We start from the raw sequence: 132,726 nt of genomic DNA on the forward strand, positions 1-132,726 counted from the left end.
CCAAATGACTCTTCGAATTAGACGGACTTACGTATCGATCCTTTGTTTCGATACCTCGCGGTCCTCCGACATTCTGACTGCGACCGCAAATACGTTCTTTTCCCTCAACCGCAAGCGAGCGTCAGGTTAAAATAGTGAAGTCCTAACCACCTGCTCTTGGCGTACCTAATGGTTGACGACGGCTGCGGTTGACGTTGCTGCAGGTCTGCAGTGGGTTGGAGCCAAGGCAGTACATCTATGCGTGGACTGCAGCCACGCAGAAAACTAGGATCCAATTAAGTTTTTCTATCCGTTGTCAGCAAACCTGAATTGAAGCTCTGCTCTAAACCGAGCAACACCATATAAAGCACCCCTAATCCTCACTTTTGTGCCAGGGTATAGTTACGTGTTATTAAGACCATGGAAGATTACATTTCTTTCGCAACATTATATGGTATTGCAGAGATTAAAATCCTTAGCTACGGTTTCATCCTGTCCTGATAGGGACGTTCTCAAGGGGAAGATACCCGATGCCTAATTGCTCTCCCGGCCTCCCCCCCCGGGACCTGTCTGATTCTGGCACGGCCGCCCTCTCCGCCGCTCTCGTGTCTCTCACCTGCGCGGTTGCAGATGGGCCGTGCCGATAGCCGTGAGCCCAGCTGCATCCCGGTTGCCGTGGCGCTGATGGTCGTGGGCCCAGGTGCGCAGCCTGCAGCAGGTAAGGAATGCAGGATGATTCAGCAGCAGCCAGTGGGTGTGAGGAGAGATGAGAGTGACAGCTGTCAAGATGCAGCTGACAAGAGGCATGGGAGAACTGGAGAAGAGGGATGGAACACCAGCTGCATTTGAATGTCTTTCACCTGGATACTGTTCACTTAGCCAGCAATGACACGATAGAAATGGAAAGCTGGTGGTGATGCTCACTCTCGCCCTACTTTACTCTACGAGAGTTTTTTTAACGTCTAGGTTCTCGCTGGTGATACATCCGCTTTTGGTTTTAAAAGCTCCACGTTTTCGATTGCCGTTGATGCCGATCTTCACTTTGTTGAACCATCCCCACCAGGGTATTTCAAGCGTGCACACCTGTGGGCCTCGCCCCTCTTTGGCCTCTGCTCAACACGGTCTCTCGCTCTTTCACTCATTCTTGATCTACGTCCATCCTTGCGGGGAACATTCCAGCCTGTCGCTCCCCTGCACCTCCACCTCCCAAGCCAGTTCACCCTTCTCACCTCTTTAATTAGAGCGGGAGGCAGCGCTGCCGTCACTCGTCACTGCTCGATAAGGCACACAAAGGACCCTTGGTGACCGCCTGATCCCAGCAGGAGCTGGGCCGCAGGATGGGGTGGGGGTGGATGCACTGAGATGAGGGAGGTGGCCCTTGGATGATGAAAAATCTGTCAATCTGGATTAAACAGCAGTGGTTCACTTTGGAGTGGCATCTTAGCCCCTCTCTAAGGTTCACTGCTTTATAATGCACTTTGTCTCTATCTGTATGCACGCCTTTCATGGCCTCCCCATCCTTCTTCCTGTGCTTCCTGACCTGAGCCAAATCAACTTAAGCTTCAGTATGCTCCCAAATCAAAGCGAACATGCAAACACCCAGAATGAGATGCCAAGGGATCTCACGAGGACTTCCCTACAAATCGAGCGGAAGGAAGGCTCGTACACAAATATGTTTTTCGGGAATTTGGTGAACATTGCAGTTAATGCAGACAAATAAACGGAACGCTTTTTGGCAGCTTTAAAAAAAAAAAAAAGTTCTTTCTGTTCGCAGTCATTTGACCATCTGCTGGCATTGCTTCTGTCTGCAGACAATGATAATAGTTAGAATATAATGGATGAGCTATTGGGGGTAGCGCTTAGTGAAAAGCCTACTTTCAGATGATGATGGCAGGTCAACCACAACGTGTGTGGGCCGAATGGGTGAGGGGCAGGGAATGCCCGTGGAGAAAAAGTGAACCCATTGACAGGGGTAGTCGCTATATTGGACTGTCAGATGTGGTAAGACTGAAGATACCAGAATATGCCGGAAAAATCCAACAACCTTTGATTTAATTAAATGGACCTGCTACATCTCTGTTTTTTAGCTGTCCCACAAAGGAGAGGTTGGAGACAAAAGGAAAAAAAAAGTCCAGAGAGGAGGGTCCGTGGCTCTCGGGTGGACAGCAAAGCCAAGGGTTTCTTAGGAAGGTGTCTTTCTGAAACTGGCACATAATGGGTGTCCTTTCCCAGAGGCAGTAAAAGGGCGCAAACAGGAGGCCAGAAATTGATTTCATGCTGGCGTCAGACAGAAATGGGATGGTAGAATGGGGCAAAGAGCGGGGGTGGAGTGGGTTGTTGAGGAGTTTTTTTTTTTTTTTTTTTTTTTTTTTTTACAATGGCTGTGTTTTTTTGTTTTTGGTGGGGATGCCTGGGGGTGGGGGTGGACTACGAGGGGGCTTTGGTGGCGGGGTGCTGGATGTAGGAGAACAGCAGAATGAAAGACAAACAGAAGAGTGCAGCCTCATTGCATTGTTTTGCCCCTGGTATGAAAAAAGAGAAACAACAACAGCACCAGAAGTCCCGGGCAGTTCTCACAGCATGGCCCCACGTTTTGTGCCCGCTGGACTGGTTATTCATCAAGCGTGTTAACTCCCGACCGTCTCACGTGCTTTCTCCTCTCGGATGCAAAAAGCTTTTCTTTCCTTCTGCCGTCGTGTGAAGTGGTCACAACAAAGCACTCTCGACCTCAACTTTCTCTGGGATCTGCCAAGTCTGCGAATCGTGGAAAGGAGAATAGACATTTGGGGAGACTAAAGCGAGGACGGTGGAAAACTCTAGTTCGCTGTAGGAGATGATAGCGCTGAAATTATTCCGTTTCAATATTGCGCAACATCTACAAAAAAATCCATTTCGCCACAACATTGTGTTTCTATTCCTGCAAAAAGAGACATGAAAAACCAGAATTATTGCCAAGACCTCCAGGCTGCATTTTCTGTAAATTCTTCCTATGCTTTTCAGTTTTGGTCGCACGGAACTCCACGAGACGACATCGTATGCAGAAACCAGAAGCGGGTGCTTTTCTGCTCAGCCTACTGTACTAGAGCCGAGCCAACTATGATTTGTATTAGTGGCAACATCCCTCACAGATGGCACTTTAAAATCTCCCATCCCTGCCCTAACATTCTCTCTCTCCTTCCTAGCCCCTAGCTTGCGTGCTTTCGTCTCCTCCATATTCAAACCTTCCCCCTTTGTGTTTTCCTCCCATCTTTTAGAACACATTCATCACCATCCATCATGCGGTCAAGCACCTTCTTCCGCTTCTCTCTCAGCCTTTTTTGGGGCGTTTTGTCCTCCACCAGAACTGCGCCCGCTCTCTCTTTACCGGCCTCGCACCATCTTCCTCCCTCCCTCCGCTCTTTCTTCTCCAGCTCCTTTGGCACTGGTGGCGGCCTCTCTTTCAAGGCCCGTTTCAAGAGAACTGTCTGCCCTGCTGAAAGGCCTTTGTGCCGGAGCTTTTTCTCCTTAATTAGTCGTCCTCAAAACCAGAACGCTTTCCCATAGCGTGGCCGTCTCGCCACCGCCCCCACTCCAACACCCTACCCCGCCTCCTCGCGGCCACCCTCCCCTCTCACCTTCCTCTCCCTCTCTCCATCCACTTTGATTCAGTTGGTAATACCAAAAGTATCACTGAGACAATATCAAGTGGTGGCAACCGATCCTCAGCCTTCGGTGAAGAACATTCTGCCCATTTTCAATTTTTGTGCTCAATTATATGGTATTACACATATACACAAACCTGAATCCAAAAAAGTACGTGTCTCCACCTTTGGTTGGCTCGTTCATTCGTACTCTTTTGAGTAGGTCTCTGCTGTGGAAACAACACTATAAATATGACCAGCCTACATTTGAGACTGTGGAAAGTTTGGTTGCCCTTGGAGGCTTGTCTACGAAGAATGGTCCACGATAAGGATCCCATCTTCCAGGGCATTTTATTGAGTTGTAGGTCAACTTCAACCACTGTGGGAGATGGAAGGCCTCTAGAGGAACTCTGAAACACGTTCTAACAAAAAAGAAAAACATGTGGGACCGAGTCTGTATTGTGCCATCAGGTTTCCATGGAGTTGGGTGAAGTGACAGGAACTGGAGACAAATGAGCCAAGGGTCGAAAGTGTGAGGCCTGTAACCAATCTGATGTAAATGCTCCAGAAACCTGCCCAGGAAACGCAGGCTGTGCGGCCTTGCCAAAAGGCGGGCTCATATGCTCGGTGGGGCTAGCATGTACATAACCCTGCTGGGGCAAGGTGTCGGCCACGGGGGAAAAGTCTTGACAAATGGAGCCAAGGGCACACACACCAACTGCTTTGTTTGCAGTGACCATGGAGACAGCATCCATCAAGGTGCAAAAAAGTCGCCCACTTTAAAAATAAAAAAATAGTTTCTTTTTAAAACCCGATTCTGCTTGGTCTTTAACCTGACGGCATCTGTTTGGAATGCAGGGAGACGGTTTGGCTTTCAGGGACTCGGTGGAAGTTGTGATTAAAGGGTCTCCTCTCCTTGGAGACGCACTTGCAGTTAATGTGTTTGGGTACTTCACCTGGCACCACACTTGATTGCAGCTCTAATGCCATGAGCATCCCCGGTCAGTAATCTTACCATGAAGGTCAAACCTTGGAGATGCTGGAGACCAAGAAAAGTGATGGAATTTGTAGGGCTGATCATACAGGTTTTAAATAATAGTCCCAAATTACCGAACATCACCGCAGAGGTCTGTTCATACATGCATTTGTTTGTATGGAGAAATTTCATCTTACTGCTCTCAAGCAATGTTAAAAATATAATAGTTCAACAGTAATTCATTGCTGGCATTAAATCAATTCATATTCAAAGCAGTTTCTGCCGCAAGGGTGCGTGACATCATGCGCCACCCTGCCCCCTCCCGCTGCCTGAAAGGGAGGAACTCAGAGTAGAGCTGCTACTCCTCCGCATTGAGAGGAGCCAGTTGAGGTGGTTTGAGTATCTGGTAAGGATGTCCCTTGGGTGCCTCCCTTTGGCAACATACCAGGCACGGCCAACTGGATGAGGCCCCGAGGTCGGCCCAGTACCCGCTGGAGAGATTAGATCTTCCAGTTGGCCTGGGAGCAGCTGGGGATCCCCTGGGTTGAGCTGGAGGAAGTTGCGAGGGACAGGGACGTTTCGGCTTCTCTGCTCTCCCTATTGCCACTGCGACCGTAGAAGGACAAGTGGTCAGGAAAATGGATGGATGGATGGATGGATGGATGGATGGATGGATGGATGGATGGATGGATATTAAAAGCAAAGATGAAACTTAGTCACCAATGTTTTTTTATTTATTTCTCTTACGCTTCAATTCAGCTCAGTTTGATTCAATTAAATTCATTTTCATGGTCTCCTCTTCTCACTAAAGTGACACTGAAGGCTAAACAAAGTTCAGGATTCAATAAAGAATGTAGTTATAGTTAAGTATTAGGATAAGACTGAGAGGATACATCTCAGTTGCTAGGAATACTGAGAGTGCTGTGGAAGAATCCTGGGAATGATGGGAAAGCTGACAGACTCATCAATGGTCTCGTGGCTGAACAAGAAATGGGAAGTTTTTTCTAATTTCCACAAAAAAACTGGTTTTTTTAATCTGAAATTTTGTATGTTCATGACTTACTATATATTCACACAGTCTTTTGGCAGTGGTTGTACTCAGTCAAGGCACTATTCCACGCTCTTCTCCAATCTATTCAAACAGTTATTATACTTTGGCATCTATTTCCATTGTATTTTTTCTACTTTTTAATCCAAATTCGGTTTCGTTTATCCAGTTACTATGTCTTTCCCTAAAATAACAACTCCTACGCTTAGCATATAAGTGGTGAACACAGGCCCACACTCTCACCGATACGCATTTCTCAAATATGCACGTTATGGGTTGCAGGCCTCATAGGGTGACATAAAACACTTGGAGTTATTTGGCTCATTCCACTGGAAGCCCTCTAGGCGAACATTTAAATAATGAGCTACATGCATCTTGAAAATACTTTTGAAAATTTTTGCCACTTATCAAGTCTGAAAAAGGTAGTTAAAATTTTTGTCTCTCCAGCATCAGTCAGTTAACCATGCAAAATGTATTTGATATGGCTATTCTTTACAATCAGGTTGTCAATGTTGAAGAAAAGCACAGCCATTATACTAATAAAGGAAAAACTGAAAAGGGTTCTTACTCTTGGTGAGAAGTTGAGTGTATCTCTTGGCATACAAGGCAAGGCCAGGAGAGCTGGAAAACAGTCAAATATAACAGTCAAACGGGGCAATCAAAAAAGCTTCTGACAAAAAATTGTGTGTGGAGTTACACAAAAACCAACATAATGAGAAAAAAGACCTTTCTCCTCACATTCAGGAAGAATGAATTTCTAGTTTTGGCTATGACAGCAGACACATCTGGCCTGAAAACTGGGAAGAGGATCACCACCTTTGTTTTAAATCTGCATCTGTAATCTTGGACCATATCTGAATTCCTCTCCAAATTAGACAAGATGATCAGTTATTGTCTGAAATTTTCCACCAATGCAGATATTTTTGGCTGACCAGCTAGCTAGCTCCTTGCGTGCTTAGCCGCTGCTGAAGAGATGAAAGATGTCTTCCATTTTCATATTTAATGTTTCGCCTACCATTTAAATTTGTGTTTTTTAAAAATTGCCCAGCATGTAATTATAACAAATCTTATGATTAACAATATTAATATATGTTTTACCATTATGACCATTAACAACATGATTTGATATTAAATTATCATTAATTTAATGCACTTAACCTTTTAAAAAGCATCATGAGAGAAAACTAACATTTTGTGTAATGAAACAAAATGAAATAAGTCATTTGTTTGTTTTGAAGTGTTAGCTGATGATTTTCAGTATATATACATCAAAACTGCATAGATAGTAATATAATTTAAAGAGTACCACGTTTTATGCAACTGTTTGAGTGTACAAATTCATTTGATGAGATCATGGAACAGAGAAATGTCTGTCTCTAGGCCCTGAAATCATGTTTCCGTCTCTTCTCCCCTCTTTTCTAACACCTTGACCTTGGAGCTGATCATCTCCGCTCCTTAGGAACCTGCGGTGTCTTCTTGAGAGTTGCACTTGAATCCTTTCCATGACCTCAATGACCACCTAACTGGCTCGAGGGACACCATCACCCTAACAACATCTTCAAGACATTGTTCTTAGAGAAAGAGAGGAGGCCAAATGCAAACAATACGCCAATGTTCCAGTGAGAGGGGAAAGCCCAGTGGAGGTTGCACATAAAATTTTTGTGAGCTGCGATAGGCTTGGAAACAAGTGGATAAATAAACAAAAGCGCAAACGTACCGACGTGTGAGTGACGGAATTCATTCCTTGCACGTGTGCGATTCCGGCGTATCCTCACCTCAGGCACAGACATGTGGTTTCAATCCCTCTCTCGTTGGATTTCTCCCTTGACAATGGACCTCCTCTTTTTCTCTCCCCAACTTCGTGTTTCTTCGGTACTCTAAGTCAGTGAAACAAATGCGAGCTGTCAGTCCTAAGTACCTGTAGTGTTTCTGTTGTTATTTTCACTCTGTTCCCCCACCCTCTCTTTTTTTAGAGACTTTTTTCTGGTTTCCATGTTGTAGGGGAGAAGCATCGTTTTGCTCTGTGCAGAAGCAATGGAAAAATTTTGGGACTAAAGAATACAAACATCGGTGGAATAAACATTTTTGGATTCGAATTAGATGCAGTGAAGTTGGAGTGTGTCGTGCTATGTCCTCACCATCTGTGTACAAAATCCAGAACCATGACGCTTTTGTCTTGGGTCTCATACATTTGGCCAAGTGCGGTGATCATGGTCCATATGCCCAGGCTCTGCTGGGTGCTTTCTCTTGAGCACATCATGGTGGTAATGATCCTCAACAGAATGGTGATGAGTGCAACTCCTGCCAATGACATCTCGTTGACTGCTCCTCTACAGAGAACATTCACAAAGATTGAACGTTATTACTTCTTGAGACTGGGGGTTTGACTCACTGATGCCGGTGATTTCATGGTAATACACTGGACTGCCATACATGCAGCTGCAGACAACCTGCCATTTACATAACTGCGATACTTGCGGACCAAACACATCAGATCAGGGTCATAATTCATACCTGCTGAATCTCACTCAACTCTTGCTCACTACTTGAGTTCACATTTTTTTCATTGTACGTGCTGTTCTCACATTAAAGTAAAAGAAATCGTGATTTATCTTTTTGTTGGGGATTTGCTGTTGTGCTTTTTCTGATTCATTGCCCTGCCTGTGTTGGGCATTAACTCCATCGGGGTCAGTCTCTGGTTCTGTCAGAATCAGCGGACTTTGGTGGACACCGGTCGCTCCATTTTGATCTCTGCCTGTTGCGTGAGAGTTCCTGAATGAGTGTGTAATGCAATAGGTCCTGGTCCTGTGATTTCCCTCTGGGCTTCAGGAGTTCCCGGAGGCTCTCTGGACAGTCTCTGTTTGTCAGCACTCCCACTGGCATTGCGTTGGAGCCTTGGATTTATGGGTTTATTGTCTCACTCGAGCCATACCTGCACCCATATGGCAAACAAATGCACCTGAACTGCTGCCAATAGCAAGAATATTTCCTTATGTTTACTATTTGTATGCCAAAGCCACTGGAATCCTATTGTTATTGTATGTTATTATTCCAATTATTTTTACCGAACAAAACCCTGGCACCTGAAAAGCTGCACAGCTTAGCATGGATGTGATAGCTGCAATTCTTCTGCAGACACTCTTGGTGATAATGCTACCGTGCCAAAAAACTAAAATTTTTCCTTCGTGGGGTCAAAACTCCTGAATTATGTGATTTAGAGCAATTTTGTTCTTTTCAGATTCCTTGGTTGAACTCATACGGACCCCAGTTATGCTCTTAAGTTCCACGTCGATTGTGTTTTCCACCATTTTGAAACTTTGGAAAAAAATTCTCATTAATATTCCTCCAGCAAATATTTTTATAGGCACTGAATTTGTGCCGTCAGAATGTACAGAATCTACCTCTTAAACAGTCAGGGACATCAGCATCAACATCGCTTACTTATTTTTGTTGTGCTGAGTTCTATAAAAGTCGTAAAATGAATGTCGGTAAGTAAAACAATATGGCGTCCAGGACAGCCATCTTGAATCCATCCATCAGTGAAATGTTTACTATTTTAACACTGTTACTGTTGATAATTACCTTCATCCCAGGACACTTACAGTACTGGATACACTGCATTAAACTCCCTACACTCATTCACCCATTCATAAAACAGAGCTATTTAACACACATGAATACATGCACATTGCAACCTGCTGCCTTTGGACTCAAAGGTCACAGGTTCAAATCTCTCCTCCAGCTGTAGTACCCTCGAGCAAGGTATTTAACCCCAACTTGCTCCAGTAAAAATTACCCAGCTGTACAAATGGGCAAATAATTGTAGGTATCTTAACATTGTGAGTTGCTTTTGAGAAAAATGTCAGATAAATGTAAATTTAGGGTCAATCAGTTTGTCTTTGGATTGTTATGGATTACAAAACCCACACATACATGGGAAGAACAAGGAAAAGATAGAGAGACTGAACAGGGATATCACGTACGTTCAGTCAAACAGCCTGGGTGCTACGAGACAGCTTTCAGTTTTTTTTCCTGAGTATGAATTATTTACTTTGTTTTCAATCATTTTCAACAGTTCTTTTGTCTTTACTGTTTTGTTCTTGGGGGGTGTGGTGGTGCAGTGGGTTGGACTGGGTCCTACTCTTGGGTGGGTCTGGGGTTCCAGTCCCGCTTGGGGTACCTTGCGACGGACTGGCGTCCTGTCCTGGGTGTGTCCCCTCCCACCCTGTGTTGCTGGGCTAGGCTCCAGCTCCCCACGACCCCATATAGGACAAGTGGTTTCAGATTGTGTGTGTATTTTGTTTTTCTCAATTAAAAGTTGATTTAATGCATAAATATTAATTTTCATGTGTATATTTGTTTCTTCTGAGCATTTATTTAAGTGCATGGTAGTAATGAGTAACATGATTTCTGTTTCCTTGTTAATGTTTTCTTAAAATCAGACAACACATTTATATCTATGGAACGGTCTACAGTGTAAATTTCACTTTCCAGCATGCCTTTCTACCATACCTGTCATCTTTTAAATTTGAAAAAGTGTTGGAAAACAAACTTATGGCTCCTGACATATAACTCAGTACAAGTTTCGCATGTTTTCTGAAGATACTGGCAGAGTACATGCCAATACGTGTTGCATATTGCAAGACAGAGATCCAGCCTGACTCAATTCACCACCTTTTCAAGACAAGCTGCACATCAAAAATCTATGTTTTCAGACAATCCAAAAGCTTGTAGCATGAGCTCGTGTTACACCGAGGACACTCAAGACTTCCTTGAGAATGGTCTGTCCTTTTTTTCCAGATTCATCAACATTGGAATTAAAGGCCAACTTGAACCTACAGTTCCAGAGCTATGACTTTTTTGTGCAGCTCAGTGCCGGCAGTGTGTGGAGATGAAGCTGTAACATTGGCATTGACTGCTGAGAGTCTACTGGGCTTGTAAACACTGGCTGTCTCCAGACGTCATGGAAACAATTAACAAGGTGGGGTATAAAGGACTTTCTACAGAGGGTGGGATTTCTCAAGGTTCATCGCCTACCTGGGAGGGAAGACATCACACAGTTTGGGATATGCTTTTCTCACTTTTTTGCTTCCAGGAACATCTGGACTGCATTAGACATTAAGGCGGCAGACTTTATATTGCAGGGCTGTGTGTCCTCTTTACTGTGATAGTGAGTTTTTTCTGCTCAGCAGTGTTTTATTTTAAATGGATGGTGTGATGTGGTAAGAAGTAAATTAGGGATCAGGAAACTTGTGGCAAAAAGCTTTTGTTAAACTGTGAACGTTGGTAAGACTTGTTACACTGATCCAAAGATTTTGGGATTAATACTTGGACAAGGGGGGCACGGTGACGCCGTAGGTTTGGCCAGGTCCTGTTCTCCGGCGGGTCTGGGGTTCGAGCCCTGCTTGGGGTGCCTTGTGATGACTCGGCATCCCGTCCTGGGTGTGTCCTCTCCCTCTCCAGCCTTACGCCCTGTGTTGCTGGGTTTGGCTCCGGTTTGCTGCAACCCCACTTGGAACAAGCGGTTTCAGACAGTATATGTTTACTCGGGCAAACCTGCAGTGGTTACCTGTTGTTGTTATTATTAAATATTTCACAGGCTCCTCAGTTTATGATCACAGTTAGGACTACAAAGCTGTCCGTAGAAGATTTTGACTGTAACTTCGAAGTTGCCTTGCTAAAAGAAATGGAAAAAAAAAAACAGTAGGGTGGCAGCTAGAGATCTGCAGACATTTCTTGTACTTGATGATGTCTGTGTTCATGAGGTGGCTGCAAGAAAAAGACTTAACAAGTTTGGTGCTCATGGGATGTTACCATGGAGGAGACCACTGCTTCCCAAAAAAACCCCTTTGCCCTGCCTCGAGTGTACCAAAGACTACCTGGATGTTCCACAGCATTATCGGAACAGTATTCTGTGGACCAATGACACTAAAGTTGTACATTTTGCTAAATGTCCACATTATTATGCTTAGAGAAAACAAAAAACTGTGTGCCAGCACCAAAACCTTACCCCAGGTGAGAAACATGGTGGAGGGAGTATAATGTTGTGGGGCTGCTTTGTTGCTTGAGGGCATGGATGGCTTACAGTCCTTGACAGGCAATTGAATTTCAAGCTGTGTCAGAAATCTTTACAGTAGAATATCAGGATGTTTGTCTGTGATCTAAAACTGAAAAGAAGTTTGATCATGCAACATGACAATGATCAAAAACACAAGAATAAATTAAGAACACAGTGGCTGAAAAAAAAGAAATTCCGTATTTTAAAGTTGCCATGTCAGAGTTCTGAGCTCATATCTATTGAAATGCTGTGGCATGATCAAAAGCAGGCTGTTCATGCAAAACATTCCAGAACATGAACTGAAATTGTTTTGTAAAGAGTAATGGGCCAAAATACCTCCTAACAGCTGAAGGGTTTGTTTAAGGTTATTGTCAATAAGGGAGGTTTCACCAGTTACTAAATATAATTGTTCACATACTTTTTCCATATATGACCTTGATTGTTTAAACCTGTTGTTCGATAAAGATGTGGCTGTGCAAAGTGTTGTGTGTTTTGTTTGTTAAATTTGTTTGTTAAATAAGACAGTCTTTACTTCTTATTATGCGGGGGGTGTGGTGGTACAGCAGGTTTGACTGGGGCCTACTCTCTGGTGGGTCTGGGGTTAAAGTCCTGCTTAGGGTGCCTTGCAATGGACTGGCATCCCGTCCTCGGTGTGTCCTCTCCCCCTCCAGCCCTGTGCTGCCAGGTTAGGCTCCGGTTCGATGCAACCCTGCTTGGGACAAATGATTTCAGACTCTGTGTGTACTTATTATTAGGACATAGATGAATATGAGATCACATTAAAAAAATCTAGATAATTCAATAGGGTTAACATTTTTTTTTCTCACTCTTGTACTTGTACTTTTCACATCTTCAGCAAGTTTCATAGCCTCCTTCCTCTGACTGCTCGAGATACCGAGGATATTGTAGGCCATATATAGCAACTTCTCTGCAAAATCTCTTCAGGCTCATACCTTGCCTTCCAGCTTTTTGAGCAACACCGCTCTAGTGGTTCCGCAATACCTTACCATCTTTCTTTCGTTAGCCTCTTCCATCTGTTTTTGCCATGGAACTGTAAGATCCAGCAAGTTGAGTTTTTTGACCCCAGAGATGTCTTGACAGTGGCTGTAAACCTAAGCTGCCTTATTAAGTCAACCATCAACTCCCAGCCCTTTGCCAACACGAGGAGCCCTGACCCGACACAGAGTGGATGCTGATTCCACTCTTTTACCTGTCTTTACAACTGCCATGGCCTGCTTTGGTGGCCAGCAGGTCCTACTGTGTGCTATTTCCACAATGATAGACTCTTCTACTGCTTTGAATACCTGATTTTGATGCCAGCAGTCACTGAATGAGTGCTCTTCAACAGCTGCTGAGGACATGCTCCAGTGATGCTCTGGACATCCTCTGTGGATGCTGTTTTTGAATATAATGGGCATGATAGAGAATCGATTTCTCCCCAGCTATAGAGGCTGAATGGACTAGGTAGTCCTTTATGAACTACCAAAATCAAGAACTTAAGAACTTACTGTGGTGCACTGCTCTCTAAGGCTTTGTTCATGAGACCTTAAGGTCCAGGGCTTGTTCTCCTTACTCTACCCTCCCTACTGCTGCATCCCTACCATTCTAACCATCTGCTCTTCCTCATTTGCTGTGTGCACCTCCTTCTATGTCAGCTTGCACCTCTCCTTCCCTTGGAGTCCTTCCCCTAGTGCCATGATGGAACACTTCTCAGACCAGCCTTTCCAGATGCCAATGTACTCACCATCACACTGTGCTGAAGGTGGGACTCCACCTTCACCACTGCAGCCAACAAACTCCACTTCCTTCCTGTCTTCACCTTAATGCCTGCTCCAAACCTTAGTTCAGCAAACCTTAGCTCCCTGTTTTGCAGCATGTTCCCTCCCCACAGTAACCTAAATTCCTCCTCTGTGTTCCCAACAGGGGTTGGACCACAGTCCTGCTCTCCGGTGGGTCTGGGGTTCGAGTCCCGCTTGGGGTGCCTTGCGACGGACTGGCGTCCCGTCCTGGGTGTGTCCCCTCCCCCTCCAGCCTTGCGCCCTGAGTTGCCGGGTTAGGCTCCGGTTCCCCGTGACCCCGTATGGGACAAGCGGTTCTGAAAATGTGTGTGTGTGTGTGTGTGTTCCCAACAGGTAAACTTTGCTTGTTGCTCTGACAGTACAAGGCAGTACCACTCACCCTTCCAGGTACACTAATCCACCAAGTGCTAATATTGGGTTTTCATTATCTTTGCAAAAGGAACCAGCTGGGTATCTATAAACTTGTGCTTTTGTTATTATTTTATTTATTCATAGCATGTTTTATATTGCTACAAATGTCAATACAGTGAAGTGCAGTACGTGTAAACCGTAAAACAGATCTTCAGTCAGACACCAAAATTTCTCTTTTATTTAGATGGTAACTGAAGTCCTACATTTGTTCATCTATCTGACACTGCTCTTCAAAGCAGCTTATAATTATTTACCCATCTGGGTAATTTTACTGGAGCAATTCAGGGTAAATACCTTGTTCATAGGTAAGATTCAAACCCACAACCTGTGGGTCCAAAGGCAGCAGCTCTAACAACTATTCTACCAGCAGTATCAGGATCCCCTGGTTGTATAATAGCTCAAATCCAATTCTGCCAAGAATAGCAGTGTAGGGGTGCCAAGACTCCATTTCAGAGGGGAAAAAGAAAGACGTGAGCATTCAATGTACAGGAGATTTACTGATGCCCTTAAAGTGTCCCCAAGAGATCAGCAATGCTAAGAAGTCAGTTGCAGTGACTCCGTTTGGTTGCAACTCTGCGCAGCCATCATTCTTAAATTCTGTAGGCTTTAATCCAAAAAAGATTGTATGTTACAATTCTACTCATGCTCAGTAAGAACACAGCAGTTATTTTCCATCCATCTATCCATACATGCATTCAAAAAGCGTTCCCAATACATTCATTGTCACTCATAAGGACTTACTGGAAGCCAGAAGTATGAAATTGAAATTCATGGAAGTGACGCTTGAGAACTGCTTTGAAATGTAAAAATTAAAAGGCTCCTCAGTGCAGACTTCTACCAGGGACTCATGGTAAATTTTTTATGCCAAGTGCCTTACACCTGACTGTAGCCAGGTAGCAAAGTATCCATATTTCCAGTGCACATATCCCTCATTTTTTTGCATATCTCCCTCATTCAGTACCCATATCCCCTTTTACTATTTTACTTTTCAATGATTCTATCCCTCATTTACAGCCCATGTCCCCATTTGCTGCCCATAATCCCTTGTCATTGCCCATTTCCCCACTTACTGCCTGTAGATCTCATTTGCTGCCCATATACCCTTGCAGTGCCCATAGCATCCATTTACTACCAATTCCCATCATTTACAGCCCATATCCCAATACCCTGTCCATATCCCCATTAACTGCCCATATCCCCTTTCATTGCCCATATCCCAGCTCGTTGGTGATATCTCCTGTTCGTCATCTTTACGCACTTTCACTGCCAGTATACCTATTCACTGCCAATATTCCTTTTCACTGCTCGTATTGGCTTTCAGTGCCCGTCCCCCCACTCGCAGTCTATATCCCTCTTTCCCTGCTCATATGCAGTTTTACTGGCCACATTCCTTTTCATTGACCATGTAATCATTCGCTTCCCACGTTCCCGTTCAGTGCTCGTATTCCCTTTCGCCGCCTATATTCCAATTCACTTTCAATATATGTATTTATCAGCAATCTATATTCATCCACTGTGCATTTGCCCTTTTAAGGATCGCAGATTATATCAGTGCCTTTTCAGTGCACATATCCCGGTTTCTGATTCATGGACCAGTTTTGTTTTCAACAGAGGATTGCCTTCGTTATTCAATTATTGCTATTATTTGTGGTCCTTCAAAACAAACTCGTTCTTAAAAAATCATGTTATTCCTATTTTTGAGATGTAATTCTAAGGCCAGAAGAGGCAGTTTACTGAGCAGACTGCCAGAAATGTGTGTGAGTCCGGGGGACAGAACGAGGGGGAGAATTGTTATTCAGTCTGCTTGTCATTTAGGGAAAGAGGTTGTATGTCCTAGGTACTCAGTGGTCTGTAGCAATACAAACAAACAAGCAAACAAATAAAAAAGTTGCTCCATATTATTATTTCAATCAGATTAAGAAATCTATGCAAAAATAAACCAAAACGGGCAAAACTGAACAGATGACAGCAAAAACAGCTTCAAAGCAGAAATTATACCAAATGAAGTTATGTGGTGCCAAGTGAACCCGCAAAGATTATGTATTTCTTTTGTATAGAAAGTGGGGACATATGTCTAGGTTGAAATTTGACCAGATGACAAAGCCATTGTGAAATTCGGGTACCCCTCGGGTCATAGGAAGAAACAAAACTGTCAGAATCAGTTCCAGATTTCAAGTCTGTGTTGAGTTTGTCATTTATACTAGTAATGTAAATACATAAGAAGTACTCTTCCAAGTTCTCAGGATGAGTATCGCTAGAAATCAGATACCTTATTATTATATTGAATAAAGGCAGAAACTCTTTAATTTCTTTATGTCTTGTGCAACATAAAGAAATTAAAGAGCTCAAAACATATAATCACCATTTAACGTGCAGAAGATTGAAGTCATGTTGAGTTTCTGCTTTGTTTTGACTTATTTTTGATTGTGTTGTGCCCAAGTAATGTCAGGCACCCTGTTTGATGAAATCTTGTTGAATTACCTGTTCTGGTTCGTAATAAAATTATTAAAATATTAAAGCTTATTCACTTCATTGCTAAAAACAGAATAAAAATCAGATTCATCTACATAAGGATTCTTGAGGATCCTTATCATCCACATATGGATGACCATGATCATCTGTACAGGTGCTCCTTGACTTACGATGGTTCAACTTATGATTTTTTCGACTTTACGATGGTGAGCTGGCAATAGAAATTCAGTGGAAACTGTATTTTGAATTTAGATTTTTTTCCGGGCAACCGATATGTGGGTCTGCGGTTCGAGTCCCGCTTGGGGTGCCTTGTGACGGACTGGCGTCCCGTCCTGGGTGTGCCCCCTCCCCCTCCGGCCTTACGCCCTGTGTTACCGGGTAGGCTCTGGTTCCCCGTGACCCCGTATGGGACAAGTGGTTCTGAAAATGTGTGTGTACTCTCTTGCGATGCTGGGAAGCAGCAGCAATCTGCATCTCCCAGTCTGCCATGCAGAGGTGTGTATTAAATGCATTTTTGACTTATGATATTTTCAATTTACAGTGGGTTTCGCAGAACATAATCCCATCATAAGTCAGGGACCACCTGTAGATGGATCCCATCGACAATCTATGATCATTCATGCAGGGATTCGCACAGGGATAACACAGCAATGCCTACAATCAGTTACATAGAGATCCAGGTATCATCTGCATGTGGAAAATCCAGACAAGGATCCATGATTCTGGGATCCCTGAGAACACACACACACACACACACACACACACACACACACACACACACACACACACACACACACACACACACACACACACACACACACACACACACAACCCCTTGTCCCATACAGGGTCACAGGGAACCGGAGCCTACCCGGCAACACAGGGCATAAGGCCGGAGGGGGAGGGGACACACCCAGGACGGGACGCCAGTCCGTCGCAAGGCACCCCAAGCGGGACTCGAACCCCAGACCCACCAGAGAGTAGGACTGTGGTCCAACCCACTGCGCCACAGCACCCCTTTATATCCCTGAGAACATCTACGTCAAATAGTCGAGAGCCACTCCGGAGCTGAATGTGTCTCGCTGCAGTTGGCAGGACCACTGAGGCTGACAGTCCCCAGATCAGCCATAGTTCCCCTCTCTGCTCCACAGGTTTTTCAAGGAGAGCCTCGGCGAAAGGGCGAATTACTCAAAGGATGCAGAAAAAATAACGGCCCTGGCTTTCACGGCGTACGCTACCAGAGGAAAAACGACAGGCATATCTTAACACGACTCGTTCATATATCGCTTTAATAAAGGTCTGGAAGGTTTACTTCTCCGGCCGTGTCGATAATTCATAAAAATTTCACAGTAAATGGGGCGAGTAATGCTGATGAGGAAGCGTCGGAATGACGCAAAATGCAACTGAAGCTAACATGATTTTTCATAATTAAGCATAAAAACTCTTACCATGCAGGGTCAATTACTCTAATTCTTCCACAACGGAGGAATTAATCTCCAGTTTCGATGAGAAATGTGACTGTGCGCAGACTTCAAAGCGGCTGATTGCATTTCAAAACATGCTCGAAACGGCAATCCCCCCCTCTCGCATGTGCTCCGTTTCTCTCCAAGTCCCGGAAAAAAGGGGCCAGGCCACGTCAAGCGCAGGGGCACATCGGAGTCCAGCCGACCTGGCCAGGCCCCCCCCTTCCGCTGTGTGTTTGTTTAAGAGAAGACATAAAGTGGCGTGCAGGGGAGAAACTAGGGAATCTGACAAAGGTTTGATGGCCACGGGCTGGAAACAATTTGGAGCTCAGAATTGAGCCCAAATCCCACCCTGCCCCCTGCACCCACCAAGACACCGTCTCACAGCGTGGCCCCGAAGGCTCTCCTGCCCATCACCCCCCCCGGTGAAACTGCCCTCCTCAGCTGTTGGCCGCTCTTTGTTTCACTCTCTCTCAAAACTTCTTCTGGATTTCAAACTTCATCTGTTCTCCGTTCTCGACCCTCTGATACGCACACGTTATTTGACGGGACACTCGACCATTTCGGTTTGCTTTGCTCATCCCGTGAGCGCTTCACAGGACCCCCCTCGAAGAGGAGCGTCGAGGAGGTGATACGCCCTAAGGTGGACTCAGCTCATCTTCCGTACTTACTCTGATGAGTGACCCATCGCAAGCAGTGTATCTAGCAGTGTAAGTCACCACGGCGAATAAGGTGTGTGGGCTGGTAACACTACATAGAGTTCATTGGAAGCTGCTTTGGAGAAAAGCGTCTGATAAATAAATCAGTGTAAACGTACTCAGTTGCATCACCGATAATCCACTGCACTACATCGATTTACATTTATTCTTTTCGCTGAACTTACAGTGTTAAGGTGTTATAATTATTTACCCATTCATATAGCAGGGTAATTTTACTGGAGCAATTTAGGGTAAGTACCTTACTCAAGGGTACTACAGCAGGAGGTCCTTCTGGTGCAGACAGCTGCTCTAACCCCTACGCCACCTACTGTGCTAAACAAGGGTTTCCTCATTTTTCCCCGACGAAGCTCAAATATTAAAATATTCAAACCATAACCGCACAATATAATAAAAGGGGACTGAGTTTTTTTGTGAAATTTACTGGTGGAAGCCTGGGGAATGACTCGCTTGTAAAAACAGGTGCTGTTTTCAAACTACCTCACGCAACCAACTTTGAGACGGGGGCTGTAAATTTTCTCGCTCATGGCCATCGCATTTATTATATTTATGAAATAAGCGTGAGGTATGCATGAGGAAGTTCATGAAACATTTCTTGAATTAAGCTCTTGTCAAACCTGAGAAATGCAGCATTCGTACGTAATTTATTCCAAATGTCAGCAAAGAGTACTTTGAAAAAAAATCTCAGTATTTCAGTATTTTACGTTTTTTTTTACGACAATCGTGGAGCGCGCGCACGATTCCGTGTATCTTCCCTGCTGTGTTACAGGTGCGGAATTTTTAGCAAAATTTCTGCGCTCGCTTCTTCTGCAAAATGAATAGTATTATTAAATAGTCTTTAAAATTGCATTATGTTTCAGGCCTTGCCTATGGCTGTTATAATTAATTTTTCATAATAGCAGTAAAGGTACTATAACGTATGGGTGCAAAGTGTATAGAATAACACATATGGGAGGGACAAAAGTGAAATAATAACCCAGCCAATTTTTCTAACAATAGGTATCTGTCAAGCTACCTAAATGCTAAATAGCTTGGCAGGGGAATATATGTATATGTTCACGTGTCCTTAGCAATTAGAACACGTCAGCAATTTATTTGTCTTGCAATTAATTGGGCTGAAGTCTAGACTAAAGTCATGCCAAGAAATACAACGTTCTGCGCTCCAGTTCTCTCCGGACGCTCGTGACACTCGCACGACTGCGGAGACGACGGAGAAGGATGGATAATCGCAGCGCACTGCATTCCTGCACAGCACCCTGTGCTCTTGAGGGCACTCGGTTGACCAAAGCGTTTCCGGGAACTGCGGGAAGCCTACGTGCGCCGCAGATTATCGCTAAATTATGTATGGAAAACAATACTTTAATATAGTGAGCGGTAGCGCTTCGCACATATCTTAACCTTTTGCGTGATCATAAATTTGGGCCTGTTTCTGCTGCTTTTCAAATTTGCAATATGGAACGTTGCCTTCTGTGTTACTGTTCGTTTTCGAACATTAACACTTAAGGTTATTTTAAAGCGCAACACACTGCAGTCCATTTAGATTAATATTCTCAGCATTTTGCTTTCCTATTAAGGATGACTGGTAGTGTAGTGCTCAGTGGTGCTGTTGTTGCACCGAAAGGTCATAGGTTCAAAGCTCACTTCCGGCTGTAGTACCCTCGAGCGAGAATGTCTGTGTGGGTTTCCTCTGGGTGCTCTGGTTTCCTCCCACACTCCAACGACATGCTGTTCAGGTTCCCCCATAGTGTGTGAGTGACAGAGAGAGAATGTGTGTGTTCCACTGGTGTATGGATGAGTGACCCAGTGTAAGTACTCTATCTAGCAGTGTAAGTCACCTTGGTGAATAAGATGTTAATCACATTTACAGTATTAAAGTCGATTGCACCAAACTTGTAGGTTTTCCTGTACTGTGGGGAGAGCGATCGTTAATGTCCAGAGACTTTGGCTTCTAGAAGGACCAGGGTGAGAGAAAAGAGACAAGCAGGTGCTGCTTCTGGGATCTGACCTAAGGTTGGATGACAGGAAGGAAGGTCGAAGCAGAGGCTGGGCAACCAGGCGGAGACGGTGAGGGAATGACAGCGTTGAGTCGTGTCCAGCAGTCGTCTATAATCACCGCACAACGGTGGCCACAGGTGTTCCGAAGATTGCCCGTTCGGAGCCGCTCTCTTTTCCCACGAAAATGCTTTCAACCAGCATAGGGTTACTGCAAAGCAGGACAGACATCTGAAAGATGCGAGGAATGTTTTCGCCATCAAAGTCGCCGCGTTTCTTGCGTCTCCAATTAAATAAGATGAGGGCCAATGAGAGGGAGGAAGAGATGGAGAGCGAGGAAGGGAAGCGCACGGGAGGAAAGGCCGCGGCGGCAAGGCGGGAGAGAAACGGCGAGATTGTATCGGTGCCAGCAAAGGGTTCTGCGGCTGCCAAAAATGAGAGGAATGATGGAGGCAACCGTCCTCCTAATAAGATATTTTTAATAAAGCTGCGACCCTCGCCGGTGCGCCGCGCCCGGCCGCAGTCGTGGGATTTAGAGCCTTGCAAAGGTTGCGGGCAAAGAACGCAAGGGGTGAGAGAGGGTGTTCGAGCCTGCGTTCAAGTGCGGTAGGTATGCGGTAAATGATACTGCAGTGGTTGGAACTGCTGACTTTGGACCCAAAGGCTGCATGTTCAAATCCTACCTCTAGCTCTATTACCCTCGAGCAAGGTGTTTACCCTCAATTGCCCAGCTATATGAATACTGTAGTTAAATAATTTCAAGTATCTTGACACTGTAAGTTGCACCGGAGAAAGTTGTTAGCCGAATGAATAAACGTAATATAAACGTATGGGTTAGTAGAGCAGTTATCCCATTAAATCTGAAGAACCCTTCAAATTTCACATGTAAATGACTGCTGATTAGAAGACTACCAGCAACAGGTCAGTGTTTTTTGTTCAAAATTTTTGTAAGAATTTTCTTTAAGAAACCGGGAGAATTTCTTGTTGAAGGAGCGAGAAATGTATAGAGTACCATCGTGCTGCGGACTAGAAACACACAGCGAAAAACATGTACGATCACGCGGAAATTTGGAAATCCGGGCCCTCAACCGGCTTCGCTCTTCCGGAGTTGCGCGTTTTAAAGCTGATGTTTCGGACTCACTTCGAAAGACGCGAATTGGTTTCACGTGATGCATCTTAGAGGCCGCGCTGCGTAGCGGGGATGTAGTCCGGGACTTTTTGGGGCTCGTAAATATCACGTGCCGTTTTCCGCATTTTACTTTACTTTAACTCTGTTTCAAGCCACGCAAGAACTTGGTAAGTATATCTTTAGGAATTGGCTGTACCGCACCCCTAGAAAGATTTTGGAAAAATCCTGCAAAAGAGAAATGAAAAATGAGCCAATAAGAAGTGGAGAGGTGGAAGTTAGGATTCCAATTAGGGGGAAACAGCCTATTTAAGGAGACAGTTTGTTCTCATTAAACTAATGTGGGCTTACAGGTCCTTTTCCTCAACTAACCCTGAGCCTCCTCCTGGGAGTAATCAGAGGTAAAGAATTTAATGACACTAACTGTTCATGATCAATGTTCAAGTGAAATGATTGCAATTAAATTACCGTGCAGAGCAATGGCTTTTATACTGACAAAATCACTTTTAAATAATACATATGTAAAAGCTGCAGGGACAGCTGGTAGAGTTAGAGCTACTGCCTTTAGACCGAATGGTTGTAGGTTTGAGCCCCACCTCTGGCTATAGTACCCATGAATAAGGTGTTTACCCTAAAGCGCTCCAGTAAAATTACCCAGCTAGGTAAATGATTGCATGTATCTTAATGTTGTGAGTTGCTTTGGAGAAAAGTGTCAGCTAAACTCTTTGTAATGTTATAAATTATGCAGTTATGACATGGACATTGATAAATTTAATTGGTTGAATAAACGAAAATTAAAAAAAAAAAAATGCAGCGCTTTCCAGCTGATGTGAGGAAAAGCATTTTATCCAATAGCTGCAGAAACGTACAAATAAAGGGTCGATTTCATAAATTTGCCACGAAAGGTGTTCCGCTGGACGAAGCGCGTCGCTGCCGTTTGGCCGTCGGCGTGTGCGGAGCTCAGCAGTCCGAAGTGGGGATGTAACGCCACACAGACCAAAAAAAGAAAAAAAAAAAAAAACCTTGTTTTATTAATTTATAATCTATTTCCAGGGCTTCGGGGGGGCTCTCTGCTCGCCTCTGTGAGTGCAGTTGGACAGCTGAAACCAGTCCCGTTGCGGGAGCTGTCCCCGGGGGGGATTTGACGGAGGAAGTCCTGGGATTTTTATGGTCACAGCAATTAGCCCGGACACCCTCCCACAAAGGCCCGTCTCTGCGCCTGGAACTACAGACGGGGGGGGTCGCACATTTCCTCAGCAATGCTGCTCTTTACCTTCTTTCTCCGCGCAAAATTCCCACAAGTCATTTGTCTTCCTATCAGCCATATGGGGAGGGAAAAATTCTCCCTCGCAATAAGACATTGTTAAGTGATTTGTCACAAGCTGACATTCCTTTTCAATTTGCTGCCTCCAACGCCGCTTCGTTTTTGCTTTTCGGGGTATTTTACGACCGTTTTCGGCGAGGAGCGTTAAACGCGATCCGGCGCGCCCGCCGTGTTCTCTCGGAGGCTCCGGAGGCCGCCGAACGACACCCTTTGAAGGTCGACGAGAAGACCTCCTCCGCTCATTGGATGACCCTTTAGGAAGGTCCTCGATATACACGCTAAATGTTTAAACAATTAACATTCCTGCGATGCTTCTCTAAACGATAAACAACCGACGGCGACCCTTGAGTCTGCGGGCCTTTTCCACGGCCATCCAGCGGCGTCTGTTTCCATCATTAATAACGTCATTTCGCCTCTTTTTCATCACAGCCTATAAATCACCGCGGCGTTAAATTGTCTCCGCGGAGCACGCGGACGATAAATAACATTAGCAGGTGTAGGAATCAGCATTTTCAGCCTTTCCTCGGAATCCTCCCGGAGAATAAAAATCGGAGCGGGAGCGTCACGTGAAAACGGCGTCTTTGTTACAACGAGCCGCGCCGACGAAGGATGTTGTCCGCCCTGGAATGATCTCGTGCGGAGAATGTTTTCAAAATGCAGACTTTCGGCTCTGTTTCCATGCAACCAAACAGAAAGCAAAATAAATAAATAAAATAAAAAAAGAAAACAAAGACCGGAGCTATATTTTGTGGACAGGTAGGAACTCGAGCGAGACCCGATCGGCCAGCGGCCGGCCGTGGTTCATCGGAGGACTTTTAAAGAACCAGGAATCCCTTTGGATGCTATTAAGATCCCGGGTGCGAGAGGTAACTCCCGGATAATTAGAGGAGGGTCGTGGTTCCAGGGCCCTCGGACGGACTCTTGAGGGGATCGTGTGATTTGGGGAGACGGAAACTCCTCCTGCCGGGGGAAGGCAGAGACGAGGTCTTCCGGAGATCTTCTTCCCCAGGGGTATGAAGGTGTCAGTAGAACCTCGGGGAAATGAGGGGATGCGGCTCACGCATCCTTTTTAAAGCGGTCTCTTTTCAGATTTTTGTCTGCTGCTTTCGCTGATCTCGCAGCAGTCTCCTCACAAACCGCACGGCCACGGTAAAGCGGGGACTGGGCTTCCTGTCTTCCCGTCGCCGTCCCACGGCCAACGCAGCGGCGAGGAGCTGCTTCCAACATTAGCCGCTAATGACGGGGGAGCGCGGTCGTTTCCCATCAACCGGCCGCCCTGTATCCCCACCTCGAGGCAGCCTACGCGAGACCTTCGGAGGGGGCAGCGCACCTTCCCCCCCGCCCCCCACCCCACCCTCCGGGTGTTTCCCACGCGGTGCTGTTGCAGGGGGCACATGTGCAGGTCAGTAGTGATGCGCGGGGCAGGTGCTGGGGTAGCCGACAGCCCGACAGATGATGGCGCTGGGAGAGACAGGACCCCCTCTTTGTCCGAGGCTCTGATTTACAATTGCCTGAGTGACCGCAGCTGGTGAGAGAGCGTTCGAGGACGTTCCCCTTTAACCTCTGCTTTCCAGCAAGACCGCCGTATCGGCGCGACCGGACACGAAACGTGACCAAGGCCTCTGTGGAGCGGTGCTACACAGCGGGGAACAGATGAAAAATGTTTACTCACGAAAAATACTCAGCTTGCAGTTACTTTGTTAGGAATGCAAGAGATCAAATAGATTTTAATCACATTAAAATTGTAAACATAATAAAGTCATGATTAAAATAATTTTGCAATATATAAGATGACAAAATTCCAACTTTAGAATGAAGGTAAAAAGGGTGCTACTTGTAGATTATGCTCCAAAAACTCTATTGGCCTTGATGTGGTGGAGCAAATTCCCTCCCTTCCTCAGAACTGCTGAATAATTTCCACCATTGAAGAAGGATGTCGGATCTCGTCTCTTTCGGACCCACGGATCTCCTGACCCCTTGATGCCTTGTTCAGATGGTCCGATACTCTACATCTACATGTTTGCCAATCGTACATCGCTTGTACTGGCAGCTACTTGACAATGTGCACATGCAGAGTGTGCCAAATGCATGAATGCAATCTTTTCCTGCACATTGTCTTGCATCCCAGTTAATATTTATTTATTTATTTTTAATTATGACAACAGCAACACTCGGTCGCAGTAATATACAGAGGCAGACAGAGCCAACAACACGAGGCAGGACTGGAACTGCAGCCGCAAGCAGAAATCAAGGAGAACAAGCTAGAGTCTGTTTCTCAAAAGGGACTGACTGCTGTTGTGTGGAAAAGTACACACCTACAAGTTTTCATATCGATTGGGGTGGCACAGCAAGTAATGCTGCTGTGTTACAGCACCTGGGTGGTGCATGAGGATGTGGGTTTGATTCCCTCTCAGCCTGTGTGGAGTTTGCATGTCCTCCCATTGCTGCGTGGGTTTCTGCCGGGTGCTCTGGTTTCCTCCCACAGTCCAAAGACATGATGTTCAGGTTCCCCATAGTGTGTGTTCCACTGATGTATGGATGAGTGACCCAGTGTAAGTCACCATGGTGAATAAGGTGTGTGGGCTGATAACACTACATAGAGTTCACTGGAAGTCACTTTTGAGGACACACACATCATCTGAAACCGCTTGTCCCATACGGGGTCGGGGGAGCGGGAGCCTAACCCAGCAACACAGGGCATGAGGGGTCACTCCCAGGATGGGATGACAAGGCACCAGTCCGTCGCAAGGCACCCCAAGCGGGACTTGAACCCCAGACCCACCGGAGAATAGGACCTGGTCAAACCCACCGCACTCCCCCCCCTTCTGAGGAAAACATCTGCCAAATAAATAAACTGATAAAATTTTATCAGACAGAAGAAATTTCATCACTAACATTGTCCGTATATAAATATGAATATGATTATTTATTTATATATTTACATATGGAGAGAAATTTTGCTATTATTCCTTCTAAGTTATTAAGAATGAATAAACAAAATACACTGACTTGGGACTTTGCAAGATTTCAGTGAAATGATGAACAATTTTCATGCGCTCCAGTTATTTGTTCATACGTTTAGACTCTTCCATTCAAGGCAACTCAAAATATATATTCATAAGAGCTCGGTAAGTCTACACGTTATTTGCAGCGGGTCTGCGATGTCCTCAACGTTTTGTCTCATAAATAAGACACGAACGTGTCATTTCTGCGAACGGCACAAAAAAAATACACGTTACGCACGTAAGAAAACTCGAGACTTTGCCGTTCAGATTTCATCGTTAGCAGTTATGAAGTCTGTGCGGAAAAAGCGCGCAACCCTGCTCCGCGGTCCTTTCGATTATCAACCCGTTGGACGCGCCGAAGCCTCATTTACTTCAAAGATGCATTTGTAGCTCGACCGGCTCGCAAAAAACACTAACAAAAAGGTTTTACGGCCTGACGCACATTTTCCATATGCAACGCCAGCTGAAGTCAACACGCAAACAAGATAATCTCAAGCGTGCGCGCTGCTCGACTTGAAAGGCAGTAAAAATTGCTCAAATTGACGGGCGAAGGGAGGCCTATTAATATTCTAGGTAAACGAAATCAAAGCTCCGCTCGTCGTTTACGTCCGCACAAAAGAAGAAATGCGAACGATGCCCCTTCGCGATGCCCGGGATAAACAAAGCGGGGAAAAGGCAAAACAATCGACGAAGAAGGAAGAGCGAGGCTCGCACGGAGTCCGGAGCTCGGCTGGCACGGCGCCGTCCGGGCCCCGTTACCCAGCCGCGCGTCGGGGCAATAGGTTGTCGATATTTATGCTCGAAACGGCGTGGGAAAATCGGACGGTTCCTGTACATCCGAGGAGCGCGGACATCAAATCAAGCGGGGATTTCTGCCCGTCTGTTTTTTGAATAACGCTGGAGGCCGTGCGAAACGGAACCCTAATTCCCGGGAATGCCGTTTCGATCCCACAGCGCGGAAAATGCCTCCTTGTTCGGACGGAGACCAATATCCGCGCGCAGAGCTGAGGCGGAGGGGAAAAAAAAAAAACGGAAAAAAAACGGCAAATCCCCACGGACCATCCGACCTCTAACCTTCTAACGTGGCCGTGAACGCACAAACACATGCGTGATGGTTCTGCGGATTGGCGCCGTCCCAACAGAACTAAACCTGCGAGCTCAGTTTACTGGCCCTCGGGAGCTTTAGGAGGCTCCTCTCCCACCTGAAAAGCGTTGTGGGCCGTGGTCCAAGGGCTGGAATGAAACTCGGCAGTCCTGACTAACAAGGTGAATGGAGCGCGAACGGTGGACTCCCGCGGCCCCCGAAAGCGTTTTTACGGCCGCTCTCAGGTGTGCATCTATTAATGGCCTTTATAGGCCTCGAGAAGTATTTAATGATTTCTGTTAGCTTTCCGTTCTCTTCGTGGGCCTCGGGGTTAAAGGCTACGGGTCTGGATGGTGGGCGGAAGGCAGGGGCGGGGTGCGGGGGCGCGGGGGAGCGCATGAACTCTAGTAGTGAGACTTTGATTTAGCCTCAGGTTGAACCAATGGGCTGCAAGACGGGTCACATCTAATTTCAAGGAAATACTAAAAGATTTTATTTTTCTTGAAATTTCCGAGCCCGTAAGAAACAGGGGAAAAGAAAAAAGGTATCTGAACGAGCACAGGGGTTTGAAGCCTAAACACGAGTCCTGTTTCCTGATGGAGAGGTATTTATTTAAACCAAGACTCCTTACTCAAGCTGAAATACCGAACGCAGTATTTTTCATTCACATTTACATTTACATTTATATTTATTCATTTAGCAGACGCTTGTCCCTAAAATGACACACATCTCATAGAAAATATAATTTGTACATTACATTAGGGGAAAGAGACGTATCTGCAGATGTGTGACTCTTGAGTACAGTTAGTTTCCTTCACCGTGTGCACCAGGGTTCATCACACAAGTATCTGCATAAAACTTTACCAGAAAATCGCCGATTCCTAATCACCTTTCTAGCAGTTGTTTTTTTTTTTTTTTTCCGAGATACACATAAACATTTCCGCTATATTGCAGGAGTGGCTCTTTAAAGGATTGATCCGAGAACGATCGTGAACATTTACACCTTACATGAACTTGAGAGATCCTGGGAGAAGTGAATCCGGAAGAGATGAGTTTTAAGACCCTTTTTAAATGCGGACAGAGATTCAGCAGTTCTGAGTGAGAGGGGGAGGTCGTTCCACCACAACGGAGCCAGAACCAAGGACGTCCGCACTTTACCTGGGCAGAAATGGAAGAGCATAGCAGTCTGGTTTGGTACTTCTATTGATGCATTTGTTTGCAATAACCAGGGTCTTAAATTTGATCTGGGAAGTGTAGGAAGCCAATGCGGAAAAACGAGTAGAGGAGAAACACACGAGTGCTTCGGCAAGTCAAACACAACTCGTGCAGCAGCATTCTGTATCGGCTGCAGAGCTCTGATGGCAGGTGCAGGAAGGCCACAGCAGAGAGAGTTGCAGTATTTAGGCAGGACGTCACCATGGCCTGGACAAGTAGTTGCGCGGAAGCAATTGCGAGAAAAGGAGGGATCCTGCGGATATTATGGAGGATGTATCTGCACGACTGGGTTGCGGATTCAGTGCGATGAGAGAAAGATACAGAACGAGTCAATCGTCACTCCCAGACTCTTAGCCGAGGAGGCAGGCGAAATGAGTGAGTTGTCCAGTTTGATCGAGAGATCGTGACAGGACATATCAGGAAGACAGGCCATCTCTGTTTCATCACTTTTACGAGACATTATAAGTCTGTGTTTATTACATTACATTTATTGATTTAGCAGATCCTTTTCTCCAAAGCGACTTCCAATGAACTTTATGTAGTGTTATCAGCCCACACACCTTATTCACCGCGGTGACTTACACTGCTAGATAGAGTACTTACACTGGGTCACTCATCCATCTACCAGTGGAACACACTCTGTCACTCACACACTATGGGGGAACCTGAACAGCATGTCGTTGGAGTGTGGGAGGAAACCAGAGCACCCGGAGGAAACCCACACAGACATTCTCGCTCGAGGGTACTACAGCCGGAAGTGAGCTTTGAACCTATGACCTTTCGGTGCAACAACAGCACCACTGAGCACTACACTACCAGTCATCCTTAATAGGAAAGCAAAATGCTAAGAATATTAATCTAAATGGACTGCAGTGTGTTGCGCTTTAAAATAACCTTAAGTGTTAAGGTTCGAAAACGAACAGTAACACAGAAGGCAACGTTCCATATTGCAAATTTGAAAAGCAGCAGAAACAGGCCCAAATTTATGATCACGCAAAAGGTTAAGATATGTGCGAAGCGCTACCGCTCACTATATTAAAGTATTGTTTTCCATACATAATTTAGCGATAATCTGCGGCGCACGTAGGCTTCCAGCAGTTCCCGGAAACGCTTTGGTCAACCGAGCGCCCTCCAGAGCGCAGGGTGCCGTACATCAGTGGAACACACTCTGTCTGTCACTCACACAATATGGGACATGGGAGGAAACTAGAGCACCTGCAGGAAACCCGCACAGACGACGTGCAAACCCAACACAGACCGAACGGGGGTCCGTCCCACGTCCTCCCGCACCACCCAGGCGCTGTGAGACGGCAGCGCTACTCGCTGTGCCGCCGTGCCGCCCAGCATTAAGAATTGCAGGCTGCAGAAGCATCAATTTCAGTCCGTAACGTGGTAGAAAAATAGAAATAATCAGCGGTGGAGAAAGTTGAAAATGATGTGAAATACAATTCAAACAATAAATCAGCGGTAAGGAAAATCACAGCCACGGAAGCACTTAGAAGCGGTGCCGGGTTGTCCAAAGCACACAGGTTTCAGACTTGGATGAGGACCTCGGTCCGCGATCGACACGGCGCTGGCGACATCGAACGGGGTCTTCTGCCGAGCGCAGCTTCGGAAGAGCGCCGCCAGGAGCCGCGTGTCGAAGTGCTCCGGCGCATGGCGGCTCCAGTGGACGTGGCCCATCTGGGCAGGTGGAGGAGGGAGAAGAGCAGGTTCCCGGAGCAGGAGCCGGTCAGCCGTTTGCGCAGCGGTCACGGGAGGCCGGCTCCCTGGCAGCCGGGATGTTTGGCTTACCCAGGTCCGCTCGGCCGCAGGTATGCGCCGCGCCGCGTGGAGGAATGCGCTCTCTGGGCGGAGGCCCCTCAGACAGCCATGGGAGCTGGGCGCCGAGACAGAAACGCACACCGTCGACATCGGGCCGCGGGGGGCGGCGTGGTGGTTTGAGACGAGGTGAAAACGGGAGCTCGTTGTTTGAAAAAATAACATTAAAATTAAATTCTGAACTCATCGGTTGCTCCGGCCTCCATCAGAAGGTGTTTTTTCGATTTAACTGCTGAATTACCGCAGTCAGCCTATGCAAACGGACAAAATGTAATTTTTAGCACAGGCTTCCCTGGTGCAGCAAACGCTCACGGTAATGAGGGTTTCCGCTTATCGGCACATGTCATTCGAACCCTAAGACTGACACGATGGAATATCGTCCCTCGCACCTTGCAAGGGCAAAAAAAAAAAAAAAAAAAAAAAACAAATTAAAATATGAACCTTGGTGATTTTGAACACCCCGAACCCCCCAAAGATGATGTGCCCTCTCCCTGTCCTCAGCTGTCGAACAAGTCGCTAGAATCTCGTAGAAAACATCAGCTATTTGTCATTGTGTAAAAATCATCATCTGTCATAAAAATTCAAGGACTGATGCAAGACGAAAGTTTTAAAGAAAACGCTAAAGGAAACTGAAAAGGCAAAGGAACACCTTACCTATTGGTCTAAAACTAAATCACAACCCACAGAAATCTCTTGAATGGCCCTAACATTATAAATGACTTCCTGTGGTTTGAGTTGCTGCTCATTTGTTGCACAAGATGCCTTCTGAAGAGCTAAAAAGAGAGGGGTTATCACCGACGAGTACTGACAGTGATTTCAGGGAACGCAATGCGAGAACTGTCTTGTTAAAGCGCTTTTCAGGAACGCATTATTTTCATGCTTAGATGAATTATTAAATAATAATATTAATTTCTTAATTAGGAATTCGTTTCACTCAAACTCAACGTACAAATTAATTCTTCAGAAATGAATCATAGTTATGTAAAGAGAAGCCCGTGTTACTAGTTCAGCAGTATACGTGAAAAATTTTATTACATGTGCCAGTAGGTTATGTTTATTGAATGATGGGTTTTTCTTAGTATTGTGAACAATTATATTTGGAAAAAGGAAAACGCGGATGGAAAAGTTACTCAATGACTAAATGCACGTTCGGTCGTTGATTCGCTTTCCGCTCATTTCCGCTGAGGATGAACTTGCTCCCACCCGTGGGTCTGATCTCAGCCGAAAATGCAGACCAATATCACTTTCACCTTGAGCTTCACTGAAAATATCTCTCGCAGCTTCTCCGTCTCCTTTGTTTCTCTCTCGCGGTAATTGATATTTCGAGAGCTCATCTCCGTTCCCCCAAAGGTACCGCCTGTAAGAGCGCTCACCTCTCCCGAGTTATGAAGCGTCTGCCTCTCGCAGGAGTTCATCTTCCCGAAATAGAGTGTCACAGATGGCTCATGATTAAAAACTTACCTATTCAAATGTAGGGGAGCGAAAATGAGAAAATACGTGTAATTAACACGAGCCAAATATGCACTCGGCCCTCACAAAAAGGGGTCCCGCACAAGGAGAAAGTGCTATAACAGATTATGAGAATAAATAGCTTTTTTTTTTTTCTACAGCGAGCTTAATATTTAATGAAAGGGGAAAGGAATTGTGAGAATACCGCTTTCGGTAAAATGGCATTTTTAACATTTAAAAAAGATAATTTTACTTCCAAAGGTTGGAAGAATACTTGATAAAATAACACCGGCCACCTTTGCTCTCACGGCCATGTTAATATACTAGTTAATATTATGCTATTAATTCTTGTCTTATCGTTCTCATGTTAGAAATCCCATATCTAAAGGTACTCATATAAGTATGTGGCAAAAATGAAGCCAAAGTGAGAATCGGATCCGTAAAAATATTTTTTAGCCTTTAGAAATGTTCTGTTGTTCGTTTTTCGTTTAGGACAAGCCGGTTTTTCAAAGTTACAAGCCCTGTTCCTCTGCCAATGTTTCGTGTGCAACATTTGTTCTCTTTAGTAGATAATACACTGATGACCTCTGTGCTTAAATTTAAAGGTTAAAAGGTTCGATCCCCCGCGTTCACGTTTGTCAAAATCATTTTATCCTTATCATTTAGTTTCTGTTTTGCCAACCGAGTAAAACCTCTTCCAAAAAAACTACAAATGAGAAAGTCCGCCGGTTATTGGAATTTTCTATTAAATCGATAAGTTTCCTTCCCAAAATTCCGAAACAAGCCGCACGTGCACCCAAGAAAGCAGAGAAAGTGGCTGAATAAATAAAGAGCACATTATATAAACATGAAAAAAAAACTTTTCTGTATTTCAGCGATGGTTCGCCTGCCTTATTTCACCTAACAGCTCTGGAGCTCGAGGTTGGAATACAGCCTCAGCTCTGCTTATATAAGAGTGACATATTAGAATCCTTATGACTGGGTGGGTTTCATTCTGTATTTCAAAGATACACTGAGTAGGTAACAATATACACATATTAACAAATTAATTCTCCTGTTCACTGGTAAGAAGCTCATGTCATTTAGTTCATTATTTCACACACAGCGGCTGAAGCTGCTCATCCCAAGCAGGGTCGTGGTGAACTGGAGCCTAATCTGGCAGCACAGGGTGTGGGGCTGGAGGGGGAGGGGACACACCCAGGATGGGCCGCCAGTCCATTGCAAGACACCCCAAGCAGGGCTTGAACCCCAGATCCCCCAGAGAGCAGAACCCAGCAAAACCCACTGTGCCACCTCACCTCCCTTCATTATTTCAATTCATGTTTAATCAGGTGTTTTACACAATGCATAAATCATATGAAAAATGCTCCATGCACATCTTGTAAAATGCTACATGTATACATTAAATAAGTGTAGTCCTGCTGTCTCGCAGCGCCTGGTGGTGCGAGAGGACGTGGGTTCGATCCCTGCTCAGCCTGTGTGGAGTTTGCATGCTCTCGGCATATTTGTGTAGGTTTCCTCCGGGTGCTCTGGTTTCCTCCCACAGTTCAAGGATATGCTTTTCAGGTTCCCCCATAGTGTGTGAGTGACAGAGAAAGAGTGTGTGTGTGTGTGTGTGTGTGTGTGTGTGTGTGTGTGTTCCACTGATGTATGGATGAGTGACCCAGTGTAAGTAGTGTATCTAGCAGTGTAAGTCACCACGGTGAATAAGTTGTGTGGGCTGATAACACTACATAGAGTTCACTGGAAGTCACTTTGGAGAAAAGCGTCTGCTGCATAAATAAATGTAAATGTAAGTGTAATGTATTGTCACTACCACCCTGACTCCAACACTTGATGCCTAATTCTTATTCTCAGATCCTTGTGTTCACAAGACATCTGAAGCTATTAGAACTGTAAAGATCTGATACCTCCTGCTTCTTCAGAACAGCCTCATGGGCCATCAAGGGCATCTCAGATGTGCCATGTTACTTATGCGAAGTGGGCTTCGGTCTGTACTTTTTTTGTTCTCACGAAGCCTTCAGGGCTGGAGCGGAGTAAGGGGGTCCGCACTTCAAAGTAGGACTGAAGAATACAAAAGAGGTGAACCGTGCCCACTGTCTCAAAGATGGTGAAATGGAGCCAGGTTGGCCTCGGAAGGCCCCTAAGTTCTTGGCCCACCTCCGACGCTGCACCCCCACCAAGCTGTGCGGTGAGAGAGGCTTTGACCTTCCCACAAGAAAGACCCTCCTGCTTTGATCTGGCCGACTCGTTCTTATTTTTATAATCCGGAGGCCTGAGAATCCGTCACATTCCTGCAGTCTTACAAAACTGCACTCACCTGGTTGTTATTAAGCTGCCTTTTTTTGCGCTTTGACCCTCCGTTCGTGCTTTGACTCTCGCTGGTCTCAGCACCTCTCCAAATAAAATAAACGCACCCCGAGAACGGAGCTTCGGCACACAAGCCCCTCGGTCTGAACGAGACCCCGGCCTGTGACCTTTCGAAGCGGGGAGCACCGGGGACCACGACCCTGGGGGCACAGTTGTGTCAGTGCTCCCTGAGACAGGGGTTTGGTGAAATGAGAATTCAGCGTAAATGACGCTCGGAGGCAGGGATTCAGCATTGGTGAGTCCTAGAGGAAGGGATTCAGCATCGGTGAGTCCTAGAGAAAGGGATTCAGCATTGGTGAGTCCTAGAGGCAGGGATTCAGCATCAGTGAGTCCTAGAGGAAGGGATTCAGCATTGGTGAATCATAGAGGAAGGGATTCAGCATCGGTGAGTCCTAGAGGAAGTGAGTCCTAGAGGCAGGGATTCAGCATCGATGAATCATAGAGGAAGGGATTCAGCATTGGTGAGTCCTAGAGGAAGGGATTCAGCATCGGTGAGTCCTAGAGGAAGGGATTCAGCATTGGTGAATCATAGAGGAAGTGAGTCCTAGAGGAAGGGATTCAGCATTGGTGAGTCCTAGAGGAAGGGATTCAGCATCGGTGAATCATAGAGGAAGGGATTCAGCATTGGTGAGTCCTAGAGGAAGGGATTCAGCATCGGTGAGTCCTAGAGGAAGGGATTCAGCATTGGTGAATCATAGAGGAAGGGATTCAGCATCGGTGAGTCATAGAGGAAGTGAGTCCTAGAGGAAGGGATTCAGCATTGGTGAATCATAGAGGAAGGGATTCAGCATCGGTGAGTCCTAGAGGAAGTGAGTCCTAGAGGAAGGGATTCAGCATCGGTGAATCATAGAAGAAGGGATTCAGCATCGGTGAGTCCCAGAGCAGGGATTCAGCATCAATGAGTTGTAGAGGCAGGAATTCAGCATCGGTGAGTCATAGAGGAAGGGATTCAGCATCGGTGAGTCCTAGAGGAAGGGATTCAGCGTTGGTGAGCCCTAAAGGAATGGGTTGAATATTACTGAGTCCCTGAGGCAGGGATTCAGGGTCAGTCCCAGAAATACAGTTTCAATGTCACTGACTCCCAAAAGCAGGGATAAGTCAGTCTCAGAAACGGCAATTCAGTATCAGTGAGTCCCACGGTTGGGGATTCCTTGAAAATTATTGAATCATATGACAAAAGACTGATTGTACTGGTGATAAATCAGCAAAAAAATCCATGTTATGTGACTGCTAAAAAATACATACTAGTCCTGTGTTTGATTTCTTAAGAGTATTTGTGAAATGAGCGATATTTTAAACGAAAGGCGCTCAAACCCAGCCCTGGACCTGATCTGCTCTCACCTTTAATCCAGGGACACCCAGGACCAGTGTGTGTGTGTGTAGGTTGCATGAACTGCATCACACAAAAAGAGGCGGGTCAGAAGAGGTCGCCTTTTTGTTCTGGCTGGAACTTATGTCTGATCCGAGCACTATGGTGACCTCCGCTCCCCCAGTGGGTAACTGATCGCTCCCAAGCAAACAGGCTGTGTGTGCCTGGCAGAGGAGCTGCACTTTGGCAGCTTGTGGACTATTACAGAATAACATCTACGCTTTGCTTCTCCTCCTTTTGACAAAGACGGGAAACGGACGGGCTAATGGAGCTAATAAATTATAAACTGCTCCGCTTAAGCCTCCTAGTTCAGTGGGATGCTGTTGAGGCAAATGTCCTGCCTTATTTACTCTCTCCGATGGGAGTAAAGCAGCTCTCAGTTGAGGCTTAGATCCACTTTATGAAGCACTGCCTGACCCAGATGCTCCGAGCTTCATCCCACCCAAACATCTGTTGGTGTGATTCCTGGGACAGGTGCGTGCTCCCAAGTCACACCATCTCATGCTGATCAGATCCGCTCCATTTTTGCACATTTTGTAATATTCTTTGGGGTGGCTTTAAAGGGATGGTTTTACTGAGTTGCTTTGTTGGATAAGCATCGAGCTCAAAGATGGATGGTTTGCGGATGGTTATCGAGATTCCTGCAACGTCACGTTTGCCTTAGCTTTGCATTGCGGACATGTCCTCCACTGCTCTCCTGAGGCTTTTTGTCAGTATTCCTGTTGGACTTTGGAGCTCCTGTGAAGCATCCTATGACCCACATTAACAAAAGTTATTTGGCAGGGATTTGAATCAGAAAGAAATACGACAAATATGGACAAAAAAGCCAAAATGGTGAATATTAAAGCCAAAATTATGAACTTTTCAAAAGGTAATTATGCAGAAACAACATGAAGCCTAAATAGCCAGTGAGCAGAACAGTAACTAAGAGTAGAAAGAGTCGTGGCCTGTAGAACCGTACTATTGCAGGAGAACTACGAGTCTGGGTTTCAGTGGTCATGCACTGATACTGCTCATCTTGTTCCTTCATAGATTTGTCAACTTTGTGCCTCACCACCTGCTACCTATTTTCCTACTCACACGACAGCTGCAGTATGAGCTTTGACAGCGGATACAAGCTGTGCTTTAATAATTGCAGAGAGACACGCGTCACTTAACAACGGGGAAATGTTCTCAGAAATGCGTCGTTAGGCGATTTCGTCGTTGTGTGAACATTATAGAGTGTACTTATACAAACCTAGATAGCATAGCCTCCATCATAGAGTGTATTTATACAAACCTAGATGGTATAGTCTCAATCACAGAGTGTACTTATACAAACCTAGATGGTATAGCCTCGATGACAGGGCGTATTTATACAAACCTAGATGGTATAGCCTCAATCCCAGAGTGTACTTATACAAACCTAGATGGTATAGTCTTGATCATAGAGTGAACTTATACAAACCTAGATGGTATAGCCTCAATCCCAGAATGTATTTATACCAACCTAGATGGTATAGCCTCGATCACAGAGTGTACTTATACAAACCTAGATGGTATAGCCTCGATCATAGAGTGTACTTACACAAACCTAGATGATATAGCCTCGATCAGAGAGTGTACTTACACAAACCTAGATGGTGTAGCCTCGATCATAGAGCGTACTATACAAACCTAGATGGTATAGCTTCGATGCAGTCAAGAGATGTGGCAAACATGAGATTTATGACGCTTCTGGCATAACGCAGCAAACTCTTTTACAGTAAACTTTTTCATAAGTAGAAAGAATACACTGTAAAATAACAATAAAAAGTACAGTATAGTAAATACATAAACCGGTCACATAGGTGTTTATTATCGTTATCAAGTATTATGTATTGTCCCGGTCCCGGATAAGCGGAGGAAGATGGATGGATGGAAGTATTATGTATTGTGCATAATTGTATGTGCTATACTTTTATACGACTGGCAGCGCAGGAGGTTTGTTTACAGCAGCACCACCACGAGCACGTGAGTAACTCGTTGCGCTATATGAATTTTTCAGCTCCATTATGATGCTATGGGACCACCGTCGTATATGTGTTCAGTCGTTAAGCAAAACGTCGTTAAGTGGTGCATGACTGTATATGTGTCTAAGTTCTCTACCTGTTGTAGGAGGCCCTTTTGTTTACCCTGAGGTGTATATCACTTTGGAGGAAAGCGTGTGCCAAGTGCATGAATACGAATATAAATATAAACACAATGGCACTTTTCCTTCCGAGTAGTTCAATATCTCACACCTCTGCAGACGTTGAGACAGAGCTGCAGTCCCCATTCATTACCTAATTCATGCTTAAATCCTAAGAGCAAAAAGCATGCCAGGTTCATTAAAAAATATTGCGGAAACAATGTGACGTTTGTTAAATGAAACAGATTTTAAAATAACCTTAACTGCCCTGATTAAACATCCTAGGCACCAGACCCAAAATCTCTGCATAAAAAGGAAACCTTTAAAAGTCTGGATGAGGGCACGGGACCAGAGGCACTGATTGTTCGAGCAGTTGCGCGTGTTCCAACAATGGAACGCCTGTTCCCTGTGCTTCGAGATTTCCCAAGTATGTGCACCAGTCCAAAGCACCTTGCAGTGCCAGTCAGAACTGCTTTATTAGTCCTCAGAGGGGGTGCAGCTTGGAGGGGGGGGGGGGTTGAGGAACAGCCTAGCGGGCACTGAGTGATGCCAGGCAGTGGCGCCAGTCCTGGAGCTGGCATCCCCTCCGTGGAGCTCAGAGGCCCATGCAGCTGGTGCCGTGGGCCTGAGTAGTTTTCCTGCCGGATGCGGTTCCCACGCCACGCCAGACTAATGCCCTTCCTTTCACAACGCATGGCAGCGCTGGCCCCTGCCCTAGACCCACATGACCTGGGACAGCATGATGGGTGTCAGAGGACCAGGGAGGAAGCCTGCCTTCCTTTGCACCACGTCCAGCCACCACACCTGCAGGGCCTGAGTCCGACACGGGTTGGGAGGGGTTATGTGCGCCTTACTCAAACACAACGGGTCACTAAAACACATGGTCTGAAATAACTGTAATAAGACAGTAAAAAGGGAACAAAACACACATTGCTCAGAGCAATAGGTAGCACAGTGGTAAAAAAGCACGACTTGTCATCAAAAGGTTGGGTCATGTAACCCTAATGGTCTCTTTACCTGATCAGAGGCTCCATGAAGCAATATGGAGGTACATCATAGTTTACCTGCTCTGTGAAAAACGATCTTTAAAATGGTTTTCACTGACAGTCGACGAAGGTTCTGAGCTACTATTTTTACTGCTGAATAAAAACTACATCCTTCAAGAACAATTTGTGAAAGTGTGTTGATTGGGACGAAGTGCAAAAGGGCATGTAAGAGATTGTGGTTTATAATCTACAGGTTTTAGGAGGATAGACTAGATTTTGTGTAAGTGAAATGGTCCAGAGTGATGGAGATCACATCAGTGTCATTGCTGTTAAGCATCTCCATGTGAGCCGTTCATCTCAATTTGACTTTGCACTTGAGCGCCTTGATGGTCTATACCTGACCTAAGCAATGATCATGTACAGTAAGTTCAAAATGTGTTTCTTGAAGGGACTCCTAAAAATGGACTGAAAAAGCTCAGTTCCAAAAACATACAACCCAGAATGAAATGTTTGTTTGCTCGTAGGTACCATTGGGAGGCAATACTTCTGATGCTGAAAAAAATGTCTTTTCTGAAAACATAAAAAACTGAAAATCGGTCAAACTAATTGCTTTTTTTAAATAATCCCTAATTATCCTTGTAAATTAATCATTCTCTCAGTTTTGAACCTCAGAATTGCAAATATGTGTCAGTAAGCAGGATACGAACCGTTTTTCAAAAAACTAATGGCATATTGTGGCGCGCAGCACCGTGGGTTTGGATGGGGCGAAGAAGGACGCGGAGGCAGCATTCATAACGAACGGTTTATTTGAACACCAGCACAAAGGGAATAATGCTCTCGGTCTGAGGACCCCTTTTCCTCTAAGACCTGCGCTTACAGCCAGCCTGCCTTAGCACCCCTAAGCTCTTTCAACACACCGGGAGACACGGTCACCCCACCATTTTCCCCCTAAGTGCCCCCAGTGGTTACACACGTTTAACATTATTTCCCATAATGCAACTATCTACATTTAAACAGTAATGCGGGTCGTTACAATATGTAAAACTGAAGACATGACAAATAAGCACAGAAAAAAGAAATTAACATTAAAATGAACGTATTTCTTTTTCATGCCTTTAGATTTTAGTCAGGTATGCATTGTGTCCGGGTAATTTTGGTAAGTCAAGTGAGTACTAGCCCAGAACAGAGATCCAGTACTGCTGAACGCAAGTGGAACTGAATTTTTTAAATTCAAAATTAAATTTTTGTGGCTTTTAAACGTGTTTGTCATTCAAATTTTGCACTGAAAAAGTCAATGAGTAAAAACTTGGCTTCTAAGTGGTGATCAGCAGTCCTTGAACAGGCATTTGTTTAACCTGTGTAAGACCTAAAGCTAATGGCTCTGGAATCCATGCTGATTCTTCCTTCTTGCCCAGAGTACCTGGAGCACCAGATTCCCTGGTTTTGTATATTCCTGATGGCCTGGTTGTGTTTACCGAGCGTTATCCGTCATCAGTGCCCCAACCCGTCCAGTTACTCTGAGTTTATTAGATCTGATATGCGGTCTACAGTCGTTATTTTCCCAGGTGCTGTTCTGCTGAATTTATACCCACGTGTTCCTGGGGCAGATACAGGGCTGTAGTTGTTGCAGGCTTCCTCTCTCAAGGGGGGCCTGGGATTTAGTTAGGAAATCTTAAACATGTCCTTTCACTGCAAAGTTTCATGGTTTCTTTAAAGGAACATCCCATCGGAAAATTTAACCCTATCTGGCTATCAGTACACTTGGAGCTCTAGAAGCCTCCAGAAGGTCCATGTTGAGACAAATTTTGGCTGATCGGGAAATGGCGTGATTGGGATGTTTTCCCTGTAGCTATAAGCTCCCCCTTCCACCACCTCCCCTCTGTGTACTTGGCCTCTGGACAACAGGAACTGGACTTATTGGATCCAGTGCAGGTGGGAATTTGGCTGTAGGTTGGTGTGAGGTCGGTAAGTGGCTGGTCTCAGGAGGACAGGTTAATGGAGATGTATGATATCTCCATCCCAGCTTTCTAAGCTCCCATCACACACACTGTCAAGTGCTGTTGATCTCAGTCTCCTGGCTCTTGCTAAGTGTTTCAGTTCTTCTCCAAGCTGCTAACAATTTAAAGCATTAATTCCTTTGTCTCTTGGTTTTCTGCACTTCCTCTAAAAATGCCTTCATCACTCAGGCTTGGAATGTGGAGATTTAGTCCTTTCAGATCCTTGACTGATTCTCTTGTTTTACTGAATCACAAATGGTACATGGGAATGTGGTTCTCTGTGATATTTTCTTTAAGAATACTGAAACCCCAAACAAATAGTTTTAATATGACATTTTTGGATGTTACAAAAAATTCAGTTTTTGTCTTGACCTCGGTCTTGACCTCAACTGACCACAGAACCTTTTCTCACATTGCCGGTGGGTCCCTCCTATTCTTTCTGGCAAACTCCAGACATGATTTAAAGATGACTCTTTTTGAGTAATAGCTTTTTGTTTTATTATTCCATTCACAAACCTAAGACTGACCAACACATTAGGAAACACCATTCCTGCAGTAATGGTGGCAGCATCATGATGTGGGGCTACTTTTCTTCAGCAAGGACTGAGCATCTTCTTAAAACAGAAAGAAGAATGGATGGAGCAAAATACCAGGAAATACTCAGAGAACTGTCTTCAGTCTTATAAAAAAACTGATGCTTGGGAGAAGGTTCTTTCAGCAGGACAAGGATCCCAAACACAAAACCAAATCAACACTAGAATGCCTGAAGAATGAGAAGGTGAATGTCCTACACTCAATCAAAGTCCTGACCTCAATTCGCTCTGGAAATGTGTGCCACAATTTTAAAATTGTTGTCCACAAGTGTCATTCAACCAACCAGAGTAACCTTGAGCAAATCTCTCTACAGGAATGAGCCAACTTCACTGTTGAACCCAACAATGTGCAAAGCTGGTACATACTTACCCCTAAAGACTTAAAACTGTCATTGCAGCAAAAAGCATCTCCCAAATATTAATTGGTAGTAAGTACTTATGCAAATAATTATTTTAGTTTTTTTTGTTTTTTGTAAAAACATTGTCACATAAAAACAATGACACCTTAAAATAATTAGTTTTACCATGTTGAAATAAAATACTTTTCCAAGACACTGTAGATATATATGGTTTCATCTGTAAATATATAAATATGCAACACTATTAACAGGTTTGTTCATTCGTTATCCAAAACCACTTATTCAGAGCTGGATCACAGCAGTCCAGAGCTAATTCCTGAAGCACATGCACTAGGCTAGGCAGAGTACACCCTGGACAGGACACTGCCGCTCTATTGCACGAAGGCCACATATGAACACACGCATGCATGCATTTACTCTCCATGGGCAGGGTAGTGTCACAGACTCACCTTTAACACACTGGGCTATGGAAGGAAACCGGAGAACCTGGAAGAAACCCACATGAACATGGGGAGACCATGCAAACTTCTCGCATGCTGAACAGAGATCAAACTTACTCTCAGTCACACAACTCTGGTGTTGCTAGGCACCTTGGCTGGCATCTCTGCCATTGTACTGCCCAAGTAAGTCAAATAATGTTAACTCTGAACCTAAAATGTTCTTTCGGATTATATTTGGTTTACATAAAGGATACATTCATTAGATAATTGCAGCTACAGGTTGCAGACTTATCTATGCAGAAAGCACTAAAATTCTGAATCTCAGCACTTTGCACAGAAATGCACAACATGCTGAGAAAAGCTACCTTTTTGATTTCTTTTGCCTTATTCACTGTAAGACATAACAGGATTTGGGAAACGACCAAAACACAAATATGAAATCTTTTAGGAAGCCTCAAAACTCAGCCATGCAGGCAGTCACATGACATGTAGGTGACATGAAAAATCCAGGTGAGCTATAAACTGAAGGACTAGCTTGACCAGTATAGTCTCACGTCTTCAGCCTCCAGAAATCTATGGATGTGATATCATTTCTTACAGTCGGCCTTCATACCCATGTTAAATCCCACCCCTGAACAGATCACACCCAGTTGAAAGTGCCTAAACATGGTTAACATTTAGATAAAACTCAATCAACACATTTCTCATGACAAACCACAACCATCAAGGCCCATATTCCACTGTAGCTTCTCCTTTCACTTTGGTGACCTGTGAAAAGGGGGTGTTACTGTGCAAGCTTTCTCTTTCATAATGAACATAGTCATCATTCAGGGAAGCTACACAGCATTCCTCCATGATGAAGAAACATTCCATCAAATTCTTCCGTTTATGTCTACAAAATTCGACCAGTTTCAAATTACAGGGATGAAGGTCTTCCCCTGTAGGGGATCAAGATGGGACTCAAGATATTTCCTGGTCTTGGCCTCATAAAATACTAAGTGCAACCTCAGACACCTCAAACCCCTTACTTTAGAAGCTTCAAGTGGACAAACTGCTATATGTGGGGTCCTTGTGTGACTCCAGCTCCAGCTGTATCTTGTGTCCTTCTCCGCTGTCTTCCTCATCATTTTAGTGTGTTACTAGAGCATCAAACATTGACAGCTATCAAAAGCTATAAAAACCTTAAATTCTTCCTAAGATTTTGCTAAATCTCATTTGTTGCCCGTCATTGGGACTCCTCTTGGTCTTACTCTTTCTTGGTTGCCTTTCTGCCATCTTTCTTCTTTCCCTTCTTCTCCCACTGCTGATGAGTAAGTATCCTTCACCTTTTACTTGTCTTCACATGGTAGCAATCAGCTAGAGCTTTGGCAGACAAATTAGCTGAGTTAATGTGGGCTGAGGATCAGTACGATGGCAGGCCCTGGGCTCACTGGTGCTAAACGACAACAGATGGGCCAGACACACAGCCGACTTTCCAGGTGGGACAGCCCAAAGCAAAAGAGCCCTTTTCACTATGCTCAGCTTCTTCTCTGGAAGAAAGGAGTGAGAAAGGCAGAATACAGCTGAAGCTATCAGACTTATCATCACAGTTCTGCAGCCCACATCCAACACCCTGAAGTGAAAGAAAAGCAGTACTTCAGCAGCACCCTTATTAATGATTTGGGAGCCTCTGTTAGGACCCGAAAACACTCATAATGCAGGACTCTCTGCAATGATCTGACATAGTTAGAAGTGAACGAGCACAAAAACACACGCTTCCAATTATGCAACTGACATGCTTAAATTCTCTTCCTATTTCACGTTTTGTCTTGTCGAGTTTCGCAGACATTGAATAAAACATGATCCCCGAGGCCTGATTAAAAGACTGGCACGCTCAGTCTTCTCTCCTCTATCCATGCCATGGGGCTGATTTTCCATTTCTTCTGGTTTTTTGCTTCCTTTCTCCTCCCTGGGCTTGACCCAGTCCTTCCTTGCCAGGCTTTTCACACAAAGTTCTAGAAAGCTCTAAAGAGTGCCTCACCCTGTTTCCCTTTCATGAGCCCCAAGCCAGGTAACTGCCTGCTCTCCTCGGAATGACACAAGGCCTATCGGAGGATCAAAGGTAGCCCAAGGCTAGGCTTTCTGCAGCGAAGCCCATGTGTCCTACACCGTGTGGATCCCCTTGAGGAAGGCTGGGAGAAGGCTAGGAAAAAGATGGATGCTCGGAGAGGGAGAATGGAAAGGGAAAACCTGAAAACCTGAGACGGAAAGGTTGCATGGAGAAGACACCCTTTTATAGATCACCTAACTGAAAGGATAAACAACAGTGATGAACAACCAAGCTCTCGACAGCCTCCATATTGAATTCTTGCCTTCTGTGACACGGTGCTTAGATAAGAGTATCCCATGTCTTGTTGAGTAAATCACACTCTGATTGATTGGTATAAAAGCCTCTCTGCATGAGTGTTGCTTGTTAAATTTGTCACAAATTAATGGCTTCCTCTTGTTTTTGTTACTTTGGCTGTGTCAGGCCATAGGTTCCATCCCCTTAGCGCATTAGAGAGGGTCTAAAAACCCGACTGCCCTTGAAGTTCATCTGGTGAAATACATCTGTTCTGGCCAGTTAGCCTGGAAGACCCTCATGGAGACAGTGAGGGGACACATGGGCCAAATGTTCATGAAGATGCTTTTAAATGTGAAGGGATACAGATATTACTTCTTGCTAGAGGAATTTTAGCACCCTATTACAACATAAAGGTTCTTGTGATAATTTTTCTAAAGTTCTTGAGTTCTGAATGTAACAGAATTTGTTATGGGAGGAGACAGTTTGAGTGTCCACATGACACAATGCAGCTGGTTTACAATGTGGCTTGGACCCGGCGCTCTTTCCACACTCACACACTGCTTCTCTTTCCTTTGAGGGGAAGTTGACTAATAACCCTTGGCATCAAGGGCCCAGTTTGGAAAAGAAGGAATGGATTTATGCTCTTCCCCTCTAAAGCTCCAGTCATTTCTTGTGGGGATGCAGGTGAGCTGGTGGCTAGGGGGCTTTTTTTCCCTTTCACCTTCAGCTGGCAGTGACATAGTCAGATTTCAGGTGTTAATGTTTGTTCCAAATACACCATTGTGCTCATGCTACACCCTTGGATACCCTTATGAAAGAATAATGTTCAGTGAAGTTGTGTAGTACTCCACTGCACAGAAACTAAAACTGCCGCAACCAGCTCATTCTGTACCTTCAGAACTACGGGCTGTGTCCTCCAGGCCAGACGTGTCCATAACCTTGCACTGCCAGAATGATAAATACTCAAGGACACGAAACATGTACTGCACTGTAATGGAAAAAGGGAGGCATATTAGTGCTACTTGCATGAACGCATCTACCTAGAAGATAAAGTGGTTTTGTCTTTGTGAGCTTTGTGGCTCTCTACCTTGAGAATGACCTCACTCAAGCAGCTGAGCCATGACTAAGTATGACGTGTACGTCCTGGTCCTTCAGTGTCTTTATAACTTCGCTACGTTACGATGTGCTATATACAGAGGAAGGCTGCATGTAGGAACTCTCAGGGAGGTACTGTTGGTTGGGCAGTTGAAGGCTTTATCAACTCTGAAGGCGAGATAGCCAAGAGAATTACTAACCCTGAGCTCTTTCTGCTGCTCCTTCTTCTCGGAAGTTTTGATCCAGCATATAACAAAAATAGGGCCTGAGGTTCAACAGTAGAAACTTTTTTCATACAAGACTGGCAGTACTGTGCTCTAAGACCAGTTTCAAATGCACCAACTGAAAGAAATTTACCAACAGATCTCGCTGAAGAACTCTCGTACCTTTACAGATGATTGATTCCGTGAAGTGAATCCTCCGTGATTCACAGCGATTCTGGGATAAACTGATGTTTGATTGAATGCTGGGGGTGGGGTGGGGAGTCAGGGTTGGGGGTGATTTCTGACCGGCTCCTCTGCCAGCTCGTCAGTTTCATGGGGTGCTAGTGAAAAACGGGGATGGGCTTCCCCTTCTGGGACTGTAATCTTAGAATGAGACGGAGTCCTTGTATGGATGGGAGGTGGAGATGAGTTTATTTCACTGCTGACCTGAGATCATTATGTTACTGAGGACATGGATGACACCAGCCAGTTATGTGCATGCTTTCAATCACGGTAATGATGAAGTCATTTTAAATCTGCTTCTTACTCATGTCAGTTTTGCTGACAGATAGCAAAATTGATCGAAGTACCGTTCCTTCCGCTTTTATGATTTGTGTGGTTTTCAGTTAAATTTGCAGCGTTTAACCAAATTGTAGCATATTAAGGAACAAATGGGATAACGAAGGAGAGAGAATATCAAAAAAAGATAACTGAGGTGCTCCAAAATTTAGAGAAGAGCCACATCGAGTAAAATGTGGGTCTAACTTGGATTGAGCTCGCATGGGATACGTAGGACCATAGAGGCCGTGATAGAATTGTCCAGGTCCAAAGAACTCTCAGCGTTGCTCCTCGTGCTTGATGTGCAGCAGGGATCTCGCTGTGATGTGCTGCCAGCAGCCAGCGCCGGGAACCTCGGCACGGCGCGGACCCGGGGCAGAGCCAGGAGAGCCGAGCCGTAAATGTTCATCTTGCGAGCGCCTTCCACTCCACTGCTGGCGTCGCCCTGAACAAAACCAGCTGTGCGAGGAGGGCGATGGGACATGGCGAGTGATAGCATGCGTGAAAACCATTTCACACATCTGTCTTCCATTCCAGCTCGGCTTTGTTGTTTGCCTTTTTAATGCAATAACAAGGGTGGACTCATTCCTTGGGGTATGCGCCAGTCACCTCCACCTCTCTACTCAGCATCCTCTCAGAAAAGCCCCCCCCTTCCAGCCAAGACCCCCACACCTCAGCACTTACTCACATGCTTATACTCAGCTATTATTGAATCCACATTCAACAGCATTTCAGAACATCTTACACTTCATTTTCTTTCTACCTCACGAACACGCGGTTCTTAAGCCACTGGCTACGACAGGGGCCGTGTGTCTCGTCACATCACGGGGGATCTCTGCCCACCCTGAATACCCACCCCCCAACTCGTGCTGCCTTGACCCTTCTCCCCCTTTTCGCAGCAGACCGCTGAGAGCAGTTCACGTTCATCGTGTCTAGCTCCAGGAATCAGACGTATGGGACGATGGAAATAAATATTGACCTAAGACACATCTTGGAACTCAGACTCTTGCCTTTGTTATTTCAGCAGCGTAGCAAGCCTAATTATTTCATTAGCTGGTATTTGTGTTCTCCGGTTCTGGTCCACAGGGACTCCCAGTCCAATCTGCCCTGGTTGTTTCATTTTTAATGAGTACATAGACTCGTTATTATAGACGTTCAACCAGAGTACAGACGCTGAAGCAAAAAAATATTATTGCATGTCAAGGCGTATTTGGTAATTAGCAATGGATGATCTGGGGAAACTTCCAGTTAAACAACATATTCATCAGTATGTATCAGTGTGTAAATGGGGAGCTGGAATGTTTAGTTTTGATCGGATCCTTTCTTGAGCAAGACGCCGCGCGAAAACCGAGACGTGGGGTACTAGACTCGTTCAGGTGGATCTGCGCAATGTTACCAGCAACGGGAGACGCGGAATGTTGAACCGCAGTGTGGAAACACAAGAGCGAAATGAAGATCTTTTGCGAGCCATGCGTTAATTCGATGTTAAATGCACACTCAAAATCTTGGATCCAGGTAGCTTTGCGCAAGGTTCTCAGCTGGAATCCATCAATCAACATATTTTCATCAACGGCTTCAAGGCTGCCGTGATCCAGACGCAGATCTGGCGGGTTCGGAGCGCTCGTTTTGGTCCGTCCTGAAAGGACAACCGGTCCAGTCACACCTGACCACCTGCACAAAATCCTACGTAAACATGGGCAGAACCTACAAACAAACATCACGGAGACAAAGCTGCGAAGTGCAAAGCCCGCAGTCCTCAAATAATAAGATCCGACCGCGCCTTAGATTGGGAACAATGTCATTCTAAGACCCCCCCCCCCCCCCGAAGAAGAAACGGACATAAACCACTGCAGATGAAAACAATGTGATCTCCTTATGACTGCAGAGCTGCTTACTGTGATCTTAAAAGGAGAGTGTGGGGGGAGGAATGTGCTCCCACACTGAAAAATGTCATTGTTTGGCTCCGAAGCGATGTGGTAATGAGCTCCCATTTAGCCCAAATTGCATTCATTTGGCAGATTATTAAAGCGCGATCAGCACAGCCACCCGTCCGCCCCAGAAGGCAGCGAATGGACGTCTTCCACCGAACACACAGTCTGACATCATACGCCGCAGGCCGGAGGAGCCCCCCGCCGCACGCCCCGCCCCCTTCCACTCCAAAGCAAACTCCTCGACTTCCTCGTCCTCGGACCCCACCCCCAGACACAGGGCACCCCTCCAGGACTGATAAGCAGAACAGTTCGGAATAATGAACCAATTATTCCATTCCAGCCTCCTTTGGCAAGTGCAATAATTGCACACACATTGTCAGTGGTGCATCAGTAACACAACGATTGCCCTAGCACCCCCCCCCACCACCACCACCACAAATAACTAAAGGACATTTTCCACAAGATACATGCATGCAGTTTTCCAAGTATAATCAACAACTGAAATGATCACAAAAAAGGGGAAAAAAGAAAAAAAAAATCATATCCTGCTCAATCTCTCAACATTTATTGCACGCCTGGCTTCTCGTGTGATATGGTTATTTATACCGCGGTGCCAAATCTGATCCTCTCCCTGTCTGCGCTTTTTTTTTTTTTTTTTCCTGCAACTGACCCCGCACAACGGTACAAAAAGATGACGGAAAGTTTACAGCATCGCATTTTTACAACATCTGCATTCACTGATGCTGTTTTCAAATAAACACAACACAAAATTAGCTGGCTGTGTTGAGGAATGGAGGCGCGCAAAGCGATTCTCTTACTTTGGGGTTAGAAAATCAGTGGCGTAAATACTACAGACATACCACAACACACGCCCGTTGGGGTTGCGAGAATTCGACTTTATGAGAAGTTTCATTTAATACCGCTGCTTCAGCACCCGAGGCATTTCTTTGCATTTGTGAGGACCGAACTGGGATTTGACCCCATAGCTGAGTGGTGTGAGACCAAGGCTGAAATGGGATCTTCTTCTTGGTTATAGTTTGGGTTGCGTTGCATTAAGTTCTCAACCTCCATTAGACCTTTGTGTTGCTTTCAGCGGCTATAATCTCAGTGGTCCCTGTTTGCACTGTCCAGACCATGTCAACTTGTTCCAGTGAACGTCAATTCATTTTCATCGTTTTCATCGATTTCTTCTCTCTTTACTCTTCCGTTTTTTACACTAAATGTTGAATTAGTACATACAGGTGATCCCCAACTTAGGATGGTTCAACTGACAATTTTTCGACTTTACGATGGTGAGCTGGCGATAGACATTCAGTAGAAACTGTACTTCGAATTAGGATTTTTTTTCCCAAGCAAGTGATACAACACTGGGCAGCGGCAGTGATCCGCATCTCCCGTTCTGTCACACAGAGGTGTAAATCAGGTGTAGTAAATGTCTTTTCGACTTACGACATTTATGACTTTTGATGGGTTTTGAGGAACGTAACCCCATTGTAAGTCGGGGACCACCTGTACTATGTTTGTATGTTTTGTTCGTCAGTTTTTGCACAGTATGTGATAACTCTGAAAGAGGGGAATTAGCTCAGGTACCCAAACATACAGTATTACACAGTATTTAATGAAGGGAAACTGCTTGTTATGCTGGGTTATGAGAACCTGTGTCACCTATTGAGGGAATTATGTTGATTTTAATGGAATTTGATGCTATTTTTCACAAAAATGGTAGTGTAATGGCTAGAGCTGGTGCCTTTGCACCCAAAAGTTACAGGTTTAAATCCCACACCCAGCTATAGTGCCCTTGAGCAAGGTACTTACCTTAAATTGCTCCAGTAAAATTACCCAGCTGTATAAATGGGTAAATAACTGTAGGTAGTTTGACATCATAAGTTGCTTTGGAGAAAGGTGTCAGCTAAATTAATAAATGTACTGTAAATGAGTATCAGTCTTGGGACTCAGGAAGACGCATAACTTTTTACCATTGAAACTGGTAGTAATGACATCTTTGAGTTATGGGAATTCATGTTACAATGGGTTTTCAGGAATAAATTACATTCAAGCTCTACTTCTGCAGTGCTCACAGTGAAGAGTGAGCCAGCTGTTGTGACATGGCATGAGGTCCTCTCAATGTGAGGAGACCTATGTAGTGTGAGGTGCCCATGTTAGTATGTTGAGATCCTATTATTGTATGGCAGGCAGGCAATGTCTCATATCTGGCCAACTGGGACAGGAAAAGTAGTATGAACAGTTTTCTGAGCAAGGTACTTACTTTGGATTCCCCTAGGAAAAAATTACCCAGCTGTAAAAATGGGTAAAAAACTGCAGGTAGCTTAATACTGTAAGTCACTTTGGAGGAAAACGTTGGCATAGAGTAATTGTAATGTAAAAGTCTGGTGCGTAAGGGAGCAGTTTTGGGGTTTGGGGCTCGAATGAGCTGCACAAAAGCGATGGTCGCATCCCTGGGATGTGCAGCAGCGACAGACAATCAGGAGTACAGCAACACGGACAGTCGAGACCGCAGTGCCAGAAGAAGCATCAGTGTCTCTTTATGGCCATTTAAAAGTGTATCACTGACCATCTAATCCCTGCCCCTGCTGGGCTCCATGCCCAAAGATGTTAGTCAGTGTGTTAGTAATTGTCTGAGCGAGACTGCTGTTCCTCCGGCGGCTGCCGCCGGAGGGGCTCACTTCCCCGTCTCTGTTTCTGTTCAAGTCAGCAGTGGGAGGGACGTGTGCCAGAGATGCCCCCTGTGCCAGCTGACTGCTCTCCGTGCCCTCCTGCAGCGCATCACCTTGCGGCCCATTGCAGAGCGGGGCAGGGTGTCGTCCTCGCCAGCGATTTCCCATTTGTGCTCCCATCCCGAGAGCAGCGTGGAAGTCCTACGCGGAGGCTGTCCGTCACCTCGGCAATAGCGGAGGGGGCCTGAACACCTCCGTCAGGAGCTGTGATAAATCACCGCTTTCCTGTAATTTGCCATGGGAGGCGGGCGGGCTGTTTGGTTAGAGGGTGGGGAGGGCAAACCGGGGAGGGAGCCGGGCTTCCTGCTGGAGCTGGGCTTGCAGGGTTGAGTTTCGCTCGCGGCGGACGGCATGCCGCACTGTTTATTTTCAGAGCCCCTGCCCTGCCCTGGGTGGGGATCCTTTCGCCCCCTCCTCTCTGCTCTAGAATTTCATTTGTATTAAAAGTTCTAGGCCTGACCAGGGATGCTCTTCTCTCTCTAGTCCATTCTGATAGTCTCTCTGTGTGCGATCGTCAGTCCAGCTTCCTGCAGGAAGTGAAGTAGTTAAGGCGAGACACATACAGTCCACATGCTCCCTCTTGATGACTCAGAAAGGTTTTATTTCTTTAAGCCCTGTACCTCAATCAGGTTTGGTTCAATAAGCTCCACTAATAAAGTGCAAAATAAAGTGTGAAAATCGTCACTGTGAAGTACGTGCATGATAATAGTAAAAATAATAACTAAAATTAAAAAATAAAATGTAACTTAAAATGTATTATTATTATTTTTATTAATATCAGTGGCCTCGTCCCTGCTCTGTGAACTGATGGAGGCCCTGGAACTCTGACACATCACAGTCTCTGAGCGGCCTATTTATGAAAAATCACCACAGACACGATTCATTAACTAATAATTTATTTATTTTTGTGTTTATGATTGAAAAAGTCGGTGGTCACTGCATCAGGGGCTAATGTACAAAGAGGAAATGAAACCGGAAGCGAGAGAGGAGGGCGCAGAGCGGCCCGTTTCTCACCCCAGGGCCGAAAGGGGCGTGGTAGTGCACGTGGGGTATTACTGCCACAATCGCTTCCCTACGGGCTGCACGTGTTTCCTCCGTGTCAGTGCCCGAAGGCACTTGAAAGTCTGTGAGGGACACTTCAGAGCAAGGAAAGCGAGGCACTGATAACTGCCCCGAACCCCAACCCCCATCACGCCCTCAAAGCCCTTCTCTGCAGGGTCAGGAGCCCGGGCCCATCTCTCCCACCGTTAAGAGAAACATTTGCTTTACAAAAAAGAAATAAACGTTAACAGGAATACATATTTACAGCATCACAGACATACGGGCAAAGCTATGACATGTCTCAGTGGAAAGGAAAGCAAATTAAAATCGCATCAGTTTGGCAAACATAGGCCACCCGGAATCACACACCATATACACGTACATATTTGTTCCAATTATAAAATATTAGGGCATGTCGGCTGGAGCTCAGAGAAATAAACTGCGAGGACTGTGCACCGTGAACACTGCATGGCATTCTTTAGTACTGCTGAGTTCAGTGAGGATCACGCCTCTCGTCTTTGAAGGACAGGAAATTTATCACATCTCATGCGCATATTATGATGTCACAGGCCCCGAAATACATGCCCCGTAAGTCACGGACTTCATAAGCTAGCAGTGCTGATTCAGTAGAAGTGGAAGTGGTTTAACGGCGGTCCTGATTCAGTGAAACGACGGTCTGCCGTTGCTTTCGCAAGTTGTACGGAAAATGTATTTCTATATGTGGCTGTCATCCAAAACCTCAGATTCTGAGCTTAAATGCAGGTTTAGACTTCATCAAGCCATAAACTAGACTCTTACGGGGTCGATGAAGGATTTTTTTGAGGATGCACTTCATGAGGAGGAGCGGGGAGGGGCGTGTCATTCGCTTTGTGAAGCGCCAACAGAAAATGCACACAAGCACCAAAGACATAAACCACATACTGGTCATAAGGACAAAAACCCACACTTCAGCGCTAAGGAGAGAAGCCCAAATTGCTTCCACAAGCTGCACGGCTCACACGTGTTTCGATTAATGTGGAAGTGTTCTGAGGAGAAAATTAAACACTGTCCATGTAACACAAGAGGATACAGATGGATTTTTTTGGCTTGTTAAGAGCAAGGTGAGTCATAAACAGAGACTTCCTACAATAGACAAAACATGGGCCAAGGCTGAGTCCTGGCTAACCCTGTCTTTCATCCATTTCCTGTAAACAACCTCAGTAAGGTTCCCTTTATTAAGACCTGTGTTACAACACACTCCAAATGTTGGCCGTTTATTGGACTTTGCTGTTGTGTTATTCATCATCTCGTCTCCCGCTCTCTTCTATTAGCCTGTCCTTTTTAGCCCGTTTGTTTAAACGTACAAAAATCAAACACAACCCATTAGGAGAATAGCAATGCTGTTACACAGAACGAAAACGGCAGAGAAGATGGAATAGCTCTACGTGAAACCATTCCTACACATTCCCGCAATGTACATTTCATGACATTTGCTGTGTTTGACAAGCAACTTAATAACTTCCTGTCCTTCAACACGTTGTATAAAGAACACTCAAATGTGAATAAGCATCTCAAGTTTTCACTGTCATGCTGTCATCTGTCTCTCATAATGATTTTAATTTTTAATTTTTTTTCCTTTTTTTTATTTTTACGAGACACGCACACCTGCGAGTGCTACAAATACGAGTCAGGAACATGCTTTAAGAAAACTTGTTAAAACATCGATTACGCTGCCAAGCATTTTGGCTCAGGGTTAGTCAAAACAACAGGTGTCAGTGCTCAGTTCCTTAACCAAACAGGAGCTGCTTGCACCGTGAAAAACTCCACATTCAAACTTTTAAATGGATTCGAGCATGGGATGAACTAGTATTTGCAGTAAAGAATTCAGGGTGGCACAACATTTGAAGAACAAAAATAGTCTTTTGCAATTACAGCACATTCTTCAATGAATAGGCACTGGACACCTATGAGTAAGTAATTTATTGTAAGTTTAGGTCCATCCGAACTGGCCATTTGCTTTAACATTCAAGCACATCATCCCTGTTGCTTGCATATCAGTAAAGGAATTGCTGCTGTAAGACCCCATCTCAGAATTTACATTCACATTTATTTAGCTGATGCTCTTCTTCAATTGACATAGAAACAATTAACCAATTTTTATTGTATCAGTTTTGGGTAAATTCCTTGATCAAGGGTACTACAGCAGAAGGAAGCATCTGAACCTGGGACCTTTGAGTGTAGGCAGCAGATCTAACCGCTATGTCACCTGCTGCCCGGAACATGAGGGCTGTACGGACGGGTTGAGCAACAATGAAATTCTTTTGAAATTAAGAGTATTTCCAGAAATGGCTCATATTTCCTCAAGCAATTAACTGACCAATTACATTACAGAGTGGCTGTAGCGACCCCCACAGTTTCATAGAGAAGCCTTAATTTACTGGTGATGCATAAAAGACATATTCTTCTTGCAACAAAGTACTGCGGGCAATATATACACTGACACACCTTTTCAGTTATTTTAAAAGTAATCCACCAAGTTACACACGGCATGTTAGAACATGCCGGTCCAAATGCTACCGTTCAACACAATCATCTTATTGAAAGCCATACAATCAGAATGTGTGTCATTTTAAATTGCTCTATTGTATATACATTCTTTCTGGAATAGAAAATATTTTTAAAAAACAGAGAACAGAAGACGAAAAACAAGATGCACAACACTGAATAATTCTGCCTGCTCTTTGCACAGCTATGAGAGACGAAGCACAGGGGTGAGGAGCAGGGAGTACACGGTGGTACAATAGCGTGCTGGAGAAGGCTCTGGAAGTACGACAACCCAAACGACTCACTCCTGCCAAAATAGTAAACTAATAGCATTAAAAAAACTGTACGCATGCTAGCAGCTGGCTATTTTGGAACATGCATACATTCTGTTTACATTCTCTTTTAAAAATAATAAACTTCAATGAGCTTATCGGAAAAATGACAAAAAAAATACCTTCAAAGCAAACGTGGTTTTTGTCGATCTTCTTTTTCCATTTTTTTGATTCAGTTTAAAACACTAGACTGAACACAAATATGGAAGAATCACATGCTACCATGTTATTATCAAGAACACCATATTATCAAGAACTTTCAACTGTAATAAACTGAAAAAAATTGCTTTTTTTGTTCCTTGATGTATAAGACATCTGAAACTGCAAAACTGGAGTCTGTATTCCCAAAACACTGAAGCATCCTACCGCGGCAATACAATCATAGACTTCACCATCGATATCAATTAAAACAACAAAAACAGATTTATGAAACATCCAAATCAAATATTTAGAAGGGTGTACATACTCCTTATTGAAGTTTTGTGTCTTTCCATTATTTTTTGTCTTCTCAAATACACCTTACACACACACACAGATTTTGTGGCCCCACAAGGGCACACTACAACAGAAGCAGAAGTCAGAGATAAAAATGAGGAGAAAAAACACAAGCACATACAACAGCATCTTCAGACATCTTGCCATCAGTGGTAGACATGAAAACCTTTGCGGCGTTCACAAGGGAGCAGTTCTTAGAGCCGGGCAGCTCTGGTGCTGAAGGTGATGAAACCGAAAGGCCGTGAGGGAAAAGCGTGGGCACAACAAAAGCTTGCAGATGTGGCTCTGGATGGAGTTTGGCCACGGAGCAACTGAAGCTCAGGGCAGTGTGAGGACAGAGCTCCTGTCAAGGAGCTTCCGAAGGTGGAAAGCGGCTGCTCCACAGCGACTCCCCGCTGCTGCCGGACACATCTACGAGAGGCTTCCTCCCAGGAGTCCACCTTGCCTTAACTGCGAAAGACCTTCAGGTCAGCAGATGGGGTGACGTTTGAGGGGTACTGTGCTCTGTAGTACTGCTGCTGTCCAACACCACAGCAGTCACAGGGTATTACAGCCACGGCAGGATCAGGGACAAGTGGAGACAGCAGGACATTGTTAGTTGAGCAGATTTGCAACTGGGACTAAAATGAAAGTTCTCTCTTTTTGACCATCTGACCTCCATGGACTTTGCTCGGAACAGACGTGATCCTCAGCCCCGATGTTGTGCTTACAAAAAGTCATTACAGGTGTCACCAGTCCTGGAAGGAAGAAGTCGACATTTTTGCTGTCGTTGTCAAGGAATGTAATGGCATCAGCTCTCATTTGCACGTCGTACTCTTTTTTACGGTCCCTTTTCAAGGCAGACCAATAAAAAATAAAGTCATACACACATGAAAAACAACAAAAAAGAAAAAAAAAAACAATAATACAATATACACAAAGCGGTCCATGAAAGAGGCAAGATACATGCAGTTTTTGTATGTGCGGCAGTTTTTGTATATGCGGCACTCTTAGGCATGTCCCGTCCTGCAAGCCGCCAGGAGCTAGGAAATGGTGCTTTCCCATCATGCCTTGCTGCACTTTCCTTTCTTCTCCTTGCGCTGGAACTTCCGCAGCCTCCGTGTCCAAACGTCCCTCCACTGGATGACCAGGCTGTTCTTGTCGGCCAGCAGACCCGCACGCTCTGGCCCACTGTCATTGGTGCCCATCACCAGAAAGCGCTTGCTCATCTGGATCTTGGGGCACTTGCAGGCCAGATCCTTCATGTGGATCCACAGGAAGTTGTCTCCGCGCTTCAGTGGCTCTCCACGGCTCTTGTACACAGACACCACAGTGACAGAGAACTTGGCCCAGTCCCCGATGGTCTCCATGTCCAACACATTCACCTGCACGGCTGAGTGAAGACGCACAGTGCAGAAAATTAGAGACAGATGCCAAGAGGTGTTTCTTTGTTAATTTTTCTCATTAATTCACCGTGTAGACAGCAGTTCTGTACAATGTTTGAAAAATGTGTGCTAGAAGCAATAGAAATATTTTTCTTACTTTTCTGCACTGTGAGATGTATGCTTTCAAAAATTATGGTCTGTTCTCTTCCAGCGATACTTCTTACAGACTTACCATAGTCCTTCTTGCAGTACTTCTTCATATTGATCTTCAGATTACCCTTCACTGGTTTGCAGTAGGACTCACAATCTGTCAACAAGGAGGAAAGTACTGTTTGGAATTGTTCATTTTTTTGTCTGAAAATGAAAGTATCCTTCCTTTTTGAGTGATGGAAAATCAAATGGAAGCCTTCTGCAGGCTAATGCCATGATGATGTAGGTAATTCATAAAACAGAAATCATTTAAAATTCTGTGGCTTATTCAGTGTTCCATAACAGTAAGATTCCTACCACAGATTATAAAACTGAAGCTGAAAAGCATTAGTAAACAAACTCTTGTGCTACATCTTCCACGAACCCTTACTCCCATCAGGTACCTGGGGCACATATAGAAATTCATGGACACATAGGACATATCTGTCCAGGCTGCGCTACCTCCTGGCCTCATTAAAAGTTGTTCTGCAGCAGGTTAAGGTTCACGCTGCCAGTTCAGTCACATTGCAAAGTCAAACTACTTTATCAATGTAACCACCTAATTTTCCATGTTATGGAGGTCAGGAGGTCATAACAGGAATGTGAAATGGCCCTCAGCTGCCATCCTGGACTCTCATTCACATAGTACTGCAATGATACTGCACATTAACTTTTTTTTATATACCCCCTGCGTGCCATACAGTACTGCTATTTCAATACATAATAGAACCTGTGTTTGCGGCAGACAGATGGATGTGCCCCCATCTTGGGGGCCTTCCCGCCCACTTGAGGTAGCCAGAGCAGCACCTGCCATCCACTGTGGTGTGGAGGAAGGGTGAGAGGAACCCTTTAGTCTGGCCAGGAGTGCTGGGGCGAAACAGAACCAGCAACAAATCACATTTACAGGCCAGGAGCGCACAGGAATGAGGCTGGCTCATGGGAAATAGTGACACGATGAAGGAAAGTGCCTGCTCCACCTTTCCTAAGATGATGTACAGTAACAGAGTGAAAAAGTGACTGTGGCATAGCAGAGAGGAGCAGGAGCTCAGTCTATATGGGAGCACCGGTAACTGTAAAGGGAAAACCTTCCCCCACCCAGTGGGAGAAGGTACCATGCTTTCTATCACATTTTGTATCATATTTATTCATTTAACTGACAACTTTTCTCCAAAAGTAACTTACGGTGTTACCTACAATGTTTTACCCACTTTTGCTGCTGGGTAATATTTACTGGTGCAATTCAGGGTAAGTACCTTGCTCAAGGGCACTACAGCAGGAGGTGGGATTCAACCTTGAGTCCTTTCCATCCGAAGGCAGGAGCCTCACCTTACCACTACAGTGCCTGCTGTTCCCCCTATCAGAACTGCTGTTAAAACTCTTACTTTTACACCAATATTCCATAAAACGAGAGCTACAGTAAGCTATACAGCAGTAGCCAAATGTTCTTTTATGGGAACCCTGTGTGGGCATTTATGATAGAACTTACATCATAGCCTTCAGCCTGCACAGAGCAGTTCATATTAGTCAGTAATAAATGAATCAATCATATTCTATTAAACAAAGCATATTTTTTCATGAGCAAGTTTCTTTAAAACCGTTTACAGTTGATTTTCCACAAGGAATTAAAAAAACTGAAAAACATGTCACTCCCACAGTAACTGCAATGCCACCAGAAAGAGGTCCATTAAATAGTTATATGTTGATGTAATACTTTGTTATTACATTAAATGTGAAGCAGTACATAACTAGGGAGCAAAATTTCTTAAAAACATCAGAACATAAAAAAATATACAGTGTGTATATATATATATATATATATATATATATATATATATATATATATATATATATATGCAGTGGCGCAGTGGGTTGGACCACGGTCCTGCTCTCTGGTGGGTCTGGGGTTCGAGTCCAGCTTGGGGTGCCTTGCGACGGACTGGCATCCCGTCCTGGGTGTGTCCCCTCCCCCTCCGGCCTTATGCCCTGTGTTACCGGGTAGGCTCCGGTTCCCCGCAACCTCGTATGGGAGAAGCGGTTCAGAAAATGTGTGTGTGTGTGTATATATATATATATATTTGGAAAATCTGCCTGTTTTTTTTTTTTTTTTATCTTCTTTGTTGTCAAAGCCATATACCCAATATATACAGATGTTCATGTAATATATAATATACTTCACAGTAAACTTACATAAATATTTACTGCTTCAGAATAAGGTACAACAAGAAGACCCCTCCCTTAACTTCTGTCTCTAACCCTCTGACCACAAGTCCATTTTTTCAGCCACCGAAACACCTGGAGCCACAAGCCCACAATTTTTTTTTCAGTAATCCTAATGGATTCAGATTAATGTTGGGTCAAGCCTTTCCCTTTGAGTCACTGGTCACTGGTTTAAAACTCGCTCACTAAGCACGCAGGAGAGGAAGACAATTAACTTCTGCTAACACTATACAGAACAGCACTGGTCTTGTGTACTGAGCTCATGCCTGCTGCTTTCAATATGAAATCACTGAAAAAGCCCAGTGAAAGGGCCACTCTCTGGTCCAAATTCAACTAAATAAAAGGGATTGCTCACGCGGATACAGTCCTTTTTTCCACTATTAAAAAAATCAATGTTTTCTCATCCGGTGCTGTAGAACCGTATTGCTCATTTCAGCTAGAACTCCAGAAAGACAGAGAAGGAGAGCTGTAGAAAAAAGCCCTATAAAAATGTCAGGGAGACTTGGCTGTCTATCAGAGCGATGCTGTTTTTATTAGTGGTAAGCAGAGAGAGGCTCGGCCAGGCTCTTCCCACAACTCGGCACAACCTTCAATAAGTCTGTGAAGTGGAACTTCCCACCACCCCCTGGAGCATGGGTTTCATGAACCCGAGGACCTGCCATGAAAACCAGCATGACTGCCACAAAATATCTCTGCCTTTTAGCCAGCAATGGAAAAAAACAATATACAGTATGTATATACACATATATGAGTATAGATCTACATACATTCATATGCAGTTAGAGATAGAGCCCACTCTACAGACTACGATATAAAAAAAAGGGAAGGTATGTGACAGTGCTGTCTTTGCTACATATGGCCTCAGGTTCGCTGTGCTCTCATGCATTGTGAGTATAGCATCACTTTATGGTGGAATACGGGGGCCTGCAGTGATACTCCGTCTACTGCCAAAGTTTGCTTGGGAGTGACTTGTAACCAGTACAAACTCCCGCTAAGCCATGTAGCTTAGAAGCTTACTAGCGGGATGGTGGTTCTGATGGGCGCAGCTTTTGTGCATTATACCGAAGCAACGAGACAAGTGTACTGGCATGAACGTGCTGGCACTGTTTTAAACGAAACTTTATTGGCAGCCATGTGGGCCAGAGGAAGGACATTTTTTTGTTTAATAGCATTCTCTTTAGTCTGAAACTGTTGGCCGTCGACTCCTTAAAGTCAGTGCCCTCGTATTGTTGAGAAGACTTGCGACATTGTTTCCTGTGTTGAAAGGGACCCTATGGAAACGCGCTTTCCTAGTAAACGCCTTAAATATAAAATGTGTACCGGAAAGAGCAATTAGTGAGCTAAACCCTGCTGCAGAGGTTGCCCGGCGATGCTAGAGAACCGCTGGCGGCCAGCCAGTGTGTATTTTCCCATGAAGAGTCACTTACTGATGGGCAATCACCTGGAAAGCCTAATGAATCAGCCGCTGACCCACAAGAGTGGCTGTTGAAAGTGGACACAATTGGCCTGTGGGCTCTCTGGTTTCCCTGCTCCTTCTCCTCTTCCCTAAGCCAGTAATGAGGACAAATTGTGTACAGCTCCTGCTAAACCGGACCGGGTCTGGAATGCATGCTGTTGGAAGGGCGTGTACCAGCAATGGTACGTTCCTAAAAATGCCTCTGTGTGAAACTCATTAACACACCATATGTATCAGGAGGGCAGCTTAGCACTTGGAAGTGCAGCATGTCACCTGCTCTTGTGCTTATAGCCACATCTAAAGGGATCTAAGAAGGTGGTTTCAGATACCAGTCCATGGTGCGTCCTGGCAAACTCCCCACACAGAGGAGGAGATTGGGAAGGCTGAGTAGTGTACCAGCTTGGCAGGTAAGGTGGCAGCCTGGGCAGATGGCTTCCAGGGAGCAAGGCATCTGCATGGCCCCGCTCTGATTCCAGCCCAAGTGCTGGACACCGGCGGAATCTTGGTGTCGAGCCAGACCCCTCACCGTTCAGCATTGCTGTCTTCTCATAACCCTGTCTGTAAGTCATCAGCACCACCAGACTGGCGCTGCAGCTCTGCTCAGCTTGCGCAAGATGCACACATGCTATTTGTACGAAAGCTTATTCAGGACTTCTGGGACCCGTAAATATTGCAGTCAGAGATGGATGCCATTCTGCAGACTGATATGAAATCATCTTTACCTTTGATTTCGTTTTTTTAGCTAATAGAACAGAATGGAATGCCGACCAATGGTGAGCTGAGAACGAAATTAATAATAAGACAGACAGCGACCCTGAACTTTAGTCAACAATATTGATCTTCCATATCTCTCCGTTCCTCATGCAACGAAGGCAAACAAAGGAGTCTGCTTGATTCGCTCAGGTGTTTAAAATGCAAAGCACAAAGAACTTGGACATACGATGTACTTGATAAGAGAACACAAGTCCAGTGATGCTTCCCAGTAACTAACTAGACCGTCTTTGCTTTAATGAGGTAAGGAATGTGAAATAAACTATTTGTTCAATTTCAGCTGTTTACATTACATTTATTTATTTAGCCAACACTTTTCTCCAAAGCAACTGGAGAGGCAATATACTGTACTATGGCAGGTAATCTTATGTTTCCCTGGTCTTTATGTGCTAAAAAAGGTTCTAATCTAATAGGACCATGGAGCTGTAACCTTCTGAGTGTTAATATTGACATATCTATACCCTAAAACACATGGATCACATAAATCTAAAAGGTTTTGCTGACAGAATTAAACTCTTTTTTCAAAATCAATGAACTCAAGAGAGAGCACTTGAGCCATCGCTGACAGATTAATTGCTGAGAGAGGATATTTCCCAGTAAAACATCTTGGAAGGATACAAAGGTACAATATAAGAAGGGTCTTTTTAACACAGCAGGACTCTGACCACCCCTCATTAGTCTGCACTAAATTCATTAGACAAAGTAATGCAAATGCGGACAAAAAATGGCCATGATTACGGCTTGGTCACCGACAGATGAGTGTTCAACGTGGAGTGCTTTGTGATGTTACACAGTTTAGGAAGGTGTGGCTGCATGAGGTAAAGAAGTGTACTGTATAAAAGTGGGCGGGGCTCTAACCTGCAGGTTCCTCTGTGCTGCTCACGGCAGCAGTGGGGTTCACCACTGGAATCTCTGAGATAGGGAGAGAGAGAGAGAGCGAGAGAGATACAGTCAATAAAAAGAATGTCTACACTAAAGCAATACACTTGACTATCAGTACTAAATTAATCAAAGCATTTGGCTTCATTTTAGCAATCATGTCCATGGAAAAGAGGGTTATAGGGGAAGGGGGTGCCTGCTCACATTGCTTGAAACAGAGGGCTGCTCACAACAGGGGCAGCAGGTTGCGTAGCAGTAGCACAACTGCTACTGTAGAACCTTTATGAGCAAGGCAATTATCCTGAATTTCTCCAGCTGTATAAATGGGTAGATCATGACAAGCAGCTTAACAGAGCAATTTGCTTTGGTGTTAAATGCGCACACACACACACACACACACACACACACACACACACACACACACACACACACACACACACACACACACCACTTGTCCCAAGTGGGGTCATGGTGAACCAGAGCCTAACCCAGCAACACAGAGTGTAATGGTGGAGGAGGAGGAGGGGACACACCCAGGATGGGACACCAGTCCATCACAGGGCAACCCAAGCGGGACTTGAACCCCAGACCCACCAGAGAGCAGGATCCAGCCAAACCCGATGCAACACCCTGCCACCACGCCACCATGCCACCACACCCCCTGTTGGAGTTAAATGAAAAAATGTAAATGTAACAGACTACTACAGCTGAGCCCCTACTTCGGACACCATGGAAACAGGCTAGACAGACGCAGTGAAGTGTGAGCCTGCTGCTCAATGACACAGTAACCTTTTCATCCATTACAGCGAAATCATATACTCCTGAAAAAAGTGTGTGATAAAAGCATTTCTGTAACCTTAATACCTGGTGCACATGTATTCGAATTACGCTTATTACCATCGGGACATCAATAGCCCTGAAAAATAGGAGGGAAAATGGGGAGACTGCAATTACCGGGGTGATGTGATTAAAATGTATAATTACACACAGTTACCGCAATATCTGTGATAAAAAAGGACACTAATACAGGGGACTTTCCATCATTACCTCCCAATGAGACCCCACCCTCTAAGAAGAGCAATGTGATTCACAAGTGTAACCTCATTAGATGACAGGAGCGAGAGTCATTAAGCGCATTACATTGCGCAAGAGGACGTGCGCAAAGGCGCAGGCGGGCAGGCCGACACAGAGTGCGCCACATGAATTGCCGGCAGACGGTGTCATTTATAACGCTCGCAGACAGAGGCGTGCACCAGGCCGCAGTCCTCGTCCAAACCGCACGATATCACATGCGGAGCCAGAGCGCGCCGCATCGGCAGCGTGCGCAGACCACACGGTATATTTATAAACGCACCAAAGTGTACACACAGCTCACCGCAACATGACACACACCAGCAGACGGCACTGGCCACACACACTCGGCTGACAAAGGGGCTGTTGAAAAATGGGCCGAGCTCCAGCGCGCCGCATAACTCCTGATATTAATTATAGGATTAAATGTAATTTCTCCTCTGATGTGAACTGGATCAACTGCTGCCCGCCAGGGAAATGTTGACATGCCTTACGTGTCTCGTGGCGAAGTGATGTAAACAGCAGGGCTGCTGATGGGACTCCAATCAAATGATACTGGCTTTTAGAGAAACAGACGAGTCTCAGAACACAGACGCTGAGACAGTAATGTGGAACAGATGAGAACACATGGTTCTCCCTGATCTTTAATGTGCTGAACCGTCATCGTTTCCCTCTGAATACCTAAGTGATGCTTTGTTTCTAGCAAGCAACAACCAGCCCCACGACAATAAGCGGAGCTTTGAGATTTCCTAGAACAAAAAAAAAAAAAAACTTCTCAATGGCACCATGAATAAAAGTTTGCGCTGCTTTCATGTAACACTTGATTGCAGTGCCAGCTGGGAGCCTTGCAAACAGCATCGTTGTGCTTTCGGGCACAATGGGCTTATTTGAGAGCAGCCCTGGATGCAACTGACAGCTGATTTCCTGGAAAGTAATTCACTGGAACCCACCCACTCCTGCCCCCCGTGCCCTCATGCAACAAGGGAACGGAGAAGAACTCCTTGGTGTTCTGTGGCCTTCGAGCCGCTATCCGCTACTCTGCCGCAGGGTGTGTGGCCCCATTCCTGCTCTAGGATGTTCTGATGGCGACCCCCAGCCTTAGCTGTGCTCTGCCTTCCATGGGATTCTGCCCTGCCCCGTCCTGCCTGCCAGAATGGCTTTGTTGCCTAAATTCAGTACTGGTGCATGTGTGGCATTGAGAACCCCCACAGTAGAACAATGCCTCTTGTCTCTTACCCATCCCCCATCCTCTGTTCCTGAGCCAGCAAAACCCAACGCTTGATGCAAAACCCTGGCTGAAGAGTGGCATGGTCTCTCCTCTCCACCGAGAGCCCATCGACGCTTCTGAATGTTGCCTTGTTTGCCGTCTGTGACTGAGACTAAGGACCTTGCTGTCCCTCCCTTCGGCCATCTGCTCTGTGTAGAAGTGGAGAGTGTGCGTGTGTGCAGCACCCAGTGCATGGCGCAGTGTGGCGGCAAGCTGTTCCGTACCTGGCCCCTCCGCTGCCCCACCCCTGAGGCAGGGACCACCAACGGAGACGCCGCAAAACACGCAACCTACCAGAGTTTAACCCTCTGCCTTTTGCTTGATGAAGACAACAATTACAGTTTTTTTTTTCAGTGAGCTTCTGGGAGGGAGAACTGCTAACATAGCACTTCTAAAAGTGTGAATTGCCACTCAGAGGGTTAATTAAACATCAAGTGATATAGCAAATGAGCGCTGGCCTGGGTGCTCCATTAGCCCTGATGCGAGTGAAGCGATCTCTCCATCGAACACAGCGAGCGAAACCAACTGGGATTCTGGGGCTTCAGGTTATCCGTGCTCCAGAGCAAAAAAGCCGACAAGTACGGTTACTGTACTGGGCACCAGGAGTGTGCCTGCCTCCACCCTACTATCCTCTCCTCTGACAAATGATCTATTTTTTACTATTTGCTGCAGTCAGACTGCCGCCTGCTTGAAGTTCTGCTGCAGCATGTCCGATCCACATCCACACTTAGTCCGCTGTGGGAAGGGGTCCCTGCCTGTGCCAGGGTGAGATGTTGAGTGGGGGAGACGTGAAGCGTGTGAACCAGGGTGAGAACTCACTGATGCAGGGGGCCACTGGGGAGCGGCTCTGCTGGTAGCCCTTGGCGCAGCGGTTGCAAGTGATGCCTGTCACCCCGTCCTTGCAGGGACATTGACCGGTGGTCTGGTTGCATGTCTTCCCTGCAGCCCCCACCGGGTGGCAGTCACAAGCTGGAGGGAAAGAGAAAGAGAAAACCAAGATCTGTTACACACAAGGCTGATTAACAGCTTTATCACAGCTCGCAACAAATTATTCCATTGCAGGTTTTTTTCGGTTTGATTGCTTCAAAATTTCGTGTGTAAAAGAGATCTGAACATAATACATTCATAGGGACAAAAAAACCTGAGACCTTAGTGAGTATAAAGGAATCTTATTTCCCCCTTACGGTCACCATCGGTGATTTCGGGATGGCCAGAGTAATTTCTGCCACAGGATGTGCTCAGAGTAAGTCGTCGAGGTTCGTGACCCCAAAAAACTGGCAGGGAGGGTACAACACCACAGTAGTGCTTCTGGGCTACCTGATTGCACCTGGCATGGCTGGTCCATGAGTTGGGGAGAAGGAAAAGCAAACCTGCTGCTCCGCCTGTCTGGTCCCATAAGTGCCGCAGCATGACAGTACGCACCCCCTCCCACTTAAGTGTGTCCAGCAGCCCCCAGACCTTCTTGCCAAGAACAGCACTGGAGAGCCCCCTCCTTCTCGCATTTTAGGCAGCGTTACGGTAAGACTCCGTCAGGCGTTGTCGAGAAGTGAGCATGCTTAGAAACTCTCAAATGCGTTCCCCACGCCCCTCGCTAAAAAAAAGGAAAAGTTGTGTACGGTGGCTGCTGTCAGGCCGACCTGGCCTTTACGAGGTGGTGGATGGAGCGATGCGTCTGCATTCCTGCGCTCCGAGTCTGCAGAGGAGCGCTGGCTCCCACTGTCCTCAGTGTAAACAGCTGTAAATCAGCCCATCGCTCCACTCCCCGTGTCCCTGCCAAAGCAGTAAACATAGGCCTCTGGGGGCTCTCACACGCGTGTGTGTTTAGAGCTGAGGTGGACCTCATCCACCAACAATGGAGGGCAAGAACAAACACAGCACATCACAGAAATCAACCTCCTGTCCATATACAGTCAGTTTTTCATGCATTTCATGAGCATAAATACTAATAATCTACCAACGGTGCTTTCAAGATAGCGACCCAATACACAGCCCATCATATTCATGATCAGTGTCACTGCTGTCTCCAGTCAAAAGATGCTTTCAGTTCATAAACATTTTGATCATGTCTTGTTACCTGGAGAAAAAGACACACACACAGACACACACACACAAATGACTTAAATATTGACGTTTCCCAGTAGTGTGCAGTGAATAACTGGAAAGACTGTACTGGCCTGCAAGGCTCAGCGGAGATTTAAAACTGGCCAGCAGACTCAAATCTGGACAAGCGGTGCTGAGCAAATGAAAACAATATCTTTGAAAAATAAATAGAGAGGAGATAGAATCAAGTGAAAAATGAAAATGGTTCCTTTATTGTCTCTATCAGATCTGGCTCTGCTGATGGGCCCTTAATGCACAACAATGGGCAGGGGTGCAGGAGGGGAATTCTTTCCCCCTGGTTTGGGTTAAATTTTCTAGAAAACAACTGTGTTTGATGCACAAGTCGCAAAAGTAAACAGCGTAACTAGACGGTAATACGATAGACGTAGCTATTATGCACCCAAAGCAGCCGAAACGAAGCTTTAGCGAAAACCCAGCAACTTAACCACACTAACACCGAGGACTTTGCCACACAATATTCGGACTATCCCTAGACCATGTTTTCTTTGCTTTAATGGTTTGTACTGCTAGTTCTGACTTTGCAGCTGACACACTGGGCCACCTGTTAATGAAGGAGGCTGGAGGCTGCTCTCTCCTCACAATGGCCATATGTGCCTTTTTCCTTGGATGCCATTAATAGCAGCTTTTAAGGTGCTCTTACACAAATCCTCAGATGGCTGGTCAAATTCCTGACCAGAGGTCTCAAGTGTCCTGGGACTGGCCACCTAAGCCATGGATATTGGGAGAAATGTATATTAGTATTTATCATGGAAAATCTGTTGCACTCATCTGTTTGGAGAGGCAGGACAAGGGATGAAGGTCAGAAGGTGATGTTTTGAATGCCAGTCTTCTGAACCCCAAAATACCTTGCTGTGATTCACAGTGGCACCCCACTCCCACCTCACCTGGCCAGCCCCCGGCCTTCCTCGATGCCCAGGTGTGCAGGGGAACGCATAGAGCAATTTCTGACATGACACTGTCCAGCTCCACATCACGCTCTCAGATGTTGTAACAAACCGCAGGCCCCGAAAACACTCTGTCACCAAAGCCATTGAGCAAAAAACAGAAAAAGAGAAGTCCAAGACACTGGCTTCAGGAACTTCTCATATTTGAGACTCGTAACAAGGTGCTTTTACAAGTAGAGCGTCATGGGTAAAAACAAAGATGAAGAACTTCTGTCAAGGGCATGGGAAAGGGTGCTTAAAGGAGAGGGAGAGCTGAAATTGACTGAGTGGTGGAGTGGGCTCACTCTGGCGTTCGCTGTAATGCGATATCACAGGCTGTGGAGGAGCTGTCAGACACAGACGCACAAAAATAGTCTGTTTTATGCACTGCTGTAAAAACCCAGTATGCAAGTACTGAATTAAAAACTTCCTGTCATTTGATCCATGCCATAAAGCTAATCTTTTGCTTCCTGGGATGTGTCTAGGCTTATGGAAACCCTCCTGTGTTCTTGCACAAATACAGTATAATGACGTGGAAAAAAAATCATTTCAAAACTGGATGCCGACTTCTCATCAATGCATGTATTGCGACTTTTCATACAAAACTGTGTATTTTAATGTTAAAACAAAACAACTGATTACTGTGGCAAGCAAATTAGGTTATTAAGTGAGGGGAAAAAAATGTACAACCAGTGAAATTGAAACGTATCAGATATTATGTATTTACGAGGCTGGAATTACAAACTCATTGTTTTTCCTTGCTGCTGACTGCATTCCCAGATGTTGCGACACCACTGGATGACACTGGATGACACTTAATGCATTCGCCAGTGTACAGTAAAACTGTACAGGCTGCTGCTCTGTCTCGCCTCTGAACACGACAACATCTTCTCTCACCCCGTGGTATTTCGAAGCACTGCTCCTGCACGCACTTTCTCGGAGCAGCCAAAATGCCAGTCTCAGTCGAGACATGCAGGAAAATCCCCTGCCTCCTCGCTTCCGAGGTTCAACATAAGTCAACAGAGTGTCTTGAACCCCTTGGCCATCCATTGCAGGGGGCGTAGGTCACTCTCTAGGGTCACTTCCTGGGTCGGGGGTCTGCGAGAAGGGTCCTGCTCACACAGTATTGAGAAACACAGGGGCAGACATCGCCATCTGAAACTTACTACAGTTTTACCACTGCCATTTTGCCTGGCTACCAAAACTAATGCATCATAAAGTACCTGAACACAGTCTGACACTGCTGTAATGCTCTACAAAGAGATATTTTGGCCCAGTGTCCAGGTTTACAGGATCTCATTTTATTTCAAAGACTATAAAATAAAGAGAATTGTAAAGATTTGTTTTAAAAAAAAAGCCTTTCTATGCAGTAGATCTACAGCACATGAATTTGAACCTGACTTAGTTTGTGGAGTTCTCCTTGAGTTTGCGTGGCTTTGCTGCATCCATTTCAGGTGGATGAATGACTCCAAAGTGTGCAAAAGTGCAAGTGACTATGTGCGTGTGTCTCATTGCTCTCTAACGACTGACATACCCTACAGGCTATACCCAACCTATCATAATGCCCTCTGCTTTTGGGAGAAGCTCCTCCTCCACCGTGACCCTGAATTGATAGTGATTAGTGAATGTTACATGAGACATAGAAAACAAAATGGACAGCCTAATTTACAACTTGCACGTTGTGAAAAATGTCTTCTTGGGTGCTATGCACACCATTTCAACAAATGCTACACTAAGCATTTGAGTTTCAAAGTATAACATTTGCACGGAGAATGAGGACCACGACATCTCACTCAAATAGTTGACTGAGTGTGCTCACATAAGGACAGTCTGTGACACATTCCTTTTTATGTCATCTGCCACATCCTGTTGCCCATCCGAGGTATTTTATGTTTTTACGTGGGAAGGCTTGGGGCGGATGAAAGGGAATAAAAGGCCTGTGAACACTGACGACGACTCAGCAGCACTGGTTCCACAAAGGTGAAAAGGCAGACTGAGCGATCGCTTGAGCACAGCTTAAAGATGGTACAGCTGGAATACACTGGTGTATTTTAGAAACGATTAAACATAGCTCCTAAGACCTTACTCTACAACTAAAAAACTGAGAGAGAACATTATAACAAATTTCCTGATTGACTTCGGAACCTCTGTCAAGTGTATATAACAAATGCTCCCATTCAGTTCAAATGTTTATTAATGAGCCAGACACAACACAGCATCTTAGCACACAAATGCTCTCAGTTTACTATAACGCTCCTACAGAACTCCGCAAGCTTTAACACAGCTCTCGCTGTTTTATTCTATTCTGAATTTATTGTTCTGAAAAGCAAGTGTGAACGGTATGATGTCACAATGTTTCAGGAGAGCCGGTGTCTCAAAATTGCCCGTAGTGTGTGAATGTGTGGCTACCCTGCAATGGCTCGTTGTCTTGCCCAGGGCATACCCTTCCACCCTGCTGTCCTGCCACTCTACGTGAGTCAAAAAAGCTTCTGCTGAATAACTTGGGCCACTGGAGATACACTGGTTGACTTAAACTGTCCCCCAGGGTGGAACAATGCCAGTTATGCTCTGTCACCTGTTCACAATGCCAATGAAAGCTCCAGCTTGAACTGCCAGCGATCACTGCCTAGACTTGATGATACCCTCTCAGCTATGAGCTTTAACTGACTTTACTGATTAGAAAGCAATTTTGGTGCAATTTTTGCTTGTTAAGGTCAGTTAAAGTCACAGCTACTCTATATATGTATGCATGGAATGAACTCGTGTTCGTTTAAGTATGGTGCTTTTTCAACCTGAATTTCGATGGTAAACTAAAGGGTACGATACAGACCACATTCACCTGATTTCATTGAAAGGATGATTTCTTCACCGATTACATTTTTTCCATGTTTTCAAAAATATACAGAGGTCACGTTTTGGGTAAATGGGATACGACTTGTAACAAGGCCTTAGAGTACAAGAGAATGTTCGTGTAAAAGTAATACCACTTTGGGCAAACTGCCTTCAGATATGTTCTCTATTCAAGCTTCAGACACAACAGGCCTTGAGAGCAGCGTGTCTGAGTGGATGACAACGGCTCTGGCCTGATATTCCACCTCTTTGTTTACACTCCCCCGACTCACCTTATTCTTTTCCCCAGACGCTGTACATGTGTTTCACTCCAGAGCTGGACTTATTTTGAACGTGCCAAGACATCTATGTGGCTTTAGTTGGCAAAATGCTTCTGATTTGCCTGCTGACAGTCTTTTTTCTTCTTTCAAAAAGCCCATCTGTGTGCCAAACCCATGGGCAAAACTGGCCCTGTACCCGCTGAGCTGGTCCATTGCATCACAGTGTTCTTCACTCCAAAATGTTCTCAGTGCCACCCCCAGCTGTGCATATGTATGTGTGAGATGCACTTCCATGCTTTTCATCTTTCTAGCGCTGTAAAAAGCAGGCAGGAGAGCGGGACTGTCTGTCTGCTGAGGGGGATTCGTCCCTGCTGGGCTGAGAATCAACTCAAAGCCTCCTCAAAGTTTTTGAGTGAAGGGGCTTGGCGGCCTCGAACGTGAAATACCTGGAAATAGGGAGGAGTGATGGAGGCCAGATGGAGAGCGGAGCACCTGACCCATCCATCAACGTCACACTCGTCTATTAAAAGACGGCGCTCAGCGTGCAAGTTGAGCAGATCGGCAGCTTCGGTACGGTCAAGCCATGGTGGAGGTCTGACTCGAAGCAGATTTCATCCACCCGTCCTCCGGAAACACCTGTATTTTATTGCCGTGACGCCGCTTTAGACACCGATTTGTGATCCCCAGTGGAAAGTGGGCTGAGATGTGTCACAGCACGGGGAGAGCGGCGGACTGGGTTTCACAGAGCCAGGGGCCTGGCAGACTTGAAAGAGACAAGCCGTACATAACAAGAGCTCAGATCAATCAACACACCCGCCTCTGAGACTCATTCCTATTGCCACAGGATTTTCATTTCCTACACATCCGGGCTTTTGAAGGGAAGGTGATAAAGTTTTACTGCCGCTGAGGCAATACTGACCGCTGAATTTGTTGGCTTTGATAAAACAAATCACCTTTCCCTGGCCCAGTTGGCAAGTGTTGGAGGCCTTGGGCTCTCTGGATTTCATTAGGGGCTATGATGGAGGGTGTGTCTAATTGGAGAGTAGGGCTAGGTCAGTTACGGTTCCATCTGGCCACAAACTCTATTGTGCCACAGATGTTATCTCAAGCAAACGAAATGTGTGACCCTGAGGGCACAGATTCTTGTGTGCGTGTGAGTGCTGAGTCGAAAGAAGAGGTGTTAAAGAATTTGTTAGGTCAATGATCCAAACTTATTTTCAAAAGACGGCTTTTCAGAGCTAGTAGGTTTCCAAGAACAAACACTTTACTTTTTAATTAAGATAAGTGCAATTGTGTTATCTTGACAAAGCTGACAGGGTGGTTGGTTTCCCTGTCTGGAGGTGTGAACAAGGCCTGGCTTCCATGGAGCGATAAGGCAGTAGGATTTGTAATGATGCTGATAGCGACAGCTACTACTGTTCTTAGCTGTGACCACCCATCTTCACACTTAGAAGTAATCTCCCATCTGAATCTTCTCACTGCCTGCATTTCTCTTCGTCTTCTTCTTTCATTGATCCTTAAGGTTGACTTCTGCTGATGATTCTGAGATGCACCGACTGGTTGATTCTCCAAGCTTACTTAGGACTGGCAGAAAATGCGTTTTGTTCTATGATATCATATGGTCTGAAAATAGAGTTTTCTCATGACCAATAGAACTTGAACAAATAGTAATGTAATTAGGTTCACAGTTCCCAGAAAAAGCTTTCAAGATTACTTTGTCACATGGTTGCATAGTTAATTATTCAGGCTCTTATTAAAGGAGCAGTGAGCACACTGCCACCATGGGAGGTGCTGGTGCCTCAAAGCTCCTTGGCCGTAGTCAGTCGTGGGTTTGAATGCAACTCAGTTTGTGCGCAGTTCTGTTATTTTCACATTTTTTGTGTAGATTTCCTCCCACAGTGCAAAGATGTGTGTTTCAGGTGAACTGGGGACTTTAAATGGCCCATAGTGTGTGTATGTGAGTTTTGCATTGCTCTTCTGTATTAATGTAGAAAGGAGTTTAGTGTACTGTATCCAGCACTGTAAGTCACCTTGGATAAAGGTGTTGGCTAGATATTGTTTCATAGTCTTTGTACCTCACTTTGTAGAAAAGAATCTGCTAAATGAATAAATGCAAGCAGCATAGTTTTGAACGTAGGAGAAAAAAATTAATATGGCTCAGTACCTTTGCAGGCTTTGCGGTGGGAGATGGGTCTCGCCATGTCCCGGTAGAAGCCCTCCTTGCAGTAGTGACAGTGGCGGCCAGCGGTGTTGTGGCGGCAGTTCATACATACGCCGCCGCTCTTCCTGCCAGATAGCTTGTACAACTCCATGTTGAAGCGGCAGCGGCGCGCATGCAGGTTGCAGTTACATGCTGGAACAGGAAAGACAAAAAGTGAATAAGGGCTTATATAAATTGTTCCACCTGAAGTCTTCCCCCGCCTGAAATTCTGCAAAAAATAAATCTCAAAAGAGGTTTCTAAAACTCGTATAATGAGTTTTAAATGCAGACATCTGCTTCAATGGCTTAACAAAAGAATTGGTAATGAATGTAATTTTCCACAAGTATCAACTGTTCTAATTGGAACTGAATGAATACTAGAAGCATTAATTGGAATCCTGACAACACTGGGCTCCAGTCATTAACCTACCGAAAGGAAAATGAATGAGACTGTCAGGGAAGGAAAAGAACAAAGAAAGAACAAGAAGTAATGAAGGACTAGGACAATTCACTTTTTTCACATTTCTGCATCTCAGCAGTTCGCGTTGGAGCACGTTATTAGAAACGCTTATCGTTTCCCACCAGAAGGCAGGCTGACATTCTTTTTTTAATACACTGAAGCTATACCATCACACGCATTACATGCTGAGTAAACAACAATTTGACTGGCTGCGATTTGCTGATGCAGGCAGGTTTCTGCTGCAGCTGCAGTTTTGGCAAGTGTGAGACAGAGGGGTAGTTGTTAAACATGTGTTTGTGGATGGGTTCTCAGTACCTGGGCAGGGGAGAAAGATGGACTTGGGCCTTGGGGCTGAGTGCTGGGGGCTTGGGAGTGTTTTTGCTATTGGAAATTTCAATATCAAGTGTCAAGACCGTTGAAATTCTAAAGACTCAAGTGAACCCTTTTCGTAAAATTGCTCCAAATCCAGTGAGATGGAATGTAAATATTTCTTTTTGCTGCTAAGAAAACGGGGTAAAAATTCTTAGAGCACACTGTACCTGCTATCTAGCCAGGATGTCTCTACTCATTTTCAACAGATGTCAAAACATATCTCAGAAAGAGGTCTGCTGTTGTCTACCTCAGAGTGCTCACTTCTAAACCCCTGGGCTCAAAAGTCACAACTGAGTGTCGGTCAGCAATGACCACAAGCTTTTAAGACCACTCCCCTGTACCCACACCAGTACCAACAATCATGGTCCATGTTCTTACTTTATTGTTATATTTAGGCTGGAATTAACACAGATCACAACTACTTTTATACAAAAAGGCAATTCCCAATGAGGCAGACCCTGACCCACTTGTGCTCATCATACAGTAAAGAGCTTAACCAGGAATAAAGGCTTTTCAACTAAAATTACCACACTGCACAAAGAAAACCCATAAAATCAGCACTACACATGAAGAACTACAAAATGATAAGTGGTTTACTGTACTGTTTCAAAGCTAATCCTCAAATGCATGTACCATTTAAGTCATGCTCAAGTTTTGGCCTGTTCTGACAATTTCTGCCATTATGAACAACATTATCATCATTCTGCATGAATCAAATTAACACAAAAATATGATTTATAACGTAGTTTTTGTATTATGCATATACGCATTTAGTGAGATCTCATCCCATGTCACAGTTTTCTATTGTTATTAAAATAACATAATTCCCTGAATAGGTAACACTCCAAATTTACTTATATACACAGAGAAATTGAAAAGTGATTACTTACTAATATTTGAATGGACTTTTTTACACTGTGAAAAAAGCCTGTAATTACTTAAATATTTTGAGGCCTGCATGTAATGATTGGTATGGGCAAAAAGGCAGATGATCAGTGGGTGATTCAGAGTTTTGAGATTGCTTTGTGAACCCATGTTGTTCCAGCTGTCATTGAAGTTCTACTGCTGTGATGGGGATATGTACCCATCTGTCTGCTCACTGACTGTTAGTATGAGCCCTCATACCCTGTTATGGATACCATCTGAATGAATTTGTGTGTGCCAGACTCTAGAGCTTGCCTGTGTTGACGCTGCATCAGGCATAATTACGTATGTTGCAAAATGGGGTGTCCTGCTATTCATCTAACTTCACTTAAAGACCTGGCACCTGAGAATCATCTCTATGTTTACAGGGTACTGGTGGGTAAAATGAAACATTTGGGGCTTAAGACATATGCAGCAAACAAAGAAAGAAAATCTCTAAAATAAAAGATAAATACAAGAAGGAATTAAGTATGTACAACATAGGGGATAAATAACCTCCGTCGGTGACAAATATATTGAAACACAATTTCTTATATGATCTATCTCTTAAAGCACTTTATTCCGGTAATGAAATATATGTCATCAACAGTCTGACTCCAGTTCTTCTAGAAAGTGAAAAATTTTAGAGAGAAACTACAACTGAGTCATTTAGAAATGTTTTGAAAACAAGACAAATTAAGAGAATTAACTGTTATTGGAGAAGACAAATATGTTTGAGCATTAAGAGTTCACCTCTCTTATTCATCCACCAAGGAACTACCCCTGCAAATGGTTTCTCTGGAAAGGGGATACATACATAGCTGCTACTGGGCTATTGGACAGACTCACCCTAGGCACACAGAAACACAATTCCTTCCAAATGTTATTAAGGAGTCAATCTGTACGACATTCTCCACTTAATGAAAAACTGTTAGTAAATGACCCTCAGAGATAAGGCATTTGCCTGCGATAAATTGCAGGTTCTCTTTCCCATGGGGTCTCAGACAGAAGCTACATTAGACCTAGCAGTGGACCACTTAACTCACATTAACATGGGGGACTTTATGCCTACAGCAGTGTACACACCAGCAAACATTGGACAGTCTGCAAAATGGGGATAGATAGATAAATAGATAGATAGATTTAAGCCACATCATGGTGATGAATGGCAATGGCAAAGTATTAGAATTATTTGTGATTACTATTAAATGTGAACAAAAAGTTGTTGCTTTTCATATTTTTTCCATTCATTATAGTTTCCACTAATTTAGAGCCTTTTTGTACCATTTATTTTGAAAACCTTCTATTAACTCTAGCAGGTTGCCATATTAATGGTGTGCATGAAGGTAATAGATGTTGAGCAATGGTGTATTACCTACAACCCTCACAGCAACAGTGTAATGTTTCCGTTTTTTGCGGACTATGGAAATCAGTGTAAATGAACAATGAAAATGACCAGAAGGCTGAGCACCGAGCTGAAATCTCTAAGGGCCCTTGATTTTACCCTTGCACTGGAACTCTGGCCAACAGGCTCTTTGAGCTGGGGGCTGCGAGGGGCGGCAGTGATCTACCAATGACCCGAGAAGCGCTTTAACCTGCTTTAGAGCTTATTATAACTGCTCACTGCTAGTGACCTGAGCCGTGCTTCAACCTGCCTCATAGCTAATTATAACTTTTTCGAGGGCTTGAAAAAACGGGAGTAAAGGAGTAAAAAAATAGAGGAAATAAAAAAGGGGGGGCTGGACTGTTAAATCTACCTCTGAACCCACCACCATGGCACGGGAGGGTTTTCTGCAACACATGGCATGTTTACGAGTTTGTTTTGAAGCGCCGCACACAATTCCCCCTAATTAGTCTCAGCAGGGATAACTGTGTCTCAGCAAGGCCATTTTTAAATTCATTAACACATCAAAGGCAAATGGGAGATTTTTAAAAACACTCTTTAATTGTTATCTGTCGGAGAAAGCCAGCCGGTTTTGTAGGGGAGCAGGGGGACCACAGTTAAAACAAGCAGGCAATGGTTTTTATAGGTCAGCGCCATGCTCGCCTACCAGTTCCTCAGCAAACAAAGGCTCAGACGCAACAAATTAACGGCCAATCGGCACTATAAAGGAGTGAGATGGCAGGGTGAGGAAGACAAATAGGAGGAAACAATAGCCCAGGAGACGGCCAAGAAAACAGCACCAATGGAGCTTTCGCTAAATGTTCCCGCCTTGCCTTGAGGATCAAGAGCCAAAGAATGCGAGACCCTGGCTATTCCATGGTCCTGCACTCAATGCAGTCATATCTGGAACTCTGGTGGGTCTTAACACATTAACCAATGATTAATCATACAGCCTCATAATGACTCCATGGTTTATGCAGAAGACAGCTACGCACAGGGAATGCTAAGCTTCCCAGAACTGTAATATAAAATAGCTTTTTAGATGCACATCTGGCCTCCCTCTTTGTCTGCCCATGATGCCGAGGAAGAGGTGGAGCTACTTTTTGGAGCTGGTTTTTGGAAGACGTCTCCAGAGATCCTCCCTCCCAGTTTCTCACAGCAGGCCTTAATTGGTACCACTCTGAACTTTTTAGTCCTGCTGATTGATTCATTACCATATCAAACCCACATTAAAATATTTACTTCATCTCAGTTTCTGTTGCCTTTATTACTTTGGGGTTGTTTATTGTGATTTCATTGTGACTGCTGCTCGCTCTGCAGACAAAAGTAAAATTTTGGGAGCAGAAGACAGCAGGGCAGGCGGTGCACTGCTTTTTCACATGCAAATGTGTCCTTTCTGTGTCTTTTCAATCAACAACAAAAAAAGAACGCACACAAAATACGATACTTGGACAAATTCCCTATGTTTCAATACCTTCTTACAAATGAGTGTAACAGTCTACGGTTTCTCACAGTTTCATGGTCATATGCTCAGAGTTGCTTCCTTGCCCTTTGTGTGCACATTGTGCTGTGCTGTATACTTGTGTTCAACCACTGTAGTGTCAGTCTAATGAAAACCCATTTCTGTGGTCCAAGTGTGACACAACCTTTGAACATGCATGACCTGTCCAAGTCAGAGAGTAGAATGAGTGAGCAGGAAACCCTGAACCACGGTCAGGAGCCACCTGCTCAAGACCCGTGAAGCCACCTGCTCAGAAGCCGGCCAGTCACTGTCCCATGATTAAAGCCAAGCGAAAACACAGCGGGGGGATGGGGGATGGGAGTCGATGGCTGACCTATGCCAGAGTGCCGTCTCCACTAAATACGTCCATTTGGAGATCAGACAACTGCACTGCGTTCAGTGATCACTCATAGAAGGAGCCCATGTGGACACTGCCATCAACTTCCTGCTCTTTTCCTATTCTCAGCCTCTCCCTCAAGTCCGAGTGCACGAGGAGCTACCCTCTCATCAGCTCCTGCACATCCTCTGAAATGTGGCACTTTACTCCACCCTGACAGTAGGGGGTGTCAACAGGCGGCAGGTTTTAACAAGATTATGCTGGCACCCTGCCAGAGTGGCCCTATGTCAGCATGAGCTGCCTAAGCCCTGTGTTTCACGCCCCACTTCTCAATCACCGCGCCCAGCACCCCCAGCACCCTCCCCTTGGCGGTCCGTGCTTCTGACACTCTGTGGTTATGCAATCCCTCTCTCTGTGACCAGGAAACCCCTTTTGCATCAAATTCCTTCTCTTGAAGAGCCTCTACTTCAGCATGGTGACCACTGTGATTGTGGATGCTGGGCATCACAGCGCTGTGATATCAACAGGGCTTGGGGAAGGGCTGCAGGGGGTATTTCCATGGCTGGATCCCCGTGGCCATCAGCCGCCAAAGCGAAGCGCCAGATGGCAGGAACAGGACAGAGGTGGGGGTCTTGAGAAGCTGCAGGCCCCATGCTGGACTTACAATGCCCTACATAATTGTCAGAAACACCACCTTATATAGGGGACACCTATATACCTACAGCACCTCTTCTAACACTCCAAACTCAAAACTTCTTGGATAGCTGTCCGAGTTAAATTGGATTTAAAAAAAATATCTGAAATGTTCAAGGGAAAAAAAACGTTTTCAAAACTTTACACAGATAAGCAGTTACAGAGTAAAATTACGTTGTTATGGGTTATATAACACTAAAACAGCTGCATGGTTTAATAGCTTTCATAATGTGGTACTTCAAGTGAATTACAGCCTGCATTGAATTACAGATTATTAAATTCTCATGCTCATACTTGAAACCTAAATTGCTGAAATATTCTAGTTATAATGAATGAAATGCTACTGTGAGATGTTGGATTTAAAAAAAAAAGACAACACTTGTCACGTAGGTCTTGAAAAATTCCAAAGTTCATAATATTTAATGAGATGCTGTCAGACAATAATTACTGCCTAACAATAACTTGAATTTAATAAGGATTACTCTCACGTTCTTGTTCTTGAAGCTCTAGCTGGAAAGTATTCTTTAATTAATAAACTAAATACATTTATATGTGTAGTTTATTAATTAAAGAGAATCAGTGGGAAATGCTTAATTTTTTAAATTTAGAATTAAATTTTAAATTTAAGATACGTTCATCTAATTTAACAGCTATTCAAAACCCTGTTAAAAACCTTTAAACTTACAAAGCAAATAAATCATAAGAATGGATAAAGAACCACAGAAAAAGGCTTGTAATTATGCTCGGGTGTCATCTGGCTTGCCTACTGCTCTGTCTCCTTTGCTCACCCAACAGTGACCTTGTGTCCCCACATGCCCTCTTCACTCTCAAGGGAGCAGAAGTGTAAAGGGTGACATCTAAGTGCAGGTCTTAAGAGCTGTGAAATGCTCAGCCTGCACACAGGGATAAAACTGCATTCAAGTAAAAAAAAGATTGCCTCTTTTGTAAAATAGCTCATTCATTTCTAAACTTGTAGCTCTACTGTACTAAATAATGACTTCATACAATGGATTAAGACTTTGCTAAATTGCTGGACACAGCAGGAGCTGTGTTGATTTCTGAATATTAGTATGCTTATTTTTTTTTGCTGGCATCTGCCAGTTTGGGAAGTTGTCTTAACAGTGACCAGTAAAGCTGTAACAGGGGTGTAATGACACACTAACTGAAGCAAGGTGGTAAGGAGCCCACCCTCAATTGACTAGAAATAAAAAGCAGTACTCTTCCGCTCTCCTCAAAACCTCAGACGATGTCTGTCTCTGTGCATCCTGCAAATGGGAATTAATGGTTCTGAAAACCACATGTTTGCTGTTGCCGCAAAAACCACAGAAGACCACTGAATGTTCAAGCTTCATTCTTTACATGGCCAAAGCGAGTGCCCTCAGGGACAGCCATCACCAACTCAAACGCAGACAAACTGAAGAAACGACTAGCAACTGGCAGCTGAGTCATAATCCCGCTGCCATTACCCCATATCTGGTTTCTGAGAAGAAGGCTAGCGGAAAAGTTGTATTTTAAAACAGAGTCGGACAGAAAAGAAATGAAAATGTAGAACTGGGTTGAGGTGTCCCTGTGGGTCTGTCCTGTATATGCGTTACTATTTAGCTAAAAATCTCCAGCAGTCAAAATGAGTTGAAATGCTGCTGTCCGACATCCAGTTCAGAAAGGCAGAGTTGCACAAGAGTGACAAATGCACTCAAAGACTAATAACGGCCAACAGTCATTTTTGTTCTATGCCCTTGGATCTTGGCCTGTGGCCCTGTCCTCTCCATTGTGTGTGACACTGGTGATGACTTGGACACATGAATTCTTCTAATTAGCATAGAATTCTCTATGGATTTATGGAGTCGGAATTTTAAATTTTTGAGCACACGGCACATTACAGACACGATGGAGTCCAGCAGGTCACACTTGTGCATTCTGGGGCAAAAATATAATGTCAAGAAAGAACAGAGAAAGTTTCCAGGCATTGGCTTTCCAGGGCCAGGTGTATGGCTGTGGGCTGCACACGTGCTGCTGTGCTGTGTTTCCACAGAGCTGCAAGTCAATCTTGGTGTTTGCTGTCCTTCCTATGTCCCAGGGGAGGAGAGGTGTCACCCCAACGAGTCATATTATTTGTCAGTTAAGCAACCCGAGCCCACGCAGACAAGCAGGGGCACTGAGGTTTCGACTTGAACTCGAGCTGTCTGAACCCACGAGAACAAAACCTAAAATAAACAAAACGCTGAATTTATCACTCTCCTCATCTGAACACAGCTCAGAAAAGAGCTTATTTCTCTGAGCTCCTCAACCCCATTCTGCCCCGACACCACCTCTTCAGTTCTCCGAGTCACTGTCCTAGAGGCAACATGTCACATCTCGACTGCTTATGGAACAACATTCCTCAATAACGTAATTATTCAAATGCGCTTTGATTCCTCCCTCTGTCTTACTGCCTTTAGCGTGTTGGTTTAATCGTTAAAATGTCATCAGCGAATGCTTTTTTGACAGGACTAAATGAAAACAAGGAACGACTGAAATAAATAGATGATGATCGGAGAAAAGAACCAGTAACAGGAACTCAGAGAGGTGACCTTAAACATTGATGTGTTCGTACCTTAGAGTGCCCTTTACAGTTTAATCTAAACGGTTTTATTTAAGCTTGGTAATAACCTGGGGTGAACAACTTCTGAGGAGCTGCAGAGTGAGCCGTTTCGGTCTCAGCTCCTTTACTGCAGTGGATTTTATGTCAGCACATTTGGTATTTCAAGTGTCACCATGGTGCTAAGTATAAATTATTCAGTAAAGGCTACAGAATGCAACCTTTAAGGACCACAGGCTTGCATTCCATCTGTAAATTAACCAGGTACATCAGGAGAGTATCTAAGGCTTTGGTGATCCAGCCGACCATTTCAGATCCAGGTCAATATATCTAGTGTTTCACAGGAAGGGTGAATCTGGTAGTGAAATAAAAAACAGATCTCTTTGTGCCTCCTTTAGAGAGTCATGGAGTGGAAACATTTTCTGGATCCCCAATTTTAATTTGGGATTATGATTAGAGCATCATATAGCACCTGTTTCCCACCAGTCCATGGCCTTGGATGCAAGGCATGACTACAATGTGGGTGGAGCCTGGATTTGACATAAGCCAAAGTTCCAAGGGTCCGCGGAACTACAAGGGCTGGAGGTCCGAATGGTGGAATCCCTATGGACCCATGATCTGTCTCAGTCTCCACCTCTGCCCTGCATGACTGGCCTTACCCGAAGGATCCTGCTGCTCTCTCCAGCCACCCATCTGTCATCTTTCTTTTAATGCTAACTGATTGTTTCCAAAACAGACGCTTCTCTTTAACCCCTCCACACACGGCCTTCCCAAGCGACTGTCATGAAAGCCTCTGGCTGTTCTTCTTTTCATCACCCAGAGGAATAAAACAGCTCCAACTGAGTAGTAAAAGCCCCAGAGGAGAGCAAAGAACAAAAGTCTAAACACGTGTCTGGCACCCTAAGATATTCCACATCATTGATGCTCTACAGCCGATGGCAGAAAACTGGATTTCTTCCCCTCAATGAAAAGAGGTGCTTGAAAATTAAAATCAAATTTAAAAGATGAAAATTCCTCAAAGTGACACCTAAAAGACCACCGTACCTCTCTTAGCAGATGCTCTGACAGGGCTGAGCTTGTAAAACGTATTAAAAAACACTCATAATTACCAAATGTTCTGACTTAATGAGGCTGATCTGCCTCATTAAAAAGAGCCACGTCTGGATTTTAAACCTGCTGTTAATCTTCCTACACCAGGTCCTGTTTTCAAGGATGTCTGAATAATTTTTACCAACAAAAAGAAAGAATCACACCTTAGCCCAATGGACGAGTTGTCTGAGGGGCCAGTTTGAGGAGGTCCCTACAGTCGTCTGACACCAGTGAGTGTGGACACAAACTCAATACTTAACTACTGCATCTCACAGGTGTGTGCAGAAAAAAAAAATTATTTAATTTTTTACTCTTCTCATGGTTACTTATAATTTTGCTTTATGATAAAATATTTTGCTCCTTCGAGCTACTGCCATTTGGGCACTATAGCCGATGCGGTCCGTGGTTGAGGCTCTGTATGCACTGCTTTGTGTCTCGGCACAGGTCTCCAGCTGTCAAAAGGTAAAACTAAACTCCTTAAGGAAAGTCAAACTGCAGCAGGCTGCGAAAACAGTCTGTCACACCCCTCGCACAACTGCTCAAATACCAAGGGTCTGCCGACACTATCTGGCATTGATTTGTGTGTTGTTTTTAGGTTCGAAGGGTTTTTTTAAAGCTTTCCTTTTAAAGTGTTTAAATTCATATTACGACAAAATGGAACCGGCATGCATCTGTTGCTGTCCACAGCTGATGAAAAACATCCATGGCTACCCGCTGCTGTTATCCACTCATAATGAGAAATAACAGAACACAGAGCTAATGGGACATTAATAGCCACCAAACCTAACCTCGTCATGCTGAAAGCAGGTCTTGCCTCAGTCATGGATGGAAGCAGGAGGGAGAAGTGGAGCCGTTGGACAACTGGGTTCCCATCCCGCCTGCACCCTGTGGCAACACCACTGAAACAGCTTAACACTGGTTCACGGGGAGCCACTGCCTCTGTGCCCCCAGTCGCACCTCTAAAGAAAAGCAGAGGAAAAGTAGGGGAGCGGAGGAAGGGTACACACCCATTTCCTGAGATTGAAACTGCAAACTTGTACTGGGAACTTCTCTACTCCTCTCATAATATCATTGTGAAATGATGTCATTTGTGCGGCAGGCCCACTGCATCTTGCGGCACCGCACACACTCCCTGTGTCAAGGGACTGGGGTTAACACCGAGCCATCAGCAAACCCAACAGGGTGCGTGTGGATTATTTCCTCAGTGGTGGTGGCAGTGAACCTCATAGGGAAGGATGGGGGGACAGTGGAGGCACGCCCCTCTGACTGCCTCTGTCACATTCGCTTCCTTAACCAGATCTGGCACTCCATGGCACTAAATATGATTCCATTCCAGAGTGCTGCCAGTTACGGAATACAAGAAAAATACACACAGTTGCTCAGTTTTTTCTCAGTTTTTTTTCCCCTGCTTAATTTTGTTTCGTTATGGGTAAAAGTTAAAATACGGACAGTGAAATTTTATAACAAGTGAAATTTAATGGAACTGAATAGCAATCCGACTAAGGTCATTTTGGAAACATACAGAGTGAGCAAAAAGATAAATATCGGTGTCGACGAATAATGAAGGTTCTGTTATTGCTACGTTCCCAAGCAAACATAAGTGCCTTGCTCAGAGGTTTCTGTTTCAGATGACAGAACAATCCTCTGCGTCAAGGAATGTAATACGCCGCAGCCTGGATTCGTTCTGACAAAGACAAAAATACCAGGTGTTTCTTAGCACACCCTATTGTGTAGCATTGTCATCCTGTACAATGGTAATCTGTTAACATTTTACAAGATGTTACAAAAACCACTGTAATTTCACTTGGACAGCTTTCAGCGCATGTCTGGAATATTATTTCTTATCTTGAGGTTAAAAGCATTCGTAGCCAAACAACATTCTTGGATGCCTATGCTTCAGTGGACTGCCAATGACTAGGACTTGTGTCATCTATTGTTTGGACTTGTTCATCAAACAGCTTAACATATAAAAGTAGTACCATGACAACAAAGGTTGTTTTAAAACACATTCTCCCACAACGACCTTTAATGTGTACAAGGTGTAAGCCCTCTGCTTAGCCCGTCTGTAGGCTGCATCCTCTGAAATGTGGGAACGTGAGAACATGACAGGAGAAGGTCACTTTTTTTTACAAAATGCCGAAGATGGATTAGACAGAGGTTGGAATTTACCATCTTGTCATTTTTTTAGCGTGCACGACACCCATAGCCAGCCTGAGTCCCACAGGGAAGTCCCCATAGGGTAGGGTGTACAAAAATGTCATTTCATAAACCCCATCTTCTTTTTAGCACCCCTCTCTGCTCACTGAAAAGAATCCAACCATATTTTCTAATGATTTAGTTTTTATGCTCCTTTTTTCATCAGTTTCCATCTTGACACAACCTCTTCTGTTCAACAACATCAACTGAGATTAAATTTCTAGAAGTATGATAGTCCCATGAGAACTCTACCTGACCTCTGCACACTCTAATCCTCCTCACTAAATGGTTTTGGCTCCAACTGGCCTCTCCTACATACCACTCACCTTCTCTAGCCCTTCTTAAGATTCTGAGACTTTGGTCTTTACTAACCTAAACAGAAAAGGCTATTTGTCCTCCCTCTTAGCTGTGGAGCAATTTGTCACATATGTTCTGTTGGTACTTCAATGAGAATCGAAATGCACAGAGGAATAATTAATTATAAAACACTGTGACGGTTTCTTCAGAAAACATTTGTCCGTCCAAACAAGAACAATGAATCCTCTTCGAAATTGCAATGGGGTTTAACCGAAATAATATAGAACAGATAGGGCTTATTTGTTCTGTGATGAATTTTCATGTCATTTGATTCTTGTTTTCAAGTTGAAAAATAGCCCTATAAACAAGTATCAAACTTGCACAATAGAGAGAAAAAAAAAGGCAATGCAACTTTAAACTTTTATTTAAACTGGCCATGAATTCAATAGGTTTTTGCTCATTGTAGAATCAAGAAAGGTCTGCCAGTCAATGTTCCAAGTTTTCTTTTTAACTATTCAGCAGCTTTTCATAGGGGCAAGAGTAAGACCCCTCCACCTAAGTGCAAATGACAGGTTACATTCAGAGATGGCACTTGAGCAGGAGTGGCCTCATATACAATTAAAACGGCAGCCCTCACATCAGGGCCTGTACCCAGCTTGACTCAGATAACTCATTATCAATTCTGAGCCTCATTCAAGTGCTTGTCAGAAGTGGATAATAATTCCTTCAGTCAAGTGGGGGCCCAATTGGCCGTGACACGGACGTGACGGGGAGAGGGCGGGGACAGCTGTTTGTATTTACACCCATTGTGCTTCCAAGGGCACCTTTTGTTCCACACATGTTTACGAGGGCTATATTTCACCCGTCAAAGGGTTTGCGAGGATTCTACGGCTCTGCACACTCTTCAGGAGCTGTGAGGCACTCATGGTAGAGACAACAAGAGCTAATGGCCATCTTCCATCTCATGACTCCGTGTTAAACAACAGAGCAGAAACAGCAATACCATCTAGTGCCGTTAAATCCGGGTAAAGCTCTCCTTTAACACAGATTACTGACCTCTGGGTCTAACGATCGATCCAAAACTCAAGGGCCCACCTACTGAGCTCAGAGAAAACTAGCCAACTGACCAACTTTTGGCAGGTGTCATCTTGGTGGAAAACACTGTCACTCATTATCAAGATGAGAAGCGGCTAATTATTCGATATTTAACCACAGCATTAACAAGCTAGTATATATTTGCTAGTTTTTAATACCCTCAGCTGGAGATTGTTTTTTGACTTATTCCGTATCCTTCTGTATAGTGATTTCCGATTAAGACAATTGAAGCCTTTGCTCAAAGAAGGCTGTTAGATGGTTTTTGGTTATTAAAGAATAGGTCTTATTAATTACAGAACAATGTAAGAGTTTCTTCAGACAGTCTTTGTTAGGGGATGAGCAAAGAAGGAAATGCCTCAGAATTGTTTCGGGGGTTATATGTATAGCAGATACAATGTGAATCATACACAGCTTTTTTTCTGATTGTGTTTTTTCAAGTGCAGGCCTCGTTTCCTTATTATGCGTTTCCTTTTTATATATTTCCCTAAAACTGTGATCGCTTTGCTCATGCTGAAAATAATAAAACAGAAAAAATAAATGGATCAATGGCTAGTACTAATGACTCATAAAAGAAGGCTAGCTAAGTCACAAACAGTAGTACAGGCTGTAAAGAGAGAACTGGAGCACAATGAGAAATTAGAAGACTAGTGAGTTGACAAAGAAAGAATACAGACAGTACAAGGGGGGAGAACAGAGACTCACGCAGGCACTCGTTGGCCTCACGCGCTGTGGCTCTCTGCCAGGGCCGGTCATAGTGGAAGGGCTTGCAACGGTCGCACTCTGGTCCCTCTGTGTTGTGCTTGCAATCGCACACCAGCTTACCCTCCTTGTCCTTCAAGCAGCGCGAGGCGTGACCGTTGCACTTGCAGCGTCCGCCCACCTGAAAGTCCCCCACGGCATAGAAGTACGCTGGCATTGGTGTGGACTGGCCCACAGGGTCTTCCTCGCGGCCCCCGACGCCCAGTTCGCGGGGCAGCTGTGGTCTACTGAAGACCACACGGATATCGGTGACCGTCACCCAGTCCTGGAGAACAGGGCTGTTGTCGAAATCTTTCCCTGAGGGTCGCCCGTCCAGCGTGCTGAATGCAATGAGGCCCCCTGAGAGGGGATACAAGTCAGTGTGGCCATCTGTGCAGAGCGCCTCTTGCTCATTCTGCTTGGTTATAACTGCCTTGTTGGGCCGGTTGTACATGCGCCGGCACTGGGATGAGTAGAACTGGTATGGGATCCAGCTCTTGCCGTAGTCCATGCTCTTGTAGATGGCCAGGGACTCGGGTCTGGGGGAACAGAACTGAAGGCTCACATAGGTGATCTCAAACTTCTTGCCCAGGGAGAGTGTGAGTGTGACATTGTGTGGGGAGATGTGTAGGTTTTCAGACTGCCAGCACGTCAGGTTGTGGGCTGAGTTGAGGTCGGTGAGGTAGGAGGCGGGGTGAGCCCGACGTGGGTCTGAGGCATCGCAGATCTGGCAGGTGCGAACGGTGGGCCGCTCCTCACGCTCCACAATACTGCAGGAGCGGGACGGTGGGCGGCCACAGGTGCTGGATACCTGCACGTCTTTTCCAAAAGCAGCATTAATGAACTCGGGGATGCAGCGGCGGGCAGCACCGTTGTCATCGTAGCATGGGTCAGGGGGACTCTGCTGACTTGCAAAAGGATTGCCGTTGGGGACCGCCGCTGCTACCACAGTGAGCAGGCAGCTGGCCAGCACACATCTCCAGGCTTTGCTCATTCTGCTGCGGGCTCCTCCGGGTGAGCAGGGGGAGGTGCAGTGTGGGTGAACTTTGCTTGCAGCCAATCACTACTCCTTGAGGCTTTTATAAATGGAAGAAAAAAAGGGAAAAAACAGAAAATGAGACTTCATAAAAGTTGCAATAGATGCAATGTAAAAAAAATTTGTTGACATATTGAAAAAAATATGTTTAGGGAAAAAAACTGCGATACTCTAGCCTTAATTTCACTTAAAACAACACTGATAATTAAAAAATGTATAAACCAAAGGCTTTTTAAAGCTAATATCAATCTCAGAACCCCAAAAGACTGAGTTTATATTTTTCTACATTATATTGGAAAAAAAGCTTATTGGGAATTAGGCAACAGCAAGGAATATTACATGAAAATGACTCTAAATTCAGCTTTTTATTTTTTTATTTTACTGATGAACAACCTGAAAGCAAAAAAACCAAAACTACCTTTTTTACAAAGCTTGCAGTTTAAAGTGCAGCATACTTACAATCATAGGCTTAATTTGAAAAAGATACTGTGCAGTAGAAACATCGAGTAGAAATCAGATCAACACAGTCTTTACAGTTTTAGATCTTCTGAATGACTTCACAATATATTCAAACTTTATAATGTATTCAGTTTCTTAAGTTGGTCAATTACAGTTTTGAAAGCGGAGGGCTCTTCCTACTTCCCGTCCCTGGATGCAGGGGGAAGTGGGGGAATTCACAGCTGAGCCCGAGCTTAAGGTCGCCTGGCATTAACGCACCTCCAGCCTGTTGTAGTCTAATTGAGAATTTCATGCGCTTGCAGCCTGAAACGGGGCAGAGACAGAGAGCTCACTTAAAGAGAGACATTAGCGGCCGTTGGGGACTGTGTGGTGAATTTCAATGACACCAGCCTTTCAGCACCTCCATTCAGGTCCCTGTGAGCGATTCCGGTCATGCGTCCTGAGGAGAAGTCACACGATAATCCTGGTCTGAAATATTCCATCAAGGTGCCCCAGGGTGTCAGCCCTCTGCTTGCCAGCCTGTCTCACATAAAGTGAAGCAAAACCAACGGATGGAAGTAGAAAAAAAAAGATCTAAGGCCTTGTACGAAAATGGATGTGCCGAGCACTTGGGATTTAACCAGGTATCTAACAGATCGGGCTGCATCCTTTCCATTCCCTATCTGATGTTTTGATGATACCTTATATGTGACATTAAAGCAAACATGACCTGGAACTGACAATACTATATTCACAATAGACAGTAGTCAGCCCAGCTACTTCCAAAGCCCAAGGCAATAACAAAACTTTGTAATGTCTGAAAAATTTCTGAAGAGACTGGTCTGGAAGTGCTGAACTCAAAAACCACTTTATTATTCATGAATTATTTTCAGAAAGCAGAGTGCTAAGGGTACAGCTGAAGTCAATGCTTGAATTCACAAAAAACACAAGTCTTCGGTTTTAATGGATAAAGTGAGAGATAATGTGACTAAACTAATTTTAATTTAAAATGGTAGAAACACTGTTCTGTGCATCGTGGAGCTGGTTTCATATTACAGGTTTAATCGGCCTAGGTGGAATAAGCCCTAAAAATAGATCTGAGAACACCTAATGGTGATTACACTGAGGAACAGGTTCTAATTGGGAAACGGTAGGGCCCCGATGGAGCTCCTCTGACTGTCTTGTGCTGCAAGGGATAACATTAAGGACCAGTGCCTTTTGTTGTTAATACCCTCAGGATTTGCTCACTTCCTAGGTTGTCAGCAAGGGACGGCCCCAATCTAAACACATAGCTGGGCAATCAGAAGGCATCCTCAAGCCCTTTACTGGGTATCTATTAAGTTACAATGAGTTGAGCTTTGTGGAACCCCACTTCTGCAACACCCACCCCCCTATACACACCCACATGCACACACACTCTCCAAAGTGCCCTGAACCTTCAGAACAAAAGCCTGCCCCTGTGTCCACTTCAGTCACAGCCCATCACAAGGAGCCCTGTTGACTTGAAAAGCAGAAGTGAGGTTTCTTTCTTCTTTGGGCCCAATCACTGCTACTGTCAAAGTCCAGGAGAATGGGTCCAATTGGCAAGCAAACACTATTGCCCCTCCACCCCAATTCCCTTACAAATCTTCCATTGACACTCTACATGTGTGTGCACGCTAGAGAGAAAGTCACCCCCAGTGGAAAGACTGGGGCATTTATCAAATAGCTTGGGGGTGTCTTGTGAAAAATAATAAGGTGAGTGTGCTTCCAGGCCTCCATGAGAAGAGCTTTTCCATTAAAGCTTGGCCGGAGTAGAGGAGTCAGAGCTATTGGCTGGCTGAGGACCCTGCCGATATAATTAGCAACTAATTAGCTTTCCCTGAGCTTCCGTCAGCAATGTGTTAATGAGAGGCAAAGGAGAAAGACAGAGAAGGTCTGAGAAGGAAAAGAATGTGTGATGGTGTAAGTGTGTATGAGGGAGAGAGAGGAGAAAAGAATAAGGAGACAGGCTGAGGTGAAAGACAACAGGAATAGGCTTCTACTGGCCGTCCATGACCAAATAAGGTGAGCCATACACAACCTCCTGCAAGCGATCTTCTTTCTGCCGCTTCGGGGGCCTGCAATACACTCTGTGTGGCACACCAATGTGTAAACAGAGCTGGAAAAGCCCGACACCGCTGTTTAATTCAACTTTTACAGCCCCCTAAAAGCATGTTAATGGCATTAAACACTGAGGGCATTTCTAAAACAAATAACATAAAATTTGCAAATAATTAAAAAACAAACTTCAGGCAACAGTAACTGCTTAAAAAACTGCAGTAACCTTTAAATGTCCATTTACTTTATGATGTTCGCAGCGTTTACTGCCTAAATGCTGGGATACAAGTGTGGACGTCTGCAACAACCTGGAGAGAAAACGCTGAGTATGTAAACTAGTCTGTGCAGACAGATTTCAACACATAAATCAGTTTTATGATCGCAGGCAGACTGGAAGCGCCATCTGGAAGTCTCCATGGACATTTAAGACGACCACTGCTGCACAGCTCCGCTGAGACGTTCCTTGAAAGTTCCCGACTGAGCATTTGAGAGTAGGTCATTTCCAGAATCGTGTCCCTGCACTACTGTATGCGTGAGCCCAGAAGCTGGTGGGAGCAGGGCAAAGAAGTTTACATTATTCAGCGTAAGACTCGGTGCTGGGAGATAGGCGGTGGTATCATTATGTCCTTTGGACTGGCCCATCTCTGATGCACAAATCCCAGAAATATCAGAGGACCGTAAATGAACACAGAGGCCCGATTTTGGAGAGCGTGCGACTACTGGAAACAGGCACTTCTGCTTTTTGTCAGCTCTGCCATAAGGTCTTACTGTGATCAGAGAAGTTCCCTGAAACTCCGGGCTATTCAGTGGAAACATGGGGAGGATATAAAAGGCACTTCTTGGAGTGGTCTTCGAACAAGACATTTTCACAAGTTTAATGGTTATTTTTAAAGAAATATGTTCTAACTCTAAAATACAACCAAGCACATTTACTAAACCATAATTTCAGCTCAGTTTGTCTTATTAGTTCACAGTATGTTCTATTTTTGCAGCACTTGTTAAAGTTGCTGTATATTTTAAAACGTTGCATTTATCCATCCTTTCATTATCAATAATCACTTGTCCAATGCAAGGCTGCGGTTGTTGACCCTGGACAGCACACCAGAAATTTGCAGGGCAAAATACTGTATTTGTGATTCTAAAAGTATGTCTTTTCTCAAAATAATACTGGTATTTCCAAGAGTACCAATCAAATTAATATAGTAAAAAAAATTATATATCTATACTAAATCTATCAAAATGATCCTGGTTCAGTTTCACATTGCTGGTAAGTTACTTAAGAGTTAAAATGGTATTGTTATCTTTGACTATTAATGAGAGCTAATTTTCTGGAGCATAAAGAATGCCAGCGGATCTTTTCCAGTCAATTTTCCCAACGATTAGCATATACCAGGAAGAGAGGTTCCATATTCTAAACTCTTAAAAAGTTTCCAGCACTTCTAGGTGGTGAGAGAGTGTGTGTGTGTGTGTGTGTGTGTGTGTGTGTTTGTGTGTGTGTGTGTGTGTGTGTGAGTATTGGTGTGTGAGCACTCCACCACAGACTTTGGAAGAGGGGGTCACTATGATGTAAAAGCAGAGAAAGGGAGGGTGGTCTTGACTGGCAAATTCCAGAGAACGTTTTTTCAGCTTTGCTTGTCACCAGGAGATCATCCCACATTGAGTTCTTTCTCTTTCAAGGCTTTCCTCCCTTTCAAAGTTAAGAGATTAAAATAACAAGGGATGCTGAGAAGCATTCCTTGGCTTGGGAGAGAGAGAGAGAGAGAGAGAGAGAGAGAGAGAGAGAGAGAGAGCGAGCAAAGATGGACAGCTGAAGAACCCCACACCCCATCCTAAACTCTTGGACTGCATGATGCTAGAGAGTTTTCCTCACCCTCTATAACTGGATTCTCCCTTTGTTGAACCACCCATCCAAACCTGCAGGAATGCTTGCCTTGGTTCCCTACACTTCTGAGAGCCGATGTAATCCCAGTTTGAGCCATAATCAGCTTTACCAGCCACTGGGGGTTCTGACCAAAGACTGAGAATTGCCAGATTAAGGAAATGCACCTTAAAGTTTTCACTATTAGTTCAAAATGGATCCCTCTACAATGATGATGGTCTGAACTGAATGGCTGGAGAAGGAACTACACAGAAACACATCATCTGAAACCGCTTGTCGCATACAGGGGTCACGGGGAGCCAGAGCCTAACCCGGCAACACAGGGCAAAAGGCCAGAGGGGGAGGAGATACACCCAGGACAGGATGCCAGTCTGTCACAAGGCACCCTGAGTGGGACTTGAACCCCAGACCCACCAGAGAGCAGGACCTGGTCCAACCCACTGCACCCCCTGAGAAGGAACTAATGAATGAATTAAATTAAATAACACTTTATATTTCATCTGGGGGGGCGCAGTGGTGCAGTGGGTTGGACCGGGTCCTGCTCTCCGGCGGGCTGGGGTTCGAATCCTGCTTGGGGTGCCTTGCGATGGACTGGCGTCCCGTCCTGGGTGTGTCCCCTCCCCCCCCCCCCCCCGCCTTGCGCCCTGTGCTGCCGGGTTAGGCTCCGGCTCCCTGCAACCCCGTATGGGACAAGCGGTTCAGACAATGTGTATTTCATCCAGCACACATGTATTACTAGAGATGAGCTTATCACAATGAAAGGCTCATTTACCTCAAAACTCCTTTTTTGAACAAATTCATTTTCCAAACCCAGAAAGTTCACATTGGTGTGAACAAAAGCATGAATTTGTCCCTGCCAGTAAAGCAATGATTACTTACTTTCACTCAAAATAATGAACAACCTTTATAAAAATATTTCAGAAGCTTAAAAGCACAAGAAGCACATATTGGCCATAATGCCCTACCCCCTGACTCCAACATCACATCCCTGATCAAACTCCCTTCTTACTCCACCACTTTCCAACCCTTGCAGCTGGACAAATGAGGCTCAAATAAAAAATACTCCACAGGTAAGGAAGGTCAGGGGTCACTGGTGCGAATGTAGCCCGAGAACAGCAGGGGACTGGTCCTCACAGTCACTCTCTGGCCTTCATTAAGGCCAGAAGGAAATACAGAGGCGCATGCTACAGCCTTAGGTGCCATAAATGGGAGGGTCGCTCACAAACTAAGAAATCCCTTCGCTCTGCTTAACATCACTAAAACAGCATGTGTGTGCCAGTTCACTTCCTGTGAGTGTGATGCTTTTGCTTTCCTTTTCCAACTTCTATTAGAATAAAATTGTGCCAGACTGGGAGAAAGTGTATCCGTGAAGTCAGCAAAACCAAACGTATGTGTCATGCTGTGGGACGTCTCTCTCGAACGCTGCCTTGTATCTTAGTCCTATGCTGAAGGTCCCTAGTGTAGATGTGAAGTGCCAGCTTGCTGGCTTTTGCCACTACTCAGCGTTAGGGCAGCTTAACAGACCCGGTACTCATTAAAATACTTTCTGCGCTCCAATCTTCCTGCTCCAGCGGGGGGAACGCCCATGAAAAAACGGAACTGCACTCAAATCCACTTCCCTGGCTCTGGATTGCAGAGTTCAGTAAAATGACAGAAAAGCGGAGTGATGACGACTGACCGATTGGATGTCTTGCTGCAGAGCAAAGATGTTTACATGAAACATTTACAATCACATGCAACATAACAGACATCTCAGACAAACTACAGCACACCTTTTTCAGGCAGACAGACTACTTCTTTCAGACTACTGTAAAAAGGTAAGTTGTATTCACCACTGAGGACCTGTGTGCCTTTGTGTCTATTAGAAGCACATTTACAAGCAAATACAGTAACAGGGTATTAGTAATAAGTTAAAATATGTAGTACTGGTACAGAAAAATATCTGCATTTTTTTGTGTTACCTGATGGAGATACAAATCTCAAAATGGCCACTGAGAATATGCACTACGTGTAATTGGAAAGATGTAAGTAATGACTAACACACGTCAAGATTTCGCCCATAAGGTGATAGACAAAAACGTTTGAAGATATCATCCAAAACAGACACTACAAAAGGACTGTCATCTGGTGAAGTCTGAAGGGAAGACATCTGGTAATTATTACCTTATTGTTTCATCTTTTTTAATCCGAACAGACAAAATGTATAAATAATCCACATCTAATATAAACCATGTGATTTGGTATCATTCAGCAGTGAGAAAATCACATACTCACTAGGCACAACAGGAACAAACTCTCACTTTTAGCCCCAAATATCACTCTAGTCTACAGGAAAGCCCTGCCTATTACACACTCTTTTGGCATAGAAATTCAATATGAGCTATGTAGAAAAGTTTTGGTGCCAGTCAAATTATTTTCTGTTAGTAGAAAGTAATTAGAAAGTGCAGCACAGTTTTCCGTTTACCTGTATTAAAAAGTAGCAGTAATGCATCATATCAGCGCAACAGACTTGCTACACACTAATGCAGCTAACAGGAACACAAAACACAATTTCAAAATCCATGCAGCATATTGAAGGCTAATTTGTCTTGTTTTTCTTTTTCTAAGACAAAAAACATTGGCCAGGAAGAGCAAGATGAAAGAGCAGAGTTTATCAGAGAAAAAAACTCAACTTGGCAGTTTGCTCAGAGGGGATTCTTCATCTTTCAGTGCCAGTGAGACATCATGTTTTAAATGCTGACATACATAATCAGGCAACATTCAAATGGGACAGAAGTGCCAAGTGTTGAGCGAAGTGAATGAATGATATGACCACAAAAATAGTTCAGCACCATGGATAGATCCTAAGGGGGAAAATGTTGGTCTGCTGTGTTGATCTCATGGTTCTTGGACTTTCTGAATTTGCCCTCCAGTAAAGGCCGAGCTCTGCAATGTAACTCCCTCGGTAATGAATGGAAACCCCAAAGTCTTAAAAGTGGAACAGAATCAGACACCAGTACTTGCTTCAACTAAACCAAACATCACCACGTGACCTATAGCAGCTATTGTAATACCATCTTTATCAATGCCAAATATGTTACCATGAAAAAAACTAAGACAAAGTATTTGTTAATTTTACAAAAAAACTGACTGCTTCATAAAACAAATTAATTAAGCTGATAGCACAGTAGCGATGGCTTCTGCCTTTGGATCTGCAGGTTGCAGGTTTAAATACCTGCCTATGGTAGTTTCCTTGAGCACGGTACTTACTCTAAATCGCTGCAGTAAAGTTACCCAGCAGTATAAGTGGGTAAATAATTGGAGGTAGCTTAACATTCTAACTCCTTTTGTCTAAAAGCATCTGCTAAAGAAACCCATGTTAATTACCACATCGTGTGTAAGCTGTGAAAATGATACCAGTTGCAGGGGTTTTGGCATGGTCTCCCATGGACTTACACTTCAAAATGTCTATATTTCAAAATCAAACAATCCCACAGGGCTGCAGAAGCTACATCATATATTCACTTATGAGTTGGTGTAAGTCTGAGAGGTCCATCAATGATTTCTTTTCATCTTTCTTTGACTGCTTAATTTCACTGATTTGTATTGGTAAAGCAGGATTTTTGTAAACCTAGCTTTTGTCCTGCAAACTGGGTCAAGATCCAGCCCCAGAAGGCCACATGTCCAGGTATGTCAGATGTGAATCAGAGAAAGCAGCTCACCAGGCCCTGGGCTCTTCTTCAAAGGTCTTTGAGGTAGTACAGTGGTGGGCGGCTTGTGGCTTGTGAAGCACGCCAACAGGAAGGCTGCACTTTCCATTGCACAAGTGCGTTCCGGACCACTTTGAACTCCAGCAGAACCGCAAAAGCATTTTATTAAGTGTTCAAAAACCGACACATATTATGAAGCATGCCAAGGCTTTTAAATGTAACTCGACTCATTAAATACCACTTTGTCTCCATCCAATCAATTTCCAGCCTTTCCTCAACATATTTCTCTTTTGCTTCAACTAATTGTGCCAATTTCTAATTTTTTGTTATCATTGGCTCACAGTGGTTCATTTACCATGCTAAAAGGTACTTTTACTTTTCCATTTGTTTACTGTCCAGCCTTTGGAACGAGAAAAAGAGACAAGAAAGGTGGCTGGAATTGTCCAGTCAATAGAATTAGATGCACACATGTCAAAGTGCAGACCTACAGTGATATCAATAAAGAAATGGAGACACTGGCCCAAAATCAGTAAATGAAGATTAAAAATAGCATTAAAGTAAATACTGAACTGACTGAAATTATAAAGATGGTACTCACTGATACTTTGTTGACTATGTTGCCTAAAATTCATAAACTCTCTTTTGTACACTGCACACCTGACAATTAGCCTGTTGCAACATCTATTACCATGCTTATCAGTGGTGAGCTGGGTCAGTTCGTACAATACTATTTTTAAGTCATTTCTGTATTCCTTACTATTACTTACTGATACTATATCAGACATTAGGGCAAAAGGATACCACAGAAATCAGAGAATGTGTGAACCAAGATGCGGACAGAGAAATTGCCCTCATTTTCAATGAAATCTACAGCATCTGGAGGAAGTGTGTGAAGATGACACATGTGGACTTGGCAGAACTCAGAAACAGTTGACTGAGACAAGACACATCCAAGCAGATTCCAAAGTAAGACTCTTCTGAGATTTTGCAGTGACTAATGATGAATGACTCAGAGACATGCGGGACACAGACACAAGCTGCATTCTGCACACACCCACCTCAGACAGGAAGTGGTTCCTTTTCTTCACTCGTTGTCTGTTAATTAATTACTGTTTCACAACTGACTAATGGCCTCTTCCTATGAAGAAAAAGTCATATAAAATTTTGCCAAAGAAAATTCAAAGACCATCAATGTACAAGTTTTCTAGATTGCCATTGCCTTGCAAATTTATTTTGTATTTCACCGTAAACTGAAATATAATGTATAAGCTGTATCGCAAGAGAGAAATGCTTACGAATTTTATTTTATACAGGACCCTGAAAGACTTGGTAAACATTTGAAGCCGTTATACTTAAAACAGTCAATGCCCGAAAGAAAAAGAAGGAAAGCTCCTGGGAACGAAGGCGAACCAAAAGAAAAGGACACAGAAAAGGAGAATGCGAAGAAAAATATTAATTCCTGTCTTGCTCAAACTCTTTGACCAAGTGGGGAAAATATTTGATGTGCCGCTTTATCCTGGTCCACTACACACTGCCAGAGAAACCAAGCACTTCAGAGAAGGGAAAGTGATCAGTTCTACCCACAACTCTTACTGCCTGCGTGGAGCTGGCAACCTCCCTTTCTCTTGCACAGCTCCCTCATGTGACGAAAGGACCAGTAGTGCTATAGCTAGTCTTACAAGTACTATTCTTTTGTTTTCTATACTGTTCCATAAACGTGAATTCGGTCTCTTGTAGTGGTGTCTATTACACTGCAACAGCACCAGCTGGTGTTTGGACAGACTCTATCAGATTTTTTTTTTTAAATACAGAAATATTGGGAAAATGTCTTTCAACACACAACTTTGAAAAATGAAAAATACTTTCTTCTGAAATGATAAGCCCCATATTTATAAATAACTACCCATTTACTATGTATTTTTACTTTGATCTGGGCAGCCACTTTTTTAGCAGTCCATTGTAGAATGTAAACCTTCAAGCTCAGACAAATCCTTTTTCTCTGACTCGCAGAGCTTCTATTTGTTCCTTATGGTCTGTCACTGCTCTGGCATAGTGCTCACACACAGTGTCCCCAAGGCATTTAGCTGCAAGGGGAGAACATGGGAACACATTACAGCTGATCACTTGGAACCTCGTGGAAACACAAGGAGACTTTTGAAACCTGATGGACAAAAACTCATGCAAATGAGTTCTGTAAGAAAAAAGCCCAATCCATTATCTGCTGGGAACTATTTCACCAATTGATTGTTCTCTACAAAGTAAATGCCCTGGTTTGCTGAAACCTCAATTACAGAGCATGAGAGGAAGGGGTGGGCACCTTACAAACACTGACATTGTGCACCTGTTTTACCTAACCACACACTGCAAATCATAACTTTGGTGCTGCCAGTCAATACCTACAAAATTGCAAATAGTGCTTAAGTTCTCTTCTTAGCACTGAACTTATTGCAATTTAACATTTTTTCTATTAAAATATACACATACAGTTCATGCTTTTTGAAAGACCTTGTTTAAGCAGATCAAAATTAACAGCAACCATTCAAAAACTTCATTAAACTGAGTTTTCTATACGTAACATCTTGTCTGCTCCAGTGCTGATTTTTTCAGGACCTTAGCTCCTGGCGGTTCATCTCTGAATGTGAAATTTTACATAAATTGTACATTAATAATGAAAATACAGCTCTATCAAATAAAAGTGGAAGATGACCTCTAGATAGATAGACAGATACATAAGACAAATAGATATATACTTTACTGAAATGTGGTAAATCGTCAAATAAATTACATTGCTTGTGCGGCTTTGCATAAAAAAATGCTGTACGATTTTTTTTTTTTACATGTGCCAAAAACCAGAAGGAGTACACCGGACACATGCTGTAGTAGTCACCAGGTGTGGGAAAATGTTTTTGCATACTTCCAGCCACGAAAGCCCACTGTGAAATTCCGGACACAGAAATCCACAGTGAAATTACTGGTCACTAAATTGCTTCTAAAGATTCATTAACATTTCACTTTTTATAATGTCAGTGCTTCTCAGATAATTGGGTGTACAAGTCGATAAATGATTTCAAGAGGAAAAAGAAATCAAATCCAGGCTCCCTTTTTTAAAGTGTGATTTATTTTAAATGTGGGATCCAAGAATACTGTATTACATTCTTCTAGATGGTGTGGCCCTGATCTCTGGAAGCACATCTGTAGCCCATTTCGTTAAACCAAGTCCAATTACTTGATTTTTATTATAAAGTGGATGTTGGAAATTTTATTTGTGCACTTGATAAATTTTCATTGAAAACACAGAGAGGTTTTCCAAACCCCTCGTTTCTCTGTCTGCCTCCAGTGTTGTTTAAATATATTATTAAATCGTCTTTAAATATTCTACCTTTCACGGTAATGAGACAGCATTAGCGCCTGCGAAAAACAAGACCTCAGTGGTAAAACTGCGTTTTAAATCAGATGTTGTATTGCATAGTGTATTTTATAAGAGACACTGACTGAGCTGTTGAGGGTCCGTAGGGATGCGCTTTGTTCGGCGTTGACCTGCACAATACCAGTAACCCTTACAATTAAGGTAAACTGCACCCTACTTTACCAACACTCCTGAATATACCTTTGACATATAACAACAACCTGTTTCCCGTGCTCGTCCAATGAGCACCAACCTAAGAGCATATAGAGGGTTTTGGTAAAAAGCTTCACATGGATCAGACACCTGCATAGTGTCGGCACTGAGGACATGCATGATGAAGCAGCATTAATAATAATAATAATAATAATAATAATAATAATAATAATAATAATAGCAGCTTTGCATTTTTATTAAGGATGCAACTTACCAATTACTGGCAAAAACTAATTTTCCTTAAGAATAAAGCAAGACAGAGGACGTGTTTTAGTTTCGCCCAAAGATATAAAGATTTAAAGACATATGGCATATGGCAGCGGTGTGGGATGTGGAAGTGGGTAACATAACCAGAGAGACGGCCCCTTTAATTACAACTGTAATAACTTACAAATTCAATTTTCTGCAGTTTCTCTCATTTCCAAGCTCCTCTTTAATGAGCGCCTCATGTTTTACTCCACGTCCCTCACGTCAAAAGGTATTTACTTCGTTTTCTCTCTGCCATTCTGGTCGTTTCACCTAAATATACAGTAACGTAATTGCCAGAAGTTAAGCGAATTAACAGAAATGCTAAAAAATACGAGTCAGATGATCTCGTTGGTGCACATTAAGTTACTCGCACTGACAGCCGGCAACTTTTCCTTTTCTTTTTTTCTTAAACTGTTTAAATTATTCTCATTTTACATGAAGAACGCGAGGGTATCATACGTGTGGAAACTTACCAAGCTTCGAGATCCTCAACTCCTGGTAGAAAAATACATAAATATATTGTATAAAAACGCGAGGCAGTCCGGTGACTGAAATCCAAAATTTTAAAAATTATTTACACACACACACATTTACTTAAAAAAAAAAAAACCCGAATGACTTTGTCTTTCTTTCTGAAACTGACGCGGCGCTCCTCCGTCGCTAATCTCACGCGGCTGCACGCGCTCGCAGTGCTGATCACGGCTTCGCTCTGCCGGCGGCGCTCGGAGCGCGGGCTGCGAGGCGCTCGCGAGGTAGGAGGCGGCTCGCGACCGTCGCACGTCTAAGCGCGAGGCGAAGGAAAGATCCAGTACATCCACAGGTCGAGCGCGCGGAGGAGGCGAAATCAGTTCCAGACTTCGAAAACATCGCTCAGCAGAGCCGCTCGGCTCATAGTGCAAACCGCACGGAATGGGGCGAGAGAGAGAGAGAGAGAGAGAGGGAGAGGCGGGCGGCGGGCGCAGAAAGAGGTGGTGTGAGGTGGGGGGGAGTGAGTGTGTGTGTGTGTGTGTGTGTGTGGCTCGGGGGGTATATCAGCAACTTTACTGAACCGTTGATTAATATTAACGTAATTACTGCGAAGCGTCGCCTCAGCTTTTGAACGAGCCGTAACTACTTGCCTGACGTGACGGACAGGCACCTACTAGCCTAGGCTAATGGCACCGTAAACAAACGCAATTCAACGATTACTGTATAAAATAACAGTGGACATGCGGACGTTTGCACCTTTGTGCGGCGTTACTTTTTGAGGGGGGGGAAAAAAACACCCTTTTTCATCACTGCTTCGTGGCGAGGTGTGAGGCGGGGGTGTCGTGCGTTTTCCACTCGCGGCAGAGCGCGCTCGTGACGGGAGCGCGAGACGCCGCCGCGTTCATCATTTCCAACTTTAACAACAATAAACGGACTTCCTCGTTAAAAAAAAAAAAAAAGGTGCAAGTGCAAGTAAATTTCACTCAACATCCGTTAATAAGGAGACATGTAGAGCCCCCCCCACCCCTTTTGTCATGGGAAAACCGAATTATAAGATTGACGACCAATCGGGTACCGTGTAATACATATTACTGTACGGATTTATTTTGCATTTCAATGCAATCACTTAGTGACAAACCAATTATTTCAAAAACCATGAGCAAAACAAGGGGAGACTAACACTTCCCTCCAAAATCCAAAATCTTGAGCTCATGTAATATCCCCCAGCATTTCTGTGTAACTCCATGAAGGACTATTGATAATATTTATACATATCGCCTGTTTAATTGGCAATATATGGCACTTTTTAGAGCAACAGTGTATAAACATACACTGTTTAACCATTATACAATGCATACCTTTACACTACTAAACAAGTCTCCTTCACTTACTGTTTGCCTAACAAAAAAAAGCCAAAAGACCGCCAAGTAAGCTGTAACTAAAGAATTAGTCCTTCTTAACACAAAGAGCTAAAACTGAATTTAGACTGTATACAAATGGCTGAATAATAATGATAAAAAATGGTACAAATCTAAATATAAGCGTGATGGAGAAGAGTCAGTCACACAAACAGGGATGCAAAACCCTAAACCGAGTGTCATCCTCTACAGCTGTAATATAACGCTATATGGTTGTGAAAGTTGGACTTTAGAAAAGAATATCAGCAGGAATATGAAATCTTTTGAAGATTGTTGCTGGGGGACATTTAAAGACACCATGGCCATGCAGAAAACCAACAGATGGGTCTTGGATCAAATCAGGCTAGAAGTTCAACTGGAAACACAAATGATGAGACTGAGGTGACATTACTTTCAACACGTCACATGAAGCTCAGATTGTCTCAAAATGGCTATAAAGCTTGGAAAAGTCAAAGAAAAATGAAAAGAAGGACTACCAGGCACCAGGTGGATGGACTCAGTCACAGCAACTCACAAAGCTAAGGACCCAATTGGAGGACAGAAGATTCTGAAGATTCACAGTGCTAAGGACCCAGATAGAGGACAGAAGGTTCTGAAGACACTCTGGTTACCAAAAGTCAACCTGATGGCATTCAAAAACAACGAGGTTTACATGAAGCTTTTTTTAAAAGGAATATATTAATAAATTCTCAGGGTAATTTCCCTTGTTAATCTTGTTTTATTATAATGGAAGTTTGGATTTCACACAAAAAATAACTTATGATGCCTAATTCTGTCATGGCTAGGTTAACACATAGCATGGTCCTATACTTTCAGCCCCGCACGTTCGATCAAAATTTCGTACCATTGCTTCGCAACAACCAGTGTCTTAACCCAACCAGTTGCTCTCCATTTATTGGGTCTCACACATGCCTGGCATCTCCCGACTACATTTTAAGAAGATCAACATTCCTGCTGTATTTAGAGGGACCGTTAATGGAAAATACAACCAACGGAAAATACAACCAACGTTTCAATATTTCCGTGCCATATGGTCAATGGAGCAAAAAACATGACATCTCAGTGCATTCGTCAGCTCATCACAATGAGGGTAGCACCTTTCTGAGCCATCAGCACAAAGAAAAAACTCAAACTATAACAGTCACGATACACAGCGTGCATGTACAAACACACGCAAATGAACCTAAAGAGACACGCACGAATACACAGGTATATTTTGTATTAGAATATGCATTGCCTAGGTGTGTGTGTGTGTGTGCAGTGTGTGAGTGAAAGAACAGGCCTGGCTTGTGTTCAAACAACCCCCGAGCAGAGGTAAATCTCAGGGAGGAATTCCTGAAACCACGCAGAGCCCCACCAGTCCTGGCTCACTTATAACTCAGGGTTCGGCGCTGGAGATTCGCTCAGGCCTGTGTGTAACCACGAGTGCCGTAATCTCTCGACAACACTGGAGTTACGAGATCAACAAAAGTAGGTTTCCTGGCGGCGTGGAAACTTGATTCGCTTCTCGGATTTGCTCGTTTTACTCCGTCGCTGCTCTTTGCTGCAGTCTGGAGGAGTGCAGATGAGTCCGTTCTCCTTCTTTCCCCGCCTCTCCCGCTACATACTGAACCATCTTCTCTTAAATTCAGGCTGAGAGAAAAGAAAAATCACACAGAAAAAAAATGTTACGCCAGCTTTCTTTAATCCTCAACAAGACTGGGTTAATTGTTGAAAATCTCATTCTGCTACATAGTAAGCCCAAACGTGTGTGACTCTGTGGCACAAAGGATAGTGCATTGGACTTCTAATAGAGCACTTCAAGAAGTGATTCAAAGGTTGTGGGTTCGAGTCCCACCAGAGTCAATCTGTTTAACAAAAACCGTTCAAAACAAATATTGTGTTTCAGTAGTGTAGCTTTGCTGTGGGGTGGTCAGTAGAGAGTGCAGAACAGTAACTGGAGGCATCACACTTCCTTGATTTGGGATTGTGGATATTTGTAGAAAGCTTTATGCAGCTACTTGTGTGATGAATATTGGTTCATATGGTGAAAAGAACTAATATCTGCATCTATGTCTCTCTGCTAATGTAATGTACACCATGTAAATAATTATATACATTAATGTAACGAACACATTGTATTTTCTATGAGATGTACGTCGCTTCGGAGAAAAGCGTCTGCTAAATGAATAAATGTAAGTGTTCAAAAAAGTGGTAGTTCTATGGCAAAACAGCATATTTTGCAAAAGCCTGAAATTATGACAACTGCAACAAGAAAAAAGTGTGTGAGTGTACATATATACACACACACACACACACACACACACACACACACACACACACAGTGTGTATATATATATATAGTTTCTAGCCTATATACAAACATGCTTGAAAGCTTTTAAAACATGTTTTTATATTTTTCTAGATATTTTGAGTTACCGAACACCAGTCCATCCCATTCCAATACAGTGTTCCACCAGTATGAGGATTCAAAGGTACATTCAAGTACACAGAGCTATAAAAATAAATAAATACATAAAGAAAAACTGAATGCAATTTCAAGCACAGTTAACACAAAGCCAAGTGTGACATAAGATAAGTGCATTTCCTGAGCATATTTATAATTGCAGCATAACCGTTTTGGTGTGGCATTTATAACATCGTCTCGCTGAGAGGGGATTATATAGGGCTGAACTGATATGCACTGGGTGTCTAGTTATTCAATTACTTCACTTTGCCACAAGCTTTAGAGGCATCCAGCGCATGCTTGTGTGCTCGAATAAGCGGTTTTGCGTGCTTTTTCCCCTTCTCTACCTGATCCTTTGAGCGTGGAACACGCACGGTTATAATGGAAACCTTGTTCCTGCATGAATCATTAATGAATGCGCATGTTACGCAAGTGCATCAAGGGCGCTCATCTCACGTTCTGCACACATGGAGGCCTGATGCTGTGCGGAACACCTTAAGCGTTTTATATCCCTTCGGAAATAATAAAAAAAAAAAAACGCACTGCAAACTGCAAACTGTTACCAACTGTGAACCGCACCCTCCTTTTTTAACAAAACTGTGTGGATGTTTCCTATATAAACCCCCAGAAGGGCATCTCTCTTCTCTCACCTCCCCGGCCATCCATGCAGACCTTGTCCACGTGGCCCCCAAGGCTACCGTTAGGTTGGACAGGTATGAAAATAATTACCTGAATCCCATTTGCATGCTGCAGTGCCCAAAGCTCATGCTCTGCCCGGGTCTACAGTCCTCCTCCTGCTCTCCTTCCCACGAAGACGAACGGCAGCGGTCACCATGATCCTTACAAGTGCCGCTAAATTAGAACCATCCATCACTGGGCTCTGAGTAACCGAAGACCCCCATTGACCCTCCTTCCTTTTCTATCTCATAAGAGGATGTGCTGGAGCGAACACGCGAGCTGCACGTCCACCTTGCCGCCCCCAAATAGCCCGGACGCTCCCGTTGCCACGCACCGTCCGCGTGTGCCGGAGAGCCGGGGTCGCGGCTCTTGCCGTACCTGCCCGTCCTTTCAGCGCTTTGCTTTTTCTGACTGGTGTGAAGAAGTGCGACTGCCTGCTGGCACTTTCGCGCACGTCTGCCGAACAAAGGTGCGTACGAGCCGATGTGTTGGAAGGAAGCCCTCAGACGGCAGTCAGCGAGTGCAGAGCCACATGGAGGGGGCCTCCCTCACACCATCTCCCACTTGAGTTCCGCTCATCTTTGGACCATTTTTCCAATCTCTGCTCCTAGTATGGACCCCGCAATGAACCATGAGAAGGAATCTGGTGAAGCGTGTCAGAACTCAGTTCTCAGAAACGGAGCACTAAGATATACAGGCGCTGAATAGGTACCATATTAAGTGCGGAGCTTTACCGAGATTAACTAAGTAACAATATGTTTACAGATCCATGCACAGCGATTCGAAATGTCGAGGGCACGTGTCAGCTGAAAACAAAACGAAAAGCATCTAAAAAAAAGCATCTAAACACTTACTGCTGTGTTTGAGACATTTATATTTTTTAGTTACTGTGCAAAACTGGGAGCCAATCGTACAACACAGATGATCAATTAATATTGTGTTACACCTTCATTCCTGGTCATTATCACAACTTCTACCCTTTTTTTGTAATTAATGGTCAATAGACTTCATTTAGCTGAAATGACACCACTCACATCGTGTGTGTGTGTGTGTGTGTGAATGTCTGACTTGTGCATTTCATCGTCTTTGCTCTTTATTATAGTCTCACCCACTCATTTATTACAGCCAGCCCTGACCACACACACCGCAGATGTACAAAATGTGAGTAAAACACCTAATATTGAGCTGGGTATGAAAAACTGGATGTGTTCAGATGCCTCTTCGGCAATCAAATTTAAAATATATATATATTACTTTAGATAAGTTATAAATGGATCCAATCTGACCTGAAGGCATCCCTGGGCTGCGATGAGGGCTGGTAAGAAAACCCTGTGAAATATTGTTTAGAAATTAATTGGAAATAATAATAATAATAATAATAATAATAATAAAAATAATTTCTTGTTATTATTATATCCAAAATATAGATCGTTCTGAGAACCCTACAAAATATTGACTTGTGCACACACTGCATGCACCGCACAAAAGTGTTTCCCTGCTCCCACTGTACAGCCCAGCGCTCATCTGCCCATTTAAAGAGTTTTTACCAGTTACTGAGGCACCACCGCTCACCGATGTCCCGAATTTGGAAATTATTCAAGGTGCGAAATGGCAGAGGAGGAAGCGAGATGGCAAAGGAATGAGATGACAAAGGTACCGTGCTGAAGACAGCACCCTACGTGAAGGGGTCCACTGGCATCTAAGCATTTGTAACCAATGACATTCATTATTCATTCGTTTCCCTTTAAAGGGCTCAATGTCCAGATCCTCTGTTCTTCATGAAGTCGCGCTGTGCTTGTACATTTGGACCCCGGGCCTCTACCTCAGGAGCGGAAGTCCCAGTTCCCTCGGTCCATCCGATGAGAAGATGAGCGAGCACTCCAGTCGTGTGCGGTGCACCACAGGGCTACGGAGAGGAAGGAGCAGGTTTCTCACACTCGCTCGCTGCAAGAGAAGCTCCAAGGCGAACAGTCGTCCACCCCCTGGGTCTCCACAGCGGCTCGTTGAGCTGGCGGAGGGCAAAACGGGCCCCGGGGTAAGCTCTGCGGCCCTTCTTCTCCCCTGGGCTCCCTGCGGCGCACCCCTCCCGACACAACGGCAGGCACCGGCTTTCACCTCGATTCATCTTTTTCTTCCTCTTGGAGGCAATGCCCGGGTTTCCGAGGGGAGGCCTGCGGAGGGCCGTTCCCTGGGCCGTTCCCTGGGCCGAGTGTGCCCTCTTGTGACCGCTGCGGAGACCCGCCGTGGCGCATGGAGCCCGTCTCCTCCACCGCACCCGGGGGTTTCTTAGCTCCGCGCCACCAAGTGCCGCCTTCCCTGGACCCTGGGTACGGCTGGGGTCATTAGGGGGCTCTTACTGTGCGCGAAGCAGCGCTGGAGATCACCTCCGTGTTTAGATACCTCATTTATAGACACATACAGAACTGCTTGAAAGTGTGCAAAGCCCTTGTGTCCCTTTGTTTTACCACGAAACGGTCATTTAATGAGAATCAGTGTTTCTCATGTGACATAATGTGTGTGTAATGCCCAGTTCCATATGTTGTTTAGAGGAAATCACGTGTGTGGTAGAAGCACACAGGTAGAGCAGGGGTAAAAAAAAGTGAAGCCCAAGTCGTATTAGTTAAATCAAGTAGATAAGTAAAACCGGGGTGTAAATCATAGTCATTTATTTATTTTACCAGTTTATTTTAATATTCTGATTTTATACATTTATTTTAATATTCTATACAAGAATAATGATCTTCCCTGTTGGGTTCGCATATTTTCAAGCAGCACTGCAGATAGATAGATAGATAGATAGATAGATAGATAGATAGATAGATAAATAGATAGCCCAGCCACTGAATTCACCCATGAGCACTGAACACGTGTGCAACATTTACACGGCATACCGTTAAAGAGCAACAGGTTCTGAATTGGACCACCCATCCGTCCTAACTTGGTCATTCCAGTTTTAGTACATGTGTGTATGGAGACCCCCCACATGCATGTACACCTCTACTGATGGCAACATCCCAACACACAGAGACCCATGTTACATCAATCTAATATAATATAATGTAATATGAACGTGTGCCAAAGGCATTCAAGACAAAGGGGGGGGGACAAGCTGTTTCTGACTGACATCTGTACATCTTCCTTCTTACAGACTAGTGAACAGCAGAAACTGAGAATATTGAAACATTTTGATGGTGTATTAAAGATGTTTATAAACTCATTTTACAAAAACTGGAGAAAATCCAAAGATCGAGAAGAAATGGTGGAAAAAACATGAACTGAAACTATTGCATTAAGAGTAAAAAATCTGGATTCAATGTCCTTTTGAACACACAGTCACGTTTTACTATTAAAAATGTGTTTGATCACAATTTCGATGAAATGTGCTTTTTTTTTTTTTTTTTCTGTACGCTGCTGGCCAGGAGTCAACAATTTCACAACAGTTACACAAAGAAAAAAAGAAAAAACAAAAACGCCGTGTGGAAAAGAGCAAAAGGAAAACGGCGCATATTTGTTTTTTGCGTGATTTTCGGTAAAAGCGCCGCTCCGTGGGGGTGAAGCGCAGCACGCGGCAGAAGGAGTCTGCAGGGTTTGTGGAGGCCAGAAACAAAGCAGGAACTGCAGGCGCTGTGTTTGGGCGCCGCCACCGAGTCCCTGTTCTGAAACGGAGCGTCCGTCATTAATTTGCGGTCTTGGTCACGGGGGGGGGTCCCGAAAGGGGTGGGTGGAGGGGTCCGAAAGGTGGAGCCCGTCTACAGTTTGGCGTCTTTTCAATTTCTCCGACGCATATCAGGTAAGATTTATTTTGGGCTGGATTCCTGTAGCCACCCTTACACCCTAAATCCAGGATAGGCCCCGCACCACCACAACCCTGCACTAAACAAGTGGTTGTAGATAATGGATGGACGGATGGATGGATAGATAAATACGATCTGCACCAATTTATGACGCAAAACACACAATACAGGACTACGACACGTCACCTTGAGGGCAAAATCCTGGTGTTCAAATCCCACATCCTGTTGTGCTGGGTTACCTACCCTGCTCTGCTCCAAGAAAAAAAAAAACCAAATCATTGTGGGCAAATCACTGTAACATCAGCTTCCTGAACAAATAAACAATAAACCAAACAAAAAAAAATGTGTTTCAAGTCATTTCCTGACATAAAACTTTTCAGAACTCACTCACCCCCCTCCCTATTGGTAACGGTGAATAAATATCGAAAAACATGTTTTTCTTTTTTTTTTTCAGAAAAATATGGGAAAGGCTGCCCTCGTCTCTGCTGGGGGTTATAAGGCGTCTTAGAACTTTACGTTATAATAAGAATGTCAAAAAAATGTCAAAGGAGGATACGAACTGTTTTTAAATAAATCACTATTTCAATATTTTAAGTAATTTTGTTGGATAAAGCTTTTAATAATAACTCAGTCACTATAGGCAACAGTGAATAAATAACACGAATAAATAAATGAACGAACGAATGAATGAATGAATGAATGAATGAATGAATGAATGACCAAAGGTTTATCCTTGTCTCTGGTGCTGATTATAATAATGGGATGGTGTCTTATAATAATCACTCAGCAGGTCCGGGGTGGAACCCACTGTGTGAGTGATGAGACTTTAATTATATTTTGACGTTTGGCAGTTCGCTCCTGCTCTTCATCACGCTCCGAAGACCCCCACCTGGCAGAGCGCTGCGGTTCGAGCTCACTTTCCACTGGGGTTGGGGGCGGATGGGACGCGGGGGTCGAAGCCCGCCAGCGACTCCTCTTCATCTGCCGGCCGGCGAGTGGGGTGGGGTCGGAGGGGGGGGCGGCGGCGGACGCCACCGGGCCCCGTTTCCAGCACTGAGACGCATCTGGAGCCAAAGGGTTACTCCCCGCTTGGGCATCTCACCTTCCGGGGGGAAATTCGCCGAAGAAGGACTAGACTGGTGCCTGTCGGTCGGTGCTGCTTAGGATATATTTAAAAGGCAGAGCAAGAGAAGGAGGCAAGGAGAGACAAAAAAATAAATAAATAATAATAATAATCCAAACAAAGTGATAATTAGCCGTTGCCGAAAAGAATGGCCGCTTTCTTGTGCACATCAAAGGCGCAGCTGCTCTAAATCGAAATCGCGGCGCGGCACATTGTCGAGCGAGGCGGGTCGCTCCTCTCGGCTCCGCGCCGCGTCTCCGCTGTTTATATTAGACAAATATATAAGCAGCCCTCAGCGCCAGCCTGTTTACCTTTTCCGTTGACTCATGTGAAGCAGGGAGAGAGCTTTGGCAGCGACGTGTACACACTCACACGCGGCCGCTCGCAGGTCCAAGGCTGGGGGTGGCGGTGGGGGGGGGGCAGTTCAAAGGCTTCCTCATAAATCAGAGTGGAAAAACTCCTAATGACGGGTTTTCCCTTTGCGGTCGGGTCTGTTCGCATGCGGCCCACTCCCCACGCGGGGCGTCCGGGAACGGCGAGGGAGCGCGATCGCTCATTTACTGCGTGCTTGTGCCACCCACAAAGCGTGGGGCCGCTCGGCAGAATGGTGCGGCGTCCCTAGTGCCGGGGTCACGTGGCACGGCCTTCTGATGTCACACGCAGACACACAGGCACAGGCTGAAGCCACTTGTCCCAAGCAGGGTTGCGGCGAGCTGGAGCCTAACCCGACAACACACACCCAGGACAGGATGCCAGTCCATCACAAAACAGCCCACGTGGGACTTGAACCCCAGACCCCCCAGAGAGCAGGACCCAGCCAACCCCGCTGCACCACCACACTCCCTAGCAAGATGAAGGTCGTGCCAAAATGTATATGATACATTAGAATGACTGGTCAGACATGACTCACCTCCCCTCATCAGTCTGGTCACGTGAAGATTATTACAATTTTCAATTAAGTCCATGGAACAGAGTTTAGAGATTAGCGCTGCTGCCTTTGGCCCAAAAGGTTGCAGGATCAAGTCTCACCTCCAGCTATATTACCCTTAAACAAGGTACTTACCCTAAATTGCTCCAGTAAAATTACCCAGCTGTATAAATGGGTAAATAATTATAAAAAGCTTAACATTCCAAGTTGCTTTGGAAAAATGTGTCAGATTAATATAAATGTTAGACAGGTAGGTAAATGCCCGACCTCATTTATATGATGGATCTACCTGAAGTTTAACCTTCTGGGACTTGAACCAGCAACCTTCCGGTTAAAAGTGTATTGGGTGCCCTTAACTACTACGCAAACTGCGGTCATAGTTCTCCTCCCGCTGGCAGGAGGAAGGGACTGAAGCTGTCTCTTCCAGCCTTGGCGAGGACATCGGAGACACGTGTCCAACGCCTTCCCCTGCATCTCCGGTCCCGGGAATGCGTGACATCACAAGGTGCCTGGGTTCGAGGCCGAAGAGAGGAGCTGAGGAGCTGCTGCGCGACAGTCACGCGCCCTCCTGTTGGCAGCACTAGGATTCAGGTGCAACTCTTATGGCATTTATACATTAATTTGTGAGGAATTTGAGGCCATTATGCTAAAGTGCTCCCATCTGGAGGCCCTTTGTGGGGTCCCGCTGGAGTCAGGCTGAGTGGAGCTTTAGCATGAGGCGGAACACATCTCCGCACCCAAAACAGGACCCGCCAGCGTAGATGATCGGACGTTCAAGAGTAGCGGCTCATGCATGATCCATCTGTGCCGCCGTCGCATCAAGTTGCTTTTTTGACTGCTCCTTCCCCATTGGTCAGATAACCTCCCAAAAATAAAAATATATATATATAAAACACACACACACATACATGGGAGGGCTCATTATTAAGTCTTAGCAGTTCATGAAGGGGGGGGAATTAGAGCGTTGCTTTAATAAGCCTGAAAAAGTGAAGAACTCATGACCTGGAGGGTCACACAAGTCATTATGACCCTGTACCTGGTGTCACTGTTGTACCTTTAAGAAAACAACCTAACTCATTCCTCTCCAGCGCCAAAATCACGTCGAGGTAAGTTACACGTATATCGCATTTCATGAAAACAGGGTTATTATTTTTAGAGCATTTACAGGGGGGCAACTGGTAGGGTAGTGATTAGAGCTCCTGCCTTTAGACCTGAAGGTTGCAGGTTTGAGTCTCACCTCCAGCTGTAGTACCCTTGTGCAAGATACTTACTGTAAAGATGTTCCAGTAAAAAAAAAAAACAAAAAAAAAAAATTACCCAGCTGTATAAATACATAAAAACCTATAAGTAGCTTAACAGTGTAAAACACTTTGGAGAGAAGCATCAGCCAAATGAAGTGATATAATAAAGATGTAAGTGTATTTGTGTAGGAATGAACTGCAAGTCCATAAAGGTGAGAAAACTGGCAGGTGGCACAATGAATAGCACTGCTGTGGTGTGACAGGTTGTGGGTTCAATCCCCACTCAGTCTGTGTGGAGTTTGTGTGTTCTCTCTGTGTGGGTTTCCTCTGGGTGCTCTGGTTTCCTCCCACAGTTCAAAGACATGTTGTTCAGGTTTCCCTGTAGTGTGTGTGTGTGTCTGTGTGACAGAGAGAGTGTGTTCCACTGATGTATGGATGAGTGACCCAGTGTAAGTAGTGTATCTAGCAGTGTAAGTCACCACGGTGAATATATAAGGTGTGTGGGCTGATAGTAACACTACATAGAGTTCATTGGAAGTTGCTTTGGAGAAAAGCATCTCCTAAATATGTAAAAATATTTTTCAGCGTTAGCACTGAAAATTCACAGCTGTTTAATACATTCAGGGAGCAAAAACCCACCAAGAGAGGCTGTGTCAGGAGCCGAGTGCGTCACAGGTAGCTCGCCGTGGGGGGGGGGGGGGGGGGGGGGGGGGGGCGTGCGGCGACGTGGCCACAAGAGGGCGCTGTTGCTCCACTGTAATTCTCAGCGCTCCGCACTCTGCACGGCAACAGTTGCGCTCCTTCCAGAAAAAGACCTGGAGGTGATAAGGTTATTATAGTACCAATAAAACCAGAGCAAGCGACCTAAAAATACTACCCTCATAAAATAATTAGAGGGCAGTGGAGGGAAATGTAGCAATAAGTGAAAGATATAACAGTTCTCCCCTCCACTGTGACCGCCCCCGGAAACTGAGTCCCGGGTTCGACCAGCCCGCGCAGCCATAGAGCTGGTGTTCGACACCACGGTCTGGGCCCTTGGATGAGCTTCATGTGGAATGGGTTTAGACTGAAGTGTCAAGCACCAGCTCTTTTGACACCAGGGCTTTGACTGAAGATGTTATTCACTGAATTGTACACATCAAATCAGCCTGAACAGATTATTTTATCTATTTTTTTCAGATTTATTTGTTATCATGCAGTTTTTTTTCTGAAATTGTTATGAGGGAACCAACAGAGGCACTGTTGCCTTGTTTCATTTTGTCCTTTTGTAAACCCTGAAAACCTCACTTTTGACCCACTCAACACAACTTTACCCCGCTCTACTGTGGAAAGGACAAGGGTGTTCGAAAAATTAACTGTTATGCACAGGAGCTACAAAAATATACAAATTTAAAATTACTCCGGTATCTAGTATCGTAAAAAGGTTGAAGAATATGAGTGGTGATTACTCCGATAGCACAAGGTAACAAAAATTTTATTATTGTGATTTTTCTTTTTTTTGCATTTACCATTCAGTTTTGTTAGACTAAACATACTTTTGATGTTATTTCATACTATATCTCAGTTTTTATTAAATAGTCCACATTATTGAAATTAGTAAATTTTGCTGAATTTTTCAAGCATAGAATATTCCATTAGCATGTGATGCTTTCTAGGATGTTTTGGTGCCTTCTAGAATCTTCCAATAGCTGTAAAATACCGAACTAAAGCTGACACTCCAGAAGAACTAGTGATATTTCAGTAATTAGTGAACTTCAAATAGTCATTGGATAATGTGAAAATCGACATAACTAAGTTTAACTATTTCATTTAGCTGCGTTGTGTTATGCAATGAGATTTTGCTGTTGCAATTAAACCGTTAAAATCCAGCGAAAACAGGAGTGGCTTTTGACACCACTGTAAAGTTGTATCTATTTATTTTATTGTATCTATTTATCTGACACTTTAGCGTAAGACGGTATGTTAATATTTCCCATTCTGCGCATGTCTTCTTTGCAAAGGACATCAACACGTTGGGTGAAACATCCCGGAGACCCCGGGGGACTGCAGAGCTCTTAGGACCTTTCTGAGTCTCCCCTTTAATTCCCGGGGTGGAGGGGGGGGGGAGATTAGAAGCGGTCCATTTAAAGAGCCGAGTGCGAAGGGTTCCCCTTCCCAGGTGTTGGGGCCTCCTCGCACCTCCAGATTCGGGAGACGCAGCCGTCCAGCCGTACGCCGCTCCATGGAATCCCAGCGCAGGTGATGAGCTGTTGAGTCGAGGGTGCAGGTGTTGGGGGGGGCAGACGTGTAGCTGACACAAACTGTCTCAGGAGACTAATCCCTCCAAACTGAGCCATCGCCTGTTGAGGGACGTCTCTATTTGGCGGTTAAGGCTCAAATGTGGACATCCCCCCAGGACCACGTGGGCTCCCAGCTCCCGCGACCCCCCCCGCAATCTCACTGACCATCTCCTAATTGGGGAGTGTGGGTGACCGCAACTCCGTCAAGGCGCCTTGATTAATTCCGCCACAACATCGAGGACAAAGGACGTCGACTCGTCTCCGCGCTCGTTGACACTAATAAATCCGAAGGCTTCCTCTAAGGTGTTCGGAGGTTATTCCAGGAATTTCCTCGCCTATTGTGCTGGGATCTGTTTTTGGTAACCTGCCACCGGCACTCCGGCACCCCCCACACCCGCCCCACCCCACCCAACTCCCCCATCCCCCTACTCAGGCCCCTTCCCGGCACCCCGCCCTCTCCTCGCTATGTCCCCTTGTCTCGGGCTCTGAAAAGACCACCTCGGTTGAATACGACAGACAGCGAGGCGTCAGGACATCAGGTTCAGCAGCTCGTGGGGAGGGGGGGGGCACAATGGGTCCAGTGATTTTCACCTGTTCGGCCCTCTCTTTGTGCCGCGGGGGAAATGGAAGGAAGTGGCGCATGCTTTCTCTTTCTTTTTGTCCCCCTCTCAGAAGCACTGTGAATGTGCAAGAATTTCCCACAATGGCCTGCGTTCGGCTCGTGAGGGGGTGGGTGGTGGCGGTGCGTTAACCATCTGAAAGACAAAGTTAAGTCCGCACATGCTCCGGCTCCAGAATGCGTCTTTGTGCGGCCGGGGCCCGAGGTGTCGGCGTGCTCCGCTCCGGGTTCGAGGGGCGCCGAACAAACAGTGTGACTTAAAAAAACGGTTTCGGTGCCTAAACATTTGTTGTGGGAAAATACATTTCAATAGGCTGCAAGAAAAAAAGGGAAAGACAAAGAAATACACTGTATATATATATATATATATATATATATATTAAAATCCACTGTATAAATACCACTACCAGCTATTTAAATACACTGCAGTAAACCACATAGTCATTGATCCATTGGTGTATATATATATATATATATATGTGTGTGTGTGTGTGTATATATATATATATATCTATAGTAGTAGATTCAAGAGTTTATTGTCATGTGTACAGTAAACAGTTCGTTACACCATACAATGAAATTCTTACTCTGTGAATCCTCTCAGCTGCCTATGACATAAATTATAAGGACATAAGGAAAGAAAAACACAAGACGTAAATCACAAATTTACAAAAATTAGTATACTATAGTATATATACTATATACTATATATAGTAGTTTAGTGTATATATATATATATATATATATATATATATATATATATATATAAGTGTGTGTGTGTATGTGAGTGAGTGTGTTGTATTGCTGTGTGTATCAATGGGTCAATAACTATACAGTTTACTCCAGTGTATTAAACAGCTGGTACTGCAGTGGTTAGAGCCTTTGGAGCTAAAGGTTGTAGGTTTGAGTCCCACCTCCAGCTGTAGGACCCTTGAACATGGTACTTACCCTGAGTTGCTCCAGTAAAAATTACCCAGCTGTATAGATGGGTAAATAACTGTAAGTACCTTATCATTGTAAGTTGCTTTGGAGAAAAGCATGAAGTAAATGTAAGTCACCTGGGATGAAGGTGCTGAACATCCTTTGAGCCAAAACACGAAAAATAGAAGTTCTGTGACAAATTACGGGCATTTGGAAACATCAGAAATAGCTCAGTAATTACATTCTGTGCCGTGATTTCTTTCTTCACGCACCTATTCATAATATCTCAGAAATGATCTTTGAATAAGTGGAACAAACATATCCGAAGCACAGGAAATGTTATTACAAAATTATTTTAACCTTTATTTCCTCATTCATTTTTTTTTTTTAATGGTTACTACAAGCAAGCCGATTGAAAAAGAATCGTAATCATTAGTTTCAATTACAGGACCAAACTGAAATGCCACACAGTGGTCCTTTGTGTCTTTCATAGTTCATTGATTCATCGCGATACTAAAGCATTAATCATTCGAGTTTAGTCTTCGCACGTCATAGAACTAATTCTTCATTATTTATAATGCATTTGGAACTAATTCTGTTACAGCCTCTCAGAAGCTTATCAGCGAATTACAGGCCAAAATGAGAGGTTAATATAGGAAACGCAGAGGAATGATCTGATGTAATGTAGGTTATGATTTGAGCAATTAAAGCCAAAAAAAATTGCACATGCGATCCGATACCATTCGCTGTCCGAAAACGTCCCCAGACAGCGTTTGGTTCGCTGCCCTCTTAAACGCTGCAATGATCTCACAACTCTGAACAAGTTCATTTTGTAAACTAGCTAATATTCATATTGCAGACCGACTATTAATCAACTGTCTTAGTTGTGCTGCATCACTTCTTCCGTCAAAAGCCCAGATGAACTCACACGCGCTGTCTGAAACCGCTCGTCTCGAGCGGGGGTCACGGCAAACCGGAGCCTAACCCGGCAACACAGGGCGTGAAGTTGGAGAGGGAGGGGACGCACCCAGGACAGGACGCCAATCCATCGCAAGGCACCCCGAGCGGGACTCGAACCCCAGACCCAGAGGAGAGCAGGCCCTGGCCATGCCCAGTGCACCGCTGTACCACCGCACCCTCAGCGCAGATAAACTCCCCAGAGAAAATGCAAACTGTTGATGAAGTCTGCAACACAACAAGGATGCCCTGTACACAAAGCGTAACCAAGGAAACGGTGCCCGGTGAATGTACGATTCTTCCAAAACGTCATGAACATTTCAGCGTCCAGCTCTCATCTTTCTACACCTCCCTCATATAAGGCCAACTGAACGTTTTAAAAAAAAACCTAAAGTGAGGTTGTGCTCCGATGCACTTCGAAGGATTTCATTCTACTTTCGTTCTCCTCGATCTCGATACATAAACTGGTGCGATTTTAACACTGAAGGTAAACGACATGGGGGGCGTGGGGGCACGGTGGTGCAGCGGGTTGGACCAGGTCCTACTCTCTGGTGGGTCTGGGGTTCGAGTCCTGCTTGGGGTGCCTTGTGACAGACTGGTGTCCTGTCCTGGGTGTGTGCCCCTCCAGCCTTGCACCCTGTGTTGCTGGGTTAAGCTCTGGCTCCCCGCAACCCTGTATGAGACAAGTGTGGGTAAGCAACATTATTTGTGATGAGATGGCAAAAAAAAAAAAAAATCTTGGCCACATTTTGATCACCCGGGGTATGTTGCGCTGAAGCTTTGAATGCAGGGATATAAAAATGAGCGTAAAGGGATCCGACACAATTTTCCTTTCCTCTCACGTGCACAGATTGCAACGGAAAAATGAACAGTTGACACCTGTGACGCGAGCTATCCGAGTTCTACGCTGAATAAAGATAAAGGGCGCGTCGCTTTCATATTTTCATACGTATAGATGGCCTGCGAGTAGGTCTTTATACCCTTCTTAAAGGCTTCCGGTTTATGACTTGTCCTCGACCATTTTATTTATGTGTATAATAACAGGCAAATACAATAAGTCGATTAGTAAAGATTTTTTGTTTTCAATGGGATTAATGTTTATTATGACATCAGTTTCTCCACAGCTAATATCAACGTTTGGCTCCTTTTCTGTGTGAGATTGCAGCTCAGTCCAATACATTTTTACCATGGGACATAGGCGACTATATATTTTTGGACAGGAGGCCTTATGGATGGGAGCTCAGATGTGTAATAGAGCAGGGGCACCGTGGTACCGCTGAGCTCACAGTTCAGGGCTCATCGCCTCTCCTCAGAGCCCCCCCAGGAAGAGGCTTCCACTTATTCCTTGTCTTCACCCTTGAGCAAAGACTAACAAGGCGATTGCACATTTACGTATTTATCAGACACTTATCTCCAAAGTGACTCCCAATGAACTCTATGTAGTGTTACCAGCCCAGACACCTTATTCACCGTGGTGACTTACACTGGGTCACTCATCCATACATCAGTGGAAGACACACACTCTCTCTCTCTGTCACTCACACACTATGGGTGAACCTAAACAGCATGTCTTGGGAGTATGGGAGGAAACCAGAGCACCCCAAGGAAACCCAGAGAGGCGTGGAAAGAACCTGCAAACTCCACATAGACTGAGTGGGTGTCGAACCCACATCCCATCCTCTCGCACCATCCAGGTGCTGGGAGACAGCAGCACTACTCGCTATGCCACCGTGTTGCCTGTAACAGGATAGCACGGCACATGGGCTGGCACAGCCGAACCCGGAACCGGGAGAGGACGGTCTGCCGCGTTGACTGTGCTCACCGTCTTCTGCGCTCCATCTTTCCAGAGGCCGCAGGGGAAAAGGCTGCGAGGCGGCGGGCGAGGGAGCGACCCTGTTTTGGAAAGCTGTCGGCAGAGACCACCGGGAAGTCGGCAGCGGACCACACACGCCCATCCAGACACCCCGAGGCCTCGGAGCCGCAGTCGGGGCCGCATTCCTAAGGAACCAATCAGGCGGCGTTCGGAGTCAGAACTCGTGACAATATTAATCACGCGGCTCTCAACTGCATTTAATACCCTGTCATCATCAATAATTTTGTTTCTGCTGAGTTCTGCTTTATAAACGCTGTTATTTCTCATTGGTTTCGGTGGCCATGGATCCCGTCTCGGTCTGTCTGGGGCTCAGGCTCATGGAAGCTTTTTGCTTGTGACCATAGAGCTGGAGGCGGAAAGCCAAAGCCGTACAACAAGAGGTGGTGCGACCCTAGGAGCTCCTTGCCATCGGCAACACTTCACCGCACGCAAACTGGTGGTATGGTGGCACAGCGGGTGGCCTAGCAAGTAGTGCTGCTGTATCACAGCATCTGGGTGGTGTGAGAAGACGTGGGTTCAATCCCTGCTCAGCCTGTGTGGAGTTCCCATGTTCTCCCAGTGTCTGTGTGGGTTTCCTCTGGGTGCTCTGGTTTCCTCCCACACTCCAAAGACATGCTGTTCAGGTTCCCCCATAGTGTGTGAGTGACAGAGAGAGAATGTGTGTGTTCCATTGATGTAGGGATGAGTGACCCACTGTAAGTAATGTATCTAGGAGTGTAAATCACCATGATGAATAAGGTGTGTGGCCTGATAACACTACAGAGTTCATTGGAAATTGCTTTGGAGAAAAGTGTCTGATAAATGTAAATATTTGAGTGCAGACCTCCACTCAACAGAAACGCTCCTCTTCTTCTTCGATTGAGACGCACGTTTGCGGTCTCAGTTATGGAAGCGACCGCATTTTGCGTTCAGCTCGTTCGAAGCCCTTGTGTCAAAAGGCCTGACAAATATCTGGCACGGTCGCATGCCATATCTGCAAATACCTTCATATGGATCTTCAGCAAAGTACAACATTCACATACTGTGTCTAGAATATGAATAAGCGAAATGGTCCACTGTCTACTAAAACAAATTCAAGGGTAGTCGTCTTGCTGAAAATTGATATAAACATCATACTACGGAATTGCTCTGACGTTCAGATTTACATGGCATCAAATGTCATAGGAAAAGTAATGCACAATGTAACTAAAATTTTATTATGTCAATTTTTTTTTGCATTTTCCATTCAGTTTCATTAAACTAAACATACTTTTGGTGTTAGTTCCTACTATATGTCAGTTTTCAGAAAAATATTCCACATTCTTGAAATCAGCAAATTTTCGGCGAACATTCCAGTACCTCTTAGGATCTGACACTTTAGAGAATGTTTGGTACTTTCTAGAACGTTCTGGTGCCCTCTGGAATCTTCCAATGGATGTCAAATACCAAATTAAACTGACACTCCAGAAGAACTAGTGGTATGCTTGCGATCAGTCAACTTCGATTAATGATAATCAACGCAAAAATCGACATTACCAAGAACTTTGACAAATTTTGTTGCGTTGCATTATTGTTAATTTTGAGAGAGGAATATTTTCGATGAGCGCTATAGAAATAGCTCTACAGATGCAACAAAAGCATTGACCTTTCGAAAGCTATAACTCATCTGCAGTATGTTACCTATTACAATAAGGGTGAACAAAAATTTGAATTTGAATAAATTTGAATGAAAACCCTTCTACTTGGAATTCGAAGGTAACGGAAGAAAAACGGCGGAAACCACGCAGTGTTTAAAACCTGGCATCTTGAAGCCCGAAGACCCATGAAGTCTGAATTTTCCAAATGAGCGGCATAGCTCAGCGTGGAAACACGCCGCGATGTGTAAATACTCCGGCACGTTCCCCGAGACGTTAATTGGTTTGGTGCACAAATATCAATCTCTGCTGTCTGATGAGCATGTGGTTTGAGTTTCGGAGATGCGTTTGATCTTGGGACGAAGTTCAGTTTCATTACGTACTGAGCGCCTTGTTTACTGTGGCACAGACACTTGCCAAAATGACACCCTTGACATGACTGAGGGCATAATAAACAAAAGCCGACGCTGAAATATTCTGAAACAATTACGGCCTGGAATCCCGCTGAAGGTTCCAGACTCATTATGAAAGCATGAAACTTTTCCTTTTTTTTTTTTTTTTTCTTTTTTTTTTGACAGAGCGTGTTCTTTTCATCAGACTCAAATGTTTTCCTCAAGTATTTATTTAATATCGCACGGGCAATATTTGGAGAAGGTGTGGGGAAACATCCCGCAGAGTGAGAAAATGTCACAAGATAGATGAGTTTGGTCATCTGGCCTGGTTCTCCAGATAAGATTTCGTCAAGTAATTCTCCTCCTTGCATTTGAAACTAATTACAGGCATTGATTTGACACTGGAGCGAACCGCAATGTGTATTTCTGTGTGGATTTCGTAGGGACGGATCGTGAGTCTGTGTTTGTACCGGTGTCTGTTAACATCTCTATCGACATCACATGTCGTGCTCGATCGATGGGCTCTGATGTGCGGAACGCGCCGGTTACGATGGCGTTCATTCTTATGCGCCGCTCCGTCCTCGGTCGCCAGATTGCACAAAGCACACCGCGTTCCTTCACTTTGCGGTCTTTGCTGGAAAAATATTCCTGGATCTAAAAGACATAAATACAATTCATGTGCAAAAAAAAAAAGAAAAAAAAATGAAAAAAATGATATTTATGGCATACAGATTGTGGATGTGAACTCTTTATCGACTCTTCTCCATCGGGCACAATGAAACACCACGGAAAAAATGTGGGCCTTTGCTTTTCTCACGACTTCAGCACTCGACTAAAGTGGTAAAACACCAAAGCAAGGTAATGTTTTACATGTGCGACACAGCCTGGCTATTCGCTGATTATATGCTGAGCCCACTGTACGGCATTTACAGTGTTTTCCACCGCTTTGGCGTTCATTGCGAATGCCATATCTTTTTTTTTTTTTGCCAGTCTCCAGCCTCGCTGATTCTCAACGTTATTAATTTTTCCCTCATCCGCATATGAGAAAATGACATTGAAAAGATAAACTGGTCATTCAGTTTTATCTAGTAAGAGGATGTTGGAACCCGTCACATACAGGACATCCACGACCAAACAGTTTCTGTTTATTTATTTTTGATCTGCTCAAATTCTTCCCTGGACCCCGAGGGTAAAATGTCATCTTCATGGGTCATTATTCCTGTTTAGGCTGCAGGACTGTTTGCCTTTAATCTCTTACAGCTTTAGAGCTGTAAGTGTTGCAGCTCGGGAGCCCAGACAAATTTCAATACGTTTATATTTGCCATTTGTAAATCGCTGCCACGTTCTTTTTTCCTTGTGAATGATGTATTCATGATATGCCTTATAATACACTCGTAGTGGTACATGATAATGAAATGTTAAAAATTATTTTCTATGACCTTTTTCTTTCCTAAATCAGATTCAGTGCATTTTATTCCCTCTGGGATGTGACGTGAAGGTCTCGTAATAACACTTTTTTCAAAGTCTCAGGGATCATTATGTACTCTAACCTGGCTGTTTATTCCTAGGCAAAGTAAATATGCAAGAAAACCTAACATTAACATTCACTTATCGGTATGGTTAGAGCACTTATATGAGAATTTTGAAAAATAGTTCCACTGGTTTTTTGTTATCCTGAACTCCTCCGCACTCGCTGCTCAGCAAACCAGCCCATAAAAGATAACTGCAAACTCCAGCCAAAAAGTAAGAATGAAAGATGAAAAACATATTTCAATGCCCCACCCCTTTTTTTACAATTTTTGTAAAAAAATAACACTAAAACTAGTTGGCAGCAGGTAGTGTAGTGGTTAGGTCCGTCACTTTATACAACAGTTGGAATATTTCAAGTTGAATCCCACTCCTGATATAGCAGACTTGATCAAGGTAAGAATACCCTGGTAAATAAAATCAGTAAATCACTGCAAAGTCAATTATCTAATATTACAAGTTGCTTTGGACAAATCCATCAGCTAAAAAAATATCAATAATAACACATTGTCCAAATATATCCCATAGGGAATAATGCACATTGCAGAATACATGTCAAATATTTCGAACAATGATGTAATATTTTTGTGCTTTATGGGATTAGAGAATCCCATTTACCCTTCTACTGCGGTACTGTTAACTCAGGGTCCGTTTGGGATGCACAATCGCACATCTCCTAACCCTCCGCCCTATAAAACACACTTTTGAGGAGGAAGGGCAGGAGTGTGCAGAGTGGCGCTCCTGCGGATGCTAGAGGTTCGAATCCCACTGTGGCCAGGCATGGGGCTCACCCCCCAACCCAAATCAACAATAAATGCACAAATCACTGCATGTAGGTTGTTCACCAATGAACAGTTCTAGTTCCCTTAGGCTTTGAACCTATGCACACCTTTTAAAGAAATATGGAAAGGTAGAGTCGATGAGCCATGTTACTCAGTAACCATCACATTTCACTGCGTAGTAATTCCACTATGGTGTCACTACTCACTGTTTTAATATCATGGAAGAGTTGTCACAGTGTCCCATGTTAGATACTAAGGCCTTTGAAAAGTCCCACCTGCCTGATATTTTACATAAATGCTTTTTTTTTTTTTTAGGGGGGGGGGGGGGATACCTGTCAAACGTGGCAAAATGTGAGGTGTACTGCTTTGCTGGTGTCAGTGGAGAGTGGTGGTCACCCCGCTCTCCGAAAGGGACGCGGGCCTAAATTGCAGCGCAGCTCATAGTAGCGGGACGACGCATAACCGGGCGCGCGACCGCCGCAGTCAAATAGGCGCACGTGACGGATGAAGGATGTGAAGTCCGCAACTTCGCTTTTTTAAAGATTTAAATTAAAAAAAAAGGGGTTTAGCCCAATCGCAGAGTGTGAGAAACACGCGATTCGCGGAGCGCAACTCACACGAACGCGCGCGGAGGCATGATTAATAGAGTTTTGTCTGCCGCGGGGGGGGGGGGGGGGGGGGTAGGTGTGTGCGCGCCCCCGCAGACCCCCGTCCCCGTTCACACGCTGCTGATAGTTACACGCCAGGCTGATCCTGAAAAGGTGACTCTGTTCCCCCGAGCGCTTCATTCTGCCCGGTCGACAGGGGGCGGCTGAGCGGCGCCTCGCAGTCCGCGCGCTGCCGAGACACGACGAGCCCCCCTCCCCTGTTGGCACGCTTTCTTTTTCCTTAAACAAATCGCTCCGTCCCCCCCCCCCCATTCTGTCATAAAAAAAAAAAAAAACCACAGAGCAAGTGACAAAGCTAATAAGGATCAGAGGCTCGAGAAACAAAAGCGCTGAAACTGATACACGCCGTTAAAAGCGAAATCTCTGCAGACGCGTCACGTGTTCGGGATCGACGCGCTTTTCAATGATCCGATCGCTATGAAACTGTTACTTACACTGCGATCAGGTAAATCAAGGTAAGAGCTCGGTTTCCGGGAGACTTGCTGCACACTTTTTTGCAAACCTAATCATTTGAGGCGTGTGTCGCGTCCGAATGATGTTTTACACCCGTCCGAAATAAATGATGAATGAATGAATTTTACTTCGAGGGGGGTAACGTGGCTCGGTTACCGTTGTTTTACTGCGGTGGGACTTTTGAGCTGAGAAGAGAAGTGGGTGAAGTAGATGTGGGACAGTCTTGCTCTCCCATCATGTGTACCATCAGCACAGTTGTGTGTGTGATGTGTGTGTGTGTGTGATGTGTGTGTGTGTGTGTGTGTGTGTGTGTGTGTATCCTGAACGCTACAGTTAATCACCGCTGGCAAATGCTCTTCCATCTACACACTTAGTCACACCATCCACTCCATTTGAACCCGCTACTTACCGTCAGCACCCCCATCAAAGCCCTTCCTTACCGACCCACCGCACAAGTTAAGCAACTTGGTTGACAGTAGTAACATGTTTAAAAGATAGACTTTATTGCTAAACGTGTAACCATTACATTTACACTGATATGTTTCCTTTTTTTATTTTAGAAATATTCAAGTAGACATCTCCCATAATTACTTGTATACTCTATTTTCCTTACGTTCTATACTCACAATCGTTAAAATAATAAATAAAATTGTACAGATTTGTTTAACCTTTCTACAATACTATATGTATTCCAAAAGCTGAGTTCACGCTTTTATATATTTTTATCCTCAACTTTTCAATTATTATTAATATTAATATCATACAAAAAAAAAAAACTAGGCAGCACGTTGCAGTGACAGATCAGTCAATAATAATGTCCCGTTGAAGAAAAGGAAAAAAAAAAAAAAAAAAAAAAAAAGCAACTTCTTGGAGAAGTTTATGCAATCCATCTTCAGTTTCTCATAAAAATAAAAGCTCTTCTTTCTGAAGTGCTTGCGTTTCCCACCCCCCACCCCAAAAAAAACACGTTTTTCGGGGCTGAAATAAAATATGGTCCTGTTCATTAAAAAAAATAGCTGCATTTTTTTTTTTAAATCATAAATATGTACAATGTTGGTATCTTAATTAAAATGCTATATATAAAAATAGATTCGCCGCCGTGCCTTCCGAAATAACACGACAGCCCATCTCTTGTTTTTTTTTCTCTTTTTTTTTTTTTTTTTCTCCTCTGAAAAGTTTACAGTGCAATAGAAACCGTTATTTCCAGTCCGCCGCCCCCCCCCCCCCACCCACCCATCCCCCTCCCCCTCCCTTCTCCATAGAAACTCAACAAGAGCACTTGCATTCCGAAATGATGGGGTATTGCACCGGTATCCACGTACAGTACTTCTGCTTGAGGAACCCTTGGCAATACCACCTGAGGAAAGTCTTGGTGATGGACTTGACGGGCTTACAGAACATCCCTTCTGGGAAGGAACAAGAGCGCTCATTGAAGCAGTTGCCTTCCTTGATGTAGCGCGGCCAGAACCTGACGCCCAGGTCCTTCCAGGTGTACACCACGGGACAGTGCGTGTACGTCCACAGCCACTGCAGGAATTTCCTGCGCGCCTTCTTGCCCACCTTCACCCGCCTCCCGTACGGGGTCTCGGACAGGTCCAGCTTCTTGATCTCGTTGGGCATCGGACCCGGCGTCCGCAGCGGCAGCTCGTGGGCGGAGAGGTTCATGAGCGCCGGCTGCTCGATCGACATGAAGTTGGGGTCGAAGTTGCTGCCCAGCTTTTTCCTCAGAGTCCGCTCGGCCAGGTCCTGCTCCCGGGGGTCGTGCTCCGGGTCCGGGTCCTCCTTGAGGTCGAGCACCGGGAGGTGGTCGCTGGGCGAGGGGCGCAGCCGGAGAAAAGGCTGCGAGAGCCCAAGATGGATGGACACGAGGACGTAGGCGAGGAGCGCCTGGGAGAAGAAGCCCATCTTCGCCGACGCGTCCTTCTCACTTGTTCGTTGTTCCTCCTGCTTCTCTCGGCGATTGATTCTCAGGGATACGGAGCGTCGTGCGCTTCGAAACGCAAACGCGAAGCTTTCATAAATAGTCGGTGCCCGGCGGCGGCGGCGGCGGCGGCGGAGCGCGAGCGGGGCGGTACTTTTATTTTTAATAGACGGCGCCGGGTGCGAATGTCACGGAGCGGAGCCTGAGGAAGGAAGGAAGGAAGGAAGGAAGGAAGGAAGAGCGCGTCGCTTTCTCACTTCAATCACTTGCGGGACCTCTGCGCCGCGGAGTGAGGAGTGTGCGGGTCTTCGCTCGGCTCGGACACCGCAGGACCTTCCTTCCACATGGGCGGCCGGCAGGACGGGCGGCAGGACGGGCGAGCGGGTGTCCCGCGCGCGCCCAGCAGTTACGAAACGCCACCGAAGTAGCGCCGCTTTCGAGTCACCCGCGTCCCCCGACGCGCATTTACTTACTTATTGAGCTACTTTCCAAAAATTCACGCTGGGTTTCCGATGGTCGCCATGGTTACTCGGAGACTCTGAGCCTCGACAAATTGTCTAGACTGTATGACAGGCTGGCGCGAGACAGTCGCCTGGAATGAAACCTCCTATAGATCCGTGTTTCCCGGGGGGGTGGGGAATAAAAAAGCGGGAGGGAAATTTGTATAGATTCAAAATGTTATGAGAAAGAACTCAAATCACACTCTTTATATATTTATATATTTTTTTTAAAAAAAAAATTATACAACAACAAAAAGACGTTTAGCAGCTCGCAGCCCGTCCTGGCGGCGTCTCTGAAGCACCAGCAAAGATACCCCCCACTCCAAAGAAAAAAAAAAAAAAAAAGTTTTTTTCGTTTTCAGTGTGTTTGCTTGAAATCACACCAGACTCGGGGATACCGAGCAAAAAAAAACGCTCCCGTTCACTCGTCGGTACAGTCTGGGATCAAAGTTCCATGTCCTTCGCGAACACGTCAAAATTCGCTCCACTCTGACTTCACTTGTCGCGCTTTCCGAGCAAAACGGACATTCCGCGCGCGCACGACAAGACTGGGGACGCGCGGCTCTCCCGGCGACGTCTGCGACAATGCGAGCGCCTTCCGCGCCGTCTTTTCACACGCAGCCGCACACTATTATACAGTCCATCTCAGGAGGGAATCGATCTGCGAAGCGAACTTCACTTCATTCACACTCCGCGCCTCCTCGGGCACATCCGTGTCTTCCGGGAAGCTACACGCGGTGCCGCCGGTGCATGGCAGCGAGCGTGCCGCGGGAGCCGCACACAGCCTCCGAGCGCAAATCCCCGGGAGATCCGCCGCCGCTGTCCCTTCGATATCCAGCACAGGCGCCCCCCGTTCTGAGGGGGTCTCGGACACTTGGCTCCGAAAGGTCCCCTTTGCAGCTTTAGGCACACTGTGTGTTCGCGTGTGTCTGTTGCGAGCGGAGCTCAAATCCCAAGTTAAATATCCCCCTCCGACGGTACAAAGTGTCAGCGGGTCCTGCCCACTCCTGTCACTTTCATTATGATTGACAGCCTCTCTCTGCCCCCCTCCCCTGCACAAGGGAAAAAAAAAAAAAAAAAAAAAAAAAAAAAAAACCTGACCGCAACCTATGCGACTCCTCCGGGTCCTAAAGCCGCCCATGTATGTATCTGCTAGACGGAATCTCCGCTTTCTACACTTTTCTTCGCGCAGATTTTTTTTTTCTTCAAATAATAAACCTAACCTTTTGCATTCTTAGAAGACTTACCTAGCAATTACTCTAATCTCTCTCTTTTCTTTCCTGCACGCCGCAAGACTGACGGATGTCTGGCTACACGTTGACACACTTGAGAGATAATAGGTTCAATACGAAGTCGTTTTGTTCTTAATTGAACCACTTAAGTGTTTCCTAATTTATAACATTCCCCCGAGATACAGGGCAAACATTCAACATCGGGTTCCGAGGTCTACATTAAGCGGCATTAGCATGCAGTCTTTGTTTGAAAAAAAAGAAAAAAAAAATACCGGTCCAAATGAGAGAAAACCGCAGTTTGAACCTTGAGGTCATAAAATAAGCGGGCAATTAATACTATAAATGGGCATAACGGCCTCCTACTCCAAGTCAATAGGTGATACATTCCCAGCGAAACCTTTAACTACTCATATTATTATTCAGTCGGAGAACACGCAGCAAAATCGCAAAGTTCTCTAAGACTGGCTTTGAAAACGCAGACGTAAAAATGCCGGTGCGCTGCAAGCACGTGCACGGACGGTCGCGCGGAATGTCGTGATTGGAAAATGACCCAAACGCGGAACATCGCGGCCAACCGAATCTCATTTCTTTACACGCAGACATTGTCTGTAGCGAATATAAACTGTTAAACACTGTATGCAGCAGTTTTGAACGGCGAAACAAGGCCGAATTCGCATCTTTACAAATTGGCGCGCTGGCCAGTCACACGAGCGCTTCGGCGAGCCACGCCTTCCCGTTTCATAATTTTTCATATTGTTTTATAAATATATAAATAATGACACAAAGGGTGTGAATTAAATCTGAAACGTAGAAGTGATTCCAAATACGCGACGACCTCTTCCAGCTCTGTATGGACCTCCTTTACCAGGCTTCCCTCTAATTTACAATGGCTGTAACCAGTCTAATTAATTAATTACGCCATAAACAGTAAAATAACTACTGATATCTACTAAAAGAACTGCTTTCGTTTCCTTCTGCGCTCCTTAACTAACAGCACACATGTGGAGCACTTCGGACTCACATAGACTCAGGTATTTCTGCGCGGCGTGGCTCTGCTCCAGGGTCGCTAGAGGGCGCTGTTCCAGCGCACAGGGTCCGAGATGCTGGCGGCCGCTTGTCGCTGCTGCCGCATCGCTGTGCACCGCTTTTACACACAAATTGACAGTGTATTCTGTTGCACCGAGTTCCCCGAAATATTTAATAAACGCTGTTTCTCTTAATGAAATTATAGATGAGCCACTCAATACATTGATAAGAATAACCCGTTCACTCACTTTACTTACATTTACATTTAAACGTTGAGCTGCTTAGAAGTATTTACCCGTTTATACAGCTGGCTACGGGTCTAGGGTTCGAGCCCTGTTTGGGGTGCCTTGCGGCGGACTGGCGTCCCGTCCTGGGTGTGTCCCCTCCCGCTTCGGCCTTGTGCCCTGTGTTGCCAGGTAAGGCTCCGGGTCGCCGCGGCCCCGCTTGGAACAAGCGGTTGTTGACGATGGATGGATGGATGGTAATTTTACTCGAGCAATTTAGGGTAAGTACCTTACTCAAGGGTGCTACAGCTGGAGGTGGGATTTAAACCTGCACCCTAGAACTGCAAAAGAAGCAGCTCTAACCTCTACACTACCAGCTTTTCCCTAGTCCACTCGTCCTGGTCAGGATTGCGGTGGTGTGGAGCCCATCGGCGAAATCACTTGACTCGAGGTTTGGAGTGGGGACATCCACTCCAGTCCATAATGGCAATGTGATGGTTTTAGTCCACTGTGGATGAAGAGACATGCTGCTGGAGCAGAGTTCCTAAAATGAAAAGGCACATCAAAGACTCAGTCACATAGTAATATGTTAATATAAAGATAAAAATACACTTCTTATTTCATTGTAACCATGTGTGCTCCGCAGCTTATCACAAACCATTAAGAATTGGAATTAAATTAGCTGTTTCAGATGGTAGCACAATGGCCCTTGGTGTATGGATTAAAAAAACCTCAGAAAAGCCAGAAAATACTCAGTTTTAGTACTTCTAATCACACTCATTTACTGGTTTGTCATTTGAGATAAGGCGGTCATAAAACACTTGGGTAATGTATTGTACTCCTAAGTGATACTTAATCAGAGAGTTTCCTAACATCCCACAGTAGCATAAGAGCTGCTTGTGGACCTTGTAGGAAGTAAAGATAGATAGATAGATAGATAGATAGATAGATAGATAGATAGATAGATACTCATCTTTGCACCCATATTGTTAAAAACAGGTTAATTAAAGATGTCACAGATGGAATACATAGCACTGTTACATCATTTCCACCATCTGAAAAATGCCAAACTCTACAACTATGCCTGCTATGTTTGGCTTCTGTTATTTATACTACCATCATCTGCTGATTTTTTTCATTTAGTATATTGTTGTCAGTATTAGGGTGATAGTGAAGATGTTTAGAAAGGTTTTCAAAGTTTCACCCCCTGATGTTATGCCTTTTGGCATAAATATTATAATAGATCTGAGAAAAATTTCAACATAATTTGACAATTTTTAATGGTCACTCAAATATTACCACATATAAAGCTAATTTACTGAACAAATCCACAGTCCACACTCATTTCAACTACGGTGTTTTTTTTTTTTTTTTTTGGAAATATCCAGTATAAAGGGATTCTCCAGTACAATAGCACATTAAGAAGTATTCATATTTTTATACATGCATGTTATTGAATCAAGGTAAATCTTGAGAAAACTTGCCAAATTTGTTTTAACAACACCATTACTATCTTGGCCCGAAAGGATGGGCGTGTTGCTAGAAATTGAAACACGAAGAGTTGAAGAAAGTCAACAAACTTGAACTGTTTTAAAATGTGCAAAATATTTTTTCAAAAATCGTATAAGCTGTCGTAGACGCTAAGTGACCTGTTAAACATGTGAAATAATTCTCCCACACAAAATTTTCAGACGGAACAGTTTCAGGGGGAGGAACATCTCACAAGCAAACAGTTTTCTCCAAATCTTTCATTGTCCCCACAGTCAGTGTGATTGAAATGTACATGGACTCACTCAGATGACTTTGTACAGAAGTTGTTCTGACTCAACCATCCTCCAAATGAGACATTTGCCGAAATGTCATTTCAAACATCAATACCATTAAAACACTTTGTATCTGAGCACAGTGTCAGATCGTAGATTTCCAGCATTTTCTAACATTTGATGCAGTTGTATAAACTGAAATAATTAATATATACTATATATGAAGGAAGGCTCCAATTTTTCTCCTTGTAGTTTGGTCTATCGATTTTTTATTGTACACTTACAGCCCTTAGTTGCTGTTACCCCATATGTCAATTTCAGCAAACAGATCTGCTGAGTGAATAAACGGAAATGTCAGCGTAACAGAAGGACTTAATGTCCTCTCGCTCCTTAGGGAGGACTTTGCACTGTCTTTCCCAAAAATGTCCCTTTCCAGCGGCATCGGGATGCAGTGGACGCTGCTGTCGGACCGCTGTGCTTGTCACCGGAGTGAGTGCTGGTGGACAGCTGTTTTAAACAAGCTCAGGAGCGGCAACCAGGGTCCTAACAGAGTGAGGAAGACAGATGTCAAAACATTTGTACACAGATTAAGTTTCGTAGTTGTCAACAAATTGGGAGTTATGAATAAACATTATGGTTAACCAGTGAAAGTTAAAAAAAAAAAAAAAAAGGGGAGCGCTGGAGAGCCCCGCGTGGGTGTGTGTGCGTTCGAGCGCCGGGCGGCACGACGCGCGATCGCCGGGCCGGTTCTGAAAGACGCGTTCTATGCGTGAGAGGAAACCCCGGTGAGACGCTCGGGCACATTATGGTGCCGAAAAGGAACGGCTCACCGGCGGAGGGCAGAAAAATAAACGCAGTAGGCAAACGCAAACTGTGAAGAGAGCGCTCCCGAAAGCTGGGTCGAGAGGCGCTAGGATGATAAAAACGGCCTTCCGGGTGTCCTGGAATACAGCGAGGGTTAGGGAGGGAGGCAAGGGAGCGCGAAGGACTGGGCCAAAGGAATGAATGGGGGTTGACGCCGGGAGCGACGGTTACTGGTAGAAGGCGGCCTTGTGGCCCGCGATCCCGTGTGGGTTTGAGCTGCGTCAGGAGTTCTCCGATGGACGGGACATATTTGACATCGTTCCACCGTGGGGGGTGTTAAGTCGGCTAGGGTTTCTCGGCTTGCTGCTGCATCGGTGCCTCGTAGGGACTTGTCAGGTGGCCCAAGCGAGATACGCCCGTTTGCCTGCGGTGCGAAAGGCTCCGTCCTGCACCGGGCGATCGGCGCTGGTGCGCCCGGAAATTTGCGTTCCGTTCGCGCCGCGCACACCGCCGTTCGGGGCGACACACGAGACGAGGCCTAGAAATACGGCCGACGAACGTACGAGAAAACGTAACAGATACAACGCAGCTGTCAGAACAGTCTCCACGGCCAGCCGAACGCCGATTCCAGCGGTTCCTGCCACTTTCGGAAGCGGCTCTGGAAATCATCTTCGATTAATTCTTGCGGAAGCTCCGTCATACGTGTTTGGATCTAAGAAAGTGACTCGGAACGGACTCCATTCATCGCCGTTTTGTTTTTGGGGACCAGCCAGAAGTCGAAGCATGCCGAGTTAGGCGAGCGTGGGCAGACCGTAACGTTTTTTTTTTCTTCTCAAAAACATCTTACGATGTTAAGCTACTTACGGTGATTCACCCATTTATGCAGTGGGGTTATTCGTACTGAAGCAGTTTAGGATACAAACCTTACTCAAAAGTACTACAGCAGGTGGTTGGGTTTGAGTCTGGGACCTCTGAGTCCAGACACAGTGGCTATAACCACTATGCCTCCTATTATCACCCCTTTAGAGGGGTAGTAGGCATGGGCTCCAGTCATGGATACATCTTTCATATGTAGCTTCACGCATGGTGTGTGAATTCACCATGTTTGTGATCATACCTCATATGTCGCCAAAGTAGAATACAGGTGGTCCCCGATTTACGTTCCGCGAAAACCCATCGTAAATCTAAAATACATTTAATACACCTAATGCACACCTTTGCGAGGCAGACTGGGAGATACGGATCCCTGCCGCTGCCCAGCATCGTGAGAGAGTATCGCACTGCATATCACTTGAATGTCTATCGCCAGCTCACCACCGTAAAGTCGAAAAAATGGGAAGTCGAACCATCGTAAATCGGGGACCACCTGTGCTGGGCACATCGAGCACATCGGGGACGGCCGTCGCAATAACTGCGGTGTTCCTTGTTTATTGTTAGTCGGCGCACGTCTTGCCGTGTTGCTTGTGCTGGTAGGAATAAAGAGGCGAATTTAGCGTTTTCCGAAAAAACACGAATGCGGCCGTGTCACATGCGGGCGGTTATTCGAGAAAGCGTTTGATTTCGGCGCGTCGAGGACAACCAAGGGTTGCACGCCGCTGCTGTGATTTGATTTGAATTTAGAGGGCCGGGGGAGGAGTCGGACGGGCGGCGGGCGTCCAAGCGAGACCGATTACGAATAGAAAGCGACGAGTTGGGAACGCAGAACGGACGACGGTCAGGAAGAGGGAACGAAAGAAAGGCTGGCTGGGAAATTAATGGAGAAGCGCAGAGAGGGCCCCGTGGTCGGCTCCGAATGTCAGAGCCGGCGCAGTAATTAGTC

General features: G+C 44.8%; 2 protein-coding genes and 1 non-coding gene across 3 annotated transcripts; 1 reads left to right on the plus strand and 2 right to left on the minus strand.

The window, feature by feature from the left end:
• Positions 1-55,951: 55,951 nt before the first annotated feature.
• Positions 55,952-100,144, minus strand: ntn2 (netrin 2). Its single transcript, XM_018734942.2, has 7 exons — positions 99,731-100,144; positions 86,233-87,344; positions 72,590-72,778; positions 65,091-65,240; positions 61,913-61,966; positions 56,654-56,728; positions 55,952-56,429 (listed from the first exon to the last, which is right to left on the minus strand). The coding sequence occupies exons 2-7, from the start codon at positions 87,260-87,262 to the stop codon at positions 56,101-56,103; spliced, it is 1,827 nt and encodes a 608-aa protein (XP_018590458.1). The 5' UTR covers positions 87,263-87,344; positions 99,731-100,144; the 3' UTR covers positions 55,952-56,100.
• A 2,751-nt stretch (positions 100,145-102,895) lies between these two features.
• trnar-ucu (transfer RNA arginine (anticodon UCU)) lies at positions 102,896-102,988 on the plus strand. Its single transcript has 2 exons — positions 102,896-102,932; positions 102,953-102,988. It is a non-coding gene; the product is annotated as a tRNA-Arg (tRNA).
• A 21,715-nt stretch (positions 102,989-124,703) lies between these two features.
• nog2 (noggin 2) lies at positions 124,704-125,474 on the minus strand. Its single transcript, XM_018734949.2, has one exon. It carries the CDS (start codon positions 125,340-125,342, stop codon positions 124,704-124,706), a length of 639 nt encoding a protein of 212 aa, XP_018590465.1. The 5' UTR covers positions 125,343-125,474.
• Between the last annotated feature and the right edge of the window lie 7,252 nt (positions 125,475-132,726).

The sequence above is a fragment of the Scleropages formosus genome, chromosome 20 (assembly GCF_900964775.1).
Source record: "Scleropages formosus chromosome 20, fSclFor1.1, whole genome shotgun sequence".
NCBI classification, from domain to species: Eukaryota; Metazoa; Chordata; class Actinopteri; order Osteoglossiformes; family Osteoglossidae; genus Scleropages; species Scleropages formosus.

What these genes read in the sequence shown, in the direction of transcription:
- ntn2 (XM_018734942.2), bottom strand. Translation starts at nt 87,262, where the DNA reads ATGAGCAAAGCCTGGAGATGTGTGCTGGCCAGCTGCCTGCTCACTGTG. An exon ending in CCACCGCAAAGCCTGCAAAG is followed by an intron (nt 65,241 to 72,589) that starts GTACTGAGCCAT and finishes CTTTCCCTCCAG; the next exon opens with CTTGTGACTGCCACCCGGTG. An exon ending in GTACTGCAAGAAGGACTATG is followed by an intron (nt 56,430 to 56,653) that starts GTAAGTCTGTAA and finishes GTCTTCACTCAG; the next exon opens with CCGTGCAGGTGAATGTGTTG.
- nog2 (XM_018734949.2), bottom strand. Translation starts at nt 125,342, where the DNA reads ATGGGCTTCTTCTCCCAGGCGCTCCTCGCCTACGTCCTCGTGTCCATC.